Genomic DNA, 144179 nt, shown 5'->3' with positions numbered 1-144179 from the left:
TTATACGTTATACGTTATACGTTATACGTTATACGTTATACGTTATACGTTATACGTTATACGTTATACGCTATACGTTATACGTTATACGTTATACGTTATACGTTATACGTTACACGTTATACGTTATACGTTATACGTTATACGTAATACGTTATACGTTATACGTATTATGTTATACGTTAGACGTTATACGTTATACGTTATACGCTATACGTTATACGTTATACGTTATACGTTATACGTTATACGTTATACGTTATACGTTATACGTTATACGTTATACGTTATACGTTATACGTTATACGTTATACGTTATACGTTACACGTTACACGTTATACGTTATACGTTATACGCTATAAGTTATACGTTATACGTTCTACGTTATACGTTATACGTTATACGTTATACGTTATACGTTATACGTTATACGTTATACGGTATACGTTATACGTTAAAAGTTATACGTTATACGTTATACGTTATACGTTGTACGTTATACGTTATACGTTATACGTTATACGTCATGCGTTACACGTTATACGTTACACGTTACACGTTATACGTTACACGTTATACGTTATACGTTATACGTTATACGTTATACGTTATACGTTATACGTTATACGTTATACGTAATACGTTATACGTTATACGTATTAGGTTATACGTTATACGTTATACGTTATACGTTATACGTTATACGTTATACGTTATACGTTATACGTTATACGTTATACGTTATACGTTATACGTTATACGTTATACGTTATACGTTATACGTTATACGTTAAAAGTTATACGTTATACGTTATAAGTTATACGTTATACGTTATACGTTATACGTTATACGTTATACGTTATTTGATATACGTATTACGTTATACGTTATACGTTATACGTTATACGTTATACGTTATACGTAATACGTTATACGTTAAAAGTTATACGTTATACGTTATAAGTTATACGTTATACGTTATACGTTATACGTCATACGTCATACGTCATACGTTACACGATATACGTTATACGTTATACGTTATACGTTATACGATATACGTTAAAAGTTATATGTTATACGTTGTACGTTATACGTTATACGTTATACGTTATACGTTATACGTTATACGTTATACGTTATACGTTATACGTTGTACGTTATACGTTATACGCTATACGTTATACGTTATACGTTATACGTTATACGTTATACGTTATACGTTATACGTTATACGTTATACGTTATACGTTATACGTTATACGTTACACGTTATACGTTATACGTTATTTGATATACGTATTACGTTATACTTTATACGTTATACGTTACACGTTACTTGTTGTACATTATTCGTTAAACGATATACGATATACGATATACGTTACACGTTATCCTTTATACGTTATACGTTATACGTTATACGATATACGTTATACGCTATACGTTATACATTATACGTTATACGTTATACGTTATACGTTATACGTTATATGTTATACGTAATACGTTATACGTTATACGTATTACGTTATACGTTATACGTTATACGTTAAAAGTTATACGTTATACTTTATACGTTATACGTTATACGTTATATGTTATACGTAATGCGTTATATGTTATACGTATTACGTTATACGTTATACGTTATACGTTATACGTTATACGTTATACGTTATACGTTATACGTTATACGCTATACGTTATACGTTATACGTCATACGATATACGTTATACGTTATACGTTATACGTTATACGCTATACGTTATACGTTATACGTTATACGTTATACGTTATACGTTATACGTTATACGTTATACGTTATACGTTATACGTTATACATTATACGTTATACGCCATAAGTTCTAGGATATGCGTTATACGTTATATGTTATACGTTATACGTTATACGTTACACGTTATACGTTATACGTTATACGTTATACGTTATACGTTATACGTTATACGTTATACGTTATACGTTATACGTTATACGTTATACGTTATACGTTATACGTTATACGTTATACGTTATACGTTATACGTTATACGTTATACGTTATACGTTATACGTTATAAATTATACGTTATACGCCATAAGTTCTAGGATATGCGTTATACGTTATATGTTATACGTTATACGTTATATGTTATACGTTATACGTTATACGTTATACGTTATACGTTATACGTTATACGTTATACGTTATACGTAATACGTTATACGTTATACGTTATACGTTATACGTTATACGCTATACGTTATACGTTATACGTCATACGATATACGTTATACGTTATACGTTATACGTTATACGCTATACGTTATACGTTATACGTTATACGTTATACGTTATACGTTATACGTTATACGTTATAAGCGATACGTTATACGTTATACGTTATACGTTATACGTTATACGTTATACATTATACGTTATACGCCATAAGTTCTAGGATATGCGTTATACGTTATATGTTATACGTTATACGTTATACGTTTTACGTTATACGTTATGCGTTATACGTTATACATTATACGTTATACGCCATAAGTTCTAGGATATGCGTTATACGTGATATGTTTTACTTTATACGTTATACGTTATACGTTATACGTTATACGTTATACGCTATACGCTATACGTTATACGTTATACGTTATACGTTATACGTTATACGTTATACATTATACGTTATACGCCATAAGTTCTAGGATATGCGTTATACGTTATATGTTATACGTTATACGTTATACGATATACGTTTTACGTTATACGTTATACGTTATACGTTATACGTTATACGTTATACGTTATACGTTATACGTTATACGTTATACGTTATAAGCGATACGTTATACGTTATACGTTATACGTTATACGTTATACGTTATACATTATACGTTATACGCCATAAGTTCTAGGATATGCGTTATACGTTATATGTTATACGTTATACGTTATACGTTTTACGTTATACGTTATACGTTATACGTTATACATTATACGTTATACGCCATAAGTTCTAGGATATGCGTTATACGTGATATGTTTTACTTTATACGTTATACGTTATACGTTATACGTTATACGTTATACGCTATACGCTATACGTTATACGTTATACGTTATACGTTATACGTTATACGTTATACATTATACGTTATACGCCATAAGTTCTAGGATATGCGTTATACGTTATATGTTATACGTTATACGTTATACGTTATACGTTTTACGTTATACGTTATACGTTATACGTTATACGTTATACGTTATACGTTATACGTTATACGTTATACGTTATACGTTATACGTTATACGTTATACGTTATACGTTATACGTTATACGTTATACGTTATACGTTATACGCTATACGTTATACGTTATACGTTATACGTTATACGTTATACGTTATACATTATACGTTATACGCCATAAGTTCTAGGATATGCGTTATACGTTATATGTTATACGTTATACGTTATACGTTATACGTTATATGTTATACGTAATACGTTATACGTTATACGTATTACGTTATACGTTATACGTTATACGTTATACGTTATACGTTATACTCTATACGTTATACGTTATACGTTATACGTAATACGTTATACGTTATACGTTATACGTTATACGTTATACGCTATACGTTATACGGAATACGTCATACGATATACGTTATACGTTATACGTTATACGTTATACGCTGTACGTTATACGTTATACGTTATACGTTATACGTTATACGTTATACGGTATACGTTATACGTTATACGTTATACGTTATACGTTATAGATTATACGTTATACGTTATACGTTATACATTATACGTTATACGCCATAAGTTCTAGGATATGCGTTATACGTTATGTGTTATACGTTATACGTTATACGTTACACGTTATACGTTATACGTTATACGTTATACGTTATACGTTATACGTTATACGTTATACGTTATACGTTATACGTTATACGTTATACGTTATACGTTATACATTATACGTTATACGCCATAAGTTCTAGGATATGCGTTATACGTTATATGTTATACGTTATACGTTATACGTTACACGTTATACGTTATACGTTATACGTTATACGTTATACGTTATACGTTATACGTTATACGTTATACGTTATACGTTATACGTTATACGTTATACGTTATACGTTTTACGTTATACGTTATACGTTATACGTTATACGTTATACGTTATACGTTATACGTTATACGTTATACGTTATACGTTATACGTTATACGTTATGTGTTATAGTTTATACGTTATACGTTATGTGTTATAGTTTATACGTTATACGTTATACGTTATACGTTATACGCTATAAGTTATACGTTATACGTTATACGTTATACGTTATACGCTATACGTTATACGCTATAAGTTATACGTTATACGTTATACGTTATAAATTATACGTTATACGCCATAAGTTCTAGGATATGCGTTATACGTTATATGTTATACGTTATACGTTATATGTTATACGTTATACGTTATACGTTATACGTTATACGTTATACGTTATACGTTATACGTAATACGTTATACGTTATACGTTATACGTTATACGTTATACGCTATACGTTATACGTTATACGTCATACGATATACGTTATACGTTATACGTTATACGTTATACGTTATACGTTATACGTTATACGTTATACGCTATACGTTATACGCTATAAGTTATACGTTATACGTTATACGTTATAAATTATACGTTATACGCCATAAGTTCTAGGATATGCGTTATACGTTATATGTTATACGTTATACGTTATATATTATACGTTATACGTTATACGTTATACGTTATACGTTATACGTTATACGTTATACGTTATACGTTATACGTTATACGTTATACGTTATACGTAATACGTTATACGTTATACGTTATACGTTATACGTTATACGCTATACGTTATACGTTATACGTCATACGATATACGTTATACGTTATACGTTATACGTTATACGCTATACGTTGTACGTTATACGTTATACGTTATACGTTATACGTTATACGTTATACGTTATACGCTATACGTTATACGCTATAAGTTATACGTTATACGTTATACGTTATAAATTATACGTTATACGCCATAAGTTCTAGGATATGCGTTATACGTTATATGTTATACGTTATACGTTATATGTTATACGTTATACGTTATACGTTATACGTTATACGTTATACGTTATACGTTATACGTTATACGTAATACGTTATACGTTATACGTTATACGTTATACGTTATACGCTATACGTTATACGTTATACGTCATACGATATACGTTATACGTTATACGTTATACGTTATACGCTATACGTTGTACGTTATACGTTATACGTTATACGTTATACGTTATACGTTATACGTTATACGCTATACGTTATACGTTATACGTTATACGTTATACGTTATACGTTATACATTATACGTTATACGCCATAAGTTCTAGGATATGCGTTATACGTTATATGTTATACGTTATACGTTATACGTTTTACGTTATACGTTATACGTTATACGTTATACATTATACGTTATACGCCATAAGTTCTAGGATATGCGTTATACGTGATATGTTATACTTTATACGTTATACGTTATACGTTATACGTTATACGTTATACGTTATACGCTATACGTTATACGTTATACGTTATACGTTATACGTTATACGTTATACATTATACGTTATACGCCATAAGTTCTAGGATATGCGTTATACGTTATATGTTATACGTTATACGTTATACGTTTTACGTTATACGTTATACGTTATACGTTATACATTATACGTTATACGCCATAAGTTCTAGTATATGCGTTATACGTTATATGTTATACGTTATACGTTATACGTTATACGCTATACGTTATACGTTATACGTTATACGTTATACGTTATACGTTATACGTTATACGTTATACGTTATACGTTATACGTTATACGTTATACGTTATACGTTATACGTTATACGTTATACGTTATACGTTATACGTTATACGTTATACGTTATACGTTATACGTTATACGTTATACGTTATACGTTATACGTTATACGTTATACGCTATACGTTATACGTTATACGTTATACGTTATACGTTATACGTTATACATTATACGTTATACGCCATAAGTTCTAGGATATGCGTTATACGTTATATGTTATACGTTATACGTTATACGTTATACGTTATACGTTATACGTTATACGCTATACGTTATACGCTATAAGTTATACGTTATACGTTATACGTTATAAATTATACGTTATACGCCATAAGTTCTAGGATATGCGTTATACGTTATATGTTATACGTTATACGTTATATATTATACGTTATACGTTATACGTTATACGTTATACGTTATACGTTATACGTTATACGTTATACGTAATACGTTATACGTTATACGTTATACGTTATACGTTATACGCTATACGTTATACGTTATACGTCATACGATATACGTTATACGTTATACGTTATACGTTATACGCTATACGTTGTACGTTATACGTTATACGTTATACGTTATACGTTATACGTTATACGTTATACGCTATACGTTATACGCTATAAGTTATACGTTATACGTTATACGTTATAAATTATACGTTATACGCCATAAGTTCTAGGATATGCGTTATACGTTATATGTTATACGTTATACGCTATACGTTATACGTTATACGTTATACGTTATACGTTATACGTTATACATTATACGTTATACGCCATAAGTTCTAGGATATGCGTTATACGTTATATGTTATACGTTATACGTTATACGTTTTACGTTATACGTTATACGTTATACGTTATACATTATACGTTATACGCCATAAGTTCTAGTATATGCGTTATACGTTATATGTTATACGTTATACGTTATACGTTATACGCTATACGTTATACGTTATACGTTATACGTTATACGTTATACGTTATACGTTATACGTTATACGTTATACGTTATACGTTATACGTTATACGTTATACGTTATACGTTATACGTTATACGTTATACGTTATACGTTATACGTTATACGTTATACGTTATACGTTATACGTTATACGTTATACGTTATACGTTATACGTTATACGTTATACGCTATACGTTATACGTTATACGTTATACGTTATACGTTATACGTTATACATTATACGTTATACGCCATAAGTTCTAGGATATGCGTTATACGTTATATGTTATACGTTATACGTTATACGTTTTACGTTATACGTTATACGTTATACGTTATACATTATACGTTATACGCCATAAGTTCTAGGATATGCGTTATACGTGATATGTTATACTTTATACGTTATACGTTATACGTTATACGTTATACGTTATACGTTATACGTTATACGTTATACGTTATACGTTATACGTTATACGTTATACGTTATACGTTATACGTTATACGTTATACGTTATACGTTATACGTTATACGTTATACGTTATACGTTATACGTTATACGTTATACGTTATACGTTATACGTTATACATTATACGTTATACGTTATACGTTATACGTTATAAATTATACGTTATACGCCATAAGTTCTAGGATATGCGTTATACGTTATATGTTATACGTTATACGTTATATGTTATACGTTATACGTTATACGTTATACGTTAAACGTTATACGTTATACGTTATACGTTATACGTTATATGTTATACGTAATACGTTATACGTTATACGTATTACGTTATACGTTATACGTTATACGTTATACGTTATACGTTATACTTTATACGTTATACGTTATACGTTATACGTTATACGTTATACGTTATACGTTATACGTTGTACGTTATACGTTATACGTTATACGTTATACGTTATAAATTATACGTTATACGTTATACGTTATACGTTATACGTTATAAATTATACGTTATGCGCCATAAGTTCTAGGATATGCGTTATACGTTATATGTTATACGTTATACGTTATATGTTATACGTTATACGTTATACGTTATACGTTATACGTTATACGTTATACGTTATACGTTATACGTTATACGTTATATGTTATACGTAATACGTTATACGTTATACGTATTACGTTATACGTTATACGTTATACGTTATACGTTATACGTTATACTTTATACGTTATACGTTATACGTTATACGTAATACGTTATACGTTATACGTTATACGTTATACGTTATACGCTATACGCCATAAGTTCTAGGATATGCGTTATACGTGATATGTTATACTTTATACGTTATACGTTATACGTTATACGTTATACGTTATACGTTATACGTTATACGTTATACGTTATACGTTATACGTTATACGTTATACGTTATACGTTATACGTTATACGTTATACGTTACACGTTATACGTTATACGTTATACGTTATACGTTATACGTTATACGTTATACGTTATACGTTATACGTTATACGTTATACGTTATACGTTATACGTTATACGTTATACGTTATACGTTATACGTTATACGTTATACGATATACGTTATACGTTATACGTTATACATTATACGTTATACGCCATAAGTTCTAGGATATGCGTTATACGTTATATGTTATACGTTATACGTTATACGTTATACGTTATACGTTATACGTTATATGTTATACGTAATACGTTATACGTTATACGTATTACGTTATACGTTATACGTTATACGTTATACGTTATACGTTATACTCTATACGTTATACGTTATACGTTATACGTAATACGTTATACGTTATACGTTATACGTTATACGTTATACGCTATACGTTATACGGAATACGTCATACGATATACGTTATACGTTATACGTTATACGTTATACGCTGTACGTTATACGTTATACGTTATACGTTATACGTTATACGTTATACGGTATACGTTATACGTTATACGTTATACGTTATAGATTATACGTTATACGTTATACGTTATACATTATACGTTATACGCCATAAGTTCTAGGATATGCGTTATACGTTATATGTTATACGTTATACGTTATACGTTACACGTTATACGTTATACGTTATACGTTATACGTTATACGTTATACGTTATACGTTATACGTTATACGTTATACGTTATACGTTATACGTTATACGTTATACGTTATACGTTATACGCTATACGTTATACGTTATATGTTATACGTTATACGTTAAAAGTTATACGTTATACGTTATACGTTATACATTATACGTTATACGCCATAAGTTCTAGGATATGCGTTATACGTGATATGTTATACTTTATACGTTATACGTTATACGTTATACGTTATACGTTATACGTTATACGTTATACGTTATACGTTATACGTTATACGTTATACGTTATACGTTATACGTTATACGTTATACGTTATACGTTATACGTTATACGTTATACGTTATACGTTATACGTTATACGTTATACGTTATACGTTATACGTTATACGTTATACGTTATACGTTATACGTTATACGTTATACGTTATACGTTATACGTTATACGTTATACGCCATAAGTTCTAGTATATGCGTTATACGTTATATGTTATACGTTATACGTTATACGTTATACGCTATACGTTATACGTTATACGTTATACGTTATACGTTATACGTTATACGTTATACGTTATACGTTATACGTTATACGTTATACGTTATACGTTATAAATTATACGTTATACGCCATAAGTTCTAGGATATGCGTTATACGTTATATGTTATACGTTATATGTTATATGTTATACGTTATACGTTATACGTTATACGTTAAACGTTATACGTTATACGTTATACGTTATACGTTATATGTTATACGTAATACGTTATACGTTATTTGATATACGTATTACGTTATACGTTATACGTTATACGTTATACGTTATACGTTATACGTTGTACGTTATACGTTATACGTTATACGTTATACGTTATACGTTATACATTATACGTTATACGCCATAAGTTCTAGGATATGCGTTATACGTTATATGTTATACGTTATACGTTATACGTTATACGTTATACGTTATACGTTATACGTTATACGTTATACGTTATACGTTATTTGATATACGTATTACGTTATACGTTATACGTTATACGTTATACGTTATACGTTATACGTTGTACGTTATACGTTATACGTTATACGTTATACGTTATACGTTATAAATTATACGTTATACGCCATAAGTTCTAGGATATGCGTTATACGTTATATGTTATACGTTATACGTTATATGTTATACGTTATACGTTATACGTTATACGTTAAACGTTATACGTTATACGTTATACGTTATACGTTATATGTTATACGTAATACGTTATACGTTATACGTATTACGTTATACGTTATACGTTATACGTTATACGTTATACGTTATACTTTATACGTTATACGTTATACGTTATACGTAATACGTTATACGTTATACGTTATACGTTATACGTTATACGCTATACGTTATACGTTATACGTCATACGATATACGTTATACGTTATACGTTATACGTTATACGCTATACGTTATACGTTATACGTTATACGTTATAAATTATACGTTATACGCCATAAGTTCTAGGATATGCGTTATACGTTATATGTTATACGTTATACGTTATATGTTATACGTTATACGTTATACGTTATACGTTAAACGTTATACGTTATACGTTATACGTTATACGTTATATGTTATACGTAATACGTTATACGTTATACGTATTACGTTATACGTTATACGTTATACGTTATACGTTATACGTTATACGTTATACGTTATACATTATACGTTATAAATTATACGTTATACGTTATACGTTATACGTTATACGTTATAAATTATACGTTATGCGCCATAAGTTCTAGGATATGCGTTATACGTTATATGTTATACGTTATACGTTATATGTTATACGTTATACGTTATACGTTATACGTTATACGTTAGACGTTATACGTTATACGTTATACGTTATACGTTATATGTTATACGTAATACGTTATACGTTATACGTATTACGTTATACGTTATACGTTATACGTTATACGTTATACGTTATACTTTATACGTTATACGTTATACGTTATACGTAATACGTTATACGTTATACGTTATACGTTATACGTTATACGCTATACGTTATACGTTATACGTCATACGATATACGTTATACGTTATACGTTATACGTTATACGCTATACGTTATACGTTATACGTTATACGTTATACGTTATACGTTATACGTTATACGTTATACGTTAAACGTTATACGTTATACATTATACGTTATACGCCACAAGTTCTAGGATATGCGTTATACGTTATATGTTATACGTTATACGTTATACGTTACACGTTATACGTTATACGTTATACGTTATACGTTATACGTTATACGTTATACGTTATACGTTATACGTTATTCGTTATACGTTATACGTTATACGTTATACGTTATACGTTATACGTTATACGATATACGTTATACGTTATACGTTATACGTTATACGTTATACGTTATACGTTATACGTTATACGTTATGTGTTATAGTTTATACGTTATACGTTATGTGTTATAGTTTATACGTTATACGTTATACGTTATACGTTATACGCTATAAGTTATACGTTATACGTTATACGTCATACGTTATACGTTATACGTTATACGTTATACGTTATACGTTATACGTTATACGTTATACGTTATACGTTATACGGTATACGTTATACGTTATACGTTATACGTTATACGTTATACGTTATACGTTATACGTTATACGTTATACGTTATACGTTATACATTATACGTTATACGCCATAAGTTCTAGGATATGCGTTATACGTTATATGTTATACGTTATACGTTATACGTAATACGTTATACGTTATACGTTATACGTTATACGTTATACGCTATACGTTATACGTTATACGTCATACGATATACGTTATACGTTATACGTTATACGTTATACGCTATACGTTATACGTTATACGTTATACGTTATACGTTATACGTTATACGTTATACGTTATACATTATACGTTATACGCCATAAGTTCTAGGATATGCGTTATACGTGATATGTTATACTTTATACGTTATACGTTATACGTTATACGTTATACGTTATACGTTATACGTTATACGTTATACGTTATACGATATACGTTATACGTTATACGTTATACATTATACGTTATACGCCATAAGTTCTAGGATATGCGTTATACGTTATATGTTATACGTTATACGTTATACGTTTTACGTTATACGTTATACGTTATACGTTATACATTATACGTTATACGCCATAAGTTCTAGGATATGCGTTATACGTGATATGTTTTACTTTATACGTTATACGTTATACGTTATACGTTATACGTTATACGCTATACGCTATACGTTATACGTTATACGTTATACGTTATACGTTATACGTTATACATTATACGTTATACGCCATAAGTTCTAGGATATGCGTTATACGTTATATGTTATACGTTATACGTTATACGTTTTACGTTATACGTTATACGTTATACGTTATACGTTATACGTTATACGTTATACGTTATACGTTATACGTTATACGTTATACGTTATACGTTATACGTTATACGTTATACGTTATACGTTATACGTTATACGTTATACGCTATACGTTATACGTTATACGTTATACGTTATACGTTATACGTTATACATTATACGTTATACGCCATAAGTTCTAGGATATGCGTTATACGTTATATGTTATACGTTATACTTTATACGTTTTACGTTATACGTTATACGTTATACGTTATACATTATACGTTATACGCCATAAGTTCTAGGATATGCGTTATACGTGATATGTTATACTTTATACGTTATACGTTATACGTTATACGTTATACGTTATACGTTATACGTTATACGTTATACGTTATACGTTATACGTTATACGTTATACGTTATACGTTATACGTTATACGTTATACGATACACGTTATACGTTATACGTTATACGTTATACGTTATACGTTATACGTTATACGTTATACGTTATACGTTAAACGTTATACGTTATACATTATACGTTATACGCCACAAGTTCTAGGATATGCGTTATACGTTATATGTTATACGTTATACGTTATACGTTACACGTTATACGTTATACGTTATACGTTATACGTTATACGTTATACGTTATACGTTATACGTTATACGTTATACGTTATTCGTTATACGTTATACGTTATACGTTATACGTTATACGTTATACGTTATACGATATACGTTATACGTTATACGTTATACGTTATACGTTATACGTTATACGTTATACGTTATACGTTATGTGTTATAGTTTATACGTTATACGTTATGTGTTATAGTTTATACGTTATACGTTATACGTTTACGTTATACGCTATAAGTTATACGTTATACGTTATACGTCATACGTTATACGTTATACGTTATACGTTATACGTTATACGTTATACGTTATACGTTATACGTTATACGTTATACGGTATACGTTATACGTTATACGTTATACGTTATACGTTATACGTTATACGTTATACGTTATACGTTATACGTTATACGTTATACATTATACGTTATACGCCATAAGTTCTAGGATATGCGTTATACGTTATATGTTATACGTTATACGTTATACGTAATACGTTATACGTTATACGTTATACGTTATACGTTATACGCTATACGTTATACGTTATACGTCATACGATATACGTTATACGTTATACGTTATACGTTATACGCTATACGTTATACGTTATACGTTATACGTTATACGTTATACGTTATACGTTATACGTTATACATTATACGTTATACGCCATAAGTTCTAGGATATGCGTTATACGTGATATGTTATACTTTATACGTTATACGTTATACGTTATACGTTATACGTTATACGTTATACGTTATACGTTATACGTTATACGATATACGTTATACGTTATACGTTATACATTATACGTTATACGCCATAAGTTCTAGGATATGCGTTATACGTTATATGTTATACGTTATACGTTATACGTTTTACGTTATACGTTATACGTTATACGTTATACATTATACGTTATACGCCATAAGTTCTAGGATATGCGTTATACGTGATATGTTTTACTTTATACGTTATACGTTATACGTTATACGTTATACGTTATACGCTATACGCTATACGTTATACGTTATACGTTATACGTTATACGTTATACGTTATACATTATACGTTATACGCCATAAGTTCTAGGATATGCGTTATACGTTATATGTTATACGTTATACGTTATACGTTTTACGTTATACGTTATACGTTATACGTTATACGTTATACGTTATACGTTATACGTTATACGTTATACGTTATACGTTATACGTTATACGTTATACGTTATACGTTATACGTTATACGTTATACGTTATACGTTATACGCTATACGTTATACGTTATACGTTATACGTTATACGTTATACGTTATACATTATACGTTATACGCCATAAGTTCTAGGATATGCGTTATACGTTATATGTTATACGTTATACTTTATACGTTTTACGTTATACGTTATACGTTATACGTTATACATTATACGTTATACGCCATAAGTTCTAGGATATGCGTTATACGTTATATGTTATACGTTATATGTTATATGTTATACGTTATACGTTATACGTTATACGTTAAACGTTATACGTTATACGTTATACGTTATACGTTATATGTTATACGTAATACGTTATACGTTATTTGATATACGTATTACGTTATACGTTATACGTTATACGTTATACGTTATACGTTATACGTTGTACGTTATACGTTATACGTTATACGTTATACGTTATACGTTATACATTATACGTTATACGCCATAAGTTCTAGGATATGCGTTATACGTTATATGTTATACGTTATACGTTATACGTTATACGTTATACGTTATACGTTATACGTTATACGTTATACGTTGTACGTTATTTGATATACGTATTACGTTATACGTTATACGTTATACGTTATACGTTATACGTTATACGTTGTACGTTATACGTTATACGTTATACGTTATACGTTATACGTTATAAATTATACGTTATACGCCATAAGTTCTAGGATATGCGTTATACGTTATATGTTATACGTTATACGTTATATGTTATACGTTATACGTTATACGTTATACGTTAAACGTTATACGTTATACGTTATACGTTATACGTTATATGTTATACGTAATACGTTATACGTTATACGTATTACGTTATACGTTATACGTTATACGTTATACGTTATACGTTATACTTTATACGTTATACGTTATACGTTATACGTAATACGTTATACGTTATACGTTATACGTTATACGTTATACGCTATACGTTATACGTTATACGTCATACGATATACGTTATACGTTATACGTTATACGTTATACGCTATACGTTATACGTTATACGTTATACGTTATACGTTATACGTTATACGTTATACGTTATACGTTATACGTTATACATTATACGTTATACGCCATAAGTTCTAGGATATGCGTTATACGTTATATGTTATACGTTATACGTTATACGTTACACGTTATACGTTATACGTTATACGTTATACGTTATACGTTATACGTTATACGTTATACGTTATACGGTATACGTTATACGTTATACGTTATACGTTATACGATTTACGTTATACGTTATACGTTATACGTTATACGTTATACGTTATACGTTATACGTTATACGTTATACGTTATACGTTATACGTTATACGTTATACGTTATGTGTTATAGTTTATACGTTATACGTTATGTGTTATAGTTTATACGTTATACGTTATACGTTATACGTTATACGCTATAAGTTATACGTTATACGTTATACGTTATAAATTATACGTTATACGCCATAAGTTCTAGGATATGCGTTATACGTTATATGTTATACGTTATACGTTATATGTTATACGTTATACGTTATACGTTATACGTTATACGTTATACGTTATACGTTATACGTAATACGTTATACGTTATACGTTATACGTTATACGTTATACGCTATACGTTATACGTTATACGTCATACGATATACGTTATACGTTATACGTTATACGTTATACGTTATACGTTATACGTTATACGTTATACGCTATACGTTATACGCTATAAGTTATACGTTATACGTGATACGTTGTAAATTATACGTTATACGCCATAAGTTCTAGGATATGCGTTATACGTTATATGTTATACGTTATACGTTATATATTATACGTTATACGTTATACGTTATACGTTATACGTTATACGTTATACGTTATACGTTATACGTAATACGTTATACGTTATACGTTATACGTTATACGTTATACGCTATACGTTATACGTTATACGTCATACGATATACGTTATACGTTATACGTTATACGTTATACGTTATACGCTATACGTTGTACGTTATACGTTATACGTTATACGTTATACGTTATACGTTATACGTTATACGCTATACGTTATACGCTATAAGTTATACGTTATACGTTATACGTTATAAATTATACGTTATACGCCATAAGTTCTAGGATATGCGTTATACGTTATATGTTATACGTTATACGTTATATGTTATACGTTATACGTTATACGTTATACGTTATACGTTATACGTTATATGTTATACGTTATACGTAATACGTTATACGTTATACGTTATACGTTATACGTTATACGCTATACGTTATACGTTATACGTCATACGATATACGTTATACGTTATACGTTATACGTTATACGCTATACGTTGTACGTTATACGTTATACGTTATACGTTATACGTTATACGTTATACGTTATACGCTATACGTTATACGTTATACGTTATACGTTATACGTTATACGTTATACATTATACGTTATACGCCATAAGTTCTAGGATATGCGTTATACGTTATATGTTATACGTTATACGTTATACGTTATACGTTTTACGTTATACGTTATACGTTATACGTTATACATTATACGTTATACGCCATAAGTTCTAGGATATGCGTTATACGTGATATGTTATACTTTATACGTTATACGTTATACGTTATACGTTATACGTTATACGTTATACGCTATACGTTATACGTTATACGTTATACGTTATACGTTATACGTTATACATTATACGTTATACGCCATAAGTTCTAGGATATGCGTTATACGTTATATGTTATACGTTATACGTTATACGTTTTACGTTATACGTTATACGTTATACGTTATACATTATACGTTATACGCCATAAGTTCTAGTATATGCGTTATACGTTATATGTTATACGTTATACGTTATACGTTATACGCTATACGTTATACGTTATACGTTATACGTTATACGTTATACGTTATACGTTATACGTTATACGTTATACGTTATACGTTATACGTTATACGTTATACGTTATACGTTATACGTTATACGTTATACGTTATACGTTATACGTTATACGTTATACGTTATACGTTATACGTTATACGTTATACGTTATACGTTATACGTTATACGTTATACGTTATACGCTATACGTTATACGTTATACGTTATACGTTATACGTTATACGTTATACATTATACGTTATACGCCATAAGTTCTAGGATATGCGTTATACGTTATATGTTATACGTTATACGTTATACGTTATACGTTATACGTTATACGTTATACGCTATACGTTATACGCTATAAGTTATACGTTATACGTTATACGTTATAAATTATACGTTATACGCCATAAGTTCTAGGATATGCGTTATACGTTATATGTTATACGTTATACGTTATATATTATACGTTATACGTTATACGTTATACGTTATACGTTATACGTTATACGTTATACGTTATACGTAATACGTTATACGTTATACGTTATACGTTATACGTTATACGCTATACGTTATACGTTATACGTCATACGATATACGTTATACGTTATACGTTATACGTTATACGCTATACGTTGTACGTTATACGTTATACGTTATACGTTATACGTTATACGTTATACGTTATACGCTATACGTTATACGCTATAAGTTATACGTTATACGTTATACGTTATAAATTATACGTTATACGCCATAAGTTCTAGGATATGCGTTATACGTTATATGTTATACGTTATACGTTATATGTTATACGTTATACGTTATACGTTATACGTTATACGTTATACGTTATACGTTATACGTTATACGTAATACGTTATACGTTATACGTTATACGTTATACGTTATACGCTATACGTTATACGTTATACGTCATACGATATACGTTATACGTTATACGTTATACGTTATACGCTATACGTTGTACGTTATACGTTATACGTTATATGTAGAGGCTTTCAGCTGCGGTTTATGGCGGGACCGTGCTTCGAGTTTGTTAGAGAAATTGTCCACATGGCTACGGCACGGGCCTGTCACCGAAGGTCAGTTTATTTGTTGTTCGACTCGAGGCACGGAGCAAGTGATAGCTATTTCCCGTCATAAACCACTGCAGGCACTTAGACAGGGACCCTCCGCATCGCCTGGCACGCGAGGCCCTAGCGCCTTTTGTTGCATCATTCAAGATGCTGGAAAATTTAGCCCAGGCCTGCGGGGGTTTGGACACCCTGTCTACGTCGCGACGCCCCCACCTAAGCCCCATAGCGATGGGCATGTCCTAGATTCGGCGGGACTAGGACCCGTCGTAATTGGTCAGGCATTCGTCGCCACCCACCCTTAATTCAAGGGAGTAGGGCGAACCGAGGCGACGTTTGCACTGACCCAAGAAATCTTAGATTAGTTGCACAGAATACCACCAAGACAATAGAACCAAGGGTCGACGACTAGAGTGTACAGAGTATCGCCAAGGGCTTACAACCAAGGCGTACAGAGTACAGCTAAGAGATCACGGTTAGAGTTTTGGCCTGAACGCACGGATTGACGTGTGAAGCTTCCGGCGTTAGTTCCCACAAAGAACTTGCACTCCTCGAGGGAATTACCAGCAATCCCTCGAGCCTCCACGGAATCTTGGACCTTCGAGGAAGTTCGGCAGCCGACTTGTGCATCCAGTGAGGCGCCGTGTGTGAGGACAACGCTCAACACCCCCCTGGACGTGAGAGCAGCAAGCGGCGGAGACCTCGAAGGCGGCATTACAACCTCCATCGGTCCAGCCTAGTGGACAACGATCAACAACAGTTAGTCCTTCCAACGGGAAGGTGGTCCTTCGAGTCATCTATAGTCGGCACCCATCGTGCAAACACATTCAATGCTCGAAAGATCCTCGAGATCTACCACGAGCAGCTACATTATACGTTATACGTTATACGTTATACGTTATACGCTATACGTTATACGTTATACGTTATACGTTATACGTTATACGTTATACATTATACGTTATACGCCATAAGTTCTAGGATATGCGTTATACGTTATATGTTATACGTTATACGTTATACGTTTTACGTTATACGTTATACGTTATACGTTATACATTATACGTTATACGCCATAAGTTCTAGGATATGGGTTATACGTGATATGTTATACTTTATACGTTATACGTTATACGTTATACGTTATACGTTATACGTTATACGCTATACGTTATACGTTATACGTTATACGTTATACGTTATACGTTATACATTATACGTTATACGCCATAAGTTCTAGGATATGCGTTATACGTTATATGTTATACGTTATACGTTATACGTTTTACGTTATACGTTATACGTTATACGTTATACATTATACGTTATACGCCATAAGTTCTAGTATATGCGTTATACGTTATATGTTATACGTTATACGTTATACGTTATACGCTATACGTTATACGTTATACGTTATACGTTATACGTTATACGTTATACGTTATACGTTATACGTTATACGTTATACGTTATACGTTATACGTTATACGTTATACGTTATACGTTATACGTTATACGTTATACGTTATACGTTATACGTTATACGTTATACGTTATACGTTATACGTTATACGTTATACGTTATACGTTATACGTTATACGTTATACGCTATACGTTATACGTTATACGTTATACGTTATACGTTATACGTTATACATTATACGCTATACGCCATAAGTTCTAGGATATGCGTTATACGTTATATGTTATACGTTATACGTTATACGTTTTACGTTATACGTTATACGTTATACGTTATACATTATACGTTATACGCCATAAGTTCTAGGATATGCGTTATACGTGATATGTTATACTTTATACGTTATACGTTATACGTTATACGTTATACGTTATACGTTATACGTTATACGTTATACGTTATACGTTATACGTTATACGTTATACGTTATACGTTATACGTTATACGTTATACGTTATACGTTATACGTTATACGTTATACGTTATACGTTATACGTTATACGTTATACGTTATACGTTATACGTTATACGTTATACGTTATACGTTATAAATTATACGTTATACGCCATAAGTTCTAGGATATGCGTTATACGTTATATGTTATACGTTATACGTTATATGTTATACGTTATACGTTATACGTTATACGTTAAACGTTATACGTTATACGTTATACGTTATACGTTATATGTTATACGTAATACGTTATACGTTATACGTATTACGTTATACGTTATACGTTATACGTTATACGTTATACGTTATACTTTATACGTTATACGTTATACGTTATACGTTATACGTTATACGTTATACGTTATACGTTGTACGTTATACGTTATACGTTATACGTTATACGTTATAAATTATACGTTATACGTTATACGTTATACGTTATACGTTATAAATTATACGTTATGCGCCATAAGTTCTAGGATATGCGTTATACGTTATATGTTATACGTTATACGTTATATGTTATACGTTATACGTTATACGTTATACGTTATACGTTATACGTTATACGTTATACGTTATACGTTATACGTTATACGTTATATGTTATACGTAATACGTTATACGTTATACGTATTACGTTATACGTTATACGTTATACGTTATACGTTATACGTTATACTTTATACGTTATACGTTATACGTTATACGTAATACGTTATACGTTATACGTTATACGTTATACGTTATACGCTATACGCCATAAGTTCTAGGATATGCGTTATACGTGATATGTTATACTTTATACGTTATACGTTATACGTTATACGTTATACGTTATACGTTATACTTTATACGTTATACGTTATACGTTATACGTTATACGTTATACGTTATACGTTATACGTTATACGTTATACGTTATACGTTACACGTTATACGTTATACGTTATACGTTATACGTTATACGTTATACGTTATACGTTATACGTTATACGTTATACGTTATACGTTATACGTTATACGTTATACGTTATACGTTATACGTTATACGATATACGTTATACGTTATACGTTATACATTATACGTTATACGCCATAAGTTCTAGGATATGCGTTATACGTTATATGTTATACGTTATACGTTATACGTTATACGTTATACGTTATACGTTATACGTTATATGTTATACGTAATACGTTATACGTTATACGTATTACGTTATACGTTATACGTTATACGTTATACGTTATACGTTATACTCTATACGTTATACGTTATACGTTATACGTAATACGTTATACGTTATACGTTATACGTTATACGTTATACGCTATACGTTATACGGAATACGTCATACGATATACGTTATACGTTATACGTTATACGTTATACGCTGTACGTTATACGTTATACGTTATACGTTATACGTTATACGTTATACGGTATACGTTATACGTTATACGTTATACGTTATAGATTATACGTTATACGTTATACGTTATACATTATACGTTATACGCCATAAGTTCTAGGATATGCGTTATACGTTATATGTTATACGTTATACGTTATACGTTACACGTTATACGTTATACGTTATACGTTATACGTTATACGTTATACGTTATACGTTATACGTTATACGTTATACGTTATACGTTATACGTTATACGTTATACGTTATACGTTATACGCTATACGTTATACGTTATATGTTATACGTTATACGTTAAAAGTTATACGTTATACGTTATACGTTATACATTATACGTTATACGCCATAAGTTCTAGGATATGCGTTATACGTGATATGTTATACTTTATACGTTATACGTTATACGTTATACGTTATACGTTACACGTTATACGTTATACGTTATACGTTATACGTTATACGTAATACGTTATACGTTATACGTTATACGTTATACGTTATACGCTATACGTTATACGTTATACGTCATACGATATACGTTATACGTTATACGTTATACGTTATACGCTATACGTTGTACGTTATACGTTATACGTTATACGTTATACGTTATACGTTATACGTTATACGTTATACGCTATACGTTATACGCTATAAGTTATACGTTATACGTTATACGTTATAAATTATACGTTATACGCCATAAGTTCTAGGATATGCGTTATACGTTATATGTTATACGTTATACGTTATATGTTATACGTTATACGTTATATGTTATACGTAATACGTTATACGTTATACGTATTACGTTATACGTTATACGTTATACGTTATACGTTATACGTTATACTTTATACGTTATACGTTATACGTTATACGTAATACGTTATACGTTATACGTTATACGTTATACGTTATACGCTATACGCCATAAGTTCTAGGATATGCGTTATACGTGATATGTTATACTTTATACGTTATACGTTATACGTTATACGTTATACGTTATACGTTATACTTTATACGTTATACGTTATACGTTATACGTTATACGTTATACGTTATACGTTATACGTTATACGTTATACGTTATACGTTACACGTTATACGTTATACGTTATACGTTATACGTTATACGTTATACGTTATACGTTATACGTTATACGTTATACGTTATACGTTATACGTTATACGTTATACGTTATACGTTATACGTTATACGATATACGTTATACGTTATACGTTATACATTATACGTTATACGCCATAAGTTCTAGGATATGCGTTATACGTTATATGTTATACGTTATACGTTATACGTTATACGTTATACGTTATACGTTATACGTTATATGTTATACGTAATACGTTATACGTTATACGTATTACGTTATACGTTATACGTTATACGTTATACGTTATACGTTATACTCTATACGTTATACGTTATACGTTATACGTAATACGTTATACGTTATACGTTATACGTTATACGTTATACGCTATACGTTATACGGAATACGTCATACGATATACGTTATACGTTATACGTTATACGTTATACGCTGTACGTTATACGTTATACGTTATACGTTATACGTTATACGTTATACGGTATACGTTATACGTTATACGTTATACGTTATAGATTATACGTTATACGTTATACGTTATACATTATACGTTATACGCCATAAGTTCTAGGATATGCGTTATACGTTATATGTTATACGTTATACGTTATACGTTACACGTTATACGTTATACGTTATACGTTATACGTTATACGTTATACGTTATACGTTATACGTTATACGTTATACGTTATACGTTATACGTTATACGTTATACGTTATACGTTATACGCTATACGTTATACGTTATATGTTATACGTTATACGTTAAAAGTTATACGTTATACGTTATACGTTATACATTATACGTTATACGCCATAAGTTCTAGGATATGCGTTATACGTGATATGTTATACTTTATACGTTATACGTTATACGTTATACGTTATACGTTACACGTTATACGTTATACGTTATACGTTATACGTTATACGTAATACGTTATACGTTATACGTTATACGTTATACGTTATACGCTATACGTTATACGTTATACGTCATACGATATACGTTATACGTTATACGTTATACGTTATACGCTATACGTTGTACGTTATACGTTATACGTTATACGTTATACGTTATACGTTATACGTTATACGTTATACGCTATACGTTATACGCTATAAGTTATACGTTATACGTTATACGTTATAAATTATACGTTATACGCCATAAGTTCTAGGATATGCGTTATACGTTATATGTTATACGTTATACGTTATATGTTATACGTTATACGTTATACGTTATACGTTATACGTTATACGTTATACGTTATACGTTATACGTAATACGTTATACGTTATACGTTATACGTTATACGTTATACGCTATACGTTATACGTTATACGTCATACGATATACGTTATACGTTATACGTTATACGTTATACGCTATACGTTGTACGTTATACGTTATACGTTATACGTTATACGTTATACGTTATACGTTATACGCTATACGTTATACGTTATACGTTATACGTTATACGTTATACGTTATACATTATACGTTATACGCCATAAGTTCTAGGATATGCGTTATACGTTATATGTTATACGTTATACGTTATACGTTTTACGTTATACGTTATACGTTATACGTTATACATTATACGTTATACGCCATAAGTTCTAGGATATGCGTTATACGTGATATGTTATACTTTATACGTTATACGTTATACGTTATACGTTATACGTTATACGTTATACGCTATACGTTATACGTTATACGTTATACGGTATACGTTATACGTTATATATTATACGTTATACGCCATAAGTTCTAGGATATGCGTTATACGTTATATGTTATACGTTATACGTTATACGTTTTACGTTATACGTTATACGTTATACGTTATACATTATACGTTATACGCCATAAGTTCTAGTATATGCGTTATACGTTATATGTTATACGTTATACGTTATACGTTATACGCTATACGTTATACGTTATACGTTATACGTTATACGTTATACGTTATACGTTATACGTTATACGTTATACGTTATACGTTATACGTTATACGTTATACGTTATACGTTATACGTTATACGTTATACGTTATACGTTATACGTTATACGTTATACGTTATACGTTATACGTTATACGTTATACGTTATACGTTATACGCTATACGTTATACGTTATACGTTATACGTTATACGTTATACGTTATACGTTATACATTATACGTTATACGCCATAAGTTCTAGGATATGCGTTATACGTTATATGTTATACGTTATACGTTATACGTTTTACGTTATACGTTATACGTTATACGTTATACGTTATACATTATACGTTATACGCCATAAGTTCTAGGATATGCGTTATACGTGATATGTTATACTTTATACGTTATACGTTATACGTTATACGTTATACGTTATACGTTATACGTTATACGTTATACGTTATACGTTATACGTTATACGTTATACGTTATACGTTATACGTTATACGTTATACGTTATACGTTATACGTTATACGTTATACGTTATACGTTATACGTTATACGTTATACGTTATACGTTATACGTTATACGTTATACGTTATACGTTATACGTTATAAATTATACGTTATACGCCATAAGTTCTAGGATATGCGTTATACGTTATATGTTATACGTTATACGTTATATGTTATACGTTATACGTTATACGTTATACGTTAAACGTTATACGTTATACGTTATACGTTATACGTTATATGTTATACGTAATACGTTATACGTTATACGTATTACGTTATACGTTATACGTTATACGTTATACGTTATACGTTATACTTTATACGTTATACGTTATACGTTATACGTTATACGTTATACGTTATACGTTATACGTTGTACGTTATACGTTATACGTTATACGTTATACGTTATAAATTATACGTTATACGTTATACGTTATACGTTATACGTTATAAATTATACGTTATGCGCCATAAGTTCTAGGATATGCGTTATACGTTATATGTTATACGTTATACGTTATATGTTATACGTTATACGTTATACGTTATACGTTATACGTTATACGTTATACGTTATACGTTATACGTTATACGTTATATGTTATACGTAATACGTTATACGTTATACGTATTACGTTATACGTTATACGTTATACGTTATACGTTATACGTTATACTTTATACGTTATACGTTATACGTTATACGTAATACGTTATACGTTATACGTTATACGTTATACGTTATACGCTATACGTTATACGTTATACGTCATACGATATACGTTATACGTTATACGTTATACGTTATACGCTATACGTTATACGTTATACGTTATACGTTATACGTTATACGTTATACGTTATACGTTATACGTTATACGTTATACGTTATACATTATACGTTATACGCCACAAGTTCTAGGATATACGTTATACGTTATATGTTATACGTTATACGTTATACGTTACACGTTATACGTTATACGTTATACGTTATACGTTATACGTTATACGTTATACGTTATACGTTATAAGTTATTCGTTATACGTTATACGTTATACGTTATACGTTATACGTTATACGTTATACGATATACGTTATACGTTATACGTTATACGTTAAAGGTTATACGTTATACGTTATACGTTATGTGTTATAGTTTATACGTTATACGTTATGTGTTATAGTTTATACGTTATACGTTATACGTTATACGTTATACGCTATAAGTTATACGTTATACGTTATACGTCATACGTTATACGTTATACGTTATACGTTATACGTTATACGTTATACGTTATACGTTATACGTTATACGTTATACGGTATACGTTATACGTTATACGTTATACGTTATACGTTATACGTTATACGTTATACGTTATACGTTATACGTTATACGTTATACGTTATACATTATACGTTATACGCCATAAGTTCTAGGATATGCGTTATACGTTATATGTTATACGTTATACGTTATACGTTATACGTTATACGTTATACGTTATACGTTATACGTTATACGTTATACGTTATACGTTATACGTTATACGTTATACGTTATACGTTATTTGATATACGTATTACGTTATACGTTATACGTTATACGTTATACGTTATACGTTATACGTTATACGTTATACGTTATACGTTATACGTTATACGTTAGACGTTATACGTTATACGTTATACGTTATACGTTATACGTTATACGTTATACGTTATACGTTATAAATTATACGTTATACGCCATAAGTTCTAGGATATGCGTTATACGTTATATGTTATACGTTATACGTTATATGTTATAGGTTATACGTTATACGTTATACGTTATACGTTATACGTTATACGTTATACGTTATACGTTATACGTAATACGTTATACGTTATACGTTATCCGTTATACGTTATACGCTATACGTTATACGTTATACGTCATACGATATACGTTATACGTTATACGTTATACGTTATACGCTATACGTTATACGTTATACGTTATACGTTATACGTTATACGTTATACGTTATACGTTATACGTTATACGTTATACGTTATACGTTATACGTTATACGTTATACGTTATACGTTATACGTTATACGTTATACGTTATACGTTATACGTTATACGTTATACGTTATACGTTATACGTTATACGTTATACGCTATACGTTATACGTTATACGTTATACGTTATACGTTATACGTTATACGTTATACATTATACGTTATACGCCATAAGTTCTAGGATATGCGTTATACGTTATATGTTATACGTTATACGTTATACGTTTTACGTTATACGTTATACGTTATACGTTATACGTTATACATTATACGTTATACGCCATAAGTTCTAGGATATGCGTTATACGTGATATGTTATACTTTATACGTTATACGTTATACGTTATACGTTATACGTTATACGTTATACGTTATACGTTATACGTTATACGTTATACGTTATACGTTATACGTTATACGTTATACGTTATACGTTATACGTTATACGTTATACGTTATACGTTATACGTTATACGTTATACGTTATACGTTATACGTTATACGTTATACGTTATACGTTATACGTTATACGTTATACGTTATAAATTATACGTTATACGCCATAAGTTCTAGGATATGCGTTATACGTTATATGTTATACGTTATACGTTATATGTTATACGTTATACGTTATACGTTATACGTTAAACGTTATACGTTATACGTTATACGTTATACGTTATATGTTATACGTAATACGTTATACGTTATACGTATTACGTTATACGTTATACGTTATACGTTATACGTTATACGTTATACTTTATACGTTATACGTTATACGTTATACGTTATACGTTATACGTTATACGTTATACGTTGTACGTTATACGTTATACGTTATACGTTATACGTTATAAATTATACGTTATACGTTATACGTTATACGTTATACGTTATAAATTATACGTTATGCGCCATAAGTTCTAGGATATGCGTTATACGTTATATGTTATACGTTATACGTTATATGTTATACGTTATACGTTATACGTTATACGTTATACGTTATACGTTATACGTTATACGTTATACGTTATACGTTATATGTTATACGTAATACGTTATACGTTATACGTATTACGTTATACGTTATACGTTATACGTTATACGTTATACGTTATACTTTATACGTTATACGTTATACGTTATACGTAATACGTTATACGTTATACGTTATACGTTATACGTTATACGCTATACGTTATACGTTATACGTCATACGATATACGTTATACGTTATACGTTATACGTTATACGCTATACGTTATACGTTATACGTTATACGTTATACGTTATACGTTATACGTTATACGTTATACGTTATACGTTATACGTTATACATTATACGTTATACGCCACAAGTTCTAGGATATACGTTATACGTTATATGTTATACGTTATACGTTATACGTTACACGTTATACGTTATACGTTATACGTTATACGTTATACGTTATACGTTATACGTTATACGTTATAAGTTATTCGTTATACGTTATACGTTATACGTTATACGTTATACGTTATACGTTATACGATATACGTTATACGTTATACGTTATACGTTATACGTTATACGTTATACGTTATACGTTATACGTTATGTGTTATAGTTTATACGTTATACGTTATGTGTTATAGTTTATACGTTATACGTTATACGTTATACGTTATACGCTATAAGTTATACGTTATACGTTATACGTCATACGTTATACGTTATACGTTATACGTTATACGTTATACGTTATACGTTATACGTTATACGTTATACGTTATACGGTATACGTTATACGTTATACGTTATACGTTATACGTTATACGTTATACGTTATACGTTATACGTTATACGTTATACGTTATACGTTATACATTATACGTTATACGCCATAAGTTCTAGGATATGCGTTATACGTTATATGTTATACGTTATACGTTATACGTTATACGTTATACGTTATACGTTATACGTTATACGTTATACGTTATACGTTATACGTTATACGTTATACGTTATACGTTATACGTTATTTGATATACGTATTACGTTATACGTTATACGTTATACGTTATACGTTATACGTTATACGTTATACGTTATACGTTATACGTTATACGTTATACGTTAGACGTTATACGTTATACGTTATACGTTATACGTTATACGTTATACGTTATACGTTATACGTTATAAATTATACGTTATACGCCATAAGTTCTAGGATATGCGTTATACGTTATATGTTATACGTTATACGTTATATGTTATAGGTTATACGTTATACGTTATACGTTATACGTTATACGTTATACGTTATACGTTATACGTTATACGTAATACGTTATACGTTATACGTTATCCGTTATACGTTATACGCTATACGTTATACGTTATACGTCATACGATATACGTTATACGTTATACGTTATACGTTATACGCTATACGTTATACGTTATACGTTATACGTTATACGTTATACGTTATACGTTATACGTTATACGTTATACGTTATACATTATACGTTATACGCCATAAGTTCTAGGATATGCGTTATACGTTATATGTTATACGTTATACGTTATACGTTACACGTTATACGTTATACGTTATACGTTATACGTTATACGTTATACGTTATACGTTATACGTTATACGTTATACGTTATACGTTATACGTTATACGTTATACGTTATACGTTATACGTTATACGTTATACGTTATACGTTATACGTTATACGTTATACGCTATACGTTATACGTTATACGTTATACGTTATACGTTATCCGTTATACGTTATACGCTATACGTTATACGTTATACGTCATACGATATACGTTATACGTTATACGTTATACGTTATACGCTATACGTTATACGTTATACGTTATACGTTATACGTTATACGTTATACGTTATACGTTATACGTTATACGTTATACATTATACGTTATACGCCATAAGTTCTAGGATATGCGTTATACGTTATATGTTATACGTTATACGTTATACGTTACACGTTATACGTTATACGTTATACGTTATACGTTATACGTTATACGTTATACGTTATACGTTATACGTTATACGTTATACGTTATACGTTATACGTTATACGTTATACGTTATACGTTATACGTTATACGTTATACATTATACGTTATACGTTATACGTTATACGTTATACGTTATACGTTATACGTTATACGTTATACGTTATACGTTATACGTTATACGTTATACGTTATACGTTATACGCTATACGTTATACGTTATACGTTATACGTTATACGTTATACGTTATACGATATACGTTATACGTTATACGTTATACGTTATACGTTATACGTTATACGTTATACGTTATACGTTATACGTTATACGTTATACGTTATACGTTATACGTTATACGTTATACGTTATACGTTATACGTTACACGTTATACGTTATACGTTATACGCTATACGTTATACGTTATACGTTATACGTTATACGTTATACGTTATACGATATACGTTATACGTTATACGTTATACGTTATACGTTATACGTTATACGTTATACGTTATACGTTATACGTTATACGTTATACGTTATACGTTATACGCCATAAGTTCTAGGATATGCGTTATACGTTATATGTTATACGTTATACGTTATACGTTATACGTTATACGTTATACGTTATACGTTATTTGATATACGTATTACGTTATACGTTATACGTTATACGTTATACGTTATACGTTATACGTTATACGTTATACGTTATACGTTATACGTTATACGTTATACGTTATACGTTATACGTTATACGTTATACGTTATAAATTATACGTTATACGCCATAAGTTCTAGGATATGCGTTATACGTTATATGTTATACGTTATACGTTATATGTTATACGTTATACGTTATACGTTATACGTTATACGTTATACGTTATACGTTATACGTTATACGTAATACGTTATACGTTATACGTTATACGTTATACGTTATACGCTATACGTTATACGTTATACGTCATACGATATACGTTTTACGTTATACGTTATACGTTATACGCTATACGTAATACGTTATACGTTATACGTTATACGTTATACGTTATACGTTATACGTTATACGCTATACGTTATACGTTATACGTTATACGTTATACGTTATACGTTATACATTATACGTTATACGCCATAAGTTCTAGGATATGCGTTATACGTTATATGTTATACGTTACACGTTATACGTTTTACGTTATACGTTATACGTTATATGTTATACATTATACGTTATACGCCATAAGTTCTAGGATATGCGTTATACGTGATATGTTATACTTTATACGTTATACGTTATACGTTATACGTTATACGTTATACGCTATACGCTATACGTTATACGTTATACGTTATACGTTATACGTTATACGTTATACATTATACGTTATACGACATAAGTTCTAGGATATGCGTTATACGTTATATGTTATACGTTATACGTTATACGTTTTACGTTATACGTTATACGTTATACGTTATACATTATACGTTATACGCCATAAGTTCTAGTATATGCGTTATACGTTATATGTTATACGTTATACGTTATACGTTATACGCTATACGTTATGCGTTATACGTTATACGTTATACGTTATACGTTATACGTTATACGTTATACGTTATACGTTATACGTTATACGTTATACGTTATACGTTATACGTTATACGTTATACGTTATACGTTATACGTTATACGTTATACGTTATACGTTATACGTTATACGTTATACGTTATACGTTATACGTTATACGTTATACGTTATACGTTATACGTTATACGTTATACGTTATACGTTATACGTTATACGTTATACATTATACGTTATACGCCATAAGTTCTAGGATATGCGTTATACGTTATATGTTATACGTTATACGTTATACGTTATACGTTATACGTTATACGTTATACGTTATACGTTATACGTTATACGTTATTTGATATACGTATTACGTTATACGTTATACGTTATACGTTATACGTTATACGTTATACGTTGTACGTTATACGTTATACGTTATACGTTATACGTTATACGTTATAAATTATACGTTATACGCCATAAGTTCTAGGATATGCGTTATACGTTATATGTTATACGTTATACGTTATATGTTATACGTTATACGTTATACGTTATACGTTAAACGTTATACGTTATACGTTATACGTTATACGTTATATGTTATACGTAATACGTTATACGTTATACGTATTACGTTATACGTTATACGTTATACGTTATACGTTATACGTTATACTTTATACGTTATACGTTATACGTTATACGTAATACGTTATACGTTATACGTTATACGTTATACGTTATACGCTATACGTTATACGTTATACGTCATACGATATACGTTATACGTTATACGTTATACGTTATACGCTATACGTTATACGTTATACGTTATACGTTATACGTTATACGTTATACGTTATACGTTATACGTTATACGTTATACGTTATACATTATACGTTATACGCCATAAGTTCTAGGATATGCGTTATACGTTATATGTTATACGTTATACGTTATACGTTACACGTTATACGTTATACGTTATACGTTATACGTTATACGTTATACGTTATACGTTATACGTTATACGTTATACGTTATACGTTATACGTTATACGTTTTACGTTATACGTTATACGTTATACGTTATACGTTATACGTTATACGTTATACGTTATACGTTATACGTTATACGTTATACGTTATGTGTTATAGTTTATACGTTATACGTTATGTGTTATAGTTTATACGTTATACGTTATACGTTATACGTTATACGTTATACGCTATAAGTTATACGTTATACGTTATACGTCATACGTTATACGTTATACGTTATACGTTATACGTTATACGTTATACGTTATACGTTATACGTTATACGTTATACGTTATACGTTATACGTTATACGTTATACGTTATACGTTATACGTTATACGTTATACGTTATACGTTATACGTTATACGTTATACGTTATACGTTATACGTTATACGTTATACGTTATACGTTATACGTTATACGTTATACGTTATACGTTATACGTTATACGTTATACGTTATACGTTATACGTTATACGTTATACGTTATACGTTATACGTTATACGTTATACGTTATACGTTATACGTTATACGTTATACGTTATACGTTATACATTATACGTTATACGCCATAAGTTCTAGGATATGCGTTATACGTTATATGTTATACGTTATACGTTATACGTTATACGTTATACGTTATACGTTATACGTTATACGTTATACGTTATACGTTATACGTTATACGTTATACGTTATACGTTATACGTTTTACGTTATACGTTATACGTTATACGTTATACGTTATACGTTATACGTTATACGTTATACGTTATACGTTATACGTTATACGTTATACGTTATACGATATACTATATACGTTACACGTTATCCTTTATACGTTATACGTTATACGTTATACGTTATACGTTATACGTTATACGTAATACGTTATACGTTTTACGTTATACGTTATACGTTATACGTTATACGTTATACGTTATACGTTATACGTTATACGTAATACGTTATACGTTTTACGTTATACGTTATACGTTATACGTTATACGTTATACGTTATACGTTATACGTTATACGTTATACGTTTTACGTTATACGTTATACGTTATACGTTATTCGTTATACGTTATACGTTATACGTTATACGGTATACGTTATACGTTATACGTTATACGTTATACGTTATACGTTATACGTTATACGTTATACGTTATTTGATATACGTATTACGTTATACGTTATGCGTTATACGTTATACGTTATACGTTATACGTTATACGTTATACGTTATACGTTATACGTTATACGTTATACGTTATACGTTATACGTTAAAAGTTATACGTTATACGTTATACGTTATACATTATACGTTATACGCCATAAGTTCTAGGATATGCGTTATACGTTATATATTATACGTTACACGTTATACGTTATACGTTATACGTTATACGTCATACGTCGTACGTTATACGATATACGTTATACGTTATACGTTATACCTTATACGTTATAGGTTATACGTTATACGTTATACGTTATACGTTATACGTTACACGTTATACGTTACACGTCATACGATATACGTCATACGTTATACGTTATACGTTATACGTTATACGTTATACGTTATAAGTTATACGTTATACGTTTTACGTTATACGTTATACGTAATACGTTATACGTTATACGTTATACGTTATACGTTATACGTTATACGTTATACGTTATACGTTATACGTTATACGTTATACGTTATACGTTATACGTTATACGTTATACGTTATACGTTATACGTTATACGTCATACGTTATACGTTATACGTTATACGTTATACGTTATACGATATACGTTATGCGTTATACGTTATACGTTATACGTTATACGTTATACGTTATACGTCATACGTTATACGTTATACGTTATACGGTATACGTTATACGTTATGCATTATACGTTATACGTTACACGTTAAAAATTATACGTTATACGTCATACGTTATACGTTATACGTTATACGGTATACGTTATACGTTATGCATTATACCTTATACGTTATACATTATACGCTATACGTTACACGTTACTTGTTGTACATTATTCGTTATACGATGTAAGATATACGATATACGTTACACGTTATCCTTTATACGTTATACGTTATACGTCATACGATATGCGTTATACGGTATACGTTATACGTTATACGTTATACGTTATACGTTATACGTTATACGTTATACGTTATACGTTATACGTTATACGTTATACGTCATACGTTATACGTTATACGTTATACGTTATACGTTATAAGTTATACGTTATACGTTATACGTTACACGTTAAACGTAATACGTTATACGTTATACGTTATACGTTATACGTTATACGTCATACGTTATACGTTATACGTTATACGTTATACGATATACTATATACGTTACACGTTATCCTTTATACGTTATACGTTATACGTTATACGTTATACGTTATACGTTATACGTAATACGTTATACGTTTTACGTTATACGTTATACGTTATACGTTATACGTTATACGTTATACGTTATACGTTATACGTAATACGTTATACGTTTTACGTTATACGTTATACGTTATACGTTATACGTTATACGTTATACGTTACACGTTATACGTTATACGTGATACGTAATACGTTATACGTTGTACGTTATACGTTATACGTTATACGTTATACGTTATACGTTATACGTTATACGTTATACGTTATACGTTATACGTTATACGTTATACGTTATACGTTATACGATATACGTTATACGTTATACGTCATACGTTATACGTTATACGTTATACCTTATACGTTATACATTATACGCTATACGTTACACGTTACTTGTTGTACATTATTCGTTATACGATGTAAGATATACGATATACGTTACACGTTATCCTTTATACGTTATACGTTATACGTCATACGATATGCGTTATACGGTATACGTTATACGTTATACGTTATACGTTATACGTTATACGTTATACGTTATACGTTATACGTTATACGTTATACGTTATACGTTACACGTTATACGTTATACGTGATACGTTATACGTTATACGTTGTACGTTATACGTTGTACGTTATACGTTATACGTTACACGTTATACGTTATACGTTATACGTTATACGTTAAAAGTTATACGTTATACGTTATACGTTATACGTTATACGTTATACGTTATACGTTATACGTTATACGTTTTACGTTATACGTTATACGTTATACGTTATTCGTTATACGTTATACGTTATACGTTATACGGTATACGTTATACGTTATACGTTATACGTTATACGTTATACGTTATACGTTATACGTTATACGTTATTTGATATACGTATTACGTTATACGTTATGCGTTATACGTTATACGTTATACGTTATACGTTATACGTTATACGTTATACGTTATACGTTATACGTTATGCGTTATACGTTATACGTTAAAAGTTATACGTTATACGTTATACGTTATACATTATACGTTATACGCCATAAGTTCTAGGATATGCGTTATACGTTATATATTATACGTTACACGTTATACGTTATACGTTATACGTTATACGTTATACGTCGTACGTTATACGATATACGTTATACGTTATACGTTATACCTTATACGTTATAGGTTATACGTTATACGTTATACGTTATACGTTATACGTTACACGTTATACGTTACACGTCATACGATATACGTCATACGTTATACGTTATACGTTATACGTTATACGTTATACGTTATAAGTTATACGTTATACGTTATACGTTATACGTTATACGTAATACGTTATACGTTATACGTTATACGTTATACGTTATACGTTATACGTTATACGTTATACGTTATACGTTATACGTTATACGTTATACGTTATACGTTATACGTTATACGTTATACGTTATACGTTATACGTTATACGTCATACGTTATACGTTATACGTTATACGTTATACGTTATACGATATACGTTATACGTTATACGTTATACGTTATACGTTATACGTTATACGTTATACGTTATACGTTATACGTCATACGTTATACGTTATACGTTATACGGTATACGTTATACGTTATGCATTATACGTTATACGTTACACGTTAAAAATTATACGTTATACGTCATACGTTATACGTTATACGTTATACGGTATACGTTATACGTTATGCATTATACCTTATACGTTATACATTATACGCTATACGTTACACGTTACTTGTTGTACATTATACGTTATACGATGTAAGATATACGATATACGTTACACGTTATCCTTTATACGTTATACGTTATACGTCATACGATATGCGTTATACGGTATACGTTATACGTTATACGTTATACGTTATACGTTATACGTTATACGTTATACGTTATACGTTATACGTTATACGTTATACGTCATACGTTATACGTTATACGTTATACGTTATACGTTATAAGTTATACGCTATACGTTATACGTTACACGTTAAACGTAATACGTTATACGTTATACGTTATACGTTATACGTCATACGTTATACGTTATACGTTATACGTTATACGATATACGATATACGTTACACGTTATCCTTTATACGTTATACGTTATACGTTATACGTTATACGTTATACGTTATACGTAATACGTTATACGTTTTACGTTATACGTTATACGTTATACGTTATACGTTATACGTTATACGTTATACGTTATACGTTATACGTTATACGTTATACGTAATACGTTATACGTTTTACGTTATACGTTATACGTTATACGTTATACGTTATACGTTATACGTTACACGTTATACGTTATACGTGATACGTAATACGTTATACGTTGTACGTTATACGTTATACGTTATACGTTATACGTTATACGTTATACGTTATACGTTATACGTTATACGTTATACGTTATACGTTATACGTTATACGTTATACGATATACGTTATACGTTATACGTCATACGTTATACGTTATACGTTATACGTTATACGTTATACGTTATACGTTATACGTTAAAAGTTATTCGTTATACGTTATACGTTATACGTTATACGTTATACGTTATACGTTATACGTTATACGTTTTACGTTATACGTTATACGTTATACGTTATTCGTTATACGTTATACGTTATACGTTATACGGTATACGTTATACGTTATACGTTATACGTTATACGTTATACGTTATACGTTATACGTTATACGTTATACGTTATTTGATATACGTATTACGTTATACGTTATGCGTTATACGTTATACGTTTTACGTTATACGTTATACGTTATACGTTATTCGTTATACGTTATACGTTATACGTTATACGGTATACGTTATACGTTATACGTTATACGTTATACGTTATACGTTATACGTTATACGTTATACGTTATTTGATATACGTATTACGTTATACGTTATGCGTTATACGTTATACGTTATACGTTATACGTTATACGTTATACGTTATACGTTATACGTTATACGTTATACGTTATACGTTATACGTTAAAAGTTATACGTTATACGTTATACGTTATACATTATACGTTATACGCCATAAGTTCTAGGATATGCGTTATACGTTATATATTATACGTTATACGTTATGCGTTATACGTTATACGTTATACGTCATACGTCGTACGTTATACGATATACGTTATACGTTATACGTTATACCTTATACGTTATAGGTTATACGTTATACGTTATACGTTATACGTTATACGTTACACGTTATACGTTACACGTCATACGTTATACGTCATACGTTATACGTTATACGTTATACGTTATACGTTATACGTTATAAGTTATACGTTATACGTTATACGTTATACGTTATACGTTATACGTTATACGTTATACGTTATACGTTATACGTTATACGTTATACGTTATACGTTATACGTTGTACGTTATACGTTATACGTTATACGTTATACGATATACGATATACGTTACACGTTATCCTTTATACGTTATACGTTATACGTTATACGTTATACGTTATACGTTATACGTTATACGTTATACGTTATACGTTATACGTTATACGTTATACGTTATACGTTATACGTTATACGTTATACGTTATACGTTACACGTTATACGTTATACGTGATACGTTATACGTTATACGTTGTACGTTATACGTTGTACGTTATAAGTTATACGTTACACGTTATACGTTATACGTTATACGTTATACGTTAAAAGTTATACGTTATACGTTATACGTTATACGTTATACGTTATACGTTATACGTTATACGTTATACGTTTTACGTTATACGTTATACGTTATACGTTATTCGTTATACGTTATACGTTATACGTTATACGGTATACGTTATACGTTATACGTTATACGTTATACGTTATACGTTATACGTTATACGTTATACGTTATTTGATATACGTATTACGTTATACGTTATGCGTTATACGTTATACGTTATACGTTATACGTTATACGTTATACGTTATACGTTATACGTTATACGTTATACGTTATACGTTATACGTTATACGTTAAAAGTTATACGTTATACGTTATACGTTATACATTATACGTTATACGCCATAAGTTCTAGGATATGCGTTATACGTTATATATTATACGTTACACGTTATACGTTATACGTTATACGTTATACGTCATACGTCGTACGTTATACGATATACGTTATACGTTATACGTTATACCTTATACGTTATAGGTTATACGTTATACGTTATACGTTATACGTTATACGTTACACGTTATACGTTACACGTCATACGATATACGTCATACGTTATACGTTATACGTTATACGTTATACGTTATACGTTATAAGTTATACGTTATACGTTTTACGTTATACGTTATACGTAATACGTTATACGTTATACGTTATACGTTATACGTTATACGTTATACGTTATACGTTATACGTTATACGTTATACGTTATACGTTATACGTTATACGTTATACGTTATACGTTATACGTTATACGTTATACGTCATACGTTATACGTTATACGTTATACGTTATACGTTATACGATATACGTTATGCGTTATACGTTATACGTTATACGTTATACGTTATACGTTATACGTCATACGTTATACGTTATACGTTATACGGTATACGTTATACGTTATGCATTATACGTTATACGTTACACGTTAAAAATTATACGTTATACGTCATACGTTATACGTTATACGTTATACGGTATACGTTATACGTTATGCATTATACCTTATACGTTATACATTATACGCTATACGTTACACGTTACTTGTTGTACATTATTCGTTATACGATGTAAGATATACGATATACGTTACACGTTATCCTTTATACGTTATACGTTATACGTCATACGATATGCGTTATACGGTATACGTTATACGTTATACGTTATACGTTATACGTTATACGTTATACGTTATACGTTATACGTTATACGTTATACGTTATACGTTATACGTCATACGTTATACGTTATACGTTATACGTTATACGTTATAAGTTATACGTTATACGTTATACGTTACACGTTAAACGTAATACGTTATACGTTATACGTTATACGTTATACGTTATACGTCATACGTTATACGTTATACGTTATACGTTATACGATATACTATATACGTTACACGTTATCCTTTATACGTTATACGTTATACGTTATACGTTATACGTTATACGTTATACGTAATACGTTATACGTTTTACGTTATACGTTATACGTTATACGTTATACGTTATACGTTATACGTTATACGTTATACGTTATACGTTATACCTTATACGTTATAGGTTATACGTTATACGTTATACGTTATACGTTATACGTTACACGTTATACGTTACACGTCATACGTTATACGTCATACGTTATACGTTATACGTTATACGTTATACGTTATACGTTATAAGTTATACGTTATACGTTATACTTTATACGTTATACGTAATACGTTATACGTTATACGTTATACGTTATACGTTATACGTTATACGTTATACGTTATACGTTATACGTTATACGTTATACGTTATACGTTATACGTTATACGTTATACGTTATACGTCATACGTTATACGTTATACGTTATACGTTATACGTTATACGATATACGTTATACGTTATACGTTATACGTTATACGTTATACGTTATACGTTATACGTCATACGTTATACGTTATACGTTATACGGTATACGTTATACGTTATGCATTATACGTTATACGTTACACGTTAAAAGTTATACGTTATACGTCATACGTTATACGTTATACGTTATACGGTATACGTTATACGTTATGCATTATACCTTATACGTTATACATTATACGCTATACGTTACACGTTACTTGTTGTACATTATTCGTTATACGATGTACGATATACGATATGCGTTACACGTTATCCTTTATACGTTATACGTTATACGTTATACGATATGCGTTATACGCTATACGTTATACGTTATACGTTATACGTTATACGTTATACGTTATACGTTATACGTTATACGTTATACGTTATACGTTATACGTTATACGTTATACGTCATACGTTATACGTTATACGTTATACGTTATACGTTATAAGTTATACGTTATACGTTATACGTTACACGTTAAACGTAATACGTTATACGTTATACGTTATACGTTATACGTCATACGTTATACGTTATACGTTATACGTTATACGTTATACGTTATACGTTATACGTTATACGTTATACATTATACGCTATACGTTATACGTTATACGTTATACGTTATACGTTATACGTTATACGTTATACGTTACACGTTATACGTTATACGTGATACGTTATACGTTATACGTTGTACGTTATACGTTGTACGTTATACGTTATACGTTACACGTTATACGTTATACGTTATACGTTATATGTTATACGTTATACGTTATACGTTATACGTTATACGTTATACGTTAAAAGTTATACGTTATACGTTATACGTTATACGTTATACGTTATACGTTATACGTTATACGTTATACGTTTTACGTTATACGTTATACGTTATACGTTATTCGTTATACGTTATACGTTATACGTTATACGGTATACGTTATACGTTATACGTTATACGTTATACGTTATACGTTATACGTTATACGTTACACGTTATTTGATATACGTATTACGTTATACGTTATGCGTTATACGTTATACGTTATACGTTATACGTTATACGTTATACGTTATACGTTATACGTTATACGTTATACGTTATACGTTATACGTTATACGTTATACGTTAAAAGTTATACGTTATACGTTATACGTTATACATTATACGTTATACGCCATAAGTTCTAGGATATGCGTTATACGTTATATATTATACGTTATACGTTATACGTTATACGTTATACGTTATACGTCATACGTCGTACGTTATACGATATACGTTATACGTTATACGTTATACCTTATACGTTATAGGTTATACGTTATACGTTATACGTTATACGTTATACGTTATACGTTATACGTTATACGTTATACGTTATACGTTATACGTCATACGTTATACGTTATACGTTATACGTTATACGTTATAAGTTATACGTTATACGTTATACGTTACACGTTCAACGTAATACGTTATACGTTATACGTTATACGTTATACGTCATACGTTATACGTTATACGTTATACGTTATACGTTATACGTTATACGTTATACATTATACCTTATACGTTATACGTTATACGCTATACGTTACACGTTACTTGTTGTACATTATTCGTTATACGATATACGATATACGATATACGTTACACGTTATCCTTTATACGTTGTACGTTATACGTTATACGTTATACGTTATACGTTATACGTTATACGTTATACGTTATACGTTATACGTTATACGTTATACGTTATACGTTATACGTTATACGTTATACGTTATACGTTATACGTTATACGTTATACGTTATACGATATACGATATACGTTACACGTTATCCTTTATACGTTATACGTTATACGTTATACGTTATACGTTATACGTTATACGTTATACGTTATACGTTATACGTTATACGTTATACGTTATACGTTATACGTTATACGTTATACGTTATACGTTATACGTTATACGTTATACGTTACACGTTATACGTTATACGTGATACGTTATACGTTATACGTTGTACGTTATACGTTGTACGTTATACGTTATACGTTACACGTTATACGTTATACGTTATACGTTATATGTTATACGTTATACGTTATACGTTATACGTTATACGTTATACGTTAAAAGTTATACGTTATACGTTATACGTTATACGTTATACGTTATACGTTATACGTTATACGTTATACGTTTTACGTTATACGTTATACGTTATACGTTATTCGTTATACGTTATACGTTATACGTTATACGGTATACGTTATACGTTATACGTTATACGTTATACGTTATACGTTATACGTTATACGTTATACGTTATACGTTATTTGATATACGTATTACGTTATACGTTATACGTTACACGTTAAACGTAATACGTTATACGTTATACGTTATACGTTATACGTCATACGTTATACGTTATACGTTATACGTTATACGATATACGATATACGTTACACGTTATCCTTTATACGTTATACGTTATACGTTATACGTTATACGTTATACGTTATACGTAATACGTTATACGTTTTACGTTATACGTTATACGTTATACGTTATACGTTATACGTTATACGTTATACGTTATACGTTATACGTAATACGTTATACGTTTTACGTTATACGTTATACGTTATACGTTATACGTTATACGTTACACGTTATACGTTATACGTGATACGTAATACGTTATACGTTGTACGTTATACGTTATACGTTATACGTTATACGTTATACGTTATACGTTATACGTTATACGTTATACGTTATACGTTATACGTTATACGTTATACGATATACGTTATACGTTATACGTCATACGTTATACGTTATACGTTATACGTTATACGTTATACGTTATACGTTATACGTTATACGTTATACGTTAAAAGTTATACGTTATACGTTATACGTTATACGTTATACGTTATACGTTATACGTTATACGTTATACGTTTTACGTTATACGTTATACGTTATACGTTATTCATTATACGTTATACGTTATACGTTATACGGTATACGTTATACGTTATACGTTATACGTTATACGTTATACGTTATACGTCATACGTTATACGTTATACGTTATACGTTATTTGATATACGTATTACGTTATACGTTATGCGTTATACGTTATACGTTATACGTTATACGTTATACGTTATACATTATACCTTATACGTTATACGTTATACGCTATACGTTACACGTTACTTGTTGTACATTATTCGTTATACGATATACGATATACGATATACGTTACACGTTATCCTTTATACGTTGTACGTTATACGTTATACGTTATACGTTATACGTTATACGTTATACGTTATACGTTATACGTTATACGTTATACGTTATACGTTATACGTTATACGTTATACGTTATACGTTATACGTTATACGTTATACATTATACCTTATACGTTATACGTTATACGCTATACGTTACACGTTACTTGTTGTACATTATTCGTTATACGATATACGATATACGATATACGTTACACGTTATCCTTTATACGTTGTACGTTATACGTTATACGTTATACGTTATACGTTATACGTTATACGTTATACGTTATACGTTATACGTTATACGTTATACGTTATACGTTATACGTTATACGTTATACGTTATACGTTATACGTTATACGTTATACGTTATACGATATACGATATACGTTACACGTTATCCTTTATACGTTATACGTTATACGTTATACGTTATACGTTATACGTTATACGTTATACGTTATACGTTATACGTTATACGTTATACGTTATACGTTATACGTTATACGTTATACGTTATACGTTATACGTTATACGTTATACGTTATACGTTATACGTTACACGTTATACGTTATACGTGATACGTTATACGTTATACGTTGTACGTTATACGTTGTACGTTATACGTTATACGTTACACGTTATACGTTATACGTTATACGTTATATGTTATACGTTATACGTTATACGTTATACGTTATACGTTATACGTTAAAAGTTATACGTTATACGTTATACGTTATACGTTATACGTTATACGTTATACGTTATACGTTATACGTTTTACGTTATACGTTATACGTTATACGTTATTCGTTATACGTTATACGTTATACGTTATACGGTATACGTTATACGTTATACGTTATACGTTATACGTTATACGTTATACGTTATACGTTATACGTTATTTGATATACGTATTACGTTATACGTTATGCGTTATACGTTATACGTTATACGTTATACGTTATACGTTATACGTTATACGTTATACGTTATACGTTATACGTTATACGTTATACGTTATACGTTAAAAGTTATACGTTATACGTTATACGTTATACATTATACGTTATACGCCATAAGTTCTAGGATATGCGTTATACGTTATATATTATACGTTATACGTTATACGTTATACGTTATACGTTATACGTTATACGTCATACGTCGTACGTTATACGATATACGTTATACGTTATACGTTATACCTTATACGTTATAGGTTATACGTTATACGTTATACGTTATACGTTATACGTTACACGTTATACGTTACACGTCATACGTTATACGTCATACGTTATACGTTATACGATATACGTTATACGTTATACGTTATACGTTATACGTTATACGTTATACGTTATACGTTATACGTCATACGTTATACGTTATACGTTATACGGTATACGTTATACGTTATGCATTATACGTTATACGTTACACGTTAAAAGTTATACGTTATACGTCATACGTTATACGTTATACGTTATACGGTATACGTTATACGTTATGCATTATACCTTATACGTTATACATTATACGCTATACGTTACACGTTACTTGTTGTACATTATTCGTTATACGATGTACGATATACGATATACGTTACACGTTATCCTTTATACGTTATACGTTATACGTTATACGATATGCGTTATACGCTATACGTTATACGTTATACGTTATACGTTATACGTTATACGTTATACGTTATACGTTATACGTTATACGTTATACGTTATACGTTATACGTTATACGTCATACGTTATACGTTATACGTTATACGTTATACGTTATAAGTTATACGTTATACGTTATACGTTACACGTTAAACGTAATACGTTATACGTTATACGTTATACGTTATACGTCATACGTTATACGTTATACGTTATACGTTATACGATATACGATATACGTTACACGTTATCCTTTATACGTTATACGTTATACGTTATACGTTATACGTTATACGTTATACGTAATACGTTATACGTTTTACGTTATACGTTATACGTTATACGTTATACGTTATACGTTATACGTTTTACGTTATACGTTATACGTTATACGTTATTCATTATACGTTATACGTTATACGTTATACGGTATACGTTATACGTTATACGTTATACGTTATACGTTATACGTTATACGTCATACGTTATACGTTATACGTTATACGTTATTTGATATACGTATTACGTTATACGTTATGCGTTATACGTTATACGTTATACGTTATACGTTATACGTTATACGTTATACGTTATACGTTATACGTTATACGTTATACGTTATACGTTAAAAGTTATACGTTATACGTTATACGTTATACATTATACGTTATACGCCATAAGTTCTAGGATATGCGTTATACGTTATATATTATACGTTATACGTTATACGTTATACGTTATACGTTATACGTCATACGTCGTACGTTATACGATATACGTTATACGTTATACGTTATACCTTATACGTTATAGGTTATACGTTATACGTTATGCGTTATACGTTATACGTTACACGTTATACGTTACACGTCATACGTTATACGTCATACGTTATACGTTATACGTTATACGTTATACGTTATACGTTATAAGTTATACGTTATACGTTATACGTTATACGTTATACGTAATACGTTATACGTTATACGTTATACGTTATACGTTATACGTTATACGTTATACGTTATACGTTATACGTTATACGTTATACGTTATACGTTATACGTTATACGTTATACGTTATACGTTATACGTCATACGTTATACGTTATACGTTATACGTTATACGTTATACGATATACGTTATACGTTATACGTTATACGTTATACGTTATACGTTATACGTTATACGTTATACGTTATACGTCATACGTTATACGTTATACGTTATACGGTATACGTTATACGTTATGCATTATACGTTATACGTTACACGTTAAAAGTTATACGTTATACGTTATACGTTATACGTTATACGTTATACGTTATACGTTATACGTTATTGGTAATACGTTATACGTTATACGTATTACGTTATACGTTATACGTTACTTGTTGTACATTATTCGTTATACGATATACGATATACGATATACGTTACACGTTATCCTTTATACGTTATCCTTTATACGTTATACGTTATACCTTATACATTATACGTTATACGTTATACGTTATACGTTATACGTTATACGTTATACGTTATAGGTTATACGTTATACGTTATACGTTATACGTTATACGTTATACGTATTACGTTATACGTTATACGTTATACGTTATACGTTATACGTTATACGTTATACTTTATACGTTATACGTTATACGTTATACGTTATACGTTATACGTTATACGTTATACGTTATACGTTATACGTTATACGTTATACGTTATACGTTATACGTTATACGTTATACGTCATGCGTTGTACGTTATCCTTTATACGTTATACGTTATACCTTATACATTATACGTTATACGTTATACGTTATACGTTATACGTTATACGTTATACGCTATACGTTATACGTTATACCTTATACATTATACGTTATACGTTATACGTTATACGTTATACGTTATACGTTATACGTTATACGTTATACGTTATACGTTATACGTTATACGTTATACCTTATACATTATACGTTATACGTTATACGTTATACGTCATACGTTATACGTTATACGTTATACGTTACTTGTTGTACATTATTCGTTATACGATATACGATATACGATATACGTTACACGTTATCCTTTATACGTTATCCTTTATACGTTATACGTTATACCTTATACATTATACGTTATACGTTATACGTTATACGTTATACGTTATACGTTATACGTTATACGTTATACGTTATACGTTATACGTTATACGTTATACGTTATACGTTATACGTTATACGTTATACGTATTACGTTATACGTTATACGTTATACGTTATACGTTATACGTTATACTTTATACGTTATACGTTATACGTTATACGTTATACGTTATACGTTATACATTATACGTTATACGTTATACGTTATACGTTATACGTTATACGTTATACGTTATACGTTATACGTTATACGTTATACGTTATACGTTATACGTTATACGTTATACGTTATACGTTATACGTTATACGCTATACGTTATACGTTATACCTTATACGTTATACGTTATACGTTATACGTTATACGTTATACGTTATACGTTATACGTCATACGTCGTACGTTATACGATATACGTTATACGTTATACGTTATACCTTATACGTTATAGGTTATACGTTATACGTTATGCGTTATACGTTATACGTTACACGTTATACGTTACACGTCATACGTTATACGTCATACGTTATACGTTATACGTTATACGTTATACGTTATACGTTATAAGTTATACGTTATACGTTATACGTTATACGTTATACGTAATACGTTATACGTTATACGTTATACGTTATACGTTATACGTTATACGTTATACGTTATACGTTATACGTTATACGTTATACGTTATACGTTATACGTTATACGTTATACGTTATACGTTATACGTCATACGTTATACGTTATACGTTATACGTTATACGTTATACGATATACGTTATACGTTATACGTTATACGTTATACGTTATACGTTATACGTTATACGTTATACGTTATACGTCATACGTTATACGTTATACGTTATACGGTATACGTTATACGTTATGCATTATACGTTATACGTTACACGTTAAAAGTTATACGTTATACGTTATACGTTATACGTTATACGTTATACGTTATACGTTATACGTTATTGGTAATACGTTATACGTTATACGTATTACGTTATACGTTATACGTTACTTGTTGTACATTATTCGTTATACGATATACGATATACGATATACGTTACACGTTATCCTTTATACGTTATCCTTTATACGTTATACGTTATACCTTATACATTATACGTTATACGTTATACGTTATACGTTATACGTTATACGTTATACGTTATAGGTTATACGTTATACGTTATACGTTATACGTTATACGTTATACGTATTACGTTATACGTTATACGTTATACGTTATACGTTATACGTTATACGTTATACTTTATACGTTATACGTTATACGTTATACGTTATACGTTATACGTTATACGTTATACGTTATACGTTATACGTTATACGTTATACGTTATACGTTATACGTTATACGTTATACGTCATGCGTTGTACGTTATCCTTTATACGTTATACGTTATACCTTATACATTATACGTTATACGTTATACGTTATACGTTATACGTTATACGTTATACGCTATACGTTATACGTTATACCTTATACATTATACGTTATACGTTATACGTTATACGTTATACGTTATACGTTATACGTTATACGTTATACGTTATACGTTATACGTTATACGTTATACCTTATACATTATACGTTATACGTTATACGTTATACGTCATACGTTATACGTTATACGTTATACGTTACTTGTTGTACATTATTCGTTATACGATATACGATATACGATATACGTTACACGTTATCCTTTATACGTTATCCTTTATACGTTATACGTTATACCTTATACATTATACGTTATACGTTATACGTTATACGTTATACGTTATACGTTATACGTTATACGTTATACGTTATACGTTATACGTTATACGTTATACGTTATACGTTATACGTTATACGTTATACGTATTACGTTATACGTTATACGTTATACGTTATACGTTATACGTTATACTTTATACGTTATACGTTATACGTTATACGTTATACGTTATACGTTATACGTTATACATTATACGTTATACGTTATACGTTATACGTTATACGTTATACGTTATACGTTATACGTTATACGTTATACGTTATACGTTATACGTTATACGTTATACGTTATACGTTATACGTTATACGTTATACGCTATACGTTATACGTTATACCTTATACGTTATACGTTATACGCTATACGTTATACGTTATACCTTATACGTTATACGTTATACGTTATACGTTATACGTTATACGTTATACGTTATACGTTATACGCCATAAGTTCTAGGATATGCGTTATACGTTATATGTTATACGTTCTACGTTATACGTTATACGTTATACGTTATTCATTATACGTTATACGTTATACGTTATACGGTATACGTTATACGTTATACGTTATACGTTATACGTTATACGTTATACGTCATACGTTATACGTTATACGTTATACGTTATTTGATATACGTATTACGTTATACGTTATGCGTTATACGTTATACGTTATACGTTATACGTTATACGTTATACGTTATACGTTATACGTTATATGTTATACGTTATACGTTATACGTTATACGTTATACGTTATACGTTAAAAGTTATACGTTATACGTTATACGTTATACGTTATACGTTATACGTTATACGTTATACGTTATACGTTTTACGTTATACGTTATACGTTATACGTTATTCGTTATACGTTATACGTTATACGTTATACGGTATACGTTATACGTTATACGTTATACGTTATACGTTATACGTTATACGTTATACGTTATACGTTATTTGATATACGTATTACGTTATACGTTATGCGTTATACGTTATACGTTATACGTTATACGTTATACGTTATACGTTATACGTTATACGTTATACGTTATACGTTATACGTTATACGTTATACGTTAAAAGTTATACGTTATACGTTATACGTTATACATTATACGTTATACGCCATAAGTTCTAGGATATGCGTTATACGTTATATATTATACGTTATACGTTATACGTTATACGTTATACGTTATACGTTATACGTCATACGTCGTACGTTATACGATATACGTTATACGTTATACGTTATACCTTATACGTTATAGGTTATACGTTATACGTTATACGTTATACGTTATACGTTACACGTTATACGTTACACGTCATACGTTATACGTCATACGTTATACGTTATACGATATACGTTATACGTTATACGTTATACGTTATACGTTATACGTTATACGTTATACGTTATACGTCATACGTTATACGTTATACGTTATACGGTATACGTTATACGTTATGCATTATACGTTATACGTTACACGTTAAAAGTTATACGTTATACGTCATACGTTATACGTTATACGTTATACGGTATACGTTATACGTTATGCATTATACCTTATACGTTATACATTATACGCTATACGTTAGACGTTACTTGTTGTACATTATTCGTTATACGATGTACGATATACGATATACGTTACACGTTATCCTTTATACGTTATACGTTATACGTTATACGATATGCGTTATACGCTATACGTTATACGTTATACGTTATACGTTATACGTTATACGTTATACGTTATACGTTATACGTTATACGTTATACGTTATACGTTATACGTTATACGTCATACGTTATACGTTATACGTTATACGTTATACGTTATAAGTTATACGTTATACGTTATACGTTACACGTTAAACGTAATACGTTATACGTTATACGTTATACGTTATACGTCATACGTTATACGTTATACGTTATACGTTATACGATATACGATATACGTTACACGTTATCCTTTATACGTTATACGTTATACGTTATACGTTATACGTTATACGTTATACGTAATACGTTATACGTTTTACGTTATACGTTATACGTTATACGTTATACGTTATACGTTATACGTTATACGTTATACGTTATACGTAATACGTTATACGTTTTACGTTATACGTTATACGTTATACGTTATACGTTATACGTTACACGTTATACGTTATACGTGATACGTAATACGTTATACGTTGTACGTTATACGTTATACGTTATACGTTATACGTTATACGTTATACGTTATACGATATACGTTATACGTTATACGTTATACGTTATACGTTATACGATATACGTTATACGTTATACGTCATACGTTATACGTTATACGTTATACGTTATACGTTATACGTTATACGTTATACGTTATACGTTAAAAGTTATACGTTATACGTTATACGTTATACGTTATACGTTATACGTTATACGTTATACGTTATACGTTTTACGTTATACGTTATACGTTATACGTTATTCATTATACGTTATACGTTATACGTTATACGGTATACGTTATACGTTATACGTTATACGTTATACGTTATACGTTATACGTCATACGTTATACGTTATACGTTATACGTTATTTGATATACGTATTACGTTATACGTTATGCGTTATACGTTATACGTTATACGTTATACGTTATACGTTATACGTTATACGTTATACGTTATACGTTATACGTTATACGTTATACGTTAAAAGTTATACGTTATACGTTATACGTTATACATTATACGTTATACGCCATAAGTTCTAGGATATGCGTTATACGTTATATATTATACGTTATACGTTATACGTTATACGTTATACGTTATACGTCATACGTCGTACGTTATACGATATACGTTATACGTTATACGTTATACCTTATACGTTATAGGTTATACGTTATACGTTATGCGTTATACGTTATACGTTACACGTTATACGTTACACGTCATACGTTATACGTCATACGTTATACGTTATACGTTATACGTTATACGTTATACGTTATAAGTTATACGTTATACGTTATACGTTATACGTTATACGTAATACGTTATACGTTATACGTTATACGTTATACGTTATACGTTATACGTTATACGTTATACGTTATACGTTATACGTTATACGTTATACGTTATACGTTATACGTTATACGTTATACGTTATACGTCATACGTTATACGTTATACGTTATACGTTATACGTTATACGATATACGTTATACGTTATACGTTATACGTTATACGTTATACGTTATACGTTATACGTTATACGTTATACGTCATACGTTATACGTTATACGTTATACGGTATACGTTATACGTTATGCATTATACGTTATACGTTACACGTTAAAAGTTATACGTTATACGTTATACGTTATACGTTATACGTTATACGTTATACGTTATACGTTATACGTTATTGGTAATACGTTATACGTTATACGTATTACGTTATACGTTATACGTTACTTGTTGTACATTATTCGTTATACGATATACGATATACGATATACGTTACACGTTATCCTTTATACGTTATCCTTTATACGTTATACGTTATACCTTATACATTATACGTTATACGTTATACGTTATACGTTATACGTTATACGTTATACGTTATAGGTTATACGTTATACGTTATACGTTATACGTTATACGTTATACGTATTACGTTATACGTTATACGTTATACGTTATACGTTATACGTTATACGTTATACGTTATACTTTATACGTTATACGTTATACGTTATACGTTATACGTTATACGTTATACGTTATACGTTATACGTTATACGTTATACGTTATACGTTATACGTTATACGTCATGCGTTGTACGTTATCCTTTATACGTTATACGTTATACCTTATACATTATACGTTATACGTTATACGTTATACGTTATACGTTATACGTTATACGCTATACGTTATACGTTATACCTTATACATTATACGTTATACGTTATACGTTATACGTTATACGTTATACGTTATACGTTATACGTTATACGTTATACGTTATACGTTATACGTTATACCTTATACATTATACGTTATACGTTATACGTTATACGTCATACGTTATACGTTATACGTTATACGTTACTTGTTGTACATTATTCGTTATACGATATACGATATACGATATACGTTACACGTTATCCTTTATACGTTATCCTTTATACGTTATACGTTATACCTTATACATTATACGTTATACGTTATACGTTATACGTTATACGTTATACGTTATACGTTATACGTTATACGTTATACGTTATACGTTATACGTTATACGTTATACGTTATACGTTATACGTTATACGTTATACGTATTACGTTATACGTTATACGTTATACGTTATACGTTATACGTTATACTTTATACGTTATACGTTATACGTTATACGTTATACGTTATACGTTATACGTTATACGTTATACGTTATACGTTATACGTTATACGTTATACGTTATACGTTATACGTTATACGTTATACGTTATACGTTATACGTTATACGTTATACGTTATACGTTATACGTTATACGTTATACGCTATACGTTATACGTTATACCTTATACGTTATACGTTATACGCTATACGTTATACGTTATACCTTATACGTTATACGTTATACGTTATACGTTATACGTTATACGTTATACGTTATACGTTATACGCCATAAGTTCTAGGATATGCGTTATACGTTATATGTTATACGTTCTACGTTATACGTTATACGTTATACGTTATACGTTATACGTTATACGTTATACGTTATACGTTATACGTTATACGTTATACGTTATACGTTATACGTAATACGTTATACGTTATACGTATTACGTTATACGTTATACGTTATACGTTATACGTTATACGTTATACGGTATACGTTATACGTTATACGTTATACGTTATACGTTATACGTTATACGTTATACGTTATACGTTATACGTTATACGTTATACGTTATACGTTATACGTTATACGTTATACGATGTACGTCATACGCTATACGTTATACGTTACTTGTTGTACATTATTCGTTATACGATATACGATATACGATATACGTTACACGTTATCCTTTATACGTTATACGTTATACGTTATACGATATACGTTATACGCTATACGTTATACGTTATACCTTATACATTATACGTTATACGTTATACGTTATACGTTATACGTTATACGTTATACGTTATACGTTATACGTTATACGTTATACGTTATACCTTATACGTTATTCGTTGTACGTTATACGTTATACGTTATACGTTATACGTTATACGTTATACGTTATACGTTATACGTTATACGGTATACGTTATACGTTATACGTATTACGTTATACGTTATACGTTATACGTTATACGTTATACGTTATACTTTATACGTTATACGTTATACGTTATACGTTATACGTTATACGTTATACGTTATACGTTATACGTTATACGTATTACGTTATACGTTATACGTTATACGTTATACGTTATACGTTATACTTTATACGTTATACGTTATACGTTGTACGTTATACGTTGTACGTTATACGTTAAGTGTTATAGGTTATACGTTATACGTTATACGTTATACGTTACACGTTATACGCTACACGTTATACGTTATACGTTATATGTTATACGTTATACGTTATACGTTATACGTTATACGTTATACGTTATACGTTATACTTTATACGTTATACGTTATACGTGATACGTTATACGTTATACGTTGTACGTTATACGTTGTACGTTATACGTTATACGTTACACGTTATACGTTATACGTTATACGTTATACGTTAAAAGTTATACGTTATACGTTATACGTTATACGTTATACGTTATACGTTATACGTTATACGTTATACCTTATACGTTATTCGTTATACGTTATACGTTATACGTTATACGTTATACGTTATACGTTATACGGTATACGTTATACGTTATACGTATTACGTTATACGTTATACGTTATACGTTATACGTTATACGTTATACTTTATACGTTATACGTTATACGTGATACGTTATACGTTATACGTTGTACGTTATACGTTGTACGTTATACGTTATACGTTACACGTTATACGTTATACGTTATACGTTATACGTTAAAAGTTATACGATATACGTTATACGTTATACGTTATACGTTATACGTTATACGTTATACGTTATACGTTATACGTTATACGTTATACGTTATACGTTATACGTTATACGTTATACGCTATACGTTATACGTTATACCTTATACGTTATACGTTATACGTTATACGTTATACGTTATACGTTGTACGTTATACGTTATACGTTATACGTTATACCTTATACGTTATTCGTTATACGTTATACGTTATACGTTATACGTTATACGTTATACGTTATACGTTATACGTTATACGGTATACGTTATACGTTATACGTATTACGTTATACGTTATACGTTATACGTTATACGTTATACGTTATACTTTATACGTTATACGTTATACGTGATACGTTATACGTTATACGTTGTACGTTATACGTTGTACGTTATACGTTATACGTTATACGTTATACTTTATACGTTATACGTTATACGTGATACGTTATACGTTATACGTTGTACGTTATACGTTGTACGTTATACGTTATACGTTACACGTTATACGTTATACGTTATACGTTATACGTTAAAAGTTATACGTTATACGTTATACGTTATACGTTATACGTTACACGTTATACGTTATACGTTATACGTTATACGTTATACGTTATACGTTCTACGTTATACGTTATACGCTATACGTTATACGTTATACCTTATACGTTATACGTTATACGTTATACGTTATAAGTTATACGTTATACGTTATACGTTATACGTTATACGTTATACGTTATACGTTATACGTTATACGTTATACGTTATACGTTATACGTTATACGTTATACGTTATACGTTATACGTTATACGTTATACGTTATACGTTATACGTTATACGTTATACGTTATACGTAATACGTTATACGTTATACGTATTACGTTATACGTTATACGTTATACGTTATACGTTATACGTTATACTTTATACGTTATACGTTATACGTTATACGTTATACGTTATACGTTATACGTTATACGTTATACGTTATACGTTATACGTTATACGTTATACGTTATACGTTATACGTTATACGTTATACGTTATACGTTATACGTTATACGTTATACGTTATACGTTATACGTTATACGTTATACGTTGTACGTTATACGTTATGTGTTATAGGTTATACGTTATACGTTATACGTTATACGTTACACGTTATACGTTGTACGTTATACGTTGTACGTTATACGTTATGTGTTATAGGTTATACGTTATACGTTATACGTTATACGTTACACGTTATACGTTACACGTTATACGTTATACGTTATTTGTTATACGTTATACGTTATACGCTATACGTTATACGTTATACGTTATACGTTATACGTTATACGTTATACGTTATACGTTATACGTTATACTTTATACGTTATACGTTATACGTTATACGTTATACGTTATACGTTATACGTTACACGTTATACGTTATACGTTATACGTTGTACGTTATACGTTATACGTTATACGTTATACGTTATACGTTATACGTTATACGTTATACGTTATACGTTATACGTTATACGTTATACGTTATACGTTATACGTTATACGTTATACGTTATACGTTATACGTTATACGTTATACGTAATACGTTATACGTTATACGTATTACGTTATACGTTATACGTTATACGTTATACGTTATACGTTATACTTTATACGTTATACGTTATACGTTATACGTTATACGTTATACGTTATACGTTATACGTTATACGTTATACGTTATACGTTATACGTTATACGTTATACGTTATACGTTATACGTTATACGTTATACGTTATACGTTATACGTTATACGTTATACGTTATACGTTATACGTTATACGTTGTACGTTATACGTTATGTGTTATAGGTTATACGTTATACGTTATACGTTATACGTTACACGTTATACGTTGTACGTTATACGTTGTACGTTATACGTTATGTGTTATAGGTTATACGTTATACGTTATACGTTATACGTTACACGTTATACGTTACACGTTATACGTTATACGTTATTTGTTATACGTTATACGTTATACGCTATACGTTATACGTTATACGTTATACGTTATACGTTATACGTTATACGTTATACGTTATACGTTATACTTTATACGTTATACGTTATACGTTATACGTTATACGTTATACGTTATACGTTACACGTTATACGTTATACGTTATACGTTGTACGTTATACGTTATACGTTATACGTTATACCTTATACGTTATTCGTTATACGTTATACGTTATACGTTATACGTTATACGTTATACGTTATACGTTATACGTTATACGTTATACGGTATACGTTATACGTTATACGTATTACGTTATACGTTATACGTTATACGTTATACGTTATACGTTATACTTTATACGTTATACGTTATACGTTATACGTTATACGTTATACGTTATACGTTATACGTTATACGTTATACGTTATACGATATACGTTATACGCTATACGTTATACGTTATACCTTATACATTATACGTTATACGTTATACGTTATACGTTATACGTTATACGTTATACGTTATACGTTATACGTTATACGTTATACGTTATACGTTATACCTTATACGTTATTCGTTATACGTTATACGTTATACGTTATACGTTATACGTTATACGTTATACGTTATACGTTATACGTTATACGGTATACGTTATACGTTATACGTATTACGTTATACGTTATACGTTATACGTTATACGTTATACGTTATACTTTATACGTTATACGTTATACGTTATACGTTATACGTTATACGTTATACGTTATACGTTATACGTTATACGTATTACGTTATACGTTATACGTTATACGTTATACGTTATACGTTATACTTTATACGTTATACGTTATACGTTGTACGTTATACGTTGTACGTTATACGTTAAGTGTTATAGGTTATACGTTATACGTTATACGTTATACGTTACACGTTATACGCTACACGTTATACGTTATACGTTATTTGTTATACGTTATACGTTATACGTTATACGTTATACGTTATACGTTAAAAGTTATACGTTATACGTTATACATTATACGTTATACGCCATAAGTTCTAGGATATGCGTTATACGTTATATGTTATACGTTATACGTTATACGTTTTACGTTATACGTTATACGTTATACGTTATACGTTATACGTTATACGTTATACGTTATACGTTATACTTTATACGTTATACGTTATACGTTATACGTTATACGTTATACGTTATACGTTACACGTTATACGTTATACGTTATACGTTGTACGTTATACGTTATACGTTATACGTTATACCTTATACGTTATTCGTTATACGTTATACGTTATACGTTATACGTTATACGTTATACGTTATACGTTATACGTTATACGTTATACGGTATACGTTATACGTTATACGTATTACGTTATACGTTATACGTTATACGTTATACGTTATACGTTATACTTTATACGTTATACGTTATACGTGATACGTTATACGTTATACGTTGTACGTTATACGTTGTACGTTATACGTTATACGTTATACGTTATACTTTATACGTTATACGTTATACGTTATACGTTATACGTTATACGTTATACGTTATACGATATACGTTATACGCTATACGTTATACGTTATACCTTATACATTATACGTTATACGTTATACGTTATACGTTATACGTTATACGTTATACGTTATACGTTATACGTTATACGTTATACGTTATACGTTATACCTTATACGTTATTCGTTATACGTTATACGTTATACGTTATACGTTATACGTTATACGTTATACGTTATACGTTATACGTTATACGTTATACGTTATACTTTATACGTTATACGTTATACGTTATACGTTATACGTTATACGTTATACGTTATACGTTATACGTTATACGTTATACGTAATACGTTATACGTTATACGTATTACGTTATACGTTATACGTTATACGTTATACGTTATACGTTATACGTTATACTTTATACGTTATACGTTATACGTTATACGTTATACGTTATACGTTATACGTTATACGTTATACGTTATACGTTATACGTTATACGTTATACGTTATACGTTATACGTTATACGTTATACGTTATACGTTATACGTTATACGTTATACGTTATACGTTGTACGTTATACGTTGTACGTTATACGTTATGTGTTATAGGTTATACGTTATACGTTATACGTTATACGTTACACGTTATACGTTGTACGTTATACGTTGTACGTTATACGTTATGTGTTATAGGTTATACGTTATACGTTATACGTTATACGTTACACGTTATACGTTACACGTTATACGTTATACGTTATTTGTTATACGTTATACGTTATACGCTATACGTTATACGTTATACGTTATACGTTATACGTTATACGTTATACGTTATACGTTATACGTTATACGTAATACGTTATACGTTATACGTTATACGTTATACGTTATACGTTATACGCTATACGTTATACGTTATACCTTATACGTTATACGTTATACGTTATACGTTATAAGTTATACGTTATACGTTATACGTTATACGTTATACGTTATACGTTATACGTTATACGTTATACGTTATACGTTATACGTTATACGTTATACGTTATACGTATTACGTTATACGTTATACGTTATACGTTATACGTTATACGTTATACGTTATACGTTATACGTTATACTTTATACGTTATACGTTATACGTTATACGTTATACGTTATACGTTATACGTTAAACGTTATACGTTATACGTTATACGTTATACGTTATACGTTATACGTTATACGTTATACGTTATACGTTATACGTTATACGTTATACGTTATACGTTATACTTTATACGTTATACGTCATACGTTATACGTTATACGTTATACGTTATACGTTATACGTTATACGTTATACGTTATACGTTATACGTTATACGTTATACGTTATACTTTATACGTTATACGTCATACGTTATACGTTATACGTTATACGTTATACGTTATACGTTATACGTTATACGTTATACGTTATACGTAATACGTTATACGTTATACGTATTAGGTTATACGTTATACGTTATACGTTATACGTTATACGTTATACTTTATACGTTATACGTTATACGTTATACGTTATACGTTATACGTTATACGTTATACGTTATACGTTATACGTTATACGTTATACGTTATTTGATATACGTATTACGTTATACGTTATACGTTATACGTTATACGTTATACGTTATACGTTATACGTTATACGTTATACGTTATACGTTATACGTTATACGTTATACGTTATACGTTATACGTTATAAATTATACGTTATACGCCATAAGTTCTAGGATATGCGTTATACGTGATATGTTATACTTTATACGTTATACGTTATACGTTATACGTTATACGTTATACGTTATACGTTATACGTTATACGTTATACGTTATACGTTATACGTTATACGTTATACGCTATACGTTATACGTTATACCTTATACGTTATACGTTATACGTTATACGTTATAAGTTATACGTTATACGTTATACGTTATACGTTATACGTTATACGTTATACGTTATACGTTATACGTTATACGTTATACGTTATACGTTGTACGTTATACGCTGTACGTTATACGTTATGTGTTATAGGTTATACGTTATACGTTATACGTTATACGTTATACGTTATACGTTATACGTTATACGTTATACGTTATACGTTATACGTTATACGTTATACGTTATACGTTATACGTTATACGTTATACGTTATACGTTATACGTTATACTTTATACGTTATACGTTATACGTTATACGTTATACGTTATACGTTATACGTTATACTTTATACGTTATACGTTATACGTTATACGTTATACGTTATACGTTAGGCGTTATACGTTATACGTTATACGTTATACGTTATACGTTATACGTTATACGTAATACGTTATACGTTATACGTATTACGTTATACGTTATACGTTATACGTTATACGTTATACGTTATACGTTATACGTTATACGTTATACTTTATACGTTATACGTTATACGTTATACGTTATACGTTATACGTTATACGTTAAACGTTATACGTTATACGTTATACGTTATACGTTATACGTTATACGTTATACGTTATACGTTATACGTTATACGTTATACGTTATACGTTATACGTTATACTTTATACGTTATACGTCATCCGTTATACGTTATACGTTATACGTTATACGTTATACGTTATACGTTATACGTTATACGTTATACGTTATACGTAATACGTTATACGTTATACGTATTAGGTTATACGTTATACGTTATACGTTATACGTTATACGTTATACTTTATACGTTATACGTTATACGTTATACGTTATACGTTATACGTTATACGTTATACGTTATACGTTATACGTTATACGTTATTTGATATACGTATTACGTTATACGTTATACGTTATACGTTATACGTTATACGTTATACGTTATACGTTATACGTTATACGTTATACGTTATACGTTATACGTTATACGTTATACGTTATACGTTATACGTTATACGTTATACGTTATACGTTATACGTTATACGTTATAAATTATACGTTATACGCCATAAGTTCCAGGATATGCGTTATACGTTATATGTTATACGTTATACGTTATATGTTATACGTTATACGTCATACGTTATACGTTATACGTTATACGTTATTCATTATACGTTATACGTTATACGTTATACGGTATACGTTATACGTTATACGTTATACGTTATACGTTATACGTTATACGTCATACGTTATACGTTATACGTTATACGTTATTTGATATACGTATTACGTTATACGTTATGCGTTATACGTTATACGTTATACGTTATACGTTATACGTTATACGTTATACGTTATACGTTATACGTTATACGTTATACGTTATACGTTAAAAGTTATACGTTATACGTTATACGTTATACATTATACGTTATACGCCATAAGTTCTAGGATATGCGTTATACGTTATATATTATACGTTATACGTTATACGTTATACGTTATACGTTATACGTCATACGTCGTACGTTATACGATATACGTTATACGTTATACGTTATACCTTATACGTTATAGGTTATACGTTATACGTTATGCGTTATACGTTATACGTTACACGTTATACGTTACACGTCATACGTTATACGTCATACGTTATACGTTATACGTTATACGTTATACGTTATACGTTATAAGTTATACGTTATACGTTATACGTTATACGTTATACGTAATACGTTATACGTTATACGTTATACGTTATACGTTATACGTTATACGTTATACGTTATACGTTATACGTTATACGTTATACGTTATACGTTATACGTTATACGTTATACGTTATACGTTATACGTCATACGTTATACGTTATACGTTATACGTTATACGTTATACGATATACGTTATACGTTATACGTTATACGTTATACGTTATACGTTATACGTTATACGTTATACGTTATACGTCATACGTTATACGTTATACGTTATACGGTATACGTTATACGTTATGCATTATACGTTATACGTTACACGTTAAAAGTTATACGTTATACGTTATACGTTATACGTTATACGTTATACGTTATACGTTATACGTTATACGTTATTGGTAATACGTTATACGTTATACGTATTACGTTATACGTTATACGTTACTTGTTGTACATTATTCGTTATACGATATACGATATACGATATACGTTACACGTTATCCTTTATACGTTATCCTTTATACGTTATACGTTATACCTTATACATTATACGTTATACGTTATACGTTATACGTTATACGTTATACGTTATACGTTATAGGTTATACGTTATACGTTATACGTTATACGTTATACGTTATACGTATTACGTTATACGTTATACGTTATACGTTATACGTTATACGTTATACGTTATACGTTATACTTTATACGTTATACGTTATACGTTATACGTTATACGTTATACGTTATACGTTATACGTTATACGTTATACGTTATACGTTATACGTTATACGTTATACGTCATGCGTTGTACGTTATCCTTTATACGTTATACGTTATACCTTATACATTATACGTTATACGTTATACGTTATACGTTATACGTTATACGTTATACGCTATACGTTATACGTTATACCTTATACATTATACGTTATACGTTATACGTTATACGTTATACGTTATACGTTATACGTTATACGTTATACGTTATACGTTATACGTTATACGTTATACCTTATACATTATACGTTATACGTTATACGTTATACGTCATACGTTATACGTTATACGTTATACGTTACTTGTTGTACATTATTCGTTATACGATATACGATATACGATATACGTTACACGTTATCCTTTATACGTTATCCTTTATACGTTATACGTTATACCTTATACATTATACGTTATACGTTATACGTTATACGTTATACGTTATACGTTATACGTTATACGTTATACGTTATACGTTATACGTTATACGTTATACGTTATACGTTATACGTTATACGTTATACGTATTACGTTATACGTTATACGTTATACGTTATACGTTATACGTTATACTTTATACGTTATACGTTATACGTTATACGTTATACGTTATACGTTATACGTTATACGTTATACGTTATACGTTATACGTTATACGTTATACGTTATACGTTATACGTTATACGTTATACGTTATACGTTATACGTTATACGTTATACGTTATACGTTATACGTTATACGTTATACGTATTAGGTTATACGTTATACGTTATACGTTATACGTTATACGTTATACTTTATACGTTATACGTTATACGTTATACGTTATACGTTATACGTTATACGTTATACGTTATACGTTATACGTTATACGTTATACGTTATTTGATATACGTATTACGTTATACGTTATACGTTATACGTTATACGTTATACGTTATACGTTATACGTTATACGTTATACGTTATACGTTATACGTTATACGTTATACGTTATACGTTATAAATTATACGTTATACGCCATAAGTTCTAGGATATGCGTTATACGTGATATGTTATACTTTATACGTTATACGTTATACGTTATACGTTATACGTTATACGTTATACGTTATACGTTATACGTTATACGTTATACGTTATACGTTATACGTTATACGTTATACGTTATACGTAATACGTTATACGTTATACGTTATACGTTATACGTTATACGTTATACGCTATACGTTATACGTTATACCTTATACGTTATACGTTATACGTTATACGTTATAAGTTATACGTTATACGTTATACGTTATACGTTATACGTTATACGTTATACGTTATACGTTATACGTTATACGTTATACGTTATACGTTGTACGTTATACGCTGTACGTTATACGTTATGTGTTATAGGTTATACGTTATACGTTATACGTTATACGTTATACGTTATACGTTATACGTTATACGTTATACGTTATACGTTATACGTTATACGTTATACGTTATACGTTATACGTTATACGTTATACGTTATACGTTATACTTTATACGTTATACGTTATACGTTATACGTTATACGTTATACGTTATACGTTATACTTTATACGTTATACGTTATACGTTATACGTTATACGTTATACGTTAGGCGTTATACGTTATACGTTATACGTTATACGTTATACGTTATACGTTATACGTAATACGTTATACGTTATACGTATTACGTTATACGTTATACGTTATACGTTATACGTTATACGTTATACGTTATACGTTATACGTTATACTTTATACGTTATACGTTATACGTTATACGTTATACGTTATACGTTATACGTTAAACGTTATACGTTATACGTTATACGTTATACGTTATACGTTATACGTTATACGTTATACGTTATACGTTATACGTTATACGTTATACGTTATACGTTATACTTTATACGTTATACGTCATCCGTTATACGTTATACGTTATACGTTATACGTTATACGTTATACGTTATACGTTATACGTTATACGTTATACGTAATACGTTATACGTTATACGTATTAGGTTATACGTTATACGTTATACGTTATACGTTATACGTTATACTTTATACGTTATACGTTATACGTTATACGTTATACGTTATACGTTATACGTTATACGTTATACGTTATACGTTATACGTTATTTGATATACGTATTACGTTATACGTTATACGTTATACGTTATACGTTATACGTTATACGTTATACGTTATACGTTATACGTTATACGTTATACGTTATACGTTATACGTTATACGTTATACGTTATACGTTATACGTTATACGTTATACGTTATACGTTATACGTTATAAATTATACGTTATACGCCATAAGTTCCAGGATATGCGTTATACGTTATATGTTATACGTTATACGTTATATGTTATACGTTATACGTCATACGTTATACGTTATACGTTATACGTTATTCATTATACGTTATACGTTATACGTTATACGGTATACGTTATACGTTATACGTTATACGTTATACGTTATACGTTATACGTCATACGTTATACGTTATACGTTATACGTTATTTGATATACGTATTACGTTATACGTTATGCGTTATACGTTATACGTTATACGTTATACGTTATACGTTATACGTTATACGTTATACGTTATACGTTATACGTTATACGTTATACGTTAAAAGTTATACGTTATACGTTATACGTTATACATTATACGTTATACGCCATAAGTTCTAGGATATGCGTTATACGTTATATATTATACGTTATACGTTATACGTTATACGTTATACGTTATACGTCATACGTCGTACGTTATACGATATACGTTATACGTTATACGTTATACCTTATACGTTATAGGTTATACGTTATACGTTATGCGTTATACGTTATACGTTACACGTTATACGTTACACGTCATACGTTATACGTCATACGTTATACGTTATACGTTATACGTTATACGTTATACGTTATAAGTTATACGTTATACGTTATACGTTATACGTTATACGTAATACGTTATACGTTATACGTTATACGTTATACGTTATACGTTATACGTTATACGTTATACGTTATACGTTATACGTTATACGTTATACGTTATACGTTATACGTTATACGTTATACGTTATACGTCATACGTTATACGTTATACGTTATACGTTATACGTTATACGATATACGTTATACGTTATACGTTATACGTTATACGTTATACGTTATACGTTATACGTTATACGTTATACGTCATACGTTATACGTTATACGTTATACGGTATACGTTATACGTTATGCATTATACGTTATACGTTACACGTTAAAAGTTATACGTTATACGTTATACGTTATACGTTATACGTTATACGTTATACGTTATACGTTATACGTTATTGGTAATACGTTATACGTTATACGTATTACGTTATACGTTATACGTTACTTGTTGTACATTATTCGTTATACGATATACGATATACGATATACGTTACACGTTATCCTTTATACGTTATCCTTTATACGTTATACGTTATACCTTATACATTATACGTTATACGTTATACGTTATACGTTATACGTTATACGTTATACGTTATAGGTTATACGTTATACGTTATACGTTATACGTTATACGTTATACGTATTACGTTATACGTTATACGTTATACGTTATACGTTATACGTTATACGTTATACGTTATACTTTATACGTTATACGTTATACGTTATACGTTATACGTTATACGTTATACGTTATACGTTATACGTTATACGTTATACGTTATACGTTATACGTTATACGTCATGCGTTGTACGTTATCCTTTATACGTTATACGTTATACCTTATACATTATACGTTATACGTTATACGTTATACGTTATACGTTATACGTTATACGCTATACGTTATACGTTATACCTTATACATTATACGTTATACGTTATACGTTATACGTTATACGTTATACGTTATACGTTATACGTTATACGTTATACGTTATACGTTATACGTTATACCTTATACATTATACGTTATACGTTATACGTTATACGTCATACGTTATACGTTATACGTTATACGTTACTTGTTGTACATTATTCGTTATACGATATACGATATACGATATACGTTACACGTTATCCTTTATACGTTATCCTTTATACGTTATACGTTATACCTTATACATTATACGTTATACGTTATACGTTATACGTTATACGTTATACGTTATACGTTATACGTTATACGTTATACGTTATACGTTATACGTTATACGTTATACGTTATACGTTATACGTTATACGTATTACGTTATACGTTATACGTTATACGTTATACGTTATACGTTATACTTTATACGTTATACGTTATACGTTATACGTTATACGTTATACGTTATACGTTATACGTTATACGTTATACGTTATACGTTATACGTTATACGTTATACGTTATACGTTATACGTTATACGTTATACGTTATACGTTATACGTTATACGTTATACGTTATACGTTATACGTTATACGCTATACGTTATACGTTATACCTTATACGTTATACGTTATACGCTATACGTTATACGTTATACCTTATACGTTATACGTTATACGTTATACGTTATACGTTATACGTTATACGTTATACGTTATACGCCATAAGTTCTAGGATATGCGTTATACGTTATATGTTATACGTTCTACGTTATACGTTATACGTTATACGTTATACGTTATACGTTATACGTTATACGTTATACGTTATACGTTATACGTTATACGTTATACGTTATACGTAATACGTTATACGTTATACGTATTACGTTATACGTTATACGTTATACGTTATACGTTATACGTTATACGGTATACGTTATACGTTATACGTTATACGTTATACGTTATACGTTATACGTTATACGTTATACGTTATACGTTATACGTTATACGTTATACGTTATACGTTATACGTTATACGATGTACGTCATACGCTATACGTTATACGTTACTTGTTGTACATTATTCGTTATACGATATACGATATACGATATACGTTACACGTTATCCTTTATACGTTATACGTTATACGTTATACGATATACGTTATACGCTATACGTTATACGTTATACCTTATACATTATACGTTATACGTTATACGTTATACGTTATACGTTATACGTTATACGTTATACGTTATACGTTATACGTTATACGTTATACCTTATACGTTATTCGTTATACGTTATACGTTATACGTTATACGTTATACGTTATACGTTATACGTTATACGTTATACGTTATACGGTATACGTTATACGTTATACGTATTACGTTATACGTTATACGTTATACGTTATACGTTATACGTTATACTTTATACGTTATACGTTATACGTTATACGTTATACGTTATACGTTATACGTTATACGTTATACGTTATACGTATTACGTTATACGTTATACGTTATACGTTATACGTTATACGTTATACTTTATACGTTATACGTTATACGTTGTACGTTATACGTTGTACGTTATACGTTAAGTGTTATAGGTTATACGTTATACGTTATACGTTATACGTTACACGTTATACGCTACACGTTATACGTTATACGTTATATGTTATACGTTATACGTTATACGTTATACGTTATACGTTATACGTTATACGTTATACTTTATACGTTATACGTTATACGTGATACGTTATACGTTATACGTTGTACGTTATACGTTGTACGTTATACGTTATACGTTACACGTTATACGTTATACGTTATACGTTATACGTTAAAAGTTATACGTTATACGTTATACGTTATACGTTATACGTTATACGTTATACGTTATACGTTATACCTTATACGTTATTCGTTATACGTTATACGTTATACGTTATACGTTATACGTTATACGTTATACGGTATACGTTATACGTTATACGTATTACGTTATACGTTATACGTTATACGTTATACGTTATACGTTATACTTTATACGTTATACGTTATACGTGATACGTTATACGTTATACGTTGTACGTTATACGTTGTACGTTATACGTTATACGTTACACGTTATACGTTATACGTTATACGTTATACGTTAAAAGTTATACGTTATACGTTATACGTTATACGTTATACGTTATACGTTATACGTTATACGTTATACGTTATACGTTATACGTTATACGTTATACGTTATACGTTATACGTTATACGCTATACGTTATACGTTATACCTTATACGTTATACGTTATACGTTATACGTTATACGTTATACGTTGTACGTTATACGTTATACGTTATACGTTATACCTTATACGTTATTCGTTATACGTTATACGTTATACGTTATACGTTATACGTTATACGTTATACGTTATACGTTATACGGTATACGTTATACGTTATACGTATTACGTTATACGTTATACGTTATACGTTATACGTTATACGTTATACTTTATACGTTATACGTTATACGTGATACGTTATACGTTATACGTTGTACGTTATACGTTGTACGTTATACGTTATACGTTATACGTTATACTTTATACGTTATACGTTATACGTGATACGTTATACGTTATACGTTGTACGTTATACGTTGTACGTTATACGTTATACGTTACACGTTATACGTTATACGTTATACGTTATACGTTAAAAGTTATACGTTATACGTTATACGTTATACGTTATACGTTACACGTTATACGTTATACGTTATACGTTATACGTTATACGTTATACGTTCTACGTTATACGTTATACGCTATACGTTATACGTTATACCTTATACGTTATACGTTATACGTTATACGTTATAAGTTATACGTTATACGTTATACGTTATACGTTATACGTTATACGTTATACGTTATACGTTATACGTTATACGTTATACGTTATACGTTATACGTTATACGTTATACGTTATACGTTATACGTTATACGTTATACGTTATACGTTATACGTTATACGTTATACGTAATACGTTATACGTTATACGTATTACGTTATACGTTATACGTTATACGTTATACGTTATACGTTATACTTTATACGTTATACGTTATACGTTATACGTTATACGTTATACGTTATACGTTATACGTTATACGTTATACGTTATACGTTATACGTTATACGTTATACGTTATACGTTATACGTTATACGTTATACGTTATACGTTATACGTTATACGTTATACGTTATACGTTATACGTTATACGTTGTACGTTATACGTTATGTGTTATAGGTTATACGTTATACGTTATACGTTATACGTTACACGTTATACGTTGTACGTTATACGTTGTACGTTATACGTTATGTGTTATAGGTTATACGTTATACGTTATACGTTATACGTTACACGTTATACGTTACACGTTATACGTTATACGTTATTTGTTATACGTTATACGTTATACGCTATACGTTATACGTTATACGTTATACGTTATACGTTATACGTTATACGTTATACGTTATACGTTATACTTTATACGTTATACGTTATACGTTATACGTTATACGTTATACGTTATACGTTACACGTTATACGTTATACGTTATACGTTGTACGTTATACGTTATACGTTATACGTTATACCTTATACGTTATTCGTTATACGTTATACGTTATACGTTATACGTTATACGTTATACGTTATACGTTATACGTTATACGTTATACGGTATACGTTATACGTTATACGTATTACGTTATACGTTATACGTTATACGTTATACGTTATACGTTATACTTTATACGTTATACGTTATACGTTATACGTTATACGTTATACGTTATACGTTATACGTTATACGTTATACGTTATACGATATACGTTATACGCTATACGTTATACGTTATACCTTATACATTATACGTTATACGTTATACGTTATACGTTATACGTTATACGTTATACGTTATACGTTATACGTTATACGTTATACGTTATACGTTATACCTTATACGTTATTCGTTATACGTTATACGTTATACGTTATACGTTATACGTTATACGTTATACGTTATACGTTATACGTTATACGGTATACGTTATACGTTATACGTATTACGTTATACGTTATACGTTATACGTTATACGTTATACGTTATACTTTATACGTTATACGTTATACGTTATACGTTATACGTTATACGTTATACGTTATACGTTATACGTTATACGTATTACGTTATACGTTATACGTTATACGTTATACGTTATACGTTATACTTTATACGTTATACGTTATACGTTGTACGTTATACGTTGTACGTTATACGTTAAGTGTTATAGGTTATACGTTATACGTTATACGTTATACGTTACACGTTATACGCTACACGTTATACGTTATACGTTATTTGTTATACGTTATACGTTATACGTTATACGTTATACGTTATACGTTAAAAGTTATACGTTATACGTTATACATTATACGTTATACGCCATAAGTTCTAGGATATGCGTTATACGTTATATGTTATACGTTATACGTTATACGTTTTACGTTATACGTTATACGTTATACGTTATACGTTATACGTTATACGTTATACGTTATACGTTATACTTTATACGTTATACGTTATACGTTATACGTTATACGTTATACGTTATACGTTACACGTTATACGTTATACGTTATACGTTGTACGTTATACGTTATACGTTATACGTTATACCTTATACGTTATTCGTTATACGTTATACGTTATACGTTATACGTTATACGTTATACGTTATACGTTATACGTTATACGTTATACGGTATACGTTATACGTTATACGTATTACGTTATACGTTATACGTTATACGTTATACGTTATACGTTATACTTTATACGTTATACGTTATACGTGATACGTTATACGTTATACGTTGTACGTTATACGTTGTACGTTATACGTTATACGTTATACGTTATACTTTATACGTTATACGTTATACGTTATACGTTATACGTTATACGTTATACGTTATACGATATACGTTATACGCTATACGTTATACGTTATACCTTATACATTATACGTTATACGTTATACGTTATACGTTATACGTTATACGTTATACGTTATACGTTATACGTTATACGTTATACGTTATACGTTATACCTTATACGTTATTCGTTATACGTTATACGTTATACGTTATACGTTATACGTTATACTTTATACGTTATACGTTATACGTGATACGTTATACGTTATACGTTGTACGTTATACGTTATACGTTATACGTTATACGTTATACGTTATACGTTATACGTTATACGTTATACGTAATACGTTATACGTTATACGTATTACGTTATACGTTATACGTTATACGTTATACGTTATACGTTATACGTTATACTTTATACGTTATACGTTATACGTTATACGTTATACGTTATACGTTATACGTTATACGTTATACGTTATACGTTATACGTTATACGTTATACGTTATACGTTATACGTTATACGTTATACGTTATACGTTATACGTTATACGTTATACGTTATACGTTGTACGTTATACGTTGTACGTTATACGTTATGTGTTATAGGTTATACGTTATACGTTATACGTTATACGTTACACGTTATACGTTGTACGTTATACGTTGTACGTTATACGTTATGTGTTATAGGTTATACGTTATACGTTATACGTTATACGTTACACGTTATACGTTACACGTTATACGTTATACGTTATTTGTTATACGTTATACGTTATACGCTATACGTTATACGTTATACGTTATACGTTATACGTTATACGTTATACGTTATACGTTATACGTTATACGTAATACGTTATACGTTATACGTTATACGTTATACGTTATACGTTATACGCTATACGTTATACGTTATACCTTATACGTTATACGTTATACGTTATACGTTATAAGTTATACGTTATACGTTATACGTTATACGTTATACGTTATACGTTATACGTTATACGTTATACGTTATACGTTATACGTTATACGTTATACGTTATACGTATTACGTTATACGTTATACGTTATACGTTATACGTTATACGTTATACGTTATACGTTATACGTTATACTTTATACGTTATACGTTATACGTTATACGTTATACGTTATACGTTATACGTTAAACGTTATACGTTATACGTTATACGTTATACGTTATACGTTATACGTTATACGTTATACGTTATACGTTATACGTTATACGTTATACGTTATACGTTATACTTTATACGTTATACGTCATACGTTATACGTTATACGTTATACGTTATACGTTATACGTTATACGTTATACGTTATACGTTATACGTTATACGTTATACGTTATACTTTATACGTTATACGTCATACGTTATACGTTATACGTTATACGTTATACGTTATACGTTATACGTTATACGTTATACGTTATACGTAATACGTTATACGTTATACGTATTAGGTTATACGTTATACGTTATACGTTATACGTTATACGTTATACTTTATACGTTATACGTTATACGTTATACGTTATACGTTATACGTTATACGTTATACGTTATACGTTATACGTTATACGTTATACGTTATTTGATATACGTATTACGTTATACGTTATACGTTATACGTTATACGTTATACGTTATACGTTATACGTTATACGTTATACGTTATACGTTATACGTTATACGTTATACGTTATACGTTATAAATTATACGTTATACGCCATAAGTTCTAGGATATGCGTTATACGTGATATGTTATACTTTATACGTTATACGTTATACGTTATACGTTATACGTTATACGTTATACGTTATACGCTATACGTTATACGTTATACGTTATACGTTATACGTTATACGTTATACGTTATACGTAATACGTTATACGTTATACGTTATACGTTATACGTTATACGTTATACGCTATACGTTATACGTTATACCTTATACGTTATACGTTATACGTTATACGTTATAAGTTATACGTTATACGTTATACGTTATACGTTATACGTTATACGTTATACGTTATACGTTATACGTTATACGTTATACGTTATACGTTGTACGTTATACGCTGTACGTTATACGTTATGTGTTATAGGTTATACGTTATACGTTATACGTTATACGTTATACGTTATACGTTATACGTTATACGTTATACGTTATACGTTATACGTTATACGTTATACGTTATACGTTATACGTTATACGTTATACGTTATACGTTATACTTTATACGTTATACGTTATACGTTATACGTTATACGTTATACGTTATACGTTATACTTTATACGTTATACGTTATACGTTATACGTTATACGTTATACGTTAGGCGTTATACGTTATACGTTATACGTTATACGTTATACGTTATACGTTATACGTAATACGTTATACGTTATACGTATTACGTTATACGTTATACGTTATACGTTATACGTTATACGTTATACGTTATACGTTATACGTTATACTTTATACGTTATACGTTATACGTTATACGTTATACGTTATACGTTATACGTTAAACGTTATACGTTATACGTTATACGTTATACGTTATACGTTATACGTTATACGTTATACGTTATACGTTATACGTTATACGTTATACGTTATACGTTATACTTTATACGTTATACGTCATCCGTTATACGTTATACGTTATACGTTATACGTTATACGTTATACGTTATACGTTATACGTTATACGTTATACGTAATACGTTATACGTTATACGTATTAGGTTATACGTTATACGTTATACGTTATACGTTATACGTTATACTTTATACGTTATACGTTATACGTTATACGTTATACGTTATACGTTATACGTTATACGTTATACGTTATACGTTATACGTTATTTGATATACGTATTACGTTATACGTTATACGTTATACGTTATACGTTATACGTTATACGTTATACGTTATACGTTATACGTTATACGTTATACGTTATACGTTATACGTTATACGTTATACGTTATACGTTATACGTTATACGTTATACGTTATACGTTATAAATTATACGTTATACGCCATAAGTTCCAGGATATGCGTTATACGTTATATGTTATACGTTATACGTTATATGTTATACGTTATACGTTATACGTTATACGTTATACGTTATACGTTATACGTTATACGTTATACGTAATACGTTATACGTTATACGTTATACGTTATACGTTATACGCTATACGTTATACGTTATACGTCATACGATATACGTTTTACGTTATACGTTATACGTTATACGCTATACGTAATACGTTATACGTTATACGTTATACGTTATACGTTATACGTTATACGTTATACGCTATACGTTATACGTTATACGTTATACGTTATACGTTATACGTTATACATTATACGTTATACGCCATAAGTTCTAGGATATGCGTTATACGTTATATGTTATACGTTATACGTTATACGTTTTACGTTATACGTTATACGTTATATGTTATACATTATACGTTATACGCCATAAGTTCTAGGATATGCGTTATACGTGATATGTTATACTTTATACGTTATACGTTATACGTTATACGTTATACGTTATACGCTATACGCTATACGTTATACGTTATACGTTATACGTTATACGTTATACGTTATACATTATACGCCATAAGTTCTAGGATATGCGTTATACGTTATATGTTATACGTTATACGTTATACGTTATACGCTATACGTTATGCGTTATACGTTATACGTTATACGTTATACGTTATACGTTATACGTTATACGTTATACGTTATACGTTATACGTTATACGTTATACGTTATACGTTATACGTTATATGTTATACATTATACGTTATACGCCATAAGTTCTAGGATATGCGTTATACGTGATATGTTATACTTTATACGTTATACGTTATACGTTATACGTTATACGTTATACGCTATACGCTATACGTTATACGTTATACGTTATACGTTATACGTTATACGTTATACATTATACGTTATACGCCATAAGTTCTAGGATATGCGTTATACGTTATATGTTATACGTTATACGTTATACGTTATACGCTATACGTTATGCGTTATACGTTATACGTTATACGTTATACGTTATACGTTATACGTTATACGTTATACGTTATACGTTATACGTTATACGTTATACGTTATACGTTATACGTTATACGTTATACGTTATACGTTATACGTTATTTGATATACGTATTACGTTATACGTTATACGTTATACGTTATACGTTATACGTTATACGTTGTACGTTATACGTTATACGTTATACGTTATACGTTATACGTTATAAATTATACGTTATACGCCATAAGTTCTAGGATATGCGTTATACGTTATATGTTATACGTTATACGTTATATGTTATACGTTATACGTTATACGTTATACGTTAAACGTTATACGTTATACGTTATACGTTATACGTTATATGTTATACGTAATACGTTATACGTTATACGTATTACGTTATACGTTATACGTTATACGTTATACGTTATACGTTATACTTTATACGTTATACGTTATACGTTATACGTAATACGTTATACGTTATACGTTATACGTTATACGTTATACGCTATACGTTATACGTTATACGTCATACGATATACGTTATACGTAATACGTTATACGTTATACGTATTACGTTATACGTTATACGTTATACGTTATACGTTATACGTTATACTTTATACGTTATACGTTATACGTTATACGTAATACGTTATACGTTATACGTTATACGTTATACGTTATACGCTATACGTTATACGTTATACGTCATACGATATACGTTATACGTTATACGTTATACGTTATACGCTATACGTTATACGTTATACGTTATACGTTATACGTTATACGTTATACGTTATACGTTATACGTTATACGTTATACGTTATACATTATACGTTATACGCCATAAGTTCTAGGATATGCGTTATACGTTATATGTTATACGTTATACGTTATACGTTACACGTTATACGTTATACGTTATACGTTATACGTTATACGTTATACGTTATACGTTATACGTTATACGTTATACGTTATACGTTATACGTTATACGTTATACGTTTTACGTTATACGTTATACGTTATACGTTATACGTTATACGTTATACGTTATACGTTATACGTTATACGTTATACGTTATGTGTTATAGTTTATACGTTATACGTTATGTGTTATAGTTTATACGTTATACGTTATACGTTATACGTTATACGTTATACGCTATAAGTTATACGTTATACGTTATACGTCATACGTTATACGTTATACGTTATACGTTATACGTTATACGTTATACGTTATACGTTATACGTTATACGTTATACGTTATACGTTATACGTTATACGTTATACGTTATACGTTATACGTTATACGTTATACGTTATACGTTATACGTTATACGTTATACGTTATACGTTATACGTTATACGTTATACGTTATACGTTATACGTTATACGTTATACGTTATACGTTATACGTTATACGTTATACGTTATACGTTATACGTTATACGTTATACGTTATACGTTATACGTTATACGTTATACGTTATACGTTATACGTTATACGTTATACGTTATACGTTATACGTTATGTGTTATAGTTTATACGTTATACGTTATACGTTATACGTTATACGCTATAAGTTATACGTTATACGTTATACGTCATACGTTATACGTTATACGTTATACGTTATACGTTATACGTTATACGTTATACGTTATACGTTATACGTTATACGTTATACGGTATACGTTATACGTTATACGTTATACGTTATACGTTATACGTTATACGTTATACGTTATACGTTATACGTTATACGTTATACGTTATACATTATACGTTATACGCCATAAGTTCTAGGATATGCGTTATACGTTATATGTTATACGTTATACGTTATACGTTATACGTTATACGTTATACGTTATACGTTATACGTTATACGTTATAAATTATACGTTATACGCCATAAGTTCTAGGATATGCGTTATACGTTATATGTTATACGTTATACGTTATATGTTATACGTTATACGTTATACGTTATACGTTATACGTTATACGTTATACGTTATACGTTATACGTTATACGTTATACGTTATACGTTATACGTTATACGTTATACGTTATACGTTATACGTTATGTGTTATAGTTTATACGTTATACGTTATACGTTATACGTTATACGCTATAAGTTATACGTTATACGTTATACGTTATACGTTATACGTTACACGTTATACGTTATACGTTATACGTTATACGTTATACGTTATACGTTATACGTTATACGTTATACGTTATACGTTATACGTTATACGTTATACGTTATACGTTATACGTTATACGTTATACGTTGTACGTTATACGTTATACGTTATACGCTATACGTTATACGTTATACGTTATACGTTATACGTTATACGTTATACGTTATACGTTATACGTTATACGTTATACGTTATACGTTATACGTTATACGTTATAAATTATACGTTATACGCCATAAGTTCTAGGATATGCGTTATACGTTATATGTTATACGTTATACGTTATATGTTATACGTTATACGTTATACGTTATACGTTATACGTTATACGTTATACATTATACGTTATACGTAATACGTAATACGTTATACGTTATACGTTATACGTTATACGTTATACGCTATACGTTATACGTTATACGTCATACGATATACGTTATACGTTATACGTTATACGTTATACGCTATACGTTATACGTTATACGTTATACGTTATACGTTATACGTTATACGTTATACGTTATACGTTATACGTTATACGTTATACATTATACGTTATACGCCATAAGTTCTAGGATATGCGTTATACGTTATATGTTATACGTTATACGTTATACGTTACACGTTATACGTTATACGTTATACGTTATACGTTATACGTTATACGTTATACGTTATACGTTATACGTTATACGTTATACGTTATACGTTATACGTTATACGTTATACGTTATACGTTATACGTTATACGTTATACGTTATACGTTATACGTTATACGTTATACGCTATACGTTATACGTTATACGTTATACGTTATACGTTATACGTTATACGTTATACGTTATACGTTATACGTTATACGTTATACGTTATACGTTATACGTTATACGTTATACGTTATACGTTATACGTTATACGTTATACGTTATACGTTATACGTTATACGTTATACGTTATACGTTATACGTTATACGTTATACATTATACGTTATACGCCATAAGTTCTAGGATATGCGTTATACGTTATATGTTATACGTTATACGTTATACGTTATACGTTATAAATTATACGTTATACGCCATAAGTTCTAGGATATGCGTTATACGTTATATGTTATACGTTATACGTTATATGTTATACGTTATACGTTATACGTTATACGTTATACGTTATACGTTATACGTTATACGTTATACGTAATACGTTATACGTTATACGTTATACGTTATACGTTATACGCTATACGTTATACGTTATACGTCATACGATATACGTTATACGTTATACGTTATACGTTATACGTTATACGTTATACGTTATACGTTATACGTTATGTGTTATAGTTTATACGTTATACGTTATACGTTATACGTTATACGCTATAAGTTATACGTTATACGTTATACGTTATACGTTATACGTTACACGTTATACGTTATACGTTATACGTTATACGTTATACGTTATACGTTATACGTTATACGTTATACGTTATACGTTATACGTTATACGTTATACGTTATACGTTATACGTTATACGTTATACGTTGTACGTTATACGTTATACGTTATACGTTATACGTTATACGTTATAAATTATACGTTATACGCCATAAGTTCTAGGATATGCGTTATACGTTATATGTTATACGTTATACGTTATATGTTATACGTTATACGTTATACGTTATACGTTATACGTTATACGTTATACGTTATACGTTATACGTTATACGTTATACGTTATACGTTATACGTTATACGTTATACGTTATACGTTATACGTTATACGTTATGTGTTATAGTTTATACGTTATACGTTATACGTTATACGTTATACGCTATAAGTTATACGTTATACGTTATACGTTATACGTTATACGTTACACGTTATACGTTATACGTTATACGTTATACGTTATACGTTATACGTTATACGTTATACGTTATACGTTATACGTTATACGTTATACGTTATACGTTATACGTTATACGTTATACGTTATACGTTATACGTTATACGTTATACGTTATACGTTATAAATTATACGTTATACGCCATAAGTTCTAGGATATGCGTTATACGTTATATGTTATACGTTATACGTTATATGTTATACGTTATACGTTATACGTTATACGTTATACGTTATACGTTATACATTATACGTTATACGTTATACGTAATACGTTATACGTTATACGTTATACGTTATACGTTATACGCTATACGTTATACGTTATACGTCATACGATATACGTTATACGTTATACGTTATACGTTATACGCTATACGTTATACGTTATACGTTATACGTTATACGTTATACGTTATACGTTATACGTTATACGTTATACGTTATACATTATACGTTATACGTTATACGTTATACGTTATACGTTATGTGTTATAGTTTATACGTTATACGTTATACGTTATACGTTATACGCTATAAGTTATACGTTATACGTTATACGTTATACGTTATACGTTACACGTTATACGTTATACGTTATACGTTATACGTTATACGTTATACGTTATACGTTATACATTATACGTTATACGTTATACGTAATACGTTATACGGTATACGTTATACGTTATACGTTATACGTTATACGTTATACGTTATACGTTATACGTTATACGTTATACGTTATACGTTATAAATTATACGTTATACGCCATAAGTTCTAGGATATGCGTTATACGTTATATGTTATACGTTATACGTTATACTTTATACGTTATACGTTATACGTTATACGTAATACGTTATACGTTATACGTTATACGTTATACGTTATACGCTATACGTTATACGTTATACGTCATACGATATACGTTATACGTTATACGTTATACGTTATACGCTATACGTTATACGTTATACGTTATACGTTATACGTTATACGTTATACGTTATACGTTATACGTTATACGTTATACGTTATACATTATACGTTATACGCCATAAGTTCTAGGATATGCGTTATACGTTATATGTTATACGTTATACGTTATACGTTACACGTTATACGTTATACGTTATACGTTATACGTTATACGTTATACGTTATACGTTATACGTTATACGTTATACGTTATACGTTATACGTTATACGTTATACGTTTTACGTTATACGTTATACGTTATACGTTATACGTTATACGTTATACGTTATACGTTATACGTTATACGTTATACGTTATACGTTATGTGTTATAGTTTATACGTTATACGTTATGTGTTATAGTTTATACGTTATACGTTATACGTTATACGTTATACGTTATACGCTATAAGTTATACGTTATACGTTATACGTCATACGTTATACGTTATACGTTATACGTTATACGTTATACGTTATACGTTATACGTTATACGTTATACGTTATACGTTATACGTTATACGTTATACGTTATACGTTATACGTTATACGTTATACGTTATACGTTATACGTTATACGTTATACGTTATACGTTATACGTTATACGTTATACGTTATACGTTATACGTTATACGTTATACGTTATACGTTATACGTTATACGTTATACGTTATACGTTATACGTTATACGTTATACGTTATACGTTATACGTTATACGTTATACGTTATACGTTATACGTTATACGTTATACGTTATACGTTATACGTTATACGTTATACGTTATACGTTATACGTTATACGTTATACGTTATACGTTATACGTTATACGTTATACGTTATGTGTTATAGTTTATACGTTATACGTTATACGTTATACGTTATACGCTATAAGTTATACGTTATACGTTATACGTCATACGTTATACGTTATACGTTATACGTTATACGTTATACGTTATACGTTATACGTTATACGTTATACGTTATACGTTATACGGTATACGTTATACGTTATACGTTATACGTTATACGTTATACGTTATACGTTATACGTTATACGTTATACGTTATACGTTATACGTTATACGTTATACATTATACGTTATACGCCATAAGTTCTAGGATATGCGTTATACGTTATATGTTATACGTTATACGTTATACGTTATACGTTATACGTTATACGTTATACGTTATACGTTATACGTTATAAATTATACGTTATACGCCATAAGTTCTAGGATATGCGTTATACGTTATATGTTATACGTTATACGTTATATGATATACGTTATACGTTATACGTTATACGTTATACGTTATACGTTATGCGTTATACGTTATACGTTATACGTTATACGTTATACGTTATACGTTATACGTTATACGTTATACGTTATACGTTATGTGTTATAGTTTATACGTTATACGTTATACGTTATACGTTATACGCTATAAGTTATACGTTATACGTTATACGTTATACGTTATACGTTACACGTTATACGTTATACGTTATACGTTATACGTTATACGTTATACGTTATACGTTATACGTTATACGTTATACGTTATACGTTATACGTTATACGTTATACGTTATACGTTATACGTTATACGTTGTACGTTATACGTTATACGTTATACGCTATACGTTATACGTTATACGTTATACGTTATACGTTATACGTTATACGTTATACGTTATACGTTATACGTTATACGTTATACGTTATACGTTATACGTTATAAATTATACGTTATACGCCATAAGTTCTAGGATATGCGTTATACGTTATATGTTATACGTTATACGTTATATGTTATACGTTATACGTTATACGTTATACGTTATACGTTATACGTTATACATTATACGTTATACGTAATACGTAATACGTTATACCTTATACGTTATACGTTATACGTTATACGCTATACGTTATACGTTATACGTCATACGATATACGTTATACGTTATACGTTATACGTTATACGCTATACGTTATACGTTATACGTTATACGTTATACGTTATACGTTATACGTTATACGTTATACGTTATACGTTATACGTTATACATTATACGTTATACGCCATAAGTTCTAGGATATGCGTTATACGTTATATGTTATACGTTATACGTTATACGTTACACGTTATACGTTATACGTTATACGTTATACGTTATACGTTATACGTTATACGTTATACGTTATACGTTATACGTTATACGTTATACGTTATACGTTATACGTTATACGTTATACGTTATACGTTATACGTTATACGTTATACGTTATACGCTATACGTTATACGTTATACGTTATACGTTATACGTTATACGTTATACGTTATACGTTATACGTTATACGTTATACGTTATACGTTATACGTTATACGTTATACGTTATACGTTATACGTTATACGTTATACGTTATACGTTATACATTATACGTTATACGTAATACGTAATACGTTATACCTTATACGTTATACGTTATACGTTATACGCTATACGTTATACGTTATACGTCATACGATATACGTTATACGTTATACGTTATACGTTATACGCTATACGTTATACGTTATACGTTATACGTTATACGTTATACGTTATACGTTATACGTTATACGTTATACGTTATACGTTATACATTATACGTTATACGCCATAAGTTCTAGGATATGCGTTATACGTTATATGTTATACGTTATACGTTATACGTTACACGTTATACGTTATACGTTATACGTTATACGTTATACGTTATACGTTATACGTTATACGTTATACGTTATACGTTATACGTTATACGTTATACGTTATACGTTATACGTTATACGTTATACGTTATACGTTATACGTTATACGTTATACGCTATACGTTATACGTTATACGTTATACGTTATACGTTATACGTTATACGTTATACGTTATACGTTATACGTTATACGTTATACGTTATACGTTATACGTTATACGTTATACGTTATACGTTATACGTTATACGTTGTACGTTATACGTTATACGTTATACGTTATACGTTATACGTTATACGTTATACGTTATACGTTATACGTTATACATTATACGTTATACGCCATAAGTTCTAGGATATGCGTTATACGTTATATGTTATACGTTATACGTTATACGTTATACGTTATACGTTATACGTTATAAATTATACGTTATACGCCATAAGTTCTAGGATATGCGTTATACGTTATATGTTATACGTTATACGTTATATGTTATACGTTATACGTTATACGTTATACGTTATACGTTATACGTTATACGTTATACGTTATACGTAATACGTTATACGTTATACGTTATACGTTATACGTTATACGCTATACGTTATACGTTATACGTCATACGATATACGTTATACGTTATACGTTATACGTTATACGTTATACGTTATACGTTATACGTTATACGTTATACGTTATGTGTTATAGTTTATACGTTATACGTTATACGTTATACGTTATACGCTATAAGTTATACGTTATACGTTATACGTTATACGTTATACGTTACACGTTATACGTTATACGTAATACGTTATACGTTATACGTTATACGTTATACGTTATACGCTATACGTTATACGTTATACGTCATACGATATACGTTATACGTTATACGTTATACGTTATACGCTATACGTTATACGTTATACGTTATACGTTATACGTTATACGTTATACGTTATACGTTATACGTTATACGTTATACGTTATACATTATACGTTATACGCCATAAGTTCTAGGATATGCGTTATACGTTATATGTTATACGTTATACGTTATACGTTACACGTTATACGTTATACGTTATACGTTATACGTTATACGTTATACGTTATACGTTATACGTTATACGTTATACGTTATACGTTATACGTTATACGTTATACGTTTTACGTTATACGTTATACGTTATACGTTATACGTTATACGTTATACGTTATACGTTATACGTTATACGTTATACGTTATGTGTTATAGTTTATACGTTATACGTTATGTGTTATAGTTTATACGTTATACGTTATACGTTATACGTTATACGTTATACGCTATAAGTTATACGTTATACGTTATACGTCATACGTTATACGTTATACGTTATACGTTATACGTTATACGTTATACGTTATACGTTATACGTTATACGTTATACGTTATACGTTATACGTTATACGTTATACGTTATACGTTATACGTTATACGTTATACGTTATACGTTATACGTTATACGTTATACGTTATACGTTATACGTTATACGTTATACGTTATACGTTATACGTTATACATTATACGTTATACGCCATAAGTTCTAGGATATGCGTTATACGTTATATGTTATACGTTATACGTTATACGTTATACGTTATACGTTATACGTTATACGTTATACGTTATACGTTATAAATTATACGTTATACGCCATAAGTTCTAGGATATGCGTTATACGTTATACATTATACGTTATACGCCATAAGTTCTAGGATATGCGTTATACGTTATATGTTATACGTTATACGTTATACGTTATACGTTATACGTTATACGTTATACGTTATACGTTATACGTTATACGTTATACGTTATACGTTATACGTTATACATTATACGTTATACGTTATACGTTATACGTTATACGTTATACGTTATACGTTATACGTTATACGTTATACATTATACGTTATACGCCATAAGTTCTAGGATATGCGTTATACGTTATATGTTATACGTTATACGTTATATGTTATACGTTATACGTTATACGTTATACGTTATACGTTATACGTTATACGTTATACGTTATACGTTATACGTTATACGTTATACGTTATACGTTATACGTTATACGTTATACGTTATACGTTATACGTTATACGTTATACGTTATACATTATACGTTATACGTTATACGTTATACGTTATACGTTATACGTTATACGTTATACGTTATACGTTATACGTTATACGTTATACGTTATACGTTATACGTTATACGTTATACGTTATACGTTATACGTTATACGTTATACGTTATACGTTATACGTTATACGTTATACATTATACGTTATACGCCATAAGTTCTAGGATATGCGTTATACGTTATACATTATACGTTATACGCCATAAGTTCTAGGATATGCGTTATACGTTATATGTTATACGTTATACGTTATACGTTATACGTTATACGTTATACGTTATACGTTATACGTTATACGTTATACGTTATACGTTATACGTTATACGTTATACATTATACGTTATACGCCATAAGTTCTAGGATATGCGTTATACGTTATATGTTATACGTTATACGTTATATGTTATACGTTATACGTTATACGTTATACGTTATACGTTATACGTTATGCGTTATACGTTATACGTTATACGTTATACGTTATACGTTATACGTTATACGTTATACGTTATACGTTATACGTTATGTGTTATAGTTTATACGTTATACGTTATACGTTATACGTTATACGCTATAAGTTATACGTTATACGTTATACGTTATACGTTATACGTTACACGTTATACGTTATACGTTATACGTTATACGTTATACGTTATACGTTATACGTTATACGTTATACGTTATACGTTATACGTTATACGTTATACGTTATACGTTATACGTTATACGTTATACGTTGTACGTTATACGTTATACGTTATACGCTATACGTTATACGTTATACGTTATACGTTATACGTTATACGTTATACGTTATACGTTATACGTTATACGTTATACGTTATACGTTATACGTTATACGTTATAAATTATACGTTATACGCCATAAGTTCTAGGATATGCGTTATACGTTATATGTTATACGTTATACGTTATATGTTATACGTTATACGTTATACGTTATACGTTATACGTTATACGTTATACATTATACGTTATACGTAATACGTAATACGTTATACCTTATACGTTATACGTTATACGTTATACGCTATACGTTATACGTTATACGTCATACGATATACGTTATACGTTATACGTTATACGTTATACGCTATACGTTATACGTTATACGTTATACGTTATACGTTATACGTTATACGTTATACGTTATACGTTATACGTTATACGTTATACGTTATACATTATACGTTATACGCCATAAGTTCTAGGATATGCGTTATACGTTATATGTTATACGTTATACGTTATACGTTACACGTTATACGTTATACGTTATACGTTATACGTTATACGTTATACGTTATACGTTATACGTTATACGTTATACGTTATACGTTATACGTTATACGTTATACGTTATACGTTATACGTTATACGTTATACGTTATACGTTATACGTTATACGCTATACGTTATACGTTATACGTTATACGTTATACGTTATACGTTATACGTTATACGTTATACGTTATACGTTATACGTTATACGTTATACGTTATACGTTATACGTTATACGTTATACGTTATACGTTATACGTTGTACGTTATACGTTATACGTTATACGTTATACGTTATACGTTATACGTTATACGTTATACGTTATACGTTATACATTATACGTTATACGCCATAAGTTCTAGGATATGCGTTATACGTTATATGTTATACGTTATACGTTATACGTTATACGTTATACGTTATACGTTATAAATTATACGTTATACGCCATAAGTTCTAGGATATGCGTTATACGTTATATGTTATACGTTATACGTTATATGTTATACGTTATACGTTATACGTTATACGTTATAGATTATACGTTATACGTTATACGTTATACATTATACGTTATACGCCATAAGTTCTAGGATATGCGTTATACGTTATATGTTATACGTTATACGTTATACGTTACACGTTATACGTTATACGTTATACGTTATACGTTATACGTTATACGTTATACGTTATACGTTATACGTTATACGTTATACGTTATACGTTATACGTTAAACATTATACGTTATACGTTATACGTTATACGTTATACGTTATACGTTATACGTTATACGTTATACGTTATACGTTATAAATTATACGTTATACGCCATAAGTTCTAGGATATGCGTTATACGTTATATGTTATACGTTATACGTTATATGTTATACGTTATACGTTATACGTTATACGTTATACGTTATACGTTATACGTTATACGTTATACGTAATACGTTATACGTTATACGTTATACGTTATACGTTATACGCTATACGTTATACGTTATACGTCATACGATATACGTTATACGTTATACGTTATACGTTATACGTTATACGTTATACGTTATACGTTATACGTTATACGTTATGTGTTATAGTTTATACGTTATACGTTATACGTTATACGTTATACGCTATAAGTTATACGTTATACGTTATACGTTATACGTTATACGTTACACGTTATACGTTATACGTTATACGTTATACGTTATACGTTATACGTTATACGTTATAAATTATACGTTATACGCCATAAGTTCTAGGATATGCGTTAAACGTGATATGTTATACTTTATACGTTATACGTTATACGTTATACGTTATACGTTATACGTTATACGTTATACGTTATACGTTATACGTTATACGTTATACGTTATACGTTATACGTTATACGTTATAAATTATACGTTATACGCCATAAGTTCTAGGATATGCGTTATACGTTATATGTTATACGTTATACGTTATATGTTATACGCTATACGTTATACGTTATACGTTATACGTTATACGTTATACGTTATACGTTATACGTTATATGTTATACGTAATACGTTATACGTTATACGTATTACGTTATACGTTATACGTTATACGTTATACGTTATACGTAATACGTTATACGTTATACGTTATACGTTATACGTTATACGTTATACGCTATACGTTATACGGAATACGTCATACGATATGCGTTATACGTTATACGTTATACGTTATACGCTATACGTTATACGTTATACGTTATACGTTATACGTTATACGTTATACGTTATACGTTATACGTTATACGTTATACGTTATACGTTATAGATTATACGTTATACGTTATACGTTATACATTATACGTTATACGCCATAAGTTCTAGGATATGCGTTATACGTTATATGTTATACGTTATACGTTATACGTTACACGTTATACGTTATACGTTATACGTTATACGTTATACGTTATACGTTATACGTTATACGTTATACGTTATACGTTATACGTTATACGTTATACGTTAAACATTATACGTTATACGCCATAAGTTCTAGGATATGCGTTATACGTTATATGTTATACGTTATACGTTATACGTTATACGTTATACGTTATAAATTATACGTTATACGCCATAAGTTCTAGGATATGCGTTATACGTTATATGTTATACGTTATACGTTATATGTTATACGTTATACGTTATACGTTATACGTTATACGTTATACGTTATACGTTATACGTTATACGTAATACGTTATACGTTATACGTTATACGTTATACGTTATACGCTATACGTTATACGTTATACGTCATACGATATACGTTATACGTTATACGTTATACGTTATACGCTATACGTTATACGTTATACGTTATACGTTATACGTTATACGTTATACGTTATACGTTATACGCTATACGTTATACGTTATACGTTATACGTTATACGTTATACGTTATACGTTATACGTTATTTGATATACGTATTACGTTATACGTTATACGTTATACGTTATACGTTATACGTTATACGTTATACGTTATACGTTATACGTTATACGTTATACGTTATACGTTATACGTTATACGTTATAAATTATACGTTATACGCCATAAGTTCTAGGATATGTGTTATACGTTATATGTTATACGTTATACGTTATATGTTATACGCTATACGTTATACGTTATACGTTATACGTTATACGTTATACGTTATACGTTATACGTTATACGTTATATGTTATACGTAATACGTTATACGTTATACGTATTACGTTATACGTTATACGTTATACGTTATACGTTATACGTAATACGTTATACGTTATACGTTATACGTTATACGTTATACGCTATACGTTATACGGAATACGTCATACGATATACGTTATACGTTATACGTTATACGTTATACGCTATACGTTATACGTTATACGTTATACGTTATACGTTATACGTTATACGTTATACGTTATACGTTATACGTTATACGTTATAGATTATACGTTATACGTTATACGTTATACATTATACGTTATACGCCATAAGTTCTAGGATATGCGTTATACGTTATATGTTATACGTTATACGTTATACGTTATACGTTACACGTTATACGTTATACGTTATACGTTATACGTTATACGTTATACGTTATACGTTATACGTTATACGTTATACGTTATACGTTATACGTTATACGTTATACGTTATACGTTATACGTTATACGTTATACGTTATACGCTATACGTTATACGTTATATGTTATACGTTATACGTTAAAAGTTATACGTTATACGTTATACGTTATACATTATACGTTATACGCCATAAGTTCTAGGATATGCGTTATACGTGATATGTTATACTTTATACGTTATACGTTATACGTTATACGTTATACGTTATACGTTATACGTTATACGTTATACGTTATACGTTATACGTTATACGTTATACGTTATACGTTATACGTTATACGTTATACGTTATACGTTATACGTTATACGTTATACGTTATACGTTATACGTTATACGTTATACGTTATACGTTATACGTTATACGTTATACGTTATACGTTATACGTTATACGTTATACGTTATACGTTATACGTTATACGTTATACGTTATACGTTATACGTTATACGTTATACGTTATACGTTATACGTTATACGTTATACGTTATACATTATACGTTATACGCCATAAGTTCTAGGATATGCGTTATACGTTATATGTTATACGTTATACGTTATACGTTATACGTTATACGTTATACGTTATACGTTATACGTTATACGTTATTTGATATACGTATTACGTTATACGTTATACGTTATACGTTATACGTTATACGTTATACGTTGTACGTTATACGTTATACGTTATACGTTATACGTTATACGTTATAAATTATACGTTATACGCCATAAGTTCTAGGATATGCGTTATACGTTATATGTTATACGTTATACGTTATATGTTATACGTTATACGTTATACGTTATACGTTAAACGTTATACGTTATACGTTATACGTTATACGTTATATGTTATACGTAATACGTTATACGTTATACGTATTACGTTATACGTTATACGTTATACGTTATACGTTATACGTTATACTTTATACGTTATACGTTATACGTTATACGTAATACGTTATACGTTATACGTTATACGTTATACGTTATACGCTATACGTTATACGTTATACGTCATACGATATACGTTATACGTTATACGTTATACGTTATACGCTATACGTTATACGTTATACGTTATACGTTATACGTTATACGTTATACGTTATAGTTTATACGTTATACGTTATACGTTATACGTTATACGCTATAAGTTATACGTTATACGTTATACGTCATACGTTATACGTTATACGTTATACGTTATACGTTATACGTTATACGTTATACGTTATACGTTATACGTTATACGTTATACGGTATACGTTATACGTTATACGTTATACGTTATACGTTATACGTTATACGTTATACGTTATACGTTATACGTTATACATTATACGTTATACGCCATAAGTTCTAGGATATGCGTTATACGTTATATGTTATACGTTATACGTTATACGTTATACGTTATACGTTATACGTTATACGTTATACGTTATACGTTATACGTTATACGTTATAAATTATACGTTATACGCCATAAGTTCTAGGATATGCGTTATACGTTATATGTTATACGTTATACGTTATATGTTATACGTTATACGTTATACGTTATACGTTATACGTTATACGTTATACGTTATACGTTATACGTTATGTGTTATAGTTTATACGTTATACGTTATGTGTTATAGTTTATACGTTATACGTTATACGTTATACGTTATACGCTATAAGTTATATGTTATACGTTATACGTCATACGTTATACGTTATTTGATATACGTATTACGTTATACGTTATACGTTATACGTTATACGTTATACGTTATACGTTGTACGTTATACGTTATACGTTATACGTTATACGTTATACGTTATACGTTATACGTTATACGTTATACGTTATACGTTATACGTTATACGTTATACGTTATACGTTATACGTTATACGTTATACGTTATACGTTATATGTTATACGTAATACGTTATACGTTATACGTATTACGTTATACGTTATACGTTATACGTTATACGTTATACGTTATACTTTATACGTTATACGTTATACGTTATACGTAATACGTTATACGTTATACGTTATACGTTATACGTTATACGCTATACGTTATACGTTATACGTCATACGATATACGTTATACGTTATACGTTATACGTTATACGCTATACGTTATACGTTATACGTTATACGTTATACGTTATACGTTATACGTTATAGTTTATACGTTATACGTTATACGTTATACGTTATACGTTATAAATTATACGTTATACGCCATAAGTTCTAGGATATGCGTTATACGTTATATGTTATACGTTATACGTTATATGTTATACGTTATACGTTATACGTTATACGTTAAACGTTATACGTTATACGTTATACGTTATACGTTATATGTTATACGTAATACGTTATACGTTATACGTATTACGTTATACGTTATACGTTATACGTTATACGTTATACGTTATACTTTATACGTTATACGTTATACGTTATACGTAATACGTTATACGTTATACGTTATACGTTATACGTTATACGCTATACGTTATACGTTATACGTCATACGATATACGTTATACGTTATACGTTATACGTTATACGCTATACGTTATACGTTATACGTTATACGTTATACGTTATACGTTATACGTTATAGTTTATACGTTATACGTTATACGTTATACGTTATACGCTATAAGTTATACGTTATACGTTATACGTCATACGTTATACGTTATACGTTATACGTTATACGTTATACGTTATACGTTATACGTTATACGTTATACGTTATACGTTATACGGTATACGTTATACGTTATACGTTATACGTTATACGTTATACGTTATACGTTATACGTTATACGTTATACGTTATACATTATACGTTATACGCCATAAGTTCTAGGATATGCGTTATACGTTATATGTTATACGTTATACGTTATACGTTATACGTTATACGTTATACGTTATACGTTATACGTTATACGTTATAAATTATACGTTATACGCCATAAGTTCTAGGATATGCGTTATACGTTATATGTTATACGTTATACGTTATATGTTATACGTTATACGTTATACGTTATACGTTATACGTTATACGTTATACGTTATACGTTATACGTTATGTGTTATAGTTTATACGTTATACGTTATGTGTTATAGTTTATACGTTATACGTTATACGTTATACGTTATACGCTATAAGTTATATGTTATACGTTATACGTCATACGTTATACGTTATACGTTATACGTTATACGTTATACGTTATACGTTATACGTTATACGTTATACGTTATACGTTATACGCTATACGTTATACGTTATACGTCATACGATATACGTTATACGTTATACGTTATACGTTATACGTTATACGTTATACGTTATACGTTATACGTTATGTGTTATAGTTTATACGTTATACGTTATACGTTATACGTTATACGCTATAAGTTATACGTTATACGTTATACGTTATACGTTATACGTTACACGTTATACGTTATACGTTATACGTTATACGTTATACGTTATACGTTATACGTTATACGTTATACGTTATACGTTATACGTTATACGTTATACGTTATACGTTATACGTTATACGTTATACGTTATACGTTGTACGTTATACGTTATACGTTATACGTTATACGTTATACGTTATAAATTATACGTTATACGCCATAAGTTCTAGGATATGCGTTATACGTTATATGTTATACTTTATACGTTATATGTTATACGTTATACGTTATACGTTATACGTTATACGTTATACGTTATACGTTATACGTTATACGTTATACGTTATACGTTATACGTTATACGTTATACGTTATACGTTATACGTTATACGTTATGTGTTATAGTTTATACGTTATACGTTATACGTTATACGTTATACGCTATAAGTTATACGTTATACGTTATACGTTATACGTTATACGTTACACGTTATACGTTATACGTTATACGTTATACGTTATACGTTATACGTTATACGTTATACGTTATACGTTATACGTTATACGTTATACGTTATACGTTATACGTTATACGTTATACGTTATACGTTATACGTTATACGTTATAAATTATACGTTATACGCCATAAGTTCTAGGATATGCGTTATACGTTATATGTTATACGTTATACGTTATATGTTATACGTTATACGTTATACGTTATACGTTATACGTTATACGTTATACATTATACGTTATACGTTATACGTAATACGTTATACGTTATACGTTATACGTTATACGTTATACGCTATACGTTATACGTTATACGTCATACGATATACGTTATACGTTATACGTTATACGTTATACGCTATACGTTATACGTTATACGTTATACGTTATACGTTATACGTTATACGTTATACGTTATACGTTATACGTTATACATTATACGTTATACGCCATAAGTTCTAGGATATGCGTTATACGTTATATGTTATACGTTATACGTTATACGTTACACGTTATACGTTATACGTTATACGTTATACGTTATACGTTATACGTTATACGTTATACGTTATACGTTATACGTTATACGTTATACGTTATACGTTATACGTTATACGTTATACGTTATACGTTATACGTTATACGTTATACGTTATACGTTATACGTTATACGTTATACGTTATACGTTATACGTTATACGTTATACGTTATACGTTATACATTATACGTTATACGCCATAAGTTCTAGGATATGCGTTATACGTTATATGTTATACGTTATACGTTATACGTTATACGTTATACGTTATACGTTATAAATTATACGTTATACGCCATAAGTTCTAGGATATGCGTTATACGTTATATGTTATACGTTATACGTTATATGTTATACGTTATACGTTATACGTTATACGTTATACGTTATACGTTATACGTTATACGTTATACGTAATACGTTATACGTTATACGTTATACGTTATACGTTATACGCTATACGTTATACGTTATACGTCATACGATATACGTTATACGTTATACGTTATACGTTATACGCTATACGTTATACGTTATACGTTATACGTTATACGTTATACGTTATACGTTATACGTTATACGCTATACGTTATACGTTATACGTTATACGTTATACGTTATACGTTATACATTATACGTTATACGCCATAAGTTCTAGGATATGCGTTGTACGTTATATGTTATACGTTATACGTTATACGTTTTACGTTATACGTTATACGTTATACGTTATACATTATACGTTATACGCCATAAGTTCTAGGATATGCGTTATACGTTATATGTTATACGTTATACGTTATACGTTATACGCTATACGTTATACGTTATACGTTATACGTTATACGTTATACGTTATACATTATACGTTATACGCCATAAGTTCTAGGATATGCGTTATACGTTATATGTTATACGTTATACGTTATACGTTATACGTTATACGTTATACGTTATACGTTTTACGTTATACGTTATACGTTATACGTTATACGTTATACGTTATACGTTATACGTTATACGTTATACGTTATACGTTATACGTTATACGTTATACGTTATACGTTATACGTTATACGTTATACGTTATACGTTATACGTTATACGATATACGTTATACGTTATACGTTATACATTATACGTTATACGCCATAAGTTCTAGGATATGCGTTATACGTTATATGTTATACGTTATACGTTATACGTTATACGTTATACGTTATACGTTATACGTTATACGTTATACGTTATTTGATATACGTATTACGTTATACGTTATACGTTATACGTTATACGTTATACGTTATACGTTATACGTTATACGTTATACGTTATACGTTATACGCCATAAGTTCTAGGATATGCGTTATACGTTATATGTTATACGTTATACGTTATATGTTATACGCTATACGTTATACGTTATACGTTATACGTTATACGTTATACGTTATACGTTATACGTTATATGTTATACGTAATACGTTATACGTTATACGTATTACGTTATACGTTATACGTTATACGTTATACGTTATACGTTATACTTTATACGTTATACGTTATACGTTATACGTAATACGTTATACGTTATACGTTATACGTTATACGCTATACGTTATACGGAATACGTCATACGATATACGTTATACGTTATACGTTATACGTTATACGCTATACGTTATACGTTATACGTTATACGTTATACGTTATACGTTATACGCTATACGTTATACGTTATACGTTATACGTTATACGTTATAGATTATACGTTATACGTTATACGTTATACATTATACGTTATACGCCATAAATTCTAGGATATGCGTTATACGTTATATGTTATACGTTATACGTTATACGTTACACGTTATACGTTATACGTTATACGTTATACGTTATACGTTATACGTTTTACGTTATACGTTATACGTTATACGTTATACGTTATCCGCTATACGTTATACGTTATACGTTATACGTTATACGTTATACGTTATACGTTATACGTTATACGTTATACGTTATACGTTATACGTTATACGTTATACGTTATACGTTATACGTTATACGTTATACGTTATACGTTATACGTTATACGTTATACGTTATACGTTATACGTTATACGTTATACGTTATACGTTATACGTTATACGTTATACGTTATACGCCATAAGTTCTAGGATGTGCGTTATACGTTATATGTTATACGTTATACGTTATACGTTATACGTTATACGTTATACGTTATACGTTATAAATTATACGTTATACGTTATACGTTATACGTTATATGTTATACGTAATACGTTATACGTTATACGTATTACGTTATACGTTATACGTTATACGTTATACGTTATACGTAATACGTTATACGTTATACGTTATACGTTATACGTTATACGTTATACGCTATACGTTATACGGAATACGTCATACGATATACGTTATACGTTATACGTTATACGTTATACGCTATACGTTATACGTTATACGTTATACGTTATACGTTATACGTTATACGTTATACGTTATACGTTATACGTTATACGTTATACGTTATAGATTATACGTTATACGTTATACGTTATACATTATACGTTATACGCCATAAGTTCTAGGATATGCGTTATACGTTATATGTTATACGTTATACGTTATACGTTACACGTTATACGTTATACGTTATACGTTATACGTTATACGTTATACGTTATACGTTATACGTTATACGTTATACGTTATACGTTATACGTTATACATTATACGTTATACGCCATAAGTTCTAGGATATGCGTTATACGTTATATGTTATACGTTATACGTTATACGTTATACGTTATACGTTATAAATTATACGTTATACGCCATAAGTTCTAGGATATGCGTTATACGTTATATGTTATACGTTATACGTTATATGTTATACGTTATACGTTATACGTTATACGTTATACGTTATACGTTATACGTTATACGTTATACGTAATACGTTATACGTTATACGTTATACGTTATACGTTATACGCTATACGTTATACGTTATACGTCATACGATATACGTTATACGTTATACGTTATACGTTATACGCTATACGTTATACGTTATACGTTATACGTTATACGTTATACGTTATACGTTATACGTTATACGCTATACGTTATACGTTATACGTTATACGTTATACGTTATACGTTATACGTTATTTGATATACGTATTACGTTATACGTTATACGTTATACGTTATACGTTATACGTTATACGTTATACGTTATACGTTATACGTTATACGTTATACGTTATACGTTATACGTTATACGTTATACGTTATACGTTATACGTTATACGTTATACGTTATACGTTATACGTTATACGTTATACGTTATACGTTATACGCTATACGTTATATGTTATACGTTATACGTTATATGTTATACGCTATACGTTATACGTTATACGTTATACGTTATACGTTATACGTTATACGTTATACGTTATACGTTATATGTTATACGTAATACGTTATACGTTATACGTATTACGTTATACGTTATACGTTATACGTTATACGTTATACGTTATACTTTATACGTTATACGTTATACGTTATACGTAATACGTTATACGTTATACGTTATACGTTATACGTTATACGCTATACGTTATACGGAATACGTCATACGATATACGTTATACGTTATACGTTATACGTTATACGCTATACGTTATACGTTATACGTTATACGTTATACGTTATACGTTATACGTTATACGTTATACGTTATACGTTATACGTTATACGTTATAGATTATACGTTATACGTTATACGTTATACATTATACGTTATACGCCATAAGTTCTAGGATATGCGTTATACGTTATATGTTATACGTTATACGTTATACGTTACACGTTATACGTTATACGTTATACGTTATACGTTATACGTTATACGTTATACGTTATACGTTATACGTTATACGTTATACGTTATACGTTATCCGCTATACGTTATACGTTATACGTTATACGTTATACGTTATACGTTATACGTTATACGTTATACGTTATACGTTATACGTTATACGTTATACGTTATACGTTATACGTTATACGTTATACGTTATACGTTATACGTTATACGTTATACGTTATACGTTATACGTTATACGTTATACGTTATACGTTATACGTTATACGTTATACGTTATACGTTATACGTTATACATTATACGTTATACGCCATAAGTTCTAGGATATGCGTTATACGTTATATGTTATACGTTATACGTTATACGTGATACCTTATACGTTATACGTTATACGTTATAAATTATACGTTATACGCCATAAGTTCTAGGATATGCGTTATACGTTATATGTTATACGTTATACGTTATATGTTATACGTTATACGTTATACGTTATACGTTATACGTTATACGTTATACGTTATACGTTATACGTAATACGTTATACGTTATACGTTATACGTTATACGTTATACGCTATACGTTATACGTTATACGTCATACGATATACGTTATACGTTATACGTTATACGTTATACGCTATACGTTATACCTTATACGTTATACGTTATACGTTATACGTTATACGTTATACGTTATACGTTATACGTTATACGCTATACGTTATACGTTATACGTTATACGTTATACGTTATACGTTATACGTTATACGTTATTTGATATACGTATTACGTTATACGTTATACGTTATACGTTAAACGTTATACGTTATACGTTATACGTTATACGTTATACGTTATACGTTATACGTTATACGTTATACGTTATACGTTATAAATTATACGTTATACGCCATAAGTTCTAGGATATGCGTTATACGTTATATGTTATACGTTATACGTTATATGTTATACGCTATACGTTATACGTTATACGTTATACGTTATACGTTATACGTTATACGTTATACGTTATATGTTATACGTAATACGTTATACGTTATACGTATTACGTTATACGTTATACGTTATACGTTATACGTTATACGTAATACGTTATACGTTATACGTTATACGTTATACGTTATACGTTATACGCTATACCGTATACGGAATACGTCATACGATATACGTTATACGCTATACGTTATACGTTATACGTTATAGATTATACGTTATACGTTATACGTTATACATTATATGTTATACGCCATAAGTTCTAGGATATGCGTTATACGTTATATGTTATACGTTATACGTTATACGTTACACGTTATACGTTATACGTTATACGTTATACGTTATACGTTATACGTTATACGTTATACGTTATACGTTATACGTTATACGTTATACGTTATACGTTATACGTTATACGTTATACGTTATACGTTATACGTTATACATTATACGTTATACGCCATAAGTTCTAGGATATGCGTTATACGTTATATGTTATACGTTATACGTTATACGTTATACGTTATACGTTATAAATTATACGTTATACGCCATAAGTTCGAGGATATGCGTTATACGTTATATGTTATACGTTATACGTTATATGTTATACGTTATACGTTATACGTTATACGTTATACGTTATACGTTATACGTTATACGTTATACGTAATACGTTATACGTTATACGTTATACGTTATACGTTATACGCTATACGTTATACGTTATACGTCATACGATATACGTTATACGTTATACGTTATACGTTATTTGATATACGTATTACGTTATACGTTATACGTTATACGTTATACGTTATACGTTATACGTTATACGTTATACGTTATACGTTATACGTTATACGTTATACGTTATACGTTATACGTTATACGTTATACGTTATAAATTATACGTTATACGCCATAAGTTCTAGGATATGTGTTATACGTTATATGTTATACGTTATACGTTATATGTTATACGCTATACGTTATACGTTATACGTTATACGTTATACGTTATACGTTATACGTTATACGTTATACGTTATATGTTATACGTAATACGTTATACGTTATACGTATTACGTTATACGTTATACGTTATACGTTATACGTTATACGTAATACGTTATACGTTATACGTTATACGTTATACGTTATACGCTATACGTTATACGGAATACGTCATACGATATACGTTATACGTTATACGTTATACGTTATACGCTATACGTTATACGTTATACGTTATACGTTATACGTTATACGTTATACGTTATACGTTATACGTTATACGTTATACGTTATAGATTATACGTTATACGTTATACGTTATACATTATACGTTATACGCCATAAGTTCTAGGATATGCGTTATACGTTATATGTTATACGTTATACGTTATACGTTATACGTTACACGTTATACGTTATACGTTATACGTTATACGTTATACGTTATACGTTATACGTTATACGTTATACGTTATACGTTATACGTTATACGTTATACGTTATACGTTATACGTTATACGTTATACGTTATACGTTATACGCTATACGTTATACGTTATATGTTATACGTTATACGTTAAAAGTTATACGTTATACGTTATACGTTATACATTATACGTTATACGCCATAAGTTCTAGGATATGCGTTATACGTGATATGTTATACTTTATACGTTATACGTTATACGTTATACGTTATACGTTATACGTTATACGTTATACGTTATACGTTATACGTTATACGTTATACGTTATACGTTATACGTTATACGTTATACGTTATACGTTATACGTTATACGTTATACGTTATACGTTATACGTTATACGTTATACGTTATACGTTATACGTTATACGTTATACGTTATACGTTATACGTTATACGTTATACGTTATACGTTATACGTTATACGTTATACGTTATACGTTATACGTTATACGTTATACGTTATACGTTATACGTTATACATTATACGTTATACGCCATAAGTTCTAGGATATGCGTTATACGTTATATGTTATACGTTATACGTTATATGTTATACGTTATACGTTATACGTTATACGTTAAACGTTATACGTTATACGTTATACGTTATACGTTATATGTTATACGTAATACGTTATACGTTATACGTATTACGTTATACGTTATACGTTATACGTTATACGTTATACGTTATACTTTATACGTTATACGTTATACGTTATACGTAATACGTTATACGTTATACGTTATACGTTATACGTTATACGCTATACGTTATACGTTATACGTCATACGATATACGTTATACGTTATACGTTATACGTTATACGTTATACGCTATACGTTATACGTTATACGTTATACGTTATACGTTATACGTTATACGTTATAGTTTATACGTTATACGTTATACGTTATACGTTATACGCTATAAGTTATACGTTATACGTTATACGTCATACGTTATACGTTATACGTTATACGTTATACGTTATACGTTATACGTTATACGTTATACGTTATACGTTATACGTTATACGTTATACGGTATACGTTATACGTTATACGTTATACGTTATACGTTATACGTTATACGTTATACGTTATACGTTATACGTTATACATTATACGTTATACGCCATAAGTTCTAGGATATGCGTTATACGTTATATGTTATACGTTATACGTTATACGTTATACGTTATACGTTATACGTTATACGTTATACGTTATACGTTATAAATTATACGTTATACGCCATAAGCTCTAGGATATGCGTTATACGTTATATGTTATACGTTATACGTTATATGTTATACGTTATACGTTATACGTTATACGTTATACGTTATACGTTATACGTTATACGTTATACGTTATGTGTTATAGTTTATACGTTATACGTTATGTGTTATAGTTTATACGTTATACGTTATACGTTATACGTTATACGCTATAAGTTATATGTTATACGTTATACGTCATACGTTATACGTTATACGTTATACGTTATACGTTATACGTTATACGTTATACGTTATACGTTATACGTTATACGTTATACGTTATACGTTATACGTTATACGTTATACGTTATACGTTATACGTTATACGTTATACGTTATACGTTATACGTTATACGTTATACGTTATACGTTATACGTTATACGTTATACGTTATACGTTATACGTTATACGTTATACGTTATACGTTATACGTTATACGTTATACGTTATACGTTATACGTTATACGTTATACGTTATACGTTATACGTTATACGTTATACGTTATACGTTATACGTTATACGTTATACGTTATACGTTATACGTTATACGTTATACGTTATGTGTTATAGTTTATACGTTATACGTTATACGTTATACGTTATACGCTATAAGTTATACGTTATACGTTATACGTCATACGTTATACGTTATACGTTATACGTTATACGTTATACGTTATACGTTATACGTTATACGTTATACGTTATACGTTATACGGTATACGTTATACGTTATACGTTATACGTTATACGTTATACGTTATACGTTATACGTTATACGTTATACGTTATACGTTACACATTATACGTTATACGCCATAAGTTCTAGGATATGCGTTATACGTTATATGTTATACGTTATACGTTATACGTTATACGTTATACGTTATACGTTATACGTTATACGTTATACGTTATAAATTATACGTTATACGCCATAAGTTCTAGGATATGCGTTATACGTTATATGTTATACGTTATACGTTATATGTTATACGTTATACGTTATACGTTATACGTTATACGTTATACGTTATACGTTATACGTTATACGTAATACGTTATACGTTATACGTTATACGTTATACGTTATACGCTATACGTTATACGTTATACGTCATACGATATACGTTATACGTTATACGTTATACGTTATACGCTATACGTTATACGTTATACGTTATACGTTATACGTTATACGTTATACGTTATACGTTATACGTTATACGTTATACGTTATACATTATACGTTATACGCCATAAGTTCTAGGATATGCGTTATACGTTATATGTTATACGTTATACGTTATACGTTACACGTTATACGTTATACGTTATACGTTATACGTTATACGTTATACGTTATACGTTATACGTTATACGTTATACGTTATACGTTATACGTTATACGTTATACGTTATACGTTGTACGTTATACGTTATACGTTATACGCTATACGTTATACGTTATACGTTATACGTTATACGTTATACGTTATACGTTATAGGTTATACGTTATACGTTATACGTTATACGTTATACGTTATACGTTATACGTTATACGTTATACGTTATAAATTATACGTTATACGCCATAAGTTCTAGGATATGCGTTATACGTTATATGTTATACGTTATACGTTATATGTTATACGTTATACGTTATACGTTATACGTTATACGTTTTACGTTATACGTTATACGTTATACGTAATACGTTATACGTTATACGTTATACGTTATACGTTATACGTAATACGTTATACGTTATACGTTATACGTTATACGTTATACGCTATACGTTATACGTTATACGTCATACGATATACGTTATACGTTATACGTTATACGTTATACGCTATACGTTATACGTTATACGTTATACGTTATACGTTATACGTTATACGTTATACGTTATACGTTATACGTTATACATTATACGTTATACGCCATAAGTTCTAGGATATGCGTTATACGTTATATGTTATACGTTATACGTTATACGTTACACGTTATACGTTATACGTTATACGTTATACGTTATACGTTATACGTTATACGTTATACGTTATACGTTATACGTTATACGTTATACGTTATACGTTATACGTTATACGTTATACGTTATACGTTATACGTTATACGTTATACGTTATACGCTATACGTTATACGTTATACGTTATACGTTATACGTTATACGTTATACGTTATACGTTATACGTTATACGTTATACGTTATACGTTATACGTTATACGTTATACGTTAAACGTTATACGTTATACGTTATACGTTATACGTTATACGTTATACGTTATACGATATACGTTATACGTTATACGTTATACGTTATACGTTATACGTTATACGTTATACGTTATACATTATACGTTATACGCCATAAGTTCTAGGATATGCGTTATACGTTATATGTTATACGTTATACGTTATACGTTATACGTTATACGTTATAAATTATACGTTATACGCCATAAGTTCTAGGATATGCGTTATACGTTATATGTTATACGTTATACGTTATATGTTATACGCTATACGTTATACGTTATACGTTATACGTTATACGTTATACGTTATACGTTATACGTTATACGTTATATGTTATACGTAATACGTTATACGTTATACGTATTACGTTATACGTTATACGTTATACGTTATACGTTATACGTAATACGTTATACGTTATACGTTATACGTTATACGTTATACGCTATACGTTATACGTTATACGTCATACGATATACGTTATACGTTATACGTTATACGTTATACGCTATACGTTATACGTTATACGTTATACGTTATACGTTATACGTTATACGTTATACGTTATACGTTATACGTTATACGTTATACGTTATACATTATACGTTATACGCCATAAGTTCTAGGATATGCGTTATACGTTATATGTTATACGTTATACGTTATACGTTACACGTTATACGTTATACGTTATACGTTATACGTTATACGTTATACGTTATACGTTATACGTTATACGTTATACGTTATACGTTATACGTTATACGTTATACGTTATACGTTATACGTTATACGTTATACGTTATACGTTATACGTTATACGCTATACGTTATACGTTATACGTTATACGTTATACGTTATACGTTATACGTTATACGTTATACGTTATACGTTATACGTTATACGTTATACGTTATACGTTATACGTTATACGTTATACGTTATACGTTATACGTTATACGTTATACGTTATACGTTATACGTTATACGTTATACGTTATACGTTATACGTTATACGTTATACGTTATACGTTATACGTTATACGTTATACGTTATACGTTATACATTATACGTTATACGCCATAAGTTCTAGGATATGCGTTATACGTTATATGTTATACGTTATACGTTATACGTTATACGTTATACGTTATACGTTATGCGTTATACGTTTTACGTTATACGTTATACGTTATACGTAATACGTTATACGTTATACGTTATACGTTATACGTTATACGTAATACGTTATACGTTATACGTTATACGTTATACGTTATACGCTATACGTTATACGTTATACGTCATACGTTATACGTTATACGTTATACGTTATACGTTATACGTTATACGTTATACGTTATACGTTATACGTTATACGTTATACGTTATACGTTATACGTTATACGTTATACGTTATACGTTATACGTTATACGTTATACGTTATACGTTATACGTTATACGTTATACGTTATACATTATACGTTATACGCCATAAGTTCTAGGATATGCGTTATACGTTATATGTTATACGTTATACGTTATATGTTATACGTTATACGTTATACGTTATACGTTATACGTTTTACGTTATACGTTATACGTTATACGTAATACGTTATACGTTATACGTTATACGTTATACGTTATACGTAATACGTTATACGTTATACGTTATACGTTATACGTTATACGCTATACGTTATACGTTATACGTCATACGATATACGTTATACGTTATACGTTATACGTTATACGCTATACGTTATACGTTATACGTTATACGTTATACGTTATACGTTATACGTTATACGTTATACGTTATACGTTATACATTATACGTTATACGCCATAAGTTCTAGGATATGCGTTATACGTTATATGTTATACGTTATACGTTATACGTTACACGTTATACGTTATACGTTATACGTTATACGTTATACGTTATACGTTATACGTTATACGTTATACGTTATACGTTATACGTTATACGTTATACGTTATACGTTATACGTTATACGTTATACGTTATACGTTATACGTTATACGTTATACGCTATACGTTATACGTTATACGTTATACGTTATACGTTATACGTTATACGTTATACGTTATACGTTATACGTTATACGTTATACGTTATACGTTATACGTTATACGTTAAACGTTATACGTTATACGTTATACGTTATACGTTATACGTTATACGTTATACGATATACGTTATACGTTATACGTTATACGTTATACGTTATACGTTATACGTTATACGTTATACATTATACGTTATACGCCATAAGTTCTAGGATATGCGTTATACGTTATATGTTATACGTTATACGTTATACGTTATACGTTATACGTTATAAATTATACGTTATACGCCATACGTTATACGCCATAAGTTCTAGGATATGCGTTATACGTTATATGTTATACGTTATACGTTATATGTTATACGCTATACGTTATACGTTATACGTTATACGTTATACGTTATACGTTATACGTTATACGTTATACGTTATATGTTATACGTAATACGTTATACGTTATACGTATTACGTTATACGTTATACGTTATACGTTATACGTTATACGTAATACGTTATACGTTATACGTTATACGTTATACGTTATACGCTATACGTTATACGTTATACGTCATACGATATACGTTATACGTTATACGTTATACGTTATACGCTATACGTTATACGTTATACGTTATACGTTATACGTTATACGTTATACGTTATACGTTATACGTTATACGTTATACGTTATACATTATACGTTATACGCCATAAGTTCTAGGATATGCGTTATACGTTATATGTTATACGTTATACGTTATACGTTACACGTTATACGTTATACGTTATACGTTATACGTTATACGTTATACGTTATACGTTATACGTTATACGTTATACGTTATACGTTATACGTTATACGTTATACGTTATACGTTATACGTTATACGTTATACGTTATACGTTATACGTTATACGCTATACGTTATACGTTATACGTTATACGTTATACGTTATACGTTATACGTTATACGTTATACGTTATACGTTATACGTTATACGTTATACGTTATACGTTATACGTTATACGTTATACGTTATACGTTATACGTTATACGTTATACGTTATACGTTATACGTTATACGTTATACGTTATACGTTATACGTTATACGTTATACGTTATACGTTATACGTTATACGTTATACGTTATACATTATACGTTATACGCCATAAGTTCTAGGATATGCGTTATACGTTATATGTTATACGTTATACGTTATACGTTATACGTTATACGTTATACGTTATGCGTTATACGTTATACGTTATACGTTATACGTTATACGTTATACGTTATACGTTATACGTTATACGTTATACGTTATACGTTATACGTTATACGTTATACGCTATACGTTATACGTTATACGTTATACGTTATACGTTATACGTTATACGTTATACGTTATACGTTATACGTTATACGTTATACGTTATACGTTATACGTTATACGTTATACGTTATACGTTATACGTTATACGTTATACGTTATACGTTATACGTTATACGTTATACGTTATACGTAATACGTTATACGTTATACGTTATACGTTATACGTTATACGCTATACGTTATACGTTATACGTCATACGATATACGTTATACGTTATACGTTATACGTTATACGCTATACGTTATACGTTATACGTTATACGTTATACGTTATACGTTATACGTTATACGTTATACGCTATACGTTATACGTTATACGTTATACGTTATACGTTATACGTTATACGTTATACATTATACGTTATACGCCATAAGTTCTAGGATATGCGTTATACGTTATATGTTATACGTTATACGTTATACGTTTTACGTTATACGTTATACATTATACGTTATACATTATACGTTATACGCCATAAGTTCTAGGATATGCGTTATACGTTATATGTTATACGTTATACGTTATACGTTATACGCTATACGTTATACGTTATACGTTATACGTTATACGTTATACGTTATACGTTATACGTTATACGTTATACGTTATACGTTATACGTTATACGTTATACGTTATACGTTATACGTTATACGTTATACGTTATAGGTTATACGTTATACGTTATACGTTATACGTTATACGTTATAGGTTATACGTTATACGTTATACGTTATACGTTATACGTTATACGTTATACGTTATACGCTATACGTTATACGTTATACGTTATACGTTATACGTTATACGTTATACGTTATACATTATACGTTATACGCCATAAGTTCGAGGATATGCGTTATACGTTATATGTTATACGTTATACGTTATATGTTATACGTTATACGTTATACGTTATACGTTATACGTTATACGTTATGTGTTATAGTTTATACGTTATACGTTATACGTTATACGTTATACGCTATAAGTTATACGTTATACGTTATACGTCATACGTTATAGGTTATACGTTATACGTTATACGTTATACGTTATACGTTATACGTTATACGTTATACGTTATACGTTATACGGTATACGTTATACGTTATACGTTATACGTTATACGTTATACGTTATACGTTATACGTTATACGTTATACGTTATACGTTATACGTTATACGTTATACATTATACGTTATACGCCATAAGTTCTAGGATATGCGTTATACGTTATATGTTATACGTTATACGTTATACGTTATACGTTATACGTTATACGTTATACGTTATACGTTATACGTTATACGTTATACGTTATACGTTATACGTTATACGTTATACATTATACGTTATACGCCATAAGTTCTAGGATATGCGTTATACGTTATATGTTATACGTTATACGTTATATGTTATACGTTATACGTTATACGTTATACGTTATACGTTATACGTTATGTGTTATAGTTTATACGTTATACGTTATACGTTATACGTTATACGCTATAAGTTATACGTTATACGTTATACGTCATACGTTATAGGTTATACGTTATACGTTATACGTTATACGTTATACGTTATACGTTATACGTTATACGTTATACGTTATACGGTATACGTTATACGTTATACGTTATACGTTATACGTTATACGTTATACGTTATACGTTATACGTTATACGTTATACGTTATACGTTATACGTTATACATTATACGTTATACGCCATAAGTTCTAGGATATGCGTTATACGTTATATGTTATACGTTATACGTTATACGTTATACGTTATACGTTATACGTTATACGTTATACGTTATACGTTATAAATTATACGTTATACGCCATAAGTTCTAGGATATGCGTTATACGTTATATGTTATACGTTATACGTTATATGTTATACGTTATACGTTATACGTTATACGTTATACGTTATACGTTATACGTTATACGTTATACGTAATACGTTATACGTTATACGTTATACGTTATACGTTATACGCTATACGTTATACGTTATACGTCATACGATATACGTTATACGTTATACGTTATACGTTATACGCTATACGTTATACGTTATACGTTATACGTTATACGTTATACGTTATACGTTATACGTTATACGTTATACGTTATACATTATACGTTATACGCCATAAGTTCTAGGATATGCGTTATACGTTATATGTTATACGTTATACGTTATACGTTACACGTTATACGTTATACGTTATACGTTATACGTTATACGTTATACGTTATACGTTATACGTTATACGTTATACGTTATACGTTATACGTTATACGTTATACGTTATACGTTGTACGTTATACGTTATACGTTATACGCTATACGTTATACGTTATACGTTATACGTTATACGTTATACGTTATACGTTATACGTTATACGTTATACGTTATACGTTATACGTTATACGTTATACGTTATACGTTATACGTTATACGTTATAAATTATACGTTATACGCCATAAGTTCTAGGATATGCGTTATACGTTATATGTTATACGTTATACGTTATATGTTATACGTTATACGTTATACGTTATACGTTATACGTTATACGTTATACGTTATACGTTATACGTAATACGTTATACGTTATACGTTATACGTTATACGTTATACGCTATACGTTATACGTTATACGTCATACGATATACGTTATACGTTATACGTTATACGTTATACGCTATACGTTATACGTTATACGTTATACGTTATACGTTATACGTTATACGTTATACGTTATACGTTATACGTTATACATTATACGTTATACGCCATAAGTTCTAGGATATGCGTTATACGTTATATGTTATACGTTATACGTTATACGTTACACGTTATACGTTATACGTTATACGTTATACGTTATACGTTATACGTTATACGTTATACGTTATACGTTATACGTTATACGTTATACGTTATACGTTATACGTTATACGTTATACGTTATACGTTATACGTTATACGTTATACGCTATACGTTATACGTTATACGTTATACGTTATACGTTATACGTTATACGTTATACGTTATACGTTATACGTTATACGTTATACGTTATACGTTATACGTTATACGTTATACGTTATACGTTATACGTTATACGTTATACGTTATACGTTATACGTTATACGTTATACGTTATACGTTATACGTTATACGTTATACGTTATACGTTATACATTATACGTTATACGCCATAAGTTCTAGGATATGCGTTATACGTTATGTGTTATACGTTATACGTTATACGTTATACGTTATACGTTATAAATTATACGTTATACGCCATAAGTTCTAGGATATGCGTTATACGTTATATGTTAACGTTATACGTTATATGTTATACGTTATACGTTATACGTTATACGTTATACGTTATACGTTATACGTTATACGTTATACGTAATACGTTATACGTTATACGTTATACGTTATACGTTATACGCTATACGTTATACGTTACACGTCATACGATATACGTTATACGTTATACGTTATACGTTATACGCTATACGTTATACGTTATACGTTATACGTTATACGTTATACGTTATACGTTATACGTTATACGCTATACGTTATACGTTATACGTTATACGTTATACGTTATACGTTATACATTATACGTTATACGCCATAAGTTCTAGGATATGCGTTATACGTTATATGTTATACGTTATACGTTATACGTTTTACGTTATACGTTATACGATATACGTTATACATTATACGTTATACGCCATAAGTTCTAGGATATGCGTTATACGTTATATGTTATACGTTATACGTTATACGTTATACGCTATACGTTATACGTTATACGTTATACGTTATACGTTATACGTTATACGTTATACGTTATACGTTATACGTTATACGTTATACGTTATACGTTATACGTTATACGTTATACGTTATACGTTATACGTTATAGGTTATACGTTATACGTTATACGTTATACGTTATACGTTATAGGTTATACGTTATACGTTATACGTTATACGTTATACGTTATACGTTATACGTTATACGCTATACGTTATACGTTATACGTTATACGTTATACGTTATACGTTATACGTTATACATTATACGTTATACGCCATAAGTTCTAGGATATGCGTTATACGTTATATGTTATACGTTATACGTTATACGTTTTACGTTATACGTTATACGTTATACGTTATACATTATACGTTATACGCCATAAGTTCTAGGATATGCGTTATACGTTATATGTTATACGTTATACGTTATACGTTATACGTTATACGTTATACGTTATACGTTATACGTTATACGTTATACGTTATACGTTATACGTTATACGTTATACGTTATACGTTATACGTTATACGTTATACGTTATACGTTATACGTTATACGTTATACGATATACGTTATACGTTATACGTTATACATTATACGTTATACGCCATAAGTTCTAGGATATGCGTTATACGTTATATGTTATACGTTATACGTTACACGTTATACGTTTTACGTTATACGTTATACGTTATACGTTATACGTTATTTGATATACGTATTACGTTATACGTTATACGTTATACGTTATACGTTATACGTTATACGTTATACGTTATACGTTATACGTTATACGTTATACGTTATACGCCATAAGTTCTAGGATATGCGTTATACGTTATATGTTATACGTTATACGTTATATGTTATACGCTATACGTTATACGTTATACGTTATACGTTATACGTTATACGTTATACGTTATACGTTATATGTTATACGTAATACGTTATACGTTATACGTATTACGTTATACGGAATACGTCATACGATATACGTTATACGTTATACGTTATACGTTATACGCTATACGTTATACGTTATACGTTATACGTTATACGTTATACGTTATACGTTATACGTTATACGTTATACGTTATACGTTATAGATTATACGTTATACGTTATACGTTATACATTATACGTTATACGCCATAAGTTCTAGGATATGCGTTATACGTTATATGTTATACGTTATACGTTATACGGTACACGTTATACGTTATACGTTATACGTTATACGTTATACGTTATACGTTATACGTTATACGTTATACGTTATACGTTATACGTTATACGTTATACGTTATACGTTATACGTTATACGTTATACGTTATACGCTATACATTATACGTTATATGTTATACGTTATACGTTAAAAGTTATACGTTATACGTTATACGTTATACATTATACGTTATACGCCATAAGTTCTAGGATATGCGTTATACGTGATATGTTATGCTTTATACGTTATACGTTATACGTTATACGTTATACGTTATACGTTATACGTTATACGTTATACGTTATACGCTATACGTTATACGTTATACGTCATACGATATACGTTATACGTTATACGTTATACGTTATACGCTATACGTTATACGTTATACGTTATACGTTATACGTTATACGTTATACGTTATACGTTATACGCTATACGTTATACGTTATACGTTATACGGTATACGTTATACGTTATACATTATACGTTATACGCCATAAGTTCTAGGATATGCGTTATACGTTATATGTTATACGTTATACGTTATACGTTTTACGTTATACGTTATACGTTATACGTTATACATTATACGTTATACGCCATAAGTTCTAGGTTATGCGTTATACGTTATATGTTATACGTTATACGTTATACGTTATACGCTATACGTTATACGTTATACGTTATACGTTATACGTTATACGTTATACGTTATACGTTATACGTTATACGTTATACGTTATACGTTATACGTTATACGTTATACGTTATACGTTATACGTTATACGTTATACGTTATACGTTATAGGTTATACGTTATACGTTATACGTTATACGTTATACGTTATAGGTTATACGTTATACGTTATACGTTATACGTTATACGTTATACGTTATACGTTATACGCTATACGTTATACGTTATACGTTATACGTTATACGTTATACGTTATACGTTATACATTATACGTTATACGCCATAAGTTCTAGGATATGCGTTATACGTTATATGTTATACGTTATACGTTATACGTTTTACGTTATACGTTATACGTTATACGTTATACATTATACGTTATACGCCATAAGTTCTAGGATATGCGTTATACGTTATATGTTATACGTTATACGTTATACGTTATACGTTATACGTTATACGTTATACGTTATACGTTATACATTATACGTTATACGCCATAAGTTCTAGGATATGCGTTATACGTTATATGTTATACGTTATACGTTATACGTTTTACGTTATACGTTATACGTTATACGTTATACATTATACGTTATACGCCATAAGTTCTAGGATATGCGTTATACGTTATATGTTATACGTTATACGTTATACGTTATACGTTATACGTTATACGTTATACGTTATACGTTATACGTTATACGTTATACGTTATACGTTATACGTTATACGTTATACGTTATACGTTATACGTTATACGTTATACGATATACGTTATACGTTATACGTTATACATTATACGTTATACGCCATAAGTTCTAGGATATGCGTTATACGTTATATGTTATACGTTATACGTTACACGTTATACGTTTTACGTTATACGTTATACGTTATACGTTATACGTTATTTGATATACGTATTACGTTATACGTTATACGTTATACGTTATACGTTATACGTTATACGTTATACGTTATACGTTATACGTTATACGTTATACGTTATACGTTATACGCCATAAGTTCTAGGATATGCGTTATACGTTATATGTTATACGTTATACGTTATATGTTATACGCTATACGTTATACGTTATACGTTATACGTTATACGTTATACGTTATACGTTATACGTTATATGTTATACGTAATACGTTATACGTTATACGTATTACGTTATACGTTATACGTTATACGTTATACGTTATACGTTATACTTTATACGTTATACGTTATACGTTATACGTAATACGTTATACGTTATACGTTATACGTTATACGTTATACGCTATACGTTATACGGTATACGTCACACGATATACGTTATACGTTATACGTTATACGTTATACGCTATACGTTATACGTTATACGTTATACGTTATACGTTATACGTTATACGTTATACGTTATACGTTATACGTTATACGTTATACGTTATACGTTATAGATTATACGTTATACGTTATACGTTATACATTATACGTTATACGCCATAAGTTCTAGGATATGCGTTATACGTTATATGTTATACGTTATACGTTATACGTTACACGTTATACGTTATACGTTATACGTTATACGTTATACGTTATACGTTATACGTTATACGTTATACGTTATACGTTATACGTTATACGTTATACGTTATACGTTATACGTTATACGCTATACGTTATACGTTATATGTTATACGTTATACGTTTAAAGTTATACGTTATACGTTATACGTTATACATTATACGTTATACGCCATAAGTTCTAGGATATGCGTTATACGTGATATGTTATGCTTTATACGTTATACGTTATACGTTATACGTTATACGTTATACGTTATACGTTATACGTTATACGTTATACGTTATACGTTATACGTTATACGTTATACGTTATACGTTATACGTTATACGTTATACGTTATACGTTATACGTTATACGCTATACGTTATACGTTATACGTTATACGTTATACGTTATACGTTATACGTTATACGTTATACATTATACGTTATACGCCATAAGTTCTAGGATATGCGTTATACGTTATATGTTATACGTTATACGTTATACGTTTTACGTTATACGTTATACGTTATACGTTATACATTATACGTTATACGCCATAAGTTCTAGGATATGCGTTATACGTTATATGTTATACGTTATACGTTATACGTTATACGTTATACGTTATACGTTATACGTTATACGTTATACGTTATACGTTATACGTTATACGTTATACGTTATACGTTATACGTTATACGTTATACGTTATACGTTATACGTTATACGTTATACGATATACGTTATACGTTATACGTTATACATTATACGTTATACGCCATAAGTTCTAGGATATGCGTTATACGTTATATGTTATACGTTATACGTTACACGTTATACGTTTTACGTTATACGTTATACGTTATACGTTATACGTTATTTGATATACGTATTACGTTATACGTTATACGTTATACGTTATACGTTATACGTTATACGTTATACGTTATACGTTATACGTTATACGTTATACGCCATAAGTTCTAGGATATGCGTTATACGTTATATGTTATACGTTATACGTTATATGTTATACGCTATACGTTATACGTTATACGTTATACGTTATACGTTATACGTTATACGTTATACGTTATATGTTATACGTAATACGTTATACGTTATACGTATTACGTTATACGTTATACGTTATACGTTATACGTTATACGTTATACTTTATACGTTATACGTTATACGTTATACGTAATACGTTATACGTTATACGTTATACGTTATACGTTATACGTTATACGTCATACGATATACGTTATACGTTATACGTTATACGTTATACGTTATACGTTATACGTTATACGTTATGCGTTATACGTTATACGTTATACGTTATACGTTATACGTAATACGTTATACGTTATACGTTATACGTTATACGTTATACGTTATACGTTATACGTTATACGTTATACGTTATACGTTATACGTTATACGTTATACGTTATACGTTACACATTATACGGTTATACGTTTTACGTTATACGTTATACGTTATACGCTATACGTTATACGTTATACGTCATACGATATACGTTATACGTTATACGTTATACGTTATACGCTATACGTTATACGTTATACGTTATACGTTATACGTTATACGTTATACGTTATACGTTATACGTTATACGTTATACATTATACGTTATACGCCATAAGTTCTAGGATATGCGTTATACGTTATATGTTATACGTTATACGTTATACGTTACACGTTATACGTTATACGTTATACGTTATACGTTATACGTTGTACGTTATACGTTATACGTTATACGTTATACGTTATACGTTATACGTTATACGTTATACGTTATACGTTATACGTTATACGTTATACGTTATACGTTATACGTTATACGTTATACGTTATACGTTATACGTTATACGTTATACGTTATGTGTTATAGTTTATACGTTATACGTTATGTGTTATAGTTTATACGTTATACGTTATACGTTATACGTTATACGCTATAAGTTATACGTTATACGTTATACGTCATACGTTATACGTTATACGTTATACGTTATACGTTATAAATTATACGTTATACGCCATAAGTTCTAGGATATGCGTTATACGTTATATGTTATACGTTATACGTTATATGTTATACGTTATACGTTATACGTTATACGTTATACGTTATACGTTATACGTTATACGTTATACGTTATACGTAATACGTCATACGTTATACGTTATACGTTATACGTTATACGCTATACGTTATACGTTATACGTCATACGATATACGTTATACGTTATACGTTATACGTTATACGCTATACGTTATACGTTATACGTTATACGTTATACGTTATACGTTATACGTTATACGTTATACGCTATACGTTATACGTTATACGTTATACGTTATACGTTATACGTTATACATTATACGTTATACGCCATAAGTTCTAGGATATGCGTTATACGTTATATGTTATACGTTATACGTTATACGTTTTACGTTATACGTTATACGTTATACGTTATACATTATACGTTATACGCCATAAGTTCTAGGATATGCGTTATACGTGATATGTTATACTTTATACGTTATACGTTATACGTTATACGTTATACGTTATACGTTATACGCTATACGTTATACGTTATACGTTATACGTTATACGTTATACGTTATACGTTATACATTATACGTTATACGCCATAAGTTCTAGGATATGCGTTATACGTTATATGTTATACGTTATACGCTATACGTTTTACGTTATACGTTATACGTTATACGTTATACATTATACGTTATACGCCATAAGTTCTAGTATATGCGTTATACGTTATATGTTATACGTTATACGTTATACGTTATACGCTATACGTTATACGTTATACGTTATACGTTATACGTTATACGTTATACGTTATACGTTATACGTTATACGTTATACGTTATACGTTATACGTTATACGTTATACGTTATACGTTATACGTTATACGTTATACGTTATACGTTATACGTTATACGTTATACGTTATACGTTATACGTTATACGTTATACGTTATACGCTATACGTTATACGTTATACGTTATACGTTATACGTTATACGTTATACATTATACGTTATACGCCATAAGTTCTAGGATATGCGTTATACGTTATATGTTATACGTTATACGTTATACGTTTTACGTTATACGTTATACGTTATACGTTATACATTATACGTTATACGCCATAAGTTCTAGGATATGCGTTATACGTGATATGTTATACTTTATACGTTATACGTTATACGTTATACGTTATACGTTTTACGTTATACGTTATACGTTATACGTTATACGTTATACGTTATACGTTATACGTTATACGTTATACGTTATACGTTATACGTTATACGCTATACGTTATACGTTATACGTTATACGTTATACGTTATACGTTATACGATATACGTTATACGTTATACGTTATACATTATACGTTATACGCCATAAGTTCTAGGATATGCGTTATACGTTATATGTTATACGTTATACGTTATACGTTATACGTTATACGTTATACGTTATACGATATACGTTATACGTTATTTGATATACGTATTACGTTATACGTTATACGTTATACGTTATACGTTATACGTTATACGTTATACGTTATACGTTATACGTTATACGTTATACGTTATAAATTATACGTTATACGCCATAAGTTCTAGGATATGCGTTATACGTTATATGTTATACGTTATACGTTATACGTTACACGTTATACGTTATACGTTATACGTTATACGTTGTACGTTATACGTTATACGTTATACGTTATACGTTATACGTTATACGTTATACGTTATACGTTATACGTTATACGTTATACGTTATACATTATACGTTATACGCCATAAGTTCTAGGATATGCGTTATACGTTATATGTTATACGTTATACGTTATACGTTATACGTTATACGTTATACGTTATACGTTATACGTTATACGTTATACGTTATACGTTATACGTTATTTGATATACGTATTACGTTATACGTTATACGTTATACGTTATACGTTATACGTTATACGTTGTACGTTATACGTTATACGTTATACGTTATACGTTATACGTTATACGTTATAAATTATACGTTATACGCCATAAGTTCTAGGATATGCGTTATACGTTATATGTTATACGTTATACGTTGTATGTTATACGTTATACGTTATACGTTATACGTTAAACGTTATACGTTATACGTTATACGTTATACGTTATATGTTATACGTAATACGTTATACGTTATACGTATTACGTTATACGTTATACGTTATACGTTATACGTTATACGTTATACGTTATACTTTATACGTTATACGTTATACGTTATACGTAATACGTTATACGTTATACGTTATACGTTATACGTTATACGCTATACGTTATACGTTATACGTCATACGATATACGTTATACGTTATACGTTATACGTTATACGCTATACGTTATACGTTATACGTTATACGTTATACGTTATACGTTATACGTTATACGTTATACGTTATACGTTATACGTTATACATTATACGTTATACGCCATAAGTTCTAGGATATGCGTTATACGTTATATGTTATACGTTATACGTTGTATGTTATACGTTATACGTTATACGTTATACGTTAAACGTTATACGTTATACGCTATACGTTATACGTTATACGTCATACGATATACGTTATACGTTATACGTTATACGTTATACGCTATACGTTATACGTTATACGTTATACGTTATACGTTATACGTTATACGTTATACGTTATACGTTATACGTTATACGTTATACATTATACGTTATACGCCATAAGTTCTAGGATATGCGTTATACGTTATATGTTATACGTTATACGTTATACGTTACACGTTATACGTTATACGTTATACGTTATACGTTATACGTTATACGTTATACGTTATACGTTATACGTTATACGTTATACGTTATACGTTATACGTTATACGTTATACGTTATACGTTATACGTTATACGTTATACGTTATACGTTATACGTTATACGTTATACGTTATACGTTATACGTTATACGTTATACGTTATACGTTATACGTTATACGTTATACGTTATGTGTTATAGATTATACGTTATACGTTATGCGTTATACGTTATACGTTATACGCTATAAGTTATACGTTATACGTTATACGTCATACGTTATACGTTATACGTTATACGTTATACGTTATACGTTATACGTTATACGTTATACGTTATACGTTATACGTTATACGTTATACGTTATACGTTATACGTTATACGTTATACGTTGTACGTTATACGTTATACGTTATACGTTATACGTTATACGTTATACGTTATACGTTATACGTTATACGTTATACGTTATACGTTATAAATTATACGTTATACGCCATAAGTTCTAGGATATGCGTTATACGTTATATGTTATACGTTATACGTTATATGTTATACGTTATACGTTATACGTTATACGTTATACGTTATACGTTATACGTTATACGTTATACGAAATACGTTATACGTTATACGTTATACGTTATACGTTATACGCTATACGTTATACGTTATACGTCATACGATATACGTTATACGTTATACGTTATACGCTATACGTTATACGTTATACGTTATACGTTATACGTTATACGTTATACGTTATACGTTATACGTTATACGTTATACATTATACGTTATACGCCATAAGTTCTAGGATATGCGTTATACGTTATATGTTATACGTTATACGTTATACGTTACACGTTATACGTTATACGTTATACGTTATACGTTATACGTTATACGTTATACGTTATACGTTATACGTTATACGTTATACGTTATACGTTATACGTTATACGTTATACGTTATACGTTATACGTTATACGTTATACGTTATACGTTATACGTTATACGTTATACGTTATACGTTATACGTTATACGTTATTTGATATACGTATTACGTTATACGTTATACGTTATACGTTATACGTTATTTGATATACGTATTACGTTATACGTTATACGTTATACGTTATACGTTATACGTTATACGTTATACGTTATACGTTATACGTTATACGTTATACGTTATACGTTATACGTTATACGTTATACGTTATACGTTATAAATTATACGTTATACGCCATAAGTTCTAGGATATGCGTTATACGTTATATGTTATACGTTATACGTTATATGTTATACGTTATACGTTATACGTTATACGTTATACGTTATACGTTATACGTTATACGTTATACGTAATACGTTATACGTTATACGTTATACGTTATACGTTATACGCTATACATTATACGTTATACGCCATAAGTTCTAGGATATGCGTTATACGTTATATGTTATACGTTATACGTTATACGTTTTACGTTATACGTTATACGTTATACGTTATACATTATACGTTATACGCCATAAGTTCTAGGATATGCGTTATACGTTATATGTTATACGTTATACGTTATACGTTTTACGTTATACGTTATACGTTATACGTTATACATTATACGTTATACGCCATAAGTTCTAGGATATGCGTTATACGTTATATGTTATACGTTATACGTTATATGTTATACGTTATACGTTATACGCTATACGTTATACGTTATACGTTATACGTTATACGTTATACGTTATACGTTATACGTTATACGTTATACGTTATACGTTATACGTTATACGTTATACGTTATACGTTATACGTTATACGTTATACGTTATACGTTATACGTTATACGTTATACGTTATACGTTATACGTTATACGTTATACGTTATACGTTATACGTTATACGTTATACGTTATACGTTATACGTTATACGTTATACGTTATACGTTATACGCTATACGTTATACGTTATACGTTATACGTTATACGTTATACGTTATACATTATACGTTATACGCCATAAGTTCTAGGATATGCGTTATACGTTATATGTTATACGTTATACGTTATACGTTTTACGTTATACGTTATACGTTATACGTTATACATTATACGTTATACGCCATAAGTTCTAGGATATGCGTTATACGTGATATGTTATACTTTATACGTTATACGTTATACGTTATACTTTATACGTTATACGTTATACGTTATACGTTATACGTAATACGTTATACGTTATACGTTATACGTTATACGTTATACGTTATACGTTATACGTTATACGTTATACGTTATACGTTATACGTTATACGTTATACGTTATACGTTATACGTTATACGTTATACGTTATACGTTATACGTTATACGTTATACGTTATACGTTATACGTTATACGATATACGTTATACGTTATACGTTATACATTATACGTTATACGCCATAAGTTCTAGGATATGCGTTATATGTTATATGTTATACGTTATACGTTATACGTTATACGTTATACGTTATACGTTATACGTTATACGTTATACGTTATACGTTATTTGATATACGTATTACGTTATACGTTATACGTTATACGTTATACGTTATACGTTATACGTTATACGTTATAAATTATACGTTATACGCCATAAGTTCTAGGATATGCGTTATACGTTATATGTTATACGTTATACGTTATATGTTATACGCTATACGTTATACGTTATACGTTATACGTTATACGTTATACGTTATACGTTATACGTTATATGTTATACGTAATACGTTATACGTTATACGTATTACGTTATACGTTATACGTTATACGTTATACGTTATACGTTATACGTTATACGTTATACGTTATACGTTATACGTTATACGTTATACGTTATACGTTATACGTTATACGTTATACGTTATACGTTATATGTTATACGTTATACGTTATACATTATACGTTATACGCCATAAGTTCTAGGATATGCGTTATACGTTATATGTTATACGTTATACGTTATACGTTATAAGTTATACGTTATACGTTATACGTTATACGTTATACGTTATACGTTATACATTATACGTTATACGCCATAAGTTCTAGGATATGCGTTATACGTTATATGTTATACGTTATACGTTATACGTTATACGTTATACGTTATACGTTATACGTTATACGTTATACGTTATTTGATATACGTATTACGTTATACGTTATACGTTATACGTTATACGTTATACGTTATACGTTGTACGTTATACGTTATACGTTATACGTTATACGTTATACGTTATAAATTATACGTTATACGCCATAAGTTCTAGGATATGCGTTATACGTTATATGTTATACGTTATACGTTATATGTTATACGTTATACGTTATACGTTATACGTTAAACGTTATACGTTATACGTTATACGTTATACGTTATATGTTATACGTAATACGTTATACGTTATACGTATTACGTTATACGTTATACGTTATACGTTATACGTTATACGTTATACGTTATACTTTATACGTTATACGTTATACGTTATACGTAATACGTTATACGTTATACGTTATACGTTATACGTTATACGTTATACGCTATACGTTATACGTTATACGTCATACGATATACGTTATACGTTATACGTTATACGTTATACGCTATACGTTATACGTTATACGTTATACGTTATACGTTATACGTTATACGTTATACGTTATACGTTATACGTTATACATTATACGTTATACGCCATAAGTTCTAGGATATGCGTTATACGTTATATGTTATACGTTATACGTTATACGTTACACGTTATACGTTATACGTTATACGTTATACGTTATACGTTATACGTTATACGTTATACGTTATACGTTATACGTTATACGTTATACGTTATACGTTATACGTTATACGTTATACGTTATACGTTATACGTTATACGTTATACGTTATACGTTATACGTTATACGTTATACGTTATACGTTATACGTTATACGTTATACGTTATACGTTATACGTTATACGTTATACGTTATACGTTATACGTTATGTGTTATAGTTTATACGTTATACGTTATGTGTTATAGTTTATACGTTATACGTTATACGTTATACGTTATACGCTATAAGTTATACGTTATACGTTATACGTCATACGTTATACGTTATACGTTATACGTTATACGTTATACGTTATACGTTATACGTTATACGTTATACGTTATACGTTATACGTTATACGTTATACGTTATACGTTATACGTTATACGTTATACGTTATACGTTATACGTTATACGTTATACGTTATACGTTGTACGTTATACGTTATACGTTATACGTTATACGTTATACGTTATACGTTATACGTTATACGTTATACGTTATACGTTATACGTTATACGTTATACGTTATACGTTATACGTTATACGTTATACGTTATACGTTATACGTTATACGTTATACGTTATACGTTATACGTTATACGTTATAAATTATACGTTATACGCCATAAGTTCTAGGATATGCGTTATACGTTATATGTTATACGTTATACGTTATACGTTATACGCTATACGTTATACGTTATACGTTATACGTTATACGTTATACGTTATACGTTATACGTTATATGTTATACGTAATACGTTATACGTTATACGTATTACGTTATACGTTATACGTTATACGTTATACGTTATACGTTATACTTTATACGTTATACGTTATACGTTATACGTAATACGTTATACGTTATACGTTATACGTTATACGTTATACGCTATACGTTATACGGAATACGTCATACGATATACGTTATACGTTATACGTTATACGTTATACGCTATACGTTATACGTTATACGTTATACGTTATACGTTATACGTTATACGTTATAGGTTATACGTTATACGTTATACGTTATACGTTATAGATTATACGTTATACGTTATACGTTATACATTATACGTTATACGCCATAAGTTCTAGGATATGCGTTATACGTTATATGTTATACGTTATACGTTATACGTAACACGTTATACGTTATACGTTATACGTTATACGTTATACGTTATACGTTATACGTTATACGTTATACATTATACGTTATACGCCATAAGTTCTAGGATATGCGTTACACGTTATATGTTATACGTTATACGTTATACGTTATACGTTATACGTTATACGTTATACGTTATACGTTATACGTTATACGTTATTTGATATACGTATTACGTTATACGTTATACGTTATACGTTATACGTTATACGTTATACGTTGTACGTTATACGTTTTACGTTATACGTTATACGTTATACGTTATACATTATACGTTATACGCCATAAGTTCTAGTATATGCGTTATACGTTATATGTTATACGTTATACGTTATACGTTATACGCTATACGTTATACGTTATACGTTATACGTTATACGTTATACGTTATACGTTATACGTTATACGTTATACGTTATACGTTATACGTTATACGCTATACGTTATACGTTATACGTTATACGTTATACGTTATACGTTATACGTTATACGTTATACGCTATACGTTATACGTTATACGTTATACGTTATACGTTATACGTTATACGTTATACGTTATACGCTATACGTTATACGTTATACGTTATACGTTATACGTTATACGTTATACGTTATACGTTATACGTTATACGTTATACATTATACGTTATACGCCATAAGTTCTAGGATATGCGTTATACGTTATATGTTATACGTTATACGTTATACGTTACACGTTATACGTTATACGTTATACGTTATACGTTATACGTTATACGTTATACGTTATACGTTATACGTTATACGTTATACGTTATACGTTATACGTTATACGTTATACGTTATACGTTATACGTTATACGTTATACGTTATACGTTATACGTTATACGTTATACGTTATACGTTATACGTTAAACGTTATACGTTATACGTTATACGTTATACGTTATACGTTATACGTTATACGTTATACGTTATACGTTATACGTTATACGTTATGTGTTATAGTTTATACGTTATACGTTATGTGTTATAGTTTATACGTTATACGTTATACGTTATACGTTATACGCTATAAGTTATACGTTATACGTTATACGTCATACGTTATACGTTATACGTTATACGTTATACGTTATACGTTATACGTTATACGTTATACGTTATACGTTATACGTTATACGTTATACGTTATACGTTATACGTTATACGTTATACGTTATACGTTATACGTTATACGTTATACGTTATACGTTATACGTTATACGTTATACGTTATACGTTATACGTTATACGTTATACGTTATACGTTATACGTTATACGTTATACGTTATACGTTATACGTTATACGTTATACGTTATACGTTATACGTTATACGTTATACGTCATACGTTATACGTTATACGTTATACGTTATAAATTATACGTTATACGCCATAAGTTCTAGGATATGCGTTATACGTTATATGTTATACGTTATACGTTATACGTTATACGCTATACGTTATACGTTATACGTTATACGTTATACGTTATACGTTATACGTTATACGTTATATGTTATACGTAATACGTTATACGTTATACGTATTACGTTATACGTTATACGTTATACGTTATACGTTATACGTTATACGTTATACGTTATACGTTATACGTTATACGTTATACGTTATACGTTATACGTTATACGTTATACATTATACGTTATACGTTTTACGTTATACGTTATACGTTATACGCTATACGTTATACGTTATACGTCATACGATATACGTTATACGTTATACGTTATACGTTATACGCTATACGTTATACGTTATACGTTATACGTTATACGTTATACGTTATACGTTATACGTTATACGTTATACGTTATACATTATACGTTATACGCCATAAGTTCTAGGATATGCGTTATACGTTATATGTTATACGTTATACGTTATACGTTACACGTTATACGTTATACGTTATACGTTATACGTTATACGTTGTACGTTATACGTTATACGTTATACGTTATACGTTATACGTTATACGTTATACGTTATACGTTATACGTTATACGTTATACGTTATACGTTATACGTTATACGTTATACGTTATACGTTATACGTTATACGTTATACGTTATACGTTATGTGTTATAGTTTATACGTTATACGTTATGTGTTATAGTTTATACGTTATACGTTATACGTTATACGTTATACGCTATAAGTTATACGTTATACGTTATACGTCATACGTTATACGTTATACGTTATACGTTATACGTTATAAATTATACGTTATACGCCATAAGTTCTAGGATATGCGTTATACGTTATATGTTATACGTTATACGTTATATGTTATACGTTATACGTTATACGTTATACGTTATACGTTATACGTTATACGTTATACGTTATACGTTATACGTAATACGTCATACGTTATACGTTATACGTTATACGTTATACGCTATACGTTATACGTTATACGTCATACGATATACGTTATACGTTATACGTTATACGTTATACGCTATACGTTATACGTTATACGTTATACGTTATACGTTATACGTTATACGTTATACGTTATACGCTATACGTTATACGTTATACGTTATACGTTATACGTTATACGTTATACATTATACGTTATACGCCATAAGTTCTAGGATATGCGTTATACGTTATATGTTATACGTTATACGTTATACGTTTTACGTTATACGTTATACGTTATACGTTATACATTATACGTTATACGCCATAAGTTCTAGGATATGCGTTATACGTGATATGTTATACTTTATACGTTATACGTTATACGTTATACGTTATACGTTATACGTTATACGCTATACGTTATACGTTATACGTTATACGTTATACGTTATACGTTATACGTTATACATTATACGTTATACGCCATAAGTTCTAGGATATGCGTTATACGTTATATGTTATACGTTATACGCTATACGTTTTACGTTATACGTTATACGTTATACGTTATACATTATACGTTATACGCCATAAGTTCTAGTATATGCGTTATACGTTATATGTTATACGTTATACGTTATACGTTATACGCTATACGTTATACGTTATACGTTATACGTTATACGTTATACGTTATACGTTATACGTTATACGTTATACGTTATACGTTATACGTTATACGTTATACGTTATACGTTATACGTTATACGTTATACGTTATACGTTATACGTTATACGTTATACGTTATACGTTATACGTTATACGTTATACGTTATACGTTATACGCTATACGTTATACGTTATACGTTATACGTTATACGTTATACGTTATACATTATACGTTATACGCCATAAGTTCTAGGATATGCGTTATACGTTATATGTTATACGTTATACGTTATACGTTTTACGTTATACGTTATACGTTATACGTTATACATTATACGTTATACGCCATAAGTTCTAGGATATGCGTTATACGTGATATGTTATACTTTATACGTTATACGTTATACGTTATACGTTATACGTTTTACGTTATACGTTATACGTTATACGTTATACGTTATACGTTATACGTTATACGTTATACGTTATACGTTATACGTTATACGTTATACGCTATACGTTATACGTTATACGTTATACGTTATACGTTATACGTTATACGATATACGTTATACGTTATACGTTATACATTATACGTTATACGCCATAAGTTCTAGGATATGCGTTATACGTTATATGTTATACGTTATACGTTATACGTTATACGTTATACGTTATACGTTATACGATATACGTTATACGTTATTTGATATACGTATTACGTTATACGTTATACGTTATACGTTATACGTTATACGTTATACGTTATACGTTATACGTTATACGTTATACGTTATAAATTATACGTTATACGCCATAAGTTCTAGGATATGCGTTATACGTTATATGTTATACGTTATACGTTATACGTTACACGTTATACGTTATACGTTATACGTTATACGTTATACGTTATACGTTATACGTTATACGTTATACGTTATACGTTATACGTTATACGTTATACGTTATACGTTATACGTTATACGTTATACATTATACGTTATACGCCATAAGTTCTAGGATATGCGTTATACGTTATATGTTATACGTTATACGTTATACGTTATACGTTATACGTTATACGTTATACGTTATACGTTATACGTTATACGTTATACGTTATACGTTATACGTTATTTGATATACGTATTACGTTATACGTTATACGTTATACGTTATACGTTATACGTTATACGTTGTACGTTATACGTTATACGTTATACGTTATACGTTATACGTTATACGTTATAAATTATACGTTATACGCCATAAGTTCTAGGATATGCGTTATACGTTATATGTTATACGTTATACGTTGTATGTTATACGTTATACGTTATACGTTATACGTTAAACGTTATACGTTATACGTTATACGTTATACGTTATATGTTATACGTAATACGTTATACGTTATACGTATTACGTTATACGTTATACGTTATACGTTATACGTTATACGTTATACGTTATACTTTATACGTTATACGTTATACGTTATACGTAATACGTTATACGTTATACGTTATACGTTATACGTTATACGCTATACGTTATACGTTATACGTCATACGATATACGTTATACGTTATACGTTATACGTTATACGCTATACGTTATACGTTATACGTTATACGTTATACGTTATACGTTATACGTTATACGTTATACGTTATACGTTATACGTTATACATTATACGTTATACGCCATAAGTTCTAGGATATGCGTTATACGTTATATGTTATACGTTATACGTTGTATGTTATACGTTATACGTTATACGTTATACGTTAAACGTTATACGTTATACGCTATACGTTATACGTTATACGTCATACGATATACGTTATACGTTATACGTTATACGTTATACGCTATACGTTATACGTTATACGTTATACGTTATACGTTATACGTTATACGTTATACGTTATACGTTATACGTTATACGTTATACATTATACGTTATACGCCATAAGTTCTAGGATATGCGTTATACGTTATATGTTATACGTTATACGTTATACGTTACACGTTATACGTTATACGTTATACGTTATACGTTATACGTTATACGTTATACGTTATACGTTATACGTTATACGTTATACGTTATACGTTATACGTTATACGTTATACGTTATACGTTATACGTTATACGTTATACGTTATACGTTATACGTTATACGTTATACGTTATACGTTATACGTTATACGTTATACGTTATACGTTATACGTTATACGTTATACGTTATGTGTTATAGATTATACGTTATACGTTATGCGTTATACGTTATACGTTATACGCTATAAGTTATACGTTATACGTTATACGTCATACGTTATACGTTATACGTTATACGTTATACGTTATACGTTATACGTTATACGTTATACGTTATACGTTATACGTTATACGTTATACGTTATACGTTATACGTTATACGTTATACGTTGTACGTTATACGTTATACGTTATACGTTATACGTTATACGTTATACGTTATACGTTATACGTTATACGTTATACGTTATACGTTATAAATTATACGTTATACGCCATAAGTTCTAGGATATGCGTTATACGTTATATGTTATACGTTATACGTTATATGTTATACGTTATACGTTATACGTTATACGTTATACGTTATACGTTATACGTTATACGTTATACGTAATACGTTATACGTTATACGTTATACGTTATACGTTATACGCTATACGTTATACGTTATACGTCATACGATATACGTTATACGTTATACGTTATACGTTATACGTTATACGTTATACGTTATACGTTATACGTTATACGTTATACGTTATACGTTATACGTTATACGTTATACGTTATACGTTATACGCTATACGTTATACGTTATACGTTATACGTTATACGTTATACGTTATACGTTATACGTTATACATTATACGTTATACGCCATAAGTTCTAGGATATGCGTTATACGTTATATGTTATACGTTATACGTTATACGTTTTACGTTATACGTTATACGTTATACGTTATACATTATACGTTATACGCCATAAGTTCTAGGATATGCGTTATACGTTATATGTTATACGTTATACGTTATACGTTATACGTTATACGTTATACGTTATACGTTATACGTTATACGTTATACGTTATACGTTATACGTTATACGTTATACGTTATACGTTATACGTTATACGTTATACGTTATACGTTATACGTTATACGATATACGTTATACGTTATACGTTATACATTATACGTTATACGCCATAAGTTCTAGGATATGCGTTATACGTTATATGTTATACGTTATACGTTACACGTTATACGTTTTACGTTATACGTTATACGTTATACGTTATACGTTATTTGATATACGTATTACGTTATACGTTATACGTTATACGTTATACGTTATACGTTATACGTTATACGTTATACGTTATACGTTATACGTTATACGCCATAAGTTCTAGGATATGCGTTATACGTTATATGTTATACGTTATACGTTATATGTTATACGCTATACGTTATACGTTATACGTTATACGTTATACGTTATACGTTATACGTTATACGTTATATGTTATACGTAATACGTTATACGTTATACGTATTACGTTATACGTTATACGTTATACGTTATACGTTATACGTTATACTTTATACGTTATACGTTATACGTTATACGTAATACGTTATACGTTATACGTTATACGTTATACGTTATACGTTATACGTCATACGATATACGTTATACGTTATACGTTATACGTTATACGTTATACGTTATACGTTATACGTTATGCGTTATACGTTATACGTTATACGTTATACGTTATACGTAATACGTTATACGTTATACGTTATACGTTATACGTTATACGTTATACGTTATACGTTATACGTTATACGTTATACGTTATACGTTATACGTTATACGTTATACGTTATACATTATACGGTTATACGTTTTACGTTATACGTTATACGTTATACGCTATACGTTATACGTTATACGTCATACGATATACGTTATACGTTATACGTTATACGTTATACGCTATACGTTATACGTTATACGTTATACGTTATACGTTATACGTTATACGTTATACGTTATACGTTATACGTTATACATTATACGTTATACGCCATAAGTTCTAGGATATGCGTTATACGTTATATGTTATACGTTATACGTTATACGTTACACGTTATACGTTATACGTTATACGTTATACGTTATACGTTGTACGTTATACGTTATACGTTATACGTTATACGTTATACGTTATACGTTATACGTTATACGTTATACGTTATACGTTATACGTTATACGTTATACGTTATACGTTATACGTTATACGTTATACGTTATACGTTATACGTTATACGTTATGTGTTATAGTTTATACGTTATACGTTATGTGTTATAGTTTATACGTTATACGTTATACGTTATACGTTATACGCTATAAGTTATACGTTATACGTTATACGTCATACGTTATACGTTATACGTTATACGTTATACGTTATAAATTATACGTTATACGCCATAAGTTCTAGGATATGCGTTATACGTTATATGTTATACGTTATACGTTATATGTTATACGTTATACGTTATACGTTATACGTTATACGTTATACGTTATACGTTATACGTTATACGTTATACGTAATACGTCATACGTTATACGTTATACGTTATACGTTATACGCTATACGTTATACGTTATACGTCATACGATATACGTTATACGTTATACGTTATACGTTATACGCTATACGTTATACGTTATACGTTATACGTTATACGTTATACGTTATACGTTATACGTTATACGCTATACGTTATACGTTATACGTTATACGTTATACGTTATACGTTATACATTATACGTTATACGCCATAAGTTCTAGGATATGCGTTATACGTTATATGTTATACGTTATACGTTATACGTTTTACGTTATACGTTATACGTTATACGTTATACATTATACGTTATACGCCATAAGTTCTAGGATATGCGTTATACGTGATATGTTATACTTTATACGTTATACGTTATACGTTATACGTTATACGTTATACGTTATACGCTATACGTTATACGTTATACGTTATACGTTATACGTTATACGTTATACGTTATACATTATACGTTATACGCCATAAGTTCTAGGATATGCGTTATACGTTATATGTTATACGTTATACGCTATACGTTTTACGTTATACGTTATACGTTATACGTTATACATTATACGTTATACGCCATAAGTTCTAGTATATGCGTTATACGTTATATGTTATACGTTATACGTTATACGTTATACGCTATACGTTATACGTTATACGTTATACGTTATACGTTATACGTTATACGTTATACGTTATACGTTATACGTTATACGTTATACGTTATACGTTATACGTTATACGTTATACGTTATACGTTATACGTTATACGTTATACGTTATACGTTATACGTTATACGTTATACGTTATACGTTATACGTTATACGTTATACGCTATACGTTATACGTTATACGTTATACGTTATACGTTATACGTTATACATTATACGTTATACGCCATAAGTTCTAGGATATGCGTTATACGTTATATGTTATACGTTATACGTTATACGTTTTACGTTATACGTTATACGTTATACGTTATACATTATACGTTATACGCCATAAGTTCTAGGATATGCGTTATACGTGATATGTTATACTTTATACGTTATACGTTATACGTTATACGTTATACGTTTTACGTTATACGTTATACGTTATACGTTATACGTTATACGTTATACGTTATACGTTATACGTTATACGTTATACGTTATACGTTATACGCTATACGTTATACGTTATACGTTATACGTTATACGTTATACGTTATACGATATACGTTATACGTTATACGTTATACATTATACGTTATACGCCATAAGTTCTAGGATATGCGTTATACGTTATATGTTATACGTTATACGTTATACGTTATACGTTATACGTTATACGTTATACGATATACGTTATACGTTATTTGATATACGTATTACGTTATACGTTATACGTTATACGTTATACGTTATACGTTATACGTTATACGTTATACGTTATACGTTATACGTTATACGTTATAAATTATACGTTATACGCCATAAGTTCTAGGATATGCGTTATACGTTATATGTTATACGTTATACGTTATACGTTACACGTTATACGTTATACGTTATACGTTATACGTTATACGTTATACGTTATACGTTATACGTTATACGTTATACGTTATACGTTATACGTTATACGTTATACGTTATACGTTATACGTTATACATTATACGTTATACGCCATAAGTTCTAGGATATGCGTTATACGTTATATGTTATACGTTATACGTTATACGTTATACGTTATACGTTATACGTTATACGTTATACGTTATACGTTATACGTTATACGTTATACGTTATTTGATATACGTATTACGTTATACGTTATACGTTATACGTTATACGTTATACGTTATACGTTGTACGTTATACGTTATACGTTATACGTTATACGTTATACGTTATACGTTATAAATTATACGTTATACGCCATAAGTTCTAGGATATGCGTTATACGTTATATGTTATACGTTATACGTTGTATGTTATACGTTATACGTTATACGTTATACGTTAAACGTTATACGTTATACGTTATACGTTATACGTTATATGTTATACGTAATACGTTATACGTTATACGTATTACGTTATACGTTATACGTTATACGTTATACGTTATACGTTATACGTTATACTTTATACGTTATACGTTATACGTTATACGTAATACGTTATACGTTATACGTTATACGTTATACGTTATACGCTATACGTTATACGTTATACGTCATACGATATACGTTATACGTTATACGTTATACGTTATACGCTATACGTTATACGTTATACGTTATACGTTATACGTTATACGTTATACGTTATACGTTATACGTTATACGTTATACGTTATACATTATACGTTATACGCCATAAGTTCTAGGATATGCGTTATACGTTATATGTTATACGTTATACGTTGTATGTTATACGTTATACGTTATACGTTATACGTTAAACGTTATACGTTATACGCTATACGTTATACGTTATACGTCATACGATATACGTTATACGTTATACGTTATACGTTATACGCTATACGTTATACGTTATACGTTATACGTTATACGTTATACGTTATACGTTATACGTTATACGTTATACGTTATACGTTATACATTATACGTTATACGCCATAAGTTCTAGGATATGCGTTATACGTTATATGTTATACGTTATACGTTATACGTTACACGTTATACGTTATACGTTATACGTTATACGTTATACGTTATACGTTATACGTTATACGTTATACGTTATACGTTATACGTTATACGTTATACGTTATACGTTATACGTTATACGTTATACGTTATACGTTATACGTTATACGTTATACGTTATACGTTATACGTTATACGTTATACGTTATACGTTATACGTTATACGTTATACGTTATACGTTATACGTTATGTGTTATAGATTATACGTTATACGTTATGCGTTATACGTTATACGTTATACGCTATAAGTTATACGTTATACGTTATACGTCATACGTTATACGTTATACGTTATACGTTATACGTTATACGTTATACGTTATACGTTATACGTTATACGTTATACGTTATACGTTATACGTTATACGTTATACGTTATACGTTATACGTTGTACGTTATACGTTATACGTTATACGTTATACGTTATACGTTATACGTTATACGTTATACGTTATACGTTATACGTTATACGTTATAAATTATACGTTATACGCCATAAGTTCTAGGATATGCGTTATACGTTATATGTTATACGTTATACGTTATATGTTATACGTTATACGTTATACGTTATACGTTATACGTTATACGTTATACGTTATACGTTATACGAAATACGTTATACGTTATACGTTATACGTTATACGTTATACGCTATACGTTATACGTTATACGTCATACGATATACGTTATACGTTATACGTTATACGCTATACGTTATACGTTATACGTTATACGTTATACGTTATACGTTATACGTTATACGTTATACGTTATACGTTATACATTATACGTTATACGCCATAAGTTCTAGGATATGCGTTATACGTTATATGTTATACGTTATACGTTATACGTTACACGTTATACGTTATACGTTATACGTTATACGTTATACGTTATACGTTATACGTTATACGTTATACGTTATACGTTATACGTTATACGTTATACGTTATACGTTATACGTTATACGTTATACGTTATACGTTATACGTTATACGTTATACGTTATACGTTATACGTTATACGTTATACGTTATACGTTATTTGATATACGTATTACGTTATACGTTATACGTTATACGTTATACGTTATTTGATATACGTATTACGTCATACGTTATACGTTATACGTTATACGTTATACGTTATACGTTATACGTTATACGTTATACGTTATACGTTATACGTTATACGTTATACGTTATACGTTATACGTTATACGTTATAAATTATACGTTATACGCCATAAGTTCTAGGATATGCGTTATACGTTATATGTTATACGTTATACGTTATATGTTATACGTTATACGTTATACGTTATACGTTATACGTTATACGTTATACGTTATACGTTATACGTAATACGTTATACGTTATACGTTATACGTTATACGTTATACGCTATACATTATACGTTATACGCCATAAGTTCTAGGATATGCGTTATACGTTATATGTTATACGTTATACGTTATACGTTTTACGTTATACGTTATACGTTATACGTTATACATTATACGTTATACGCCATAAGTTCTAGGATATGCGTTATACGTTATATGTTATACGTTATACGTTATACGTTTTACGTTATACGTTATACGTTATACGTTATACATTATACGTTATACGCCATAAGTTCTAGGATATGCGTTATACGTTATATGTTATACGTTATACGTTATATGTTATACGTTATACGTTATACGCTATACGTTATACGTTATACGTTATACGTTATACGTTATACGTTATACGTTATACGTTATACGTTATACGTTATACGTTATACGTTATACGTTATACGTTATACGTTATACGTTATACGTTATACGTTATACGTTATACGTTATACGTTATACGTTATACGTTATACGTTATACGTTATACGTTATACGTTATACGTTATACGTTATACGTTATACGTTATACGTTATACGTTATACGTTATACGTTATACGCTATACGTTATACGTTATACGTTATACGTTATACGTTATACGTTATACATTATACGTTATACGCCATAAGTTCTAGGATATGCGTTATACGTTATATGTTATACGTTATACGTTATACGTTTTACGTTATACGTTATACGTTATACGTTATACATTATACGTTATACGCCATAAGTTCTAGGATATGCGTTATACGTGATATGTTATACTTTATACGTTATACGTTATACGTTATACTTTATACGTTATACGTTATACGTTATACGTTATACGTTATACGTTATACGTTATACGTTATACGTTATACGTTATACGTTATACGTTATACGTTATACGTTATACGTTATACGTTATACGTTATACGTTATACGTTATACGTTATACGTTATACGTTATACGTTATACGTTATACGTTATACGTTATACGTTATACGTTATACGTTATACGTTATACGATATACGTTATACGTTATACGTTATACATTATACGTTATACGCCATAAGTTCTAGGATATGCGTTATATGTTATATGTTATACGTTATACGTTATACGTTATACGTTATACGTTATACGTTATACGTTATACGTTATACGTTATACGTTATTTGATATACGTATTACGTTATACGTTATACGTTATACGTTATACGTTATACGTTATACGTTATACGTTATAAATTATACGTTATACGCCATAAGTTCTAGGATATGCGTTATACGTTATATGTTATACGTTATACGTTATATGTTATACGCTATACGTTATACGTTATACGTTATACGTTATACGTTATACGTTATACGTTATACGTTATATGTTATACGTAATACGTTATACGTTATACGTATTACGTTATACGTTATACGTTATACGTTATACGTTATACGTTATACGTTATACGTTATACGTTATACGTTATACGTTATACGTTATACGTTATACGTTATACGTTATACGTTATACGTTATACGTTATATGTTATACGTTATACGTTATACATTATACGTTATACGCCATAAGTTCTAGGATATGCGTTATACGTTATATGTTATACGTTATACGTTATACGTTATAAGTTATACGTTATACGTTATACGTTATACGTTATACGTTATACGTTATACATTATACGTTATACGCCATAAGTTCTAGGATATGCGTTATACGTTATATGTTATACGTTATACGTTATACGTTATACGTTATACGTTATACGTTATACGTTATACGTTATACGTTATTTGATATACGTATTACGTTATACGTTATACGTTATACGTTATACGTTATACGTTATACGTTGTACGTTATACGTTATACGTTATACGTTATACGTTATACGTTATAAATTATACGTTATACGCCATAAGTTCTAGGATATGCGTTATACGTTATATGTTATACGTTATACGTTATATGTTATACGTTATACGTTATACGTTATACGTTAAACGTTATACGTTATACGTTATACGTTATACGTTATATGTTATACGTAATACGTTATACGTTATACGTATTACGTTATACGTTATACGTTATACGTTATACGTTATACGTTATACGTTATACTTTATACGTTATACGTTATACGTTATACGTAATACGTTATACGTTATACGTTATACGTTATACGTTATACGTTATACGCTATACGTTATACGTTATACGTCATACGATATACGTTATACGTTATACGTTATACGTTATACGCTATACGTTATACGTTATACGTTATACGTTATACGTTATACGTTATACGTTATACGTTATACGTTATACGTTATACATTATACGTTATACGCCATAAGTTCTAGGATATGCGTTATACGTTATATGTTATACGTTATACGTTATACGTTACACGTTATACGTTATACGTTATACGTTATACGTTATACGTTATACGTTATACGTTATACGTTATACGTTATACGTTATACGTTATACGTTATACGTTATACGTTATACGTTATACGTTATACGTTATACGTTATACGTTATACGTTATACGTTATACGTTATACGTTATACGTTATACGTTATACGTTATACGTTATACGTTATACGTTATACGTTATACGTTATACGTTATACGTTATACGTTATGTGTTATAGTTTATACGTTATACGTTATGTGTTATAGTTTATACGTTATACGTTATACGTTATACGTTATACGCTATAAGTTATACGTTATACGTTATACGTCATACGTTATACGTTATACGTTATACGTTATACGTTATACGTTATACGTTATACGTTATACGTTATACGTTATACGTTATACGTTATACGTTATACGTTATACGTTATACGTTATACGTTATACGTTATACGTTATACGTTATACGTTATACGTTATACGTTATACGTTATACGTTATACGTTATACGTTATACGTTATACGTTATACGTTATACGTTATACGTTATACGTTATACGTTATACGTTATACGTTATACGTTATACGTTATACGTTATACGTTATACGTTATACGTTATACGTTATACGTTATACGTTATACGTTATACGTTATAAATTATACGTTATACGCCATAAGTTCTAGGATATGCGTTATACGTTATATGTTATACGTTATACGTTATACGTTATACGCTATACGTTATACGTTATACGTTATACGTTATACGTTATACGTTATACGTTATACGTTATATGTTATACGTAATACGTTATACGTTATACGTATTACGTTATACGTTATACGTTATACGTTATACGTTATACGTTATACTTTATACGTTATACGTTATACGTTATACGTAATACGTTATACGTTATACGTTATACGTTATACGTTATACGCTATACGTTATACGGAATACGTCATACGATATACGTTATACGTTATACGTTATACGTTATACGCTATACGTTATACGTTATACGTTATACGTTATACGTTATACGTTATACGTTATAGGTTATACGTTATACGTTATACGTTATACGTTATAGATTATACGTTATACGTTATACGTTATACATTATACGTTATACGCCATAAGTTCTAGGATATGCGTTATACGTTATATGTTATACGTTATACGTTATACGTAACACGTTATACGTTATACGTTATACGTTATACGTTATACGTTATACGTTATACGTTATACGTTATACATTATACGTTATACGCCATAAGTTCTAGGATATGCGTTATACGTTATATGTTATACGTTATACGTTATACGTTATACGTTATACGTTATACGTTATACGTTATACGTTATACGTTATACGTTATTTGATATACGTATTACGTTATACGTTATACGTTATACGTTATACGTTATACGTTATACGTTGTACGTTATACGTTTTACGTTATACGTTATACGTTATACGTTATACATTATA

Source organism: Ptiloglossa arizonensis, chromosome 2 (genome assembly GCF_051014685.1).
Source record: "Ptiloglossa arizonensis isolate GNS036 chromosome 2, iyPtiAriz1_principal, whole genome shotgun sequence".
In the NCBI taxonomy this organism is placed as follows: Eukaryota; Metazoa; Arthropoda; class Insecta; order Hymenoptera; family Colletidae; genus Ptiloglossa; species Ptiloglossa arizonensis.
Note: the sequence above shows the minus strand (reverse complement) of the source record.